The sequence below is a fragment of the Trachypithecus francoisi genome, unplaced genomic scaffold (assembly GCF_009764315.1).
Source record: "Trachypithecus francoisi isolate TF-2019V2 unplaced genomic scaffold, Tfra_2.0 Contig01461, whole genome shotgun sequence".
In the NCBI taxonomy this organism is placed as follows: Eukaryota; Metazoa; Chordata; class Mammalia; order Primates; family Cercopithecidae; genus Trachypithecus; species Trachypithecus francoisi.
The window spans coordinates 15,887,089-16,008,984 of record NW_022681433.1 but is presented as its reverse complement, the minus strand read 5'-3'; the positions used below and the strand labels follow the sequence as shown (position 1 = coordinate 16,008,984).

The window sequence follows — 121,896 nt, the reverse complement described above, 5'->3', positions numbered from 1 at the left end:
CCATTATCAACACAGTGTTCTACAACCTGCTTTCTTTATTTTGTATTTATTTTTTTGAATTTTGAACTTTTTGAGACAGGGTCTTGTTCTGTTGCCCGGGCTGGAGTGCAGTGGTATGAGCACAGTTCACTGCATCCTCGATCTCCTGGGCTCAAGCAATTTTCCCACCACATCTTCTCGAGTGCGTGAGACAACAGGCGTGCACCACCATGCCTGGCTAATTTTTCTTTTCCCTTCCCTCCGCTCCCCTCCCCTTCTTTCTCCCTCCCTTCTTCCCTCCCTCCCTCCCTCCCTCCCTCCCTCCCTTCATCCTCTTGCCTTCCCTCCCCTTCCTTCCCCTCCCTCCCTTTTTCCCTCCTTTTTTTTCCTCCTTTTTTCTCTTTTTGTAAAGACGGTCGAAAACGCTTCAAGCAATCCTGCTGCCTTGGCCTTCCAAAGTGCTGGATTACAGGTGGGAGCCACTGTGCCCGGCTCTGCATCCTGCCCTGTATACCTGTGGAATGTGCCAGGATTAAAACTCAGAGGGCTTGAGGCCTGCACCACTATATGGCTGTATGACTTTGGATAAGTTACTCAATTTGTCTAAACCACAATTTAGAGGATATTCTTTACCTGTTTCACAGGATTAATTAAAAATTAAGATAATAGAATTTTCTTGGTAAACTCAACAATTATAAATGATAGTGAATTTGGTAAATTTCTCCACTACAGAGATGTCTGTGAAGGCAGGCAAGAGTGTGTTATACTTCGCTGTCTTAGTAAATGTTCGCTGCTATTTGTGTTCTGCGCCAGCACTTATCACAGAGCCTCACAGAGTCCATTTTCAGTAATTTTGCCTGCTGAGTTGAAGTAAAGTAGGGAACTGGTAGAGGGCAGAGCCATGATTCCTGTTTAGGGAGAGCACCTCAAAGGCAGGGGCTCTGAGGCTCCAGTAAACTCAGTAGTCGAGGACTTAGGATATACAGGAAAGGGAGTTGATGTTGGGTTATGGCTGGGGTAGGGGAGTTGTTTGTGAACAAGACAGGGACCCTTGGCAAAGTTTTGCCTGGTGACTAGAATTCAAGCTTTTATTTGACTGGGAAAGAGTTAATAACTTCCCAAGACTGCTATTATTTGCATATTACCAAACTCTGGCCTTTATACTCATTCTAAACACCCACAGATTTGTATATCTGTATCCATGCCTACGCATTTCTATTATCTTTTTAAAACCACTTCAGCATGCCTGTTATATTGGTTGCACCAGTTTTACATAACTCTGGACACAAATTTAAAATGAAATGGCAGAACACAAGCAGCAACGGTTTAGACAAGGCTATTTATAATTCTACAGTTCAGTCATTTATTGTCTTCACTAGAAGGTCATGGATTATTTTATATAGTTATAAATGCAAAGAGCTCTTCCAAGGAGAACGAAATCACATGTTGAGCTCTTCTGAGCAAAGGTGCAATGTAATTGCAAAGTGGAACATAATTATCACTGGGCAGAGAACAGTCTTAGGAATCTTCCTTATTGGCAGACCTTAAGCTACAATGGTCTTATTCCAGACTGGGAATGTAAAACAGAGAAGGAGGTGAAGGGAGACAGAGATACGCAACATTCCACCAAGAAAGGACTCTTCCCTTGAAAGTGCTGGATTTTCACTCCAGGAAGGGGAATAGGGTTTATGGCCGATCTCCTTGGCAGTCATTCTCTCTGTGAGTTCTTGATTTTGAATGGGGGTGGTAGTATGTCCAGCTAGAGGGAGGAATCATGATTGTCTAAACTAGTCATGGCCATCCCAGTCTTTGCTAGATACTTGAGTAATATCTTTCCCAGTTTGTTCTGGCCAGTGAGATGTAAGAGAAAGTCTGCTGAGTTCTTGTGAGAACTGCTTTATTTCGTAATTAAAGAGAACAACTAACAGAATACTTCCTTCCCTTCCTGTTTGGGTGAGGATACTGCGGGAGCCACCCTGCATCTATGAAGGAGAAGTCAAGGGAATCTGAGAGACAACAGCCCAGACCCCCATCACGGAGCTGCACGTGACCCTGGAACTTAACAGTTTCCGGTTGTTCCCTAGACAGCCATTGTCTTTATGGTGCCTTTTCCCCCATGAGGGAGGAAGGTGCCCTGCTTCAAGTCTTTCCAGTTGAATTGTAGTTTAACAGAGAAAATTGCCTTATGAACAGCCAAAAGTCAGTACAACTTAAATATGGCAGTTTATCTCAGGACATCTCCCAGCACACGTCCTCCTGAGAGCAAGTTGCTCTCAAAACCAAGGCAATGGGGAAATGGTCAGAAACATGACTTCTGTATTTTCCAGTTCATACACTGAAGACACCATTCATTCATTCATTCATTTGGAAAGTCAGCCAGTGAACAAACATTTATTAAGGACCTTGCCAGTCCCAGGTGCCACTATGTGCTGGGTACTCGAGTCACAAGCTAGAGTCCCTGTCCTGGAGACAGACATGAAACAAGCATTCTACCAGAAAGTAATGATAGTTAAGATCAGTGCCCTGAGAGCAAGTAACTGCAAGATAGGGGTGGGGACAGTGGCAGTGATCAGAGATGGCTTCTCCAAGGGAGAAACATGTAAACTGAAGAAACCATCTAGTCTAGTCTAGTTTACTTCAGGATTATTCAGAATTCTGCAGATGAGAAATGAGAACAGTAGGGATACAGAGAGGGAGACACCAAGAAATATAGGAGGAGAAATGATGGAACTTGGTGATTAATCAATGTGGAAGTGAGAGAGTAGGTAGAGTCAAGGATGTCTCCAAGGCTTGGGCCACTGGGTGGATGGAGACACATTCATTAGCATGGTCAATTACAAAAATGGGCTCCATTCTCCACCACTCTCTGCTTCCTTGCCCTTTCACATGTGACTCTTCTGCTGTTTCCACAAAGGCGCGGAGTGCATTTCCCTACTCCTTGAATTTGGGCTGGCCCCATGACTTTCTTTGACCAACAGAATGCAGCAGGAAGGGATGGGTTTGACCTCAAGGCCTAGGTCTCAAGAGGCCTTGTCCATTTCCACCCACTCTCTTGGAACTCTGCTCAGCTACCATGAGGGTAGGCCCTGGCCAACCTGCTGAAAAGAGACATGTAACTCAGTCACTACCCTCCCTCATCACAGCCAACAGGTGCCAGACATGAGTAAGGCTGTCCAAGGGCAGCCAGCTCCCACCTCCAGAACCTGGAAGCTCCCTGCAGATGCACCAAAGGGCTCAACAACTGTAAGTGATTGTTGTTCTAAACCATCTAGTTTGGTATGATTTGTCATGCAGCAAAAACTGGTACAACCAGGGTAGAGAAAGGTGTGAATAAGGGTGGGGCTGTCTAATAGGCAATTAGGTGAGGCTGGAACACAGGAGGCCAGAAGCCAGAAAGTCTTCTAACTGTTCAACGTTAAAGTCCTCAGGCTTCTGCCGTGCTATTTCTGGTGGGCTCCGGAAATCCAAGAACCAGTCCATAGCTCTCTTTTGTGTCCTGTTCCTCACACTGCCCCCCACCCCACCCTAGACCCCACCATGCACCTAGAAGTAAATACTTGGATAATGAAGCAAATGCATGACTCAAGCACATAGGATAGTATTAATGATGGACAGTTAGTGCAGAGCCAGGGCCGCCAGGCGGTGGAGTGCTCATGAGTGTTCAGGAATGAGCCAGTGCAATCCCTGCCTGCAGAAGAGGGGCTGGTAATGGATACTGAGCTGCTAACCATCACTGCCCCTAAGGGGACTTCATCTATCCCTAGCAAGGTCACAGTAACTGCAGTTGCCTCCACTGATACTAATGCAGAGCTCTTGCCCCCGCCCTCCCTTTTCCCATATTAACGTCATCTGTTAGCACCTTTGCTTTTCTTTTTTTCTCTTTTTTGAGACGGAGTTTCGCTCTTGCGGTCCAGGCTGGAGTGCAGTGGTGCCATCTCGGCTCACTGCAACCTCCGCCTCCCGGCTTCAAGAGATTCTCCTGCCTCAGCCTCCCGAGTAGTTGGGATTACAGGCGCCAACCACCACGCCCCGCTAATTTTTGTATTTTTAGTAGAGACAGCGTTTCGCCATGTTGGCCAGGCTGGTCTTGAACTCCTGACCTCAGGTGATCTTGCCCACCTCGGCCTCCCAAAGTGCTGGGATTACAGGCGTGAGCCACCGCGCCCAGGCCCTTAGCACCTTTTAAAAATAAAAAGGGCAACGTTTTACAGGAATCTGTCTCTCCCATTGTTGCAGAAACATCCAACTGATCGCACTTTTTCTTCTTCTCTCGCCAGCTCGTAACTCATCTCAAGTTCACCCACAGGTCTAGTGACTCCGGCTGGCTGCTGCGGGGTGAGGAGACTCCCAGAGTGCCTGACTAGAGGCCGCCCGCGCGCTCTGGATGGTGGCCTTATCTTCAGGGTCTGGGCCCCGGAGCCACAGTCCTGCCGCAGAGCGCCGCGAGCCGCGAGCAGCGAGCAGCCCGGCGAACCGCACAGCCTCGGCGATAGTCAGCTCCGCGGCCTCTGCTCCCGCTCCTCCCCTCAGCTCCGGGAAGGGGCGGAGACGAGGAGGAGCTAGGGCGGCCGCCGCGCTCCCGGGCGCACCAAGCCCTTTAAAAGCCGCGGGTCTTGACAGCTGTGCTGGCAGCCGCCGCGGTCTCGGACTCCTAGTCCCGCACTCCCCGCTGGCGAGCCGGCTCCGGGTGCCGCGAGGCCCAGTCCGCTCGGCTTGCGCGCCGGACCGCGGGACGCGCTCCATGCGGCCGCTCAGCATGTCCGGGCACTTTCTGCTCTCACCCATCCCCGAGTCTTCCTCGGACTGCCTCCTGCCCAAGGACATCAAACTGGCGGTGCTGGGCGCCGGCCGCGTGGGCAAGAGTGGTGAGTGCGGCGGGGACCCCGGGCGGCTTCACTCCCCGGCTCCGGCCGCGACCACTGGGGGCGCTGCAGACGGAGAAAGGGAGCTTCGGCCGAAGCGGAGGGCCGGGGGCAGGTAGAACCCGGCTGCTTTCGCGCTCGGGGGGTCCCGGTCAGTCCCGGCCTGCTTCCCTGGCGTTCCCTGAGGCTCTCGGCGGGGTTGGCGCTTGTTCGGGGATGAGGTGCGGGAGAGGTGTCCCGCCAGTTGTACTTGCGGCCGAGCCCGCGGCACCTCAGTTTTGCGGAGCCTCTGGAAGCTAGCAGTGCCCACGGTTCTGCGCCCCTCGCTCCCCCCAGTTCGTCGGGGGTTCCTGGGTTTGACTGGCTTGTCCGACTCCTTCGGTTGATTTTCCCATTTCCTTTTCAGCAATGATCGTGCGCTTCCTGACCAAGAGATTCATTGGCGACTATGAACCGAATACAGGTGAGAATACTTTCACGCTCCCTGCCTTTATGCTTGCATGTTTCTTTTTCTGGATGGAGTTTGAGAATTGAAAAGCAAACTCTTGTTCATTCTCCAGGCAAGCTGTATTCACGTCTGGTCTACGTTGAGGGGGACCAGCTCTCCCTGCAGATCCAGGATACTCCCGGGGGCATCCAGGTAAGAACCGCCAGGGGCAAACAGCTCACTCCCACCCGTCAGACCACCCCGGTGGGCACAGCACGTAGGGCGCCCACGCTGGGCGCAGGGGTCTGAACAAGGCGTCTAAACCAACGGCTGTGCATATACAGATAGGAATGGGCTGTCCACGGGGGGGGGGGGGGGGGGGGGCAGTAGTTGGGGTGTTAGAAACTCCCTAAGGGGGAGGCATGGTTAGAAGCAGCCTCCTCTTGTTAAGCACCTGACTTCACTTCACTTTGCAACCCTGGTGGGCCATTACTACTTAGGCGGGTCTCACCATTTCTTCCAGAGGTAGCCGTGGAACCATTAACAAAGAGAAAGACATTTACAACAAAACAAAACAAAAAAACAGGTAGGATTCTAGTGGGAGAGAGTCTTCTCCCCTGGTAAGCTCTGCTTTTTTTGAGACGGAGTTTCACTCTGTTGCCCACGCTGGAGTGCAGTGGCTGGATCTCAGCTCACTGCAACTTCCGCCTCGTAGGTTCCAGCGATTCTCCTGCTTCAGCCTCCGGAGTCGCTGGGAGTACAGGCATCCGCCACAACTCCAACTATTTATTTATTTACTTATGTATTTATTTTTATTTTTTTAGTAGAGATGTAGTTTCACTATGCTGGCCAGGCTGGTCTGGAACTCCGGACGTCAAGTGATCTGCCCACCTCGGCTTCCCAAAGTGGTGGGATTATAGGCATGAGCCACAGCGCCCGGCCAAGCCCTGCTGAAGTGCTGCTGTTAATGGCTGTTCCCTCAAGTCAGTAATTGCAATCAGATAACCCCTTGGCAGAGGGTCCAGAATGTAACTTGTTTATTAACCAGTTACTAATTGCTACTCCCTTCTCCAGGGGAAAGGTCTTGTGGAAGAACCCTAAGAAAGGAATTTCTTTCTGTAACATTCTTAAGAAGTGCATGTTAAAAATATTTTTATGGGTTTGGGAATAGATATTTATCTTGGCTTATTTTCAAAGTTTTGTTTATTATGAGTTAGTGTTTCCTAAAACTTGAGCCATTCTAGTTGAAGGTCATTCTTCAGTCAGCCATGGTTCACCAGAGACTGCCTGACAAGCAAGGGGTTTAAAAATAATGCAGGGATAACAGCTAATAAAGTAACTCAGGCAGCGAGTTTGCCTGGGAATCTGCTCTTTCCATATCAAAAGCCTGCTTCTGCAGAAGCTGGGTGGAAACTGAAAACTGTGTTTAGTGATTTCTTTTTCAAGTGTTTCTTCAAGGGTTGCCTTGATGTTTTTGAGTTTATCTCCCACTGAGGGTTTCCTTGACTGGATGTCATTTTGATGTTTTCTCAGATCCAAGACAGTCTCCCCCAGGTCGTCGATTCCCTGTCCAAATGCGTGCAGTGGGCTGAGGGCTTTTTGCTGGTCTATTCCATCACAGACTACGACAGCTACTTGTCCATCCGACCCCTTTATCAGCACATCCGGAAGGTCCACCCTGACTCTAAAGCCCCTGTCATCATTGTGGGCAACAAGGGGGACCTTTTGCATGCCCGGCAGGTGCAGACACAGGACGGCATTCAGCTAGCCAATGAGCTGGGCAGCCTGTTCCTTGAAATTTCCACTAGCGAGAACTATGAAGATGTCTGTGACGTGTTTCAGCATCTCTGCAAAGAAGTAAGCAAGATGCACGGCCTCAGTGGGGAAAGAAGAAGAGCCTCCATCATCCCTCGGCCCCGCTCTCCCAACATGCAGGACCTGAAGAGACGCTTCAAGCAGGCTCTGTCTCCCAAAGTCAAAGCCCCCACTGCACTGGGGTGAACTATCTCAGACAGATGCCTCTCCTTTTTAATATGCATTTGTGCAGCTAAAAGACTGGGCTTTTTCCTTTTTAATCACACATTCAGAGCTTATTTTTATAAAAAGATTGATTTTCAAGCACATGTGTATTTCTGAAAATTCAGTGACTGCCTAGAAGCTGGATAAAATGTTGTTTTGTTAAAAGAACTTTTTTTTTTTTTTTTTTTTTACTGTAACCACTGGCCACTTTTCCATTAAAGGCAAAATGGCAACATTGCTCGTTGTTTTCTCAATGTCTTTTTATAGAAATTGTACTTGCAGCAGCGCCCAGAACTGTCTATGCTTGCCCTCAGTCTGAACTCTGATTGGTGTCTCGCCGTGGGGAGGAGTTCATGTAGAGGGAGTCTGTTGTGGAAAAAGGAAAGTATGTGGCGGAGGAGAGGGATTTGAATAACTGCAGGATGTCTTTAAATGGGACACTGCCACCAGCCATGAAATGGACACTGTGTGATTTTTACGGGAAGGGGTACAGTGTGAGCTGATGCTAAAATGTTACAAGTCATGAGTAACATTGGTGCAAATGCAAGTTTATACTCTACCCATATGACAAAACAAAAACCCCTTTTATAGTATTCCTTATGTCAGTAAGTGGGCCCTACCACCCAAAAGTTACCTCAAAATTCTCCTTCCCTTCCAATAGGGCACCAGATCTGTCCATCCTCACTCCTGTTTTTCTCTAAAGCCTCACTCTCCCTTAATCTAGACCTCCCTTTGACTGGCAGGCAAGACTCATGTTTCTTGGCTTCTAGAATGGCATCTTCTGTTTGTCTCTTCACATCAGAACAACCCTACTAAAACTAACCCTAATCATTTTATCTCTATAAAAAACTCAACTGGTTTCCCTTATCTACTGGTTAAGATAGACAGGAGACATGGCATCAAGATTATTTACCACCTCTCCAGGCTAATCAACCCCTCCTTCCAACGCACACACCCCAACAGTCAGTCCATTCCAACGGATTGTCTTTCTCAGCCTGCTGCAGACTCTTTCATGTCTTCCTGTCTTGGCACAAACTATCCCTCTGCCTCAAATATTTTTTCTAATTCTACACCTAATGGCTTGCTAACTCATCTTTAAAAACTCAAGTCACATGCTACATTCAGCTCTGGGATGCCTTCACTGGTCTTCCTCTATTCCCGGAGCATTTGTGTTATAACCCAAGCCTGTCACGTAGCTATTTGTTACTCCATTGTAAGGAGTCCCCCTCGAGGGCAGTAGCTGCAGTTTATGATCCTGTATTCCAACCTTCTAGTTCAGTGCTTGCTCGTAGAGTGGTAAGTTTTAAGTGAACATATAATGAATAAGTGAATGAATACACCATTTATGGTGCCAAGGGTCAATGATGGGAGATTGGGAGATTACCATGAAACAAATTGTTACTTCTGCAAGGCAAGGACAGGTGTTCTGAGTAATTAAAGATTATTAGCTGTGATGGAGAGGGGCTGACATACGCAGTTTCTGGCAATCACAGACCATTACCCTTCCACAAGGACAGCTCTGTCCAGACCTGTGATGTCAGCACTGCTTTTCCCTGTAGTTGAAGGGTGTCTACCTATACAAAATGGCGTGAAGGGTTAAGAAAATTAGATAATACATAAAAGAGTGTCCAAATAATTAAGTAAAATATTAATTTGGTCGGGAGGCTGAGGCAGGAGAATGGCGTGAACCCTGGAGGCGGAGCCTGCAATGAGCAGAGATCGCACCACTGCACTCCAGCCTGGGCCATAAAGCAAGACTCCGTCTCAAAAAAAAAAAAAATCAATTTGGATTCCATCTTTTAAAAAATGCGTCACATTCTCCTTGTTTGCATGCTCTCAGAACAAAAGCTCCATCATCTGTTCTGCTTCCTGCCGTGCATCTTAACATTGCAGGTGTAGACCCAAGAACAGCTGATTCTCCTAGTCCCTGCTATGCCTACAACATGTCCAGATTGCGGCCTGTCACCAGGGACTTCTCTGCCTTCAAGGAACTGAGATCAAACATCCCGTGGGAAAAAGTTAAATCATAATCTAAAAGCTAAAGAAGAAGACAAGAGCTGTCCGCAGGCCACCTATGATCAAGTTTCAAATGAGTGAATGCTGAGAACAGAAAGTCATCTTGAACTCTTCAGGGGAGCAGGCTGTGGATCAGAAGGGTCAAAAGATGAGTCCCAAGGCCATTTCAAAGGGACTCACAGCCTTGTGGGCTCAGGCAGGCTGATGGGCCAAGCAGAAAGCACCCTCTCCTGTCTCTTTCTCTCCCAGTATCATAAATGATTGACCTCCAGGGCTTCATGGCCAGCTTTATTCTCTGGTCCCTGAAACTGGCCCAGCACAGGAAATGGCTTTTGCTTGTCGTGGAAAAACTTCGTTGTCTGTGGCTGCTCTTTCCCAGGCCTCCCGCTGATCAGCAGTGGGGTCTCCTGGGCATCATGGTGCTTACGGAGCATCTGGAGGGCTCTTGGGATGGTAGCTCCAGAGATGGAAGAGGTGAGCATGGAGTTATCGGAAGGCAGTTAAACTGGGAAGTTGTGTAGGGAAGAGAGCTGAGGGTATGGCCTTGGCTGAGTGCTAAGGAAGCCCTAACAGGGGAAGTTGAGCTCTAAGCCAACCTCCCCTTCCTTCACCAATGGGGAGGGCATAGTCGAGAGAGCCATGGGTGTCATTATTTTTCAGGCAGGGGCAGAAGTCCTGAAACACTGGACAGAACATTGGGTAGAACATTACAAGAAATGTGGGTGTGGAGAGAACAGTATCTGTGCATTTTATCCAATAGTTTTGCCTTACCCCTGAGGTGTTATGGCCAGTACAAGAATTTACCTGTATCCTCCTGAGAGAAGTGGGACTGTAGCTTCCCCCACCCACTTTGCCTCCCTCCTCCATCCCTGCCTCCGTGGGAAGCATCCCTGCCTCAGTGGGAAAATCTGTCTCTGAAACCCCCAGGCCTCCACTGCTGGCATTCGTTCTCCTTCTGGTCAAGGCTCAGTCACTGATTCTGCTTTAAAACTCTGCAGAATGATTTAATTAATGTTGCAATCAGTGTTGTTCTGGAGAAATGGATGCAATCCAAAATAGCTAAATTGTACATCCTGCAAACATTCCGTACTTCACATGCAACTCATGAGAAGCAAACTCAAATAATGGAAAAATAAGTCAATTGTAATAGAAGAAGATAAATTTGTTTTGCTTGTGTTTAGGCGAAGGGCACAACGGAAGTTCTAAAGTTTATTAATATCTGTTTAGAGAAATGGATTAAAATAAATACTGGAAGGCAGTGGTAAACAATTGAGCAAATAAAAAAGACAAGATGACTGTTCAGTTATAAATTGGGGCTTGAATTGCTTTTTTGCTCCTTGTATATGTTGCGATTTCAGCTTCTCATTATGCAAAGTTACCAATTCAAATGTACAATGCAAATATATTTTGTGTGATTAATAAATTATTATTACCATTTATTCTCTCTCCAAAAGGTGGAATATTTTGAAAGACTTTGTTAAAATTAGTTTCAAGCTACTGTGGCACTTAGGAAGAAAGATGTGATATGGAAAAAAAAAAAAAAGATTATTTTCCAAACATCATTAATTGAGCTAGGGCCCTAGAAAAAAATTAATCTATGTAAGTGATGATTTGGTTGCAATTGCAAAGCAATTTTCAGCATAACAGAGTAGAAATGTGCCTGCCTTAGGTGAAATGTCTAGAAGCCTCCCTTGTGTACTTCTCCTCTAGTAGAAAATCAGCTCTGTTAGGATTTGAATGAGTCCTCATTTATCTTCAGCTCCACAGCACCTGTTCAAGTGTCCAGTACACAGCAGGATCCTCAAAAATATTGGCTAAGCTGAACTGTTAGAAATATTGGAGTCCCTAAAGTTATTTTTTTATTGTTCATGAGTACAGAGGTGTATTAGGGTTCTCTAGAGGGACAGAACTAATGAACAGATATATGTGTGTAAAGAGGAGTTTATTAAGTATTAATTCTAACAATCACAGGATCCCACAATAGGCCGTCTGCAGGCTGAGGAGCAAGGAGAGCCAGTCCGAATTCTGAAACTGAAGAAACGAGTCTGGTGTTCAAGGGCCTTACCTCTGAAATGGAAGCATCCAGCACAGGAGAAAGGTACAGGCTGGGAGGCTAAGCCAGTCTCTCTTTTCACATTTTTTTGTCTGCTTATATTCTAACTGCGATAGAAGCTGATTAGATTGTGCCCACCTAGATTAAGGGTGGGTCTGCCTTTCCCAGCCCACTGACTCAAATGTTAATCTCCTTTGGTAACACCCTGTCAGGCACACCCAGGATCAATACTTTGTATCCTTCAATCCAATCAAGTTGACACTCACTGTTAGCCATAACAAGGGGTATATGTCTATATCCTGAGTTTTCTTCGTCAGACTGTCAGAGACAGCCCCTTTCCCACCCATCTCCCCAGCCTCTTTTTTTTCTTTTTTTTTTTTTGAGGTAGGATGTGGCTCTGTCACCCAGGCTGGAGTGCAGTAGCACCATCTTGGCTCACTGCAACCTCTGCCACCCAGGCTCAGGCAATCCTTCCATATCAGTCTCCCAAGTAGCTGAGATTACAGGCACGCACCACCGCATCCAGCTAATTTTTGTATTTCTGGTTGAGACAGGGTTTCACTAACCATGTTGCCCAGGCTGGTCCCGAACTCCTGAGCTCAAGGGATCCACCTACCTCAGTCTCCTAAAGTGCTGGGATTACAGGCGTGAGCCAACGCACCTGGCCTCCTTTCCCCTTCTTTAACTCAGAGAACATTCTCCAGAGAAAGGCTACTTGAACAAAATAGATGCTTTCAATTTTGCTTATATCTTTAGAAAAACCATGACAACAGTGATTTGCATTATTTTAAATCACATCTATTGAGAATTCGCTTCGTGCAAAAAGCCCTGTGCTACATGTTGTTGTGATCAAGACGGCCTTCCTTTCCCAGGAACTGAGTTCAGTGGGAGTTCTGGGTCACACCTCCGAAGGTGTGACTTGTTTTCTGGGAGATGTGAATTTAAACTCTGACCCTACCTGAGGGTGTTGAGAAAATCAGTGGGGGATGCAGATCACAGAGCTGAGGGGGGATGGAAGCAAATACCGCAAAGAGTGTGAAAGTATCATTACTAAGAAAGGATGTTTCTTACTTTACAAATTGTAAAGCATCATTTCCTTGGAGGCATGTGTTCAGTTCAAGATTAATGAGTTAAAATTATTATTATTATTATATTATTTTTTTTTTTTTTTTTTTTTTTTTTTTTTTTGAGACGGAGTCTTGCTCTAGCCCGGGCTGGAGTGCAGTGGCCGGATCTCAGCTCACTGCAAGCTCCGCCTCCCGGGTTTACGCCATTCTCCTGCCTCAGCCTCCGGAGTAGCTGGGACACAGGCGCTCGCCACCTTGCCCGGCTAGTTTTTGTATTTTTAGTAGAGACGGGGTTTCACCGTGTTAGCCAGGATGGTCTCGATCTCCTGACCTCGTGATCCGCCCGTCTCGGCCTCCCAAAGTGCTGGGATTACAGGCTTGAGCCACCGCGCCCGGCCGAGTTAAAATTATTTTTAAAATATTTACTGCCAAGTCTTATTGGCATTCTTTGCTCATATTGGAAAAACACTGTTAACTGCAGGGCTTACTTCTATAACCCAATTTTGCCTAGCAATACTAATGTGGATTTATAACTGGGAAAACAAGGATGCTTCAGAAGCTCCTGACAATGAATAGAACCAGCCTTGTGGAGACAGAATAGCACACGCTCCTGAATGAGGTCTGGGTGCAAATCCCAACTTTGCCATTGGTGATATGAGCTTCCTTATCTTAAAATGGAAATAATAGTACTCATCAGACAGAATTGTTTGTGGGATCTGACACCTATACGGTGCTCAGTAACTTGTAATTGTTTGTTTGTTTTTAAATATTTTAGGCCTGTAGTCCTGGCTACTTGGGAGAATAAGGTGGGAGGATCACTTGTACACAGGAGTTCAAGGTCAGCCTGGGCAACAGAGTGAGACCCCAGCTTTAAAAATAAATAAATAAAAGTAAAATATCTTGATACATTATGAAGCTGGTTTGGCAAATGAGTGTTTCCTGGGCTTGCTTGGATACTCTAAAAGATACAGTAGTTGCTTTGAAGTACATGATTTTTCCCATTTCACTTCTGGGAAAAAGAAGGTTTGCAAGGGAATAGTTGTTTCTTCAATAATAACACCTAACAATTACTGATCTTTTATGTATGCTGGGTTAATTTTCTAAATAATCCATTGAGATAGAACTATTATCATTCCCAATGATACGGGAGTGCTGGGAAGGAAAGAGTGTGGTCCCTTTAATGATACAGAAGAGGCGAAGGGAAATGCTGGGTAGAGGAGGGCATGGTCCCTGGCTAGGGCTCCACCCCCACGGACCTGGGTGAGAACAGGCTTTTTTGCTTTTCTGTCAAAAGTTACATTTCCCAAGACCACCCTGACCTGCCATGCCCCCATCCTGTGCCTATAAAAACTCTGACACCCCAGCAAGCAGACACACATGTAGCTGAACAGAGAGAGGAGCACATCAGTCAAGAAACACACAGGAGGCTGGAAGTCCAGAGCAACACATCCATAGGCACCCGCTCGCCAGCAGGCCAGCAGAACAACAGTGAGTTGGGCTGGGGTAGTTGGAGGAGAGCCGGGGTCAGCTTGACTCCAGTGGAAAGCCACCTCCCTTCTGGCTCCTCCATTTGCTGGGAGCTACTTCCACTCAATAAAACCTTGCACTCATTCTCCAAGCCCACATGTGATCCGATTCTTCCAGTACAGCAAGGCAGGTAACCCCGGGATACAGAAAGCCCTCTGTCCTTGCAATAAGGCAGGGGTCTAATTGAGCTAACACGAGCGGCCTATAGATGGCAAACTGAAAGAGCACCCTGTAACACACGCCCGTTGGGGCTTTAGCTGTAAACATTCACACCTAGACACTGCCATGGGGTCGGAGCCCCACAGCCTGCCTGTCTGTATGCTCCCCTGGAGGTCTGAGCAGCGGGACACTGAGGAAGGGAGCCACTCCCCCATCGCGTGCCCTGTAAGGAGGACAAGTGAACTTTCCCATTTTAGTATATTTCGTTTTTTTACATGTGCCCCAAAAAAGTATCTCCCATATTTCAGATTAGGAAACTGAGGCCCAGAGAAGTCAAGCAATGAATGGCCTAAAGTCATATGAGCCAAGAAACCAGGATATCTGGCTTCAGGAAGGGAAGATAATTCCGTGCAGTTCAGGCTGTTTCCTCTGCCCAGGTCTTTGTGCCTGCTGACATACTTGGGGGGAACTTGTAAAAAATACAGCTTCACGGTCCAGCTCCAGGGGTTCTGTTGCTATGTTTTTGAGCTGTGGTCGGTGGGGAACCTGCATTTCAGCAAACTTCCTGGTTTGCATTGTTACCTGATGTCTAGCTTTGAAGCTTGTGAGAAAGACCCCGGTCTGGACTTGTTCCAAGCTTCTTGTTTATCCAAGGGGCGGTCAGACTTGGACAGCAAAAGCCTTGTTGGGAAGAAGGCAGGTTTTATTGCTGGGTGTCTTGCCATGAGGCTGGGTGCTCAGCAAAGCTGCGTCCGGGCTGCCTCAGTACCACTTGGCAAAGCTGAGTCCTTCTCTGTGGCCAGGTGACTTTGAGTCACCCCTTTGAAAGCCATTCTGGGGTGGGCATAGTGGGCTGGAGATGGGGGTAGTGGGCATTATCTACGTCAACGGGCCCCAGGGACACCCTCTGACTGGCCACAGTCTCTCTTCTCTAACCAGTGCCCCTGAGAGGCAGCCTCTAAGGCAGCCCTTGGTGATTCATGAGCTTTCTTTTGTCTAGGAGGTAGCAGGTTAGCATCTTGTGAAGAGGAGGAGGTGACTGAATGTCATCCCAGTGTCCCAGGGCTGTGGGAGTGAATGGTTCCTATGCCAGAGCAGAAATTTGCAATGCACCTTTGAGAGCTCAAAGCATTCCCCGCTCCCACTCCCGCCCCCGCCATTGATCTTGTCCGGCACTGTCTCCAGGAATTGCATGCTGTGTGTGCACGTGCACCTGTCCATGTGCTGGGAGAGGCAAGAGAGAGGTAACAAGTTCAGAGTTTAAAAAGAAAGGCCAGGCTGGGTGCAGTGGCTCACACCTGTAATCCCAGCACTTTGGGAGGCCGAGGCGGGCGGATCACGAAGTCAGGAGATCGAGACCATCCTGGCTAACACGGTGAAACTCCATCTCTACTAAAAATACAAAAAATTAGCAGGGCGTGGTGGCGGGCGCCTGTAGACCCAGCTACTAGGGAGGCTGAGGCAGGAGAATGGCGTCAATCCAGGAGGTGGAGCTTGCAGTGAGCAGAGGTGGCACCACTGCACTCCAGCCTGGGAAACAGAGAGAGACTCTGTCTCAAAAAAAATTTAAAAAAAGAAAGAAAAAAGAAAAAAAAAGAAAGAAAGGCCAGTGAATATCCCCAGACTTGGGGACAATATGACGATTCTGCCACAATGTTTGAGGTGCTGTGGCTGGGGCCCTGTATGCTGGCCACATTGTAGCATCATAGTAAAACGAACAATAACAATTAGCTGCCATAGTTACTAAGTCTGCACTATTGTTCCATGTGTCACGGTTTGTTAGGGTTCTCCAGAGAAACAACCAACAGGAGATATCTATATCTGTATCTATATCTAATCTATATCCATATCTGTCGGTCTGTCTCTATCTATAGCTATGCCTATATTGATGTCAGTATTGCTGTAGGTATAGGTAAAGACACAGATATAGAAAGACATTTATCATAATAAATTGGCTCATGCAATTATGGAGGCTGACAAGTTCCAAGATCTGCATTCAGCATGCTGGAGAACCAGAGCTGATGGTATAGTTCAAGTCCAAAGGCCATCTGCTGGCAGAATTCCCTCTTGCTTAGGGGACATTAACCTTTTTTGTTCTATTCAGGCCTTCAAATGACTGGAAGTAGCCTACCCACATTAGAGAGGGCCATCTGCTTCACTCAGTCTGCTGAATTGAGATGTTAATGTCACCCAAAAACACCCTCACAGACACACCCAGAATAGTGTTTGATGAAATATCTGGGTACTCCATGGCTCAAATTGACACAGAAAATGAATAATCATATACAGCATGAGTTTTTGTTGCATTATCTCATTGAATTCCCCCAACAATTCTATCAAGTAGTTTACTATAATCACCATTTGACAGAGGAGGAAAATGAGGCTCAGAGAAGCTAATTCACTTTCTCATGGTTTCTCAGCTAGTAAGTGGCACAGCTGAGATTTGAATCTGAATCTTCCTGACTTGAAAGCCACTATACTGTGTGGCTTCCGAGCCAATTGTCTTACTGTATGCATCCTAATGGGTCATCTGGAAGCTGCTACCACTCTCCTAATCAACCATTTGGACCTTGAATATTGTACGGTACCCGTCAAGGCTGTCACTTGCAAGCAATAGAACAGACCGGCTGATTTAGTGAAAAGGGGTTATATTAAAAGGCTATTGAGTAACTTACAGAGTCACTGACTGAGATAGCTGGAGGACCACAGTGGAGGCTGTGCAGCTCTAAGGGAGGCTGAGATCCTAAATATCTGGCATTTTTAGCATCTTTGTCGTAGAGGGGCCCTGCTGGTCACCCAGGCTCATAAGGCAAAGGGGGGCTGGAGACTGAGAGTAGCCAGAAAAAACAGCAAAGGCCATCACACACATTTAGTGATGATTGACTGATGGGAAGTGGCGCCTACTTTCAAATGTAAACGTGACATCTGCAGAGACCAGCTCGAAGGTGTGTGCTGGGGACTTCCACTGGGGAAACTGAGGTTCTTAACTGGAGTGTTAACAACCAAAGCCTGTTAGTGAAGACAGTTATTATGGTGGATTGAGTTGTGTTACCCCAAAATAGATATGCACAGCCCCCAGGACCTCAGAGTATGGCTGTATTTGGAGTTAGGGTCTTTATAGAGATAGTCAAGTTACAACAAGGTCATTAGGGTGGGTCCTAATCTAATGTGGCTGGTGTCGTTATAAAAAAGGAACATTTGGACACAGTGACAGAGGGAAGGCTACGTGAGGAGACTGGGGGAGAATGCCACGTGAAGATGAAGGCAGAGATGAAGGGGTGATGTGCCACAAGCCAAGAAAGCCACAGAAGGCAGGAGTGAGGCTGGGACCAGGTCCTTTCGTAGCGCCTCCAGAAGGTGCACAGCCCTGCCAATCCTGAATCCTGGACTTCAGCCTCTGGAACCAGGAGACAATGTCTGTTGTTTAAGCCCCCCAGTTTGTGGTACTTGATCACTGCAACCCTACCAAACTGGTACAGGTAGTAAATGTCATAGCCCACATTCAAGCCTGAATCTCTCTGAATCTAAAGCCAGTGCTCTGTCAGAATCCAAATCCATGCCTCGCTGCCAGGCCTGAGCAGCCCAGAGCAGAAGGAAATAGGACTCTGTACTGGATTCCTGAATTCTGGACTAGGGTGTGGTTTAGCTGATATGAAATCCAAATGGCTTCCATAAGAGACAAGTGTCTTTCTCCCACACGTGCAGGTAAGCTGGGCACTGAGGCTCCTCTCTAGGGATTCTCAGGGGCCCTGGCACCCCCTCTCTGTCTCTCTGCCTTTCCCAGCTGCCACCCTCACAATGGCTCTCAGCCACATCCACATTCCTGGTAGCAGAAAGGGGGCTGGAAAGGGCAGGCGAGAGCAGGCTCCTTTCCTGTTTTTTTGGAGACAGAGTCTTCCTCTGTTGCCCAGGCTGGAGTGCAGTGGTGCGATCTCGGCTCATTGCAACTTCTGCCTCCTGGGTTCAAGAGATTCTCCTGCCTAAGCCTCCGGAATAGCTGGGATTACAGATGCTGCCACCATGCCTGGCTAATTTTTTGTATTTTCAGTAGAGACAGAGTTTTACCATGTTGGCCAGGCTGTTCTCGAACTGCTGACCTCAGGTGATCCACCCACCTCGGCCTCCCAAAGTGGTGGGATTATAGGCGTGAGCCACCACGTCCGGGCCAGACTCTCTTCCTTTAAGGCAAAGGCGTTGAACTTAACCATATCCCTTCATTCACTTCCACCATGTGACATAGAAATGCACTCCTTAGCATGGCAGCTCTTGTCTGAATGAAAACTACAATTTATTTAAGGAGCTGAGAACATTGTGAGATAGAGTTTCTTGAGATTTTGCAGGTTTGTATGGGATGAACAAGAGAAGGGGTGACTTTATTTCAAGTCTGGCTGGAAAAGGAAGTGGAAGTTGGCTCCCCAGTGGTGCTGTCCTAAGTCTTCTCAGTGGCTTCTCCGTTTCTGGGCCCAAGAAGCCTGGAGACTCCAGGGCACCTGTCTCAGCATCTCCTGAGTCACCCACACAAATCACAGCAAGGTCCCCAGCCTCAGCTGGGTGTGGTCAGACTGGAGAATACATCTGATGGTCAAGGTTGTCTTCATTTATGAATGTGAGGAGCTTGGGATGGAGGAAATGAGAGAAGTGGTCATTCATGGGCTCTGGTTCTCTATCTGGAGATGTAAAAGGAGTTGGGTGTAGTGGTCAAAGCTGGGCTTCCTTTCTGTGCCATTTCCATGGGCTCTGGTGCCCTCTAGGCTGGCCCTGAGATCAAAGCACCCCTGCGTGTGGTGGGAAAGGCATCTGAAAATCAAACTTGATGGGTGCTGCTGGAGCTATTCAAACCTGTAAAAGGTAGACTAGATAGTGGAATATGCAACTCCTTTTGAAACTTGGGTAAGTTATTTCACCTACCTGGCCCTTAAGTTCCCATTTATAAAATGAAAGGTTGAGGTTACATTGATCCTCCACAGAATCTACCATGTGGTAGAATCACACTTGTTTAAAATGTCACTCTCAGAGATTCCGACACAGGCTGGGTGCAGTGGCTCACGCCTGTAATCCCAGCACTTTGGGAGGCTGAGGCGGGCAGATAACCTGAGGTCAGGAGTTCGAGACCAGCCTGGGGAAACCCCATCTCTACTAAAAATTCAAAAATTAGCAGAGCGTGGTGGTGCACACCTGTAATCCCAGCTACTCGGGAGGCTGAGGGTGCAGAATCGCTTGAACCCAGAAGGCAGAGGTTGCAGTGAGCCTAGATCACACCATTGCACTCCAGCCTGGGTGACAAGAGTGAAACTCCATCTCAAAAAAAAAAAAGAGAGATCCTGACACAGCAATTCCAGTTGCGGCCCAAGAATAATAATACCTAAAGCCTACCGGGCATTGATATGTGCCAGACACTGTTCTGAAGAGTTTTCATTTGTGGATTAACTCATTTTATCCTACAATAGTCCTGTGAGGTATATACTTATCATCCTGATGTTACAGATATGCAAATTGTGGCACATGGCAGCTGAGAGACTTTTCCCAGGTCACACAGTTAGGATGCTGCAGAGCTGAGACCCAAGGCCTGTGACCTTGCCTGCCAAGCCTGCATTCTTTGCTACTGCTTTTTTTTTTTTTTTTTTTAAGACAGAATCTCGGTCTGTTGCCCAGGCCATTGCAACGGCACAATCTCAGCTCACTGCAACCTTTGTCTGCCGGACTCAAGTGATTCTCCTGCCTCAGCCTCGTGAGTAGCTGGGATTACAGGCACCTGCTGCTATACCTGGCTAATTTTTGTATTTTTAGTAGAGACCGGGTTTCACCACATTGGTCAGGCTGATCTCGAACTCCTGACCTCAGCTGATCCACTTGCCTTGGCCTCCCGAAGTGCTGGGATTACAGACATGAGCCACCGTGCCTGGCCTTCTTTGCTACTGCTTTAACAAGATGCTGTCATAAACCACAAACCAGCCTTTCTGCTGAATCTGTAAATAAACATTGCCCGGAAGGAGCTTGAGCTTTAGTAAAAAAGCTAAGATTGATGCTCAGTTCACAGAATACAAGGCTGACCCACATAGAAGTCCAAGAAAGGAAGAGCAATGTGCCCTGGGAGCAGAGTGGGTGGTCCATGAGGGGGCTCCAGTCTTTCTGACAGGGTTAAAGTGAGCATCTGAGAGAAGGAGGCACCGAAATGTGGCCCCCAAAGTGAGGAACATGTCGGGGTCGGGAAGGCGGGGAGCTTCCTGTCAGAGACAGTGGCCTGTGCCCAGAGTACCAGTTGCTGATGTGACTGGGCGTTCTCCACGGTGCAGGTCCTTTGGTTTGGTGGGGACACATGTAAGAGAGACTCAGTGGGAGGGGAGGCAAGTCTGAGACCAAATTGTAAAGAGCGCTGATGTCCTGCCAAGACAGGAAAGAAGCAGTGGACGCCCCAGGGGCAGCCAATACAGCAAGATGTGTTAGACAGAAGAGGAGGCAGTGGCCATCTCAAAAGTACCCTGAAGGCTGGGCACGGTGGCTCACGCCTCCTATCCCAGCACTTTGGGAGGCCGAGGTGGACGGATCACTTGAGGTCAGGAATTCGAGACAAGCCTGGCCAACATGGCAAAAAACCTATCTCTACTAAAAATACAAAAATTAGCCGGGTGTGGTGGCAGGTGCCTGTAATCCCAGCTACTCAGGAGGCTGAGGCAGGAGAATCACTGGAACCCGGGAGGTGGAGAGATTACAGTGAGCTGAGGTCGCGCCACTGCACTCCAGCCTGGGCAATAGAGTGAGACTCCATCTCAAAAATAAATAAGTAAATAAATAAAATAAATAATAAAATAAAATAAGTCCCCGGACCACGGCGGTGGCAGAGAGAACAGGCGGGATGCGGCAGATGCAGGAGTGACAGCTTAAAAGGAGAGTCCGCAGGAGAGAGATGTCTGCAACCTGGAGGTTGGAGCGAAGGAGACAGAGGTCTTGAAGGTGACCCAAACTTTTGAGTGCAGAACTGGATGAAAAGAAACATTCTGTTCCAGTGGAAGGTACCACAGCAGAGGGACTGGGTGGAGGAGGAAGTTGAATTGAGATTCGAAGATGCCCTCAGCTCAGAAGATACGTCAGGGTGAAAGGAATAGATTTGGGAGGTGGGAGGGGCACGATGCCGAGTGAGTCCTTTTGAAGGCCCTGGGGTGGAAGTAATCACGGAGTGTGTGATATTCCTTATGCTGACGGGCAGGCTGGGTGATGCAGATAGCTTAGAATTTGATGTTAATGCTTTTTTATCTTGGCAATGTTGCTTGGTAACGTTGGTACCAAGCCAGATTAGTAAGATTTACCAAGATTAATAAATCTTCGTAAAATTGCTTAATTTCTTAATAATTATAATACGACTTTTTGTTGTTGTTGTTTTGAGACAGGTCTCGCTCTGTCGTCCAGGCTGGAGTGCAGTGGCGCAGTCATGGCTCACTGCAGCCTCAACCTCCTGGACTTAAGTGATCCTCCCACCTCAGCCTCCTGAGTAGCTGGGACTACAGGCACCCACCACCATGCCTGGTTAATTTTAGTATTTTTTGTAGAGACAGGTTTTGCCATGTTGCCCAAGCTGGTATCAAACCCCTGGACTCAAGCCAACTGCCCACCTTGGCCTCCCAAAGTGCTGGGGTTACAGGCGTGAGTCACTGTCCCCGGCAATAAGGTAACTTCTAAAACGGAAAATCTAGTTTGTTAAGACTCTACTTTTCTCTATCCAAGGCATACGTACACAACACACACACACAAATTATATATATATATAATAAATGTGTATATATGTATATATAATATACATAATATATGTGTGCATATGTATATATGTATATATATGTAATATATGTGTATATATGTGTATATATAATATATGTATATATGTTATATTATATATATATGTCTAGAAACCATTGCTATGGTTACTAAATGACACTACATAGGGCTGGCAGAGCATCATCCTTGTCCATAACCAGTACCTGTTGAGCTTGTGCCAGATGTTTAGCACATTTTCCACTTCGTTACTGCTCAAACTCTAATCTTTGAATAACGACTGCGTTTCTCTCTTGCAAGGGGCAAGCAGTCCCTGCTGCAGAGGAGTGGCCTCTTCTTTAAAACTGGTGCCTCATCAGTTGGTTAGGTTCCGTTTGGGCAGTCCCTTCAGGAAATTCTTGGTTTTCTTTCTGGTTTCTGTGTCAGGGCTCCTTGTCGTAAGGAGGTGGGATAGAATCGGTGGGGGGAAGTCTCCATTGCCTGCTGCTTGGGACCCAGACCATGAGTCTTGTAACTGCATCCGACTCATCTGACTCCACATTTGTGTAACAAAGTTGTGAGTTGTTTTTCCAGGTTGAAGGTCATGTAACCTGAGCATGCCCAGATAAACCAAGTGGGCAACCACAGGCAGGACCTAATTGCTCAGACCAAGGAACAGGGAATGAATTAAGAAGCAGAAACTTGACTGAGTATGGTGGCTTATGCCTGTAATCCCAACACTTTCAGAGGCCGAGGCAGGCGGATCACCTGAGGTCAGGAGTTCGGGACCAGTTTGGCCAACATAGTGAAACCCTGTCTCTACTAAAAATACAAAAATTATCTGGGTGTGGTGGCATGTGCCTGTAATCCCAGCTACTTGGGAGGCTGAGGCAGGAGAATCACTTGAACTCAGAAGGCAGAGACTGCAGTGAGCTGAGATTGTGCCACTGCATTCCAGCGTGGGTGACAGAGTGAGACTCTGTCTTACTCTAACAAAAAAAAAAAAAAAAAAGGAAGCAGAAACCAGACAGCAGGACCCAGGATCCAGTCAGATCATTCCTCATTACCCTGTGACTATCAAACCTGCCCCAACTCCCAGACTGGGGAGACAGATTTGAGGCTGACTCCTGTCTCCTTGTTTGGCAGCCTTGCAATAAACTGCTCTCTCTACAGAAACCTGGTTCAGTGTTTGACTTTCCAAAGTGTGTGGGCAAATGGGGCCAGTTTAGTTCAGTAACAATCTTACCTGCTTTATTTTTGGCAAATCTTAGCCTCTTTAAAAAACACTTTAGCCGGGCTCGGTGGCTCAAGCTTGTAATCCCTGTACTTTCGGAGGCCGAGACGGGCAGATCACGAGGTCAGGAGATCGAGACCATCCTGGCTCACATGGTGAAACCCCGTCTCTACTAAAAAATACAAAAAACTAGCCGGGCAATGTGGCGGGCGCCTGTAGTCCCAGCTACTCCACAGGCTGAGGCAGGAGAATGGTGTAAACCCGGGAGTCGGAGCTTGCAATGAGCTGAGATCTGGCCACTGCACTCCAGCCTGGGCGACAGAGCGAGACTCCGTCTCAAAAAAAAAAAAAAAAAAAAAAAAAAAAAAAAAAAAGAGAACACTTTAATTTTAAAATAAGTTTAGATTTACAAAAGCGTTCCCAAGATAGCACAGAGGCTTCTTGTGTGGTCTTCACTGAGCTTCTATTGTTATTATCTTATATAACCATGGTGCATTTAGTGAAACAATGCTATTGTGTTTGTTTTCTGTGGCTGCTGTAACAAACTACCACAGACATGGTGGCTTTGAATAACACAGATGTATTGTCTTACACATCTGGAGCTCACAAGTCCAAAATGGGTCTCACTAGGCTCAAAGCAAGATGTTGGCTAGGTGCAGTGGCTTACGCCTGTAATCCCAGCAATTTGGGAGTCTGAGGCAGGTGGATCACTTGAGCTCAGGAGTTCAAGACCAGGGTGGGCAACATGGCAAAACCCTGTCCCTACAAAAAATACAAAAATTAGCTGGGTGTCGTGGTGTGTGCCTGCGGTCCCAGCTACTTGGGAGGGCTGAGGCGAGAGGATTGCTTGAGCCCAGGAGGTTGAGGCTACAGTGAGCCGTGATGGCGCTACTGCACTCCAGCCTGGGTGACAGAGAGAGACCCTGTCTCAAGAAAAAAGAAAGAAAGAAAGAAAGAAAAGATATCCCTAGGGCTGTATTCCTTCTGGTGGTCGAGGGGAGAATGTTTCCTTGTCATCTCCAGCCTCTAGAGGCTGCTTGTGTCCTTGACCTGAGGCCTCCTTCCACTTTTTTGTTTAGCTGTATTTATTTTATTTATGTAGAGAGGAGAAGCTTGCTATGTTGCACAGGCTGCCCTGAAATTCCTGGGCTCAAATGATCCTCTTGCCTCAGCTTCCTGAGTAGGTGGGACTTCAGGCACATGCCACCTCACCTGGCTTACTAAACTCTATTTTTAAGAACAGTTTGAAGTTCACAGTAAAATTGAGTAGCAAGTACAGAGAGTTCCCATATATCCTCTGCCCCCACACGTACACACCCCCCACTATCAACATCCCGCAACTCTGCCCCCACACGTACACACCCCCCACTATCAACATCCCGCAACTCTGCCCCCACACGTACACACCCCCACTATCAACATCCCGCAACTCTGCCCCCACACGACACACCCCCACTATCAACATCCCGCAACTCTGCCCCTACACGTACACACCCCCCTATCAACATCCCGCAACTCTGCCCCCGCACGTACACACCCCCACTATCACATCCCGCAACTCTGCCCCCGCACGTACACACCCCCACTATCAACATCCGCAACTCTGCCCCCGCACGTACACACCCCCACTATCAACATCCCGCAACTCTGCCCCCGCACGTACACACCCCCCACTATCAACATCCCGCAACTCTGCCCCCGCACGTACACCCCCCACTATCAACATCCCCAACTCTGCCCCCACACGTACACACCCCCACTATCAACATCCCGCAACTCTGCCCCCACGTACACACCCCCCACTATCAACATCCCGCAACTCTGCCCCCGCACGTACACACCCCCCACTATCAACATCCGCAACTCTGCCACTCGCCCCCGCACGTACACACCCCCCACTATCAACATCCCGCAACTCTGCCCCCGCACGTACACACCCCCACTATCAACATCCCGCAACTCTGCCCCCGCACGTACACCCCCCACTATCAACATCCGCAACTCTGCCCCCACGTACACACCCCCACTATCAACATCCCGCACTCTGCCCCCGCACGTACACACCCCCCACTATCAACATCCCGCAACTCTGCCCCCGCACGTACACACCCCCCACTATCACATCCCGCAACTCTGCCCGCCGCACGTACACACCCCCACTATCAACATCCCGCAACTCTGCCCCCGCACGTACACACCCCCCACTATCAACATCCCGCAACTCTGCCCCCGCACGTACACACCCCCACTATCAACATCCCGCAACTCTGCCCCCGCACGTACACACCCCCCACTCAACATCCCGCAACTCTGCCCCCGCACGTACACACCCCCCACTATCAACATCCCGCAACTCTGCCCCCGCACGTACACACCCCCCACTATCAACATCCCGCAACTCTGCCCCCGCACGTACACACCCCCACTATCAACATCCCGCAACTCTGCCCCCGCACGTACACCCCCCACTATCAACATCCCGCAACTCTGCCCCCGCACGTACACACTCCCCACTATCAACATCCCGCAACTCTGCCCCCGCACGTACACACCCCCACTATCAACATCCCGCAACTCTGCCCCCGCACGTACACACCCCCACTATCAACATCCCGCAACTCTGCCCCCGCACGTACACACCCCCACTATCAACATCCCGCAACTCTGCCCCCGCACGTACACCCCCCACTATCAACATCCCGCAACTCTGCCCCCACACTACACACTCCCCACTATCAACATCCCGCAACTCTGCCCCCACACGTACACACCCCCACTATCACATCCCGCAACTCTGCCCCCACGTACACACCCCCACTATCAACATCCCGCAACTCTGCCCCCACACGTACACACCCCCAGTATCAACATCCCGCAACTCTGCCCCCACACGTACACACCCCCCACTATCAACATCCCGCAACTCTGCCCCCGCACGTACACACCCCCCACTATCAACATCCCGCAACTCTGCCCCCACACGTACACACCCCCACTATCAACATCCCGCACTACCCCCCCGCACGTACACACCCCCACTATCAACATCCCGCAACTCTGCCCCCGCACGTACACACCCCCCACTATCAACATCCCGCAACTCTGCCCCCACGTACACACTCCCCACTATCACATCCCGCAACTCTGCCCCCACACGTACACACCCCCACTATCAACATCCCGCAACTCTGCCCCCACACGTACACACCCCCACTATCAACATCCCGCAACTCTGCCCCCACACGTACACACCCCCAGTATCAACATCCCGCAACTCTGCCCCCACACGTACATACCCCCACTATCAACATCCCGCAAGGCTTGTGCGGGACGGTACATTTGTTACCACTGGTGAACCTACGCTGAGACATCATTGTTAACCAAAGTCCACAGTCGACCTTAGGGTTTTGTTTTGTTTTGACAAATGTGTGAGGACCTGAATCCACAATTACAGTATCATACAGAGTGATTTCACTGCTCTAAAAATCCCGTGTGCTCTATGTAGTCACCCCTTCCTCCTCTCATACCTTGGAAACCACTGATCTTCTTATTGTCTCTAGTTTTGTTACCCACAGTGGGTGAGTCTGGCAGCTTAGTACTTGGCTGCCAAACTCACCCAGTGACCCAAAGATATCAACCCAATGACCATAACCAAGGAGGATTTAGCAAGAGAATTGTACTTCTTGTAACAAGTAAGGAGAATACCAGGAATAGTTCCCAAATCACTGTCTTCCTGCAAGACTGGGTCAGATTTTATAATCATAGGATAATGAGGTGTGATCTGATTGGATCTTGAAATGAGGTGATGCCAGGAGGCGTGATATAATTGAGTCCTGCCATGGGGTAATGCCAGAGGTTGATCTAACTGGATCCTGGATTCTGCCAGGTGGTGTCCGCTTCTTAATTTGGTCCCCTCTCCTTGGTCCAATCACTTAGGTTCCCCCTGTGGTTGCACACTTGGTTCATCTGGGCACGCTCAGGTTATATGAGGGTCGATGGCAACTGAAAAACAACTCACAACTTTATTACTTAAAAGTTGAGGCTGGGCGTGGTGGCTCATGCCTGTAATCCCACCACTTTGGGAGGCCGAGGCAGGCGGATCACCTGAGGTCAAGTGTTTGAGACCAGCCTGGCCAACGTGGTGAAACCCCATCTCTACTAAAAACACAAAATAGCCAGGCGTGGTAGCACACGCCTGTAGTCCCAGCTACCTGGGAGGCTAAGGCAGGAGAATCGCTTAAACCCGGGAGGTGGAGGTTGCGGTGAGCTGAGATCATGCCATTGCACTCCAGCCTGGGCAATAAGAGTGAATGTCCATTTCAAAAAAAATAAATTAAATAAATCAACAAATAAATTTTTAAAAAGTTGACCCAGGCACAGTGGCTCATGCCTGTAATCCCAGCACTTTGGTAGGACAAGGCGGGTGGATCACCTGAGGTCAGGAGTTCAAGACCAGCCTGGCCAACATAGTGAAACCCCGTCTCTACTAAAAGGACAAAAAATTAACTGGGAGTGGTGGTAGGCACCTGTAATCCCAGCTACTTGTGAGGCTGAGGCAGGAGAATCGCTTGAACCCGGGAGGTGGAGGTTGCAGTGAGCCGAGATTGTGCCACTGCACTCCAACCTGGGCAACAAAGAGGAAAATTCCATCAAAAAAAAAAAAAAGAAAAGTTGACCCAGGTAGATCTGATGCAGTTACAGTTTTGCCTTTTCTGGAATGTCATATAGTTGGAGTCATACAGTATGTAGCTTTTTCAGATTGGCATCTTTCATTTGGCAATAGGCATTTAAGATTCCTCTGTGTCTTTTCATGGCTTAGTAGCTCGTTTCTTTTTATTGCTGAGTAATATTCCATTGTCTGGATGTACCACAGTTTATTTATCCATTTGTCAGTTCATGTACATTTGGGTTGTTTCTACTTGTTGGCTATTACGAATAATGCAAACAAATATGTACAAGCTTTTGTCTGGACATATGTGTTCATACCTAGGAGTGTAATTGCTGGGTTATATCATAACTCTATTTTATAATAGACTTGAATGCTGGACTGTTTTCAAAAGCTGCTGCACTATTTTATTGTATTTTATTATTTTATTTTATTATTATTATTATTATTTTTTTGAGATGGAGTCTAGCTTTGTTGACCAGGCTGGAGTGCAGTGGCGCGATCTCGGCTCACTGCAAGCTCTGCTTCCTGGGTTCACACCATTCTCCTGCCTCAGCCTCCCTAGTAGCTGGGACCACAGGCACCCACCACCACACCTGGCTAATTTTTTGTATTTTAAATAGAGGCGGGGTTTCACCGTGTTAGCCAGGATGGTCTCAATCTCCTGACCTTGTGATCCACCCGCCTCGGCCTCCCACAGTGCTGGGATTACAGGCATGAGCCACCGCACCTGTCTGCTGCTGCACTATTTTATGTTCCCACCAGCAATGTATGAGGGCTCCAGTGTCTCTACATCCTTGTCAACACTTGATACTATCTGTCTTTGGTTGTAGCGATCCTGGTGGGTGTGAAGTGGTGTCTCGTTGTGGTTTTGATAAGGGTCTAGTATCAGGAATGCTTTTTATAGCACTTTTTTTTCCCCTCTAGTGAAAGATCCAGTCACATACTATATTCAATTGTCATGTCTTTTGAGTCACTTTTAATCTAGCTCTAATATTTTTAGATTCTTTTCCTCAAAGCCCAACATTTATTGGCAAAGGCATTTTTAGAAAATAATATACTTCAAGTATCATTTTGAATTCTCAAAACAACCTACACGAACAGTATCCTTGGTCTTTCTGAGGTAGCACCTCACTCATTTTCTTGGCACAAACCACTCCTTTTGTTTTTCTTCATACTACAGAAGAGACACAGCATTTTACAAATTTCCCTTTACTGTTTCTTGAGTGCCTTGAAAATTCCGAATCCCGCAAACAAGCAAGAAGGAGGTTCCTGATCGACAGGATTAAACAAGAAGCCCCCTCTTCCTTCAAAATTCCAGCTGCCCCTGGCCAGGCACAATAGCTCACACCTGCAATCGCAGCACTCTGGAAGGCCAAGGCAAGAAGATTGCCTGAGCCCAGGGGTTCAAGACAGCCTAGGCAATGTAGTGAGACTCCATCTCTACCAAAAAAGAAAAAAGAAAAAAATTACCCTGGTGTGGTGGTGTACACTTGTGGTCCCAGTTACTTAGGAAGCTGAGGTGGGAGGATTGCTTGAGTGGGGGAGGTTGAGGCTGCAGTGAGCAGTGATGGTGCCACTGCACTCCAGCGTGGCTGACAGAGCAAGACCCTGTCTCAAAAAAAAGAAAAAAAAAAAAAAATTCCAGCTGTCCTGGAAACCTGTTCAGTCCTCTCAGGGGATAATTGGACAGCCACAGTCCCCTCTTCATTGCCCCTCACCCTAGCATACTTTAGGCAGCCAATGTTATTCCCTTGTGATTCTATTTTAGGGAGTTTTTCCATAGGCACTAATTCCCATGTTAGAGGCCACAATGGGGTACAGCATACATTTCCCTTGGTTCCCACCCATTGAAGTTGGCAAGGCAGTATCAGCATGAGCAATCGTCTTCATCCTGTGAGTGGCATGAAACAAAACACTCAACCAGTGACAGATTTAAATGTTCAAAAATAGGCAGTCATGTCACTTTCCCCACACAAATGCAAACGCCCCCTAGAGTGGCCAGAACAAGAGCTGCCGTGATTCCAACTGGAAGAACACTTGTGCTGTTTATAGTCAAACAGCTTGTAATCGTCTGCTTCCTTCCTCCCTCCATCCTTTCATCGGAAGGAAGAACCATCTGCCTCCCTCCTCATTCTTCCCCGCCTCTCCTTCATCTCTGCAGGTTGACTTGAAGCCTGCCGGAAGTGAAGAACAGAAGGCAAAGTGCAGTCTTCTCTCTTAGGCACATCAGCTTCTTGCCTACACAGCTGGATGGATAACCCACTCTTTCCTGACACAATGGTCTTTCTCTACGTATCAGAACTTACCTACTCATCGATTGTAACTAGGTTTTGTCTTTCCTATTTCCTGGCCTTTATTCATGATTCTTGGCCTTTATTCATCCTTCCACTTGGAATTCATCTGCTCACCAAAATCTTAGCCTCTGTGCAAGAGTAAACTCAAATGCCATTTCCTACCGGCAGCCTCCTCTGCTTTGCTCCTCCCCCAGGACACCTAGCACATAGAGGATGCTTGAGCAATACTTGTTGAATGAGTGAATGAACGAAGGAAGAATGAAATATTCATTGCCTCTGTTGCTTTATGTAACTCTTGTTAAAGTCACAGAGTATTACAGTACAAGTGGTCCTGGGACATCCAGTCCACAGGAGATGAGTTACTTTGTAAGTCAGGGTATGACAGCTGAAGGCTGTCACAGGTTGGTGGACTAAATGAATTTGAACTTTACATCTTCCTATTCTGTCTGTGCTAGGAAACTGGAGACAGAGATATGTATGCTTCACAGAGCCCCTTGGCCCCGACTCTTCTGTTTTATGCAGACAAGGATGTGGTCTTGCTGATGCTGAGTTCGTTCAGGAAACAGAAGTCCGATGTTTGCAAATATTTCTTTAAATGGAAGCATTAAGTGTAGAGGTTGTTTGTGTAAGTTCTTCCTGAGAAGTGTTGAGAGTTCAAGTATAACATGCCCATGGCAGACGACAAGATCAAGCTGCTCAGACTCAGCTAGACTCTACCTTGCATGGTCAGGGGCACTGGAAGCTGTACCCTCCTCCTGCCTCTCACCTTCAGTCCCTGTCTCCAGTCATCACACTGCTCTGCAGTGCTCAAGAAGCTGTGCCGGGTCATGCCCCTGATGGTGCTAAGTTTCTGTAGCTGTGGGTAATTATATTGGGCTTATAGCATGATGTGGGATAGATGCCAGAAATAAAGCCCTTGCCCTCTGTCATAGACTGAATTGTGTCCCCCTCCAAATTCACATGTTGAAGTCCTAACCCCCATTACCTCAGAATGTGGCTGTATTTGGAGACTGGGTCCTTAAAGAGTTACATGAATTAAAATGAGGTCATTAAGGCAGACCCTTATCCAATACTACTAGTGTCCTTATAAGAAGAGGAGATTTGGACACAGAGATATGCAGAGTACGATGATGTGAAGACACAGGGAAAAGCGGGATGTCCACAAGCCAAGGAGAGAGGCCTTGGGAGAAAAAACTCTGCTGGCGTCTTCATCTTGGACTTGCAGCCCCCAGAGCTGTGAGAAAATAAATGTCTGTTGTTTAAGCCTCCCAGGCGATGGTACTTTGTTATGGCAGGCCCAGCCAACTGATACTTCTTTGATGAGGTTTCTTGTGGAGAGTTATATACATGGCTCATCCCCTCTCTTATGCTGGAAGGCATCGTGCACGAACCCATGCCTCCAGATCATAATGTGCTCTCCAAGGAGGACCTGGGGCTGTTCTCTTTCCTTATGGAAGGGATGCAAATGTCCATCCCCAAGTGACTCTTTTTTTTTTTTTTTTTTTTTTGAGACGGAGTCTCACTCTGCCGCCCAGGCTGGAGTGCTGTGGCCGGATCTCAGCTCACTGCAAGCTTCGCCTCTCCAGTTCACACCATTCTCCTGCCTCAGCCTCCCAAGTAGCTGGGACTACAGGCGCCACCACCTTGCCTGGCTAATTTTTTGTATTTTTTAGTAGAGATGGGGTTTCACCGTGTTAGCCAGGATGGTCTCGATCTCCTGACCTCGTGATCCGCCCGTCTCGGCCTCCCAAAGTGCTGGGATTACAGGCTTGAGCCACCGCGCCCGGCCTCTTTCCACTTTGAAACAAAGAGGAGCTGGAAGAATTTGCCATTAAACTTTTAATAATAGTCACGTGTCTTCCTTATGCATTTTTATATTTGCTTGTACCTTTGTTCAATAGAAAATGACAAATGCATGACTCTCCAGCCCCACCCACTCAGTTCCCACGTTCCCAGCTGATTCAGTGTTCTCTGATCCACTGTCTCCCCTGGCTTGTCTCATCACTCCAACATAGGTGCTCACATGCACGTGCTTTGCCACTTCCAAGGGCATAGGATGAGGTGAGGAATGAATTGACAGTGTTGGGTTCTGGACTTATCCACCTGCTGCTGGCACGGTCATCCGTAGAGGCAAAAGGAGTCTCCGGTTGGTCATCACACTTGGCATTCTAGAGCGTTTGAACATTTTTCATGAATGCTGACTCATTTAGTCATCAAAGGAACCCTGCAAATTAAGCAGAGTGAAACTATTATTTTCATTTTCAGGAGGAAACTGGGGCTTAGAAAGATGACATGCCATGTGTAGGGTCTCATAGTAAGGATGAGGGAGCACAGAGACGAGAGCCTTCTTTTAGTCACCACTCCTACGCTCTCCCATGCCTTGTGCAAACGTAAAGAACTCTGTGCCCTTGGTTTTTCCGTCACCAGCATTAAACTGGCTTATCTGGTGACATAGTAAGAGTGTGACAGCAACCACTTATGCAGTGCTGATGATGATCCAGGCACCTTTCTATGTAAATGCTGTACACGGATTCACATCTAACACCTTTAAGAAGTTAAGTCCTGTTATCGTCGCCCGCATTTTACAAATGCGGAGACTGAGGTGTGGAGAAGTTATATCGCTGGCCCAAGTTTACACAGCTGTCAACAGGCAGACACAGCCTTCACACCCAGGCAGTCGGGGTGCAGGCTCTGCTCTCTTAGCTACGGTGCCATAACTGCCCGTCACCTCTGTCTGTGGCCTCTGTCTGTGGTCAGGATGGTCAAGACCACATGGAGGCCAGGAAGGTTGTTACCTGACATATGGACAGAACCTTTGTGTCCTCCCGAGATTCGTAATTCAAAACCTTCCCCACTAATGTGATGGTATTGGGAGGTGGGGACTTTAGAGGTGATTAGAATAAGGGGGTTTCTGAGGAAAGGGCCCTCATATCGGGATTAGTGTCCTTATAGGAAGGGACACCAGAGAGCTGGCTTCCTCTCTCTGCCCCGTGAGGACACGGTGAGGAGGTGCAATCCAGGAATCAGGAAGAATCTGCTGGAGCCTTGATCTTGGATGTCCCGGTATCCAGAATGATAAGAAATTGCTGTTATGTAAGCCGCTTGGTCTGAGGTGTTTTGTTACAGCAGCCGGGGCTGACTAAGATGACTGCCATCCCCCTCCATTAAGTGAGCACTCTATGCCCCAAATCAAGCCCTGGAATGCCCCAAAGTCTCAGCTCCCTGGAGCCCGAGCTCCTATCCCTCCAGCTAGGATCAGCTGTTCCTGGTGTCCCTCCATCTGGTGTGGCTTCATGTTCCCAGTGAAGCGGGCCAAACTAGGTCAGTGACAGCAGGAACGGGTGGCCTGCGCTTCCTGCGTCTTCCCGCTCCCTGAGCAATCTGGTCCAGTGGCTGAGAACAGTATCTCCCCAGGCTGCTGCAAAGCCCTGCTGAGAAGGATAGTGATTCAGACTGAGTGTGTCTTAATGGTTCTGCCTGCTCCTTCTTTGCGTGTGTCAGAGCCTGCTGCTCTGAAGAGGTTTTCAAACTCACAGAAACAATGGGGCTGGCAGTTTTCAGCACAGAACTTGTGCTCACCAGAGGGGACAGGGCTCTTAGGGCAGTGAGAACCCAGGGTATGCCAGGAGAGCTTCCAATAGCAGAGAGAAAGAACTTGGATATTTGTAGCCTTGGCTCCTCACCGGCTGTATGACCCTGGAGAGTATAGTCATCACAGTAGCACTTATGGGCCACTCATTATGAGTCAGGCCCTTTGCTAAGCATTTTGCCCATATGCTGTTGTTCACTCCTCACAGCGACCTGGGGAGAGCGTCTCATTTTAATGGATAAGGATATTGAGGTCCAGGGACAAGGAGGCTGAGTTATTTGCTCAAGGTCATACATTTAGTAAACAGCTAGGATTTGATCAAGATTGTTCCTTGTTCTCTCTCTCCTTTCCTCCCTCCCATCCACGCTCTCTCTCTCCTTTCTTTCCTCTTTCTCTTTTTTCCACTCAACAAATATTTGTAGCATCTGTCTGATGCTATGTCAACAGGGAGATACAATAGTGAACACGACATTTTGGTCCCCACCTGATGCTAACTACGCTCTGTTGTCTCCCACGCCATTTAAGCGTTTTCCTGCCAAGCCCTGCGTGGAGAAAATGACCCCTGTGAGGCCCCCACTGGGGTTCAGAAAGCAATACCCCAAAGTCTGGCACTTTGCTATGCAGAGAGGACTTAGAAGCTCCTCAAAATCAACGTTCGTGTAACCTCACCTTGTCCTCTTCCTCCTCCCTACATCAAGTGCAGAGAAGGGCTCTCTGAAATTTCCTTATCTGGCCAATAAAGCTTTTTTTCCAAAGGAAATGAAATTGTTTTAAGACTTCCTCCCTAGGGATCCCATCAAGTAACCAGGAAAGATAAACTGAAAGAGAAAAGGCTGGGTGTCATCAACACACCCAGACAGATTTTTCATCTATTCCTTTGAGGCCAGCTGGAAGAGATGACTTGGGAGATTTTATCTGCATAATAAGACACCTTTTGTTCCTGTGCAGCTCCACCCCTCACCTTCCCTAATGCCTGCCTCCCACCTCCCAGGTCCTTAAGTCTCTTCCCTATGAAGAGAGTATTTAAGCCTCAACCATCTGGCCCTCTTTGAGTTCGTATTGTATATGACTCCTGTGGACACACATGCTTGTAAATACATTTTATACGCCCTTTTCCTGTTAATCACCTTTCGTCAGTTGATTTTTCAGCAAACCTTCAGAAAACAAAGGAAAAGTCATCCCTTTGCTCCCACACCCCAACGGTCTTCCCTTGGCTTTTGGATGCATTCAGAAGTGGGCATAATGAGACTGAGAAGCAGGAAGTATCTGGGCACTTGGGTACACCTGTTTGAAGCTTGGGGAGAGATTGGGGAATCAACCTTCAGGAGTGAATGAGTCTGTCCAAAATGAAGTGTGTAGTGGAGGACAAGAGGGATGATGAACCAAGGGTGGAACCAGGATGGTGGCAAGGCTGTGGGAATTAATGGATGGGTGAAGAAGAGAAAGCCCATGACAGGGCTATGAAGGAACATCAGAGAGGTGGGGGAAGAACCAGAAGAGAGTATTGTCCTGGAAGTCAAGGTAGGCGTAAGTGCCAAGTTATGGGGTATGTTCAACAGGATTACGTGGCAACCTGATACTTTAGCCTTCTTCAGCAACATTTGTTTTTTTCTAATACACAGAATTCCTGCTCCTATTTCTTTTGATTTCCTTTTCCTCTTTAATAAAGTGGAAGGGGCCGGGCGCGGTGGCTCAAGCCTGTAATCCCAGCACTTTGGGAGGCCGAGACGGGCGGATCACGAGGTCAGGAGATCGAGAGACCATCCTGGCTAACATGGTGAAACCCCGTCTCTACTAAAAATACAAAAAAAAAAAACTAGCCGGGCGAGGTGGCGGGCGCCTGTAGTCCCAGCTACTTGGGAGGCTGAGGCAGGAGAATGGCGTGAACCCCGCAGGCGGAGCTTGCAGTGAGCCGAGATTGCGCCACTGCACTCCAGTCTGGGCGACAGAGCGAGACTCCGCCTCAAAAAAAAAAAAAAAAAAAAAAAAAAAAAAAAAATAAAGTGGAAGGAAAAGCTCTGACTCCAGTCACCTGGACTCACTCCCTCAATGCCAACGCACTTTTGCCAGGTCCTTCTATATCCTTCCTGTGGTATTCTCTCCAGCTAATTTTTTGCGAAAGTAAAATTGTCAACTTATTTACCTGTTCAACTGCTAGATGGAATTGTGTTGAAGTTCCATTTATACAAAAATACCCCAAATTCTGGTTTTTGTAAGTTTTGCATAATTCTTAATGTAATGTTGCAAATACAATACATTTTGCATTATTCTCCACTTAGAGTAGGATTGGTGGTTTGAAACGGATGTTCCCTTCCCTTCTGAGAACTGCCAAAATTTCCTATTCCTGGCCTGAGGGATAGCCCATTGGCAGAATGAGAAGGTTGACACATGTGAAAATCAGTGAGCAATCTAGTTAATAACTCTGCCAGCTTCCTGGTGTTCAGAAAGATCACTCACTTGGATTAATTCCCCAGTTAAGTGTCCTTTTCACCATGGCAGCTTTCAATATTTGAGCAAAGCTTTACCAGGCAGGATTGCCACCCAAGAGAGCAGGGCATGGTTTTGCCATCACGCTAGGCACTGGGCTCTGCCATTTCCACCTCAGGGACATCTTGCCAGGTCCTCACCACGAGCTTTGGGTTCTCATTCTTCCTCCCTCACCTGGGCCCTTCGCAGAACTTTCTGCATGGAAGGTCAGAGCCAATACGTCTGGTGTAGCACAGTCTTCAAGTTTTATTTTTTGAAATGTGTATGTTTTCATATAGTTAGAAATTTTTTAAAATGTAAAGAAGTATAAAGTGAAAATCTTGACTTCTATTCTTGTATTCATTCACCCAGTTTGCGCTCCTCCCCATGTATCCAAAGGTAACCACTTGTATTAGTTTCCAGCTCAAACAGCGTGCTCTCCATGGACCAGCATCTACTCCTCCCGCTGGGTCCCATTGCTCCTTTCTCTGACTTCCTGAGTTCGCTGGCACCTGTGTGAGAGAGTACCCTATGTTATAATAAGCTGTTTGTCTGTATATCAGGAGTCAGCAAACTTTTCCTATAAAGGGTCAGATGGTAAATATTTAGGCTTAGGGGACAAGAGGCAAAATTGAGGCGATTATATATGTCTTTATGACGAAAGAGAATAGATTTCCACAATATCATTATTGATAAATTCAAAATATAAGAAAAACTGAGTATAATGTTTTGTAATTCAGGTCTACTAATGAGAACAATGTTTTTAATTTATGAACATTGTATCTGGGCATGATGACTCACATCTGTAATCCAGTACTTTGGGAGGCCAAGGCAGGAGGATTGCTTGAGGTCAAGAGTTTGAGACTAGCCTGAACAATAAAGCGAGACCCCATTTCTACAAAATAAATGAAAAAATAAAAAAGCAAAATTAAAAAAAAAAATTAGCTGGGTACGATGGCATGTGCCTATGGTCCCAGCTACTTGGGAGGCTGAGGCAGGAAGATCCCTTGAACCCAGGAGGTCGAGGCTGTAGTGAGCTATAATGGCTCCACTGGACTGCAGCCTGGGTGACAGAGTATGACCTTGTTTCCAAAAAACATATAAAAATAAATAAAATTTATGGACATTGAAATTAGAATTCCATACAATTTTACATCACAAAATATTCTTCTTTTGATCTTTAAAAAAAATTTTAAAATGTAAAAATGTTTCTCAGCTTGTGGTGTATACAAAAACAAGGAGCAGCCAGATTTGGCCTGCAAACCGTACTGATTCCTGCCCTCCAGGATGTCATCTTCTCCTTGAAAGCAGGGTTTATCTTAGTGTTCCCTGTGACAGCTTGCAAAATCTCAATGCATATTCATTCACCACAAGGGTCTTGTGCAGCAAGTAATGACAGCTTTCTCACAGACGCTAAACGGAGAACTTCACATTTGCTATCTTACTTAAGGTTCACAGCAGCCTTATGAGGCACTATCATTATCCTCTATTACTGATGAAGCAATGGAGGAACAAGGAGCGAGTCTGTCCTACTCTGCCATGAAGCTGTTATGCAGTAGAGTTATGAAGCTGTTAAATCTGCTGGCCCAGTCACACGCAGTGACTCACGCCTGTAATCCCAGTACTTTGGGAGGCTGAGGCGGGCGGATCACTTGAGGTCAGGAGTTCGAGACCGGCCTGGCCAACATGCTGAAACCCCCATCTCTACTAAAAATACTAAAATTAGCTGGGCATGGTGGCATGTGCCTGTAATCCCAGTTACACAGGACACTGAGGCAGGAGAATCACTTGAACCCAGGAGGCAGAGGTTGCAGTGAGCAGAGATCGTACCACTGCACTCCAACCTGGGTGATAGAGTGAGACTCCATCTCAAACAAACAAACAAACAAACAAACAAAAAGTCTGTCAGCCGCTACAGCCCACAGACCAAACAGCACCCAGACTGCTTTCAGTGGGAGCAGGAGCAGAGACCCAGATCTGAGAGCAATTTCTTGGAGCTCCAGACTCACGACCTGGAGAAAGCTGGTCTCTAGAAAGAAGGAGTTACCTGAGTGCAAGCAGAAAAAGTAAGCGTCAACAGTCACCAGCATCTTCCGGAAGCTCAGGACTAGGCATTGATCCTAGAACAAGTTTCTTGCACCCCACATTTCAACAGGGGCAAGAGTAACCCAATAGCTTTATTTTATTTTATTTTATTATTTTTTTTTTTCTGAGACGGAGTCTCGCTCTGTCGCCCAGGCTGGAGTGCAATGGCCGGATCTCAGCTCACTGCAAGCTCTGCCTCCCGGGTTTATGCCATTCTCCTGCCTCAGCCTCCCGAGTAGCTGGGACTACAGGCGCCCGCCACCTCGCCCGGCTAATTTTTTGTATTTTTTAGTAGAGACGGGGTTTCACTGTGTTAGCCAGGATGGTCTCGATCTCCTGACCTCGTGATCCGCCCGTCTCGGCCTCCCAAAGTGCTGGGATTACAGGCTTGAGCCACCGCGCCCGGCCAGCTTTATTTTAATTAAAAAATTGTTTTTTATTTTTTAATTTTTATTTATTTATTTATTTTGAGACGGAGTCTCGCTCTGTCGCCCAGGCTGGAGTGCAGTGGCGCGATCTCGGCTCACTGCAGGCTCCGCCTCCTGGGTTTACGCCACTCTCCTGCCTCAGCCTCCCTAGTAGCTGGGACTACAGGCGCCCGCCACCTCGCCTGGCTAGTTTTTTGTATTTTTTTTTAGTAGAGACGGGGTTTCACCGGGTTAGCCAGGATGGTCTCGATCTCCTGACCTCGTGATCCGCCCGTCTCGGCCTCCCAAAGTGCTGGGATTACAGGCTTGAGCCACCGCGCCCGGCCTGTTTTTTATTTTTTTAGGAGACAGGGTCTCACTCTGTCACCCAGGCTGAAGTGCAGTGGCAAGATCACAGCTCACTGTAGCCTGGAACTTCCGGGCTCAAGTGATCCTCTTGCCTCAGCCTCCTAAGTAGCAGGGACTACAGACATGAGTCATGGCACCCAGCTAATTTAAAAAATTTTTTTGTAGACGGCCAGGTGCAGTGGCTCACTCTTGTAATCCTAACACTTTGGGAGGCTGAAGCGAGTGGATCACCTGAGGTCAGGAGTTCGAGACCAGCCTGGCCAACATGGCAAAACCTTGTCTCTACTAAAAATATAAAAATCAGTTGGGTGTGGCGGCATGCACCTGTAATCCCAGCTCCTCGGGAGGCTGAGGCAGGAGAAATGCTTGTACCCAGGAGGCAGAGGTTGCAGTGAGCTGAGATTGCGCCACTGCATTCCAGCCTGGGCGCCTTTTATTTTTTTTATTTTTAGAGATGGGATCTCACTTGTTGCCCAGGTTGGTCTCAAACACCTGGCCTAAAGCAGTCTTCCCACTTCTATCTCTCAAAATGCTGGGATTACAAGCATGAGCCACCAAGCCTGGCCAATCCAGTAGTTTTGACTGACTTCACATTGAATCGGGTTGGTGTTTTTCCTTTATGTAACAAAATTTTATTTCCTAATAGAGCTAGGCATGCTGTTATACATATACAAAAAAAAAAAAAAATTTAGTACTGAAGCTTTTAAAATGTTGGTATACAAGACTATTTTGTAATGTAGGAAAATGTTTTTCATCTGTGGCTAACTAGAAAAAGCAGGTGAGAAACAATGTGGAGACCATGCTCCTGTTTAAATAATCAATGTGCAGAGCAGGAGAGAAAGAGGATGCACCTGAACACCACACGCCACAGTGTGCATCCCGGGGTGGGAAGATTATGGTGTTACTTTCTTCCTTGTGCTTATGTGCATTTCTATGGCTTTTCTTCCAAAAACCAATTACTTTTGTAAAATGTTCATTTAAAAAGAAGCTACTGCCAAGGATTAGACAGGCTGCAATGACCATGCTATGGCATAAACAACTGGAAACTGGATGTGCTCACTCCTGTGTGTGCCTGGCAGTTATGTCAAATGTATTACATTCAGTGCTTGATGTGAGTTCCTTTTTTTTTTCTGGAATGTGTATTCATTTGACAATGTGAAATAGTTTCGTGAGAAAAATGTACCTGTTGAGGCTAAAATTTGACTTTGAATTGCTTTGAATTATAAACTCTGTAAGTAGTATTTTTTTTGAGGGGGAGGGGGATCTAGGATTTGGTTCCTCTTTTTACTCTGTTAGGAAACTGGTTCCAAACTGCTAAAACGTTCATAATGTTCAAATAGCTTCGTGAACAAACTAAATTTACAGAAGGAAGAGTCATACCTCTTGAATCAGCATCTTGAAGACATTCACTCACTAGACCATCTTCCCATTGGAGTAGTGCCATTTTGCCTTTTGCCAAAGGGCTTTCACTGTGTGGTTTGGATTTAATAAAGGGCAGAATGAAATTTCGTGTATGCAGTTTCCCACTGGTTTGAGTCAGTGGGTCACTGCTTTGGTGCAAAACCAAAATTACAAGACACAATGTATTAAGGGCTGAGGGGGCATCTTTTGCTTCCTTGGCCACAGCTTAATGCCTGCGCAGGAGCTCCTTAGCTTAATTTCAGCAATATAGTTTCACATGAAGCATCTTCTTAAGTTACTGGTTTTCTTTTCATATGCAGACACTTCAAGACTTCTATATCCGAGTGAATTTTGTTCTTCAAAGTACTTCCTGTGAAGTAATCCACTTTTCTTAAAGCTGATAGTATTCTTCAAAGTGTTTTTGAAACTCTTCTTTCGTAATTGTTCTCTGAACCAGCCTACAAACTGTAATAAAAACAGTCTTTTTACTTTATAGTTATGCCAGACATACAAATCAAAATGGCATTTCCCTATCTGGGAGAAAATAAAATTATATTCTTAATGACATGTTATGCCAAAATAAAAAACAAATGGATAAAATATTAAACAATATAAAAATGAAAACATGAAAATGTGAGAGGAAATTGTGAGAGAAAATTGTTTTACTAATCTCAGAATGGTGAAGATCTTTTTAAATATGACACAAACATATGTATCAGTCAGGGTTCTCCAAAGAAACAGAACCAATAAGAGATCTATCAATCTATTTTCAATCAATAGATATATTGAGAGTGAGATAAAAAGATGGAGATTCAGATAAGAGTTGATGATATTGCAATCTTGAGATAGAAAGCTGAAAATTTAGACAGGTTTCCATGTTGCAGTCTTTTTTTTTCTGAGATGGAGTCTCACTCTGTCACCCAGGCTGGAGTGCAGTGGCGTGATCTCTGCTCACTGCCACCTCCACCTCCCAGGTTCAAGAGATTCTCCTGCATCAGCCTCCTGAGTAGCTAGGATTACAGGCATGTACCACCACACCCAACTAGTTTTTGTATTTTTATTAGAGTTGAGGTTTCACCACATTGGCCAGGCTGGTCTTGAACTACTGACCTCAAGTGATCCTCACTCCTCGGCCTCCCAAAGTGCTGGAATTACAGGTGTGAGCCACCCCGCCCAGACTTCCATGTTGCATTCTTGAGGAGAATTCCTTCTTCTTTCAGGAAACTCGGTTTTGCTCTTAAGGCCGTCAGCTGATTGGATGAGGCCCACCCCTGTTACTGAAGTCATCTGCTTGACTCAGAGTCCTCTCACTCAAATGTTGTTGCTGTTGTTGTTTTTGAGACAGAGTCTCGCTCTGTCACTCAGGCTGGAGTGCAGTGGCTCAATTTAAGCTCACCGTAACCTCCGCCTCCCGGCTCAAGTGATTACTACAGGGATGGCCCACCACACCCAGCTAATTTGATCCTCCTGCCTCGGCCTCCCAAAGTGCTGGGATTACAGGCATGAGCCACTGTGCCCAGTTGTCTGCTGACTTAAAACGTTAATCACCCCTAAAAAAATACCTCCACAGCCACCTCTAGATTAGCATTTGACTAAACAACTGGCACCATAGCCTAGCCGAGTTGACACATAACATTAATCATCACAACACAGAAACAGTAAAACAGGAGGCTGCCAATCTGACTACAGACAGACACAAAAAGTGGCCCACAGGCCCGCGGCCACAGGGCGTGCATTCCAGCAGCCTTGCTGTCAGTGCATGGCTAACTCAGCCTGTCTTTATCCTTCTAAACAGCAGTTTGAAATGAAACACGGACTTGAGAAACAGCCCGTTTTTTCCCCTAACGGCTTTTTAAAAGATGTATTTAAAATAAAAATTATTAGACTGAGAATAGATGCTGAGCAGTTCTCCAGCAGCAGCATGATCGATGTGTCTGGCATGTGGAGACACTTATTGCTTTATCTTGCTCTTGGGCTGTTTCTTGTTTGGGGAAGAGGTTTTGAATGAGAAACCATGTGTTAGTCCAGATGTCACTTTGTATTCGATATTAATTGTTCACACCACTTGACACTGATTTTTTAAATTATAAACTGTTTTTTTTTTTTCATGAATTGTCTCCATTTAATTGAATTTTAAAAAGTTTTTTTTTTTTTTTTTTTTTTTGTTTTTTTTTTTGTTTTTTTTTTTGAGACGGAGTCTCGCTCTGTCACCCAGGCTGGAGTACAGTGGCCGGATCTCAGCTCACTGCAAGCTCCGCCTCCCGGGTTTACGCCATTCTCCTGCCTCAGCCTCCCAAGTAGCTGGGACTACAGGCGCCCGCCACCTCGCCCGGCTAGTTTTTGTATTTTTAGTAGAGACGGGGTTTCACCGTGTTAGCCAGGATGGTCTCGATCTCCTGACCTCGTGATCCGCCCGTCTCGGCCTCCCAAAGTGCTGGGATTACAGGCTTGAGCCACCGCGCCCGGCCAAAAAGTTTTAAACTGAGAAAAAAGTTCTGCTGTGTGCGGCTTTCTTTTGTAATAGAGAAGTGTTTGGGAGTTTCCATTGGATTTATTGCTATGTATGTTAAAAGAACGCAGGGTGGCAAATCATAGTGAATATGGGAATAGTCATCACAGTGGTTTTGACTCACTAAACTTCTGCAGGGGTGGTCGATAAGGTTTAGCTTTAGGAAGTTGGTTTGCATAAGCTTTCTCCAGAACTCTGGACACTTATTATGGACCTCAGATTATGCTTATCTTTTTTTCTCCCCCCCAAGATGGAGTCTCGCTGTGTCACTCAGGCTGGAGTATGCAGTGGTGTAATCTCGACTCATTGCAACCTCCACCTCCCTGGTTCAAGGGATTCTCCTGCCTCAGTCTTCTGAATAGCTGGGATTACATGTCTGGCTAATTTTTGCTTTGTTTTGTATTTTTAGAAGAGACAGGGTTTCACCAGGTTGGCCAGGTTCGTCTCGAACTCCTGACCTCAAGTGATCCGCCCGCCTAGGTCTCCCAAATTGCTGGGATTACAGGTGTGAGCCACTGTGCCCAGCGGAATGATGCATTCTTTAAAAGAACCTCCAATATAAAGCTTTTACAAATATTAATCTCTGAGGGAAAAAATAGCAGCAGCTCTTTTTTTTTTTTTTAGAAGAAAACTAGGTGGAAATTTCTTATATAGCTGCCTTTCTTCCTGAGAGGAACATCACATGCCTTAGTTCTATTTGTGAAGTATAATTTCCTCTTTTGGCCATTTAGTCTCACAAAAGAAGAATTTCAATGGTGTTAGTAATAACTGGGGGAAAAAAAGGAAAAAACAGGTAAGAAAAAGCAGTGCACAAAATGTACCATAAACATAGTGAAAAATAAAAATGGATTGTAATTAGGGCTGAGGACTCCTCCTTGCTAAGTCACGTCTGGTTGCAGTGAAGTGTGTGAATTTTAGAAGAGAAAAGATTTTTTGCCTGTAGAGTTGAAAATCATGTTGAAGGGCGATACAGACAGCTCACCAATACTAAGGCCATCAGCATGCCACAGAAGTGGGAGCCCTAAAGGCGGTATTGAGTGAGTGTATGTGTGTGTGTGTGTGTGTGTACACATGTGGGCTCTGTGTGTGTGTGTACACATGTGGGCTCTCCTACCTTCCTCATCTCTTGGCACCTCCCACCCATATTGGGAGAAGGCTGTGAATATATCAATATATGCAATATACTGCATTGATATTGACAGATTCCCATTCCACCCTTCCTCATCCTGTCGGTTCTTGAGCTGAACCCCACATAGGGTGGCCTGTGAGCAGATCGGGGAAAGAATATTTTGTCTGTGTCATTTTGGTTTGTATGAAAGCCTCTCCCTCTCTCTGTTTCTATCTCTCTATCTCTCTCTGTCTGTTTCTCTCTCTCTCTTTCTCTCTCTCTCTCTCTCTGTCATCACAGGGATTAAAAAGGATTTGACTGAGTCTTTCATCGGCCCCCAGTCTGTAATTATGTACAAACAGGCCCTTTGAAATGCCCTCCTCTTGGTTTGCTCCAGGCATCAGCATTAGCAGGGATTGGGGTGTCCTTCGCAAAGGGAGAACAAACTTATTAGATAAGCCACTCTCAGAAGGCAGAGCAGATACAACTTATATTCGGAAACGTCAGTGAGAAGGAAGTTGCCCTGGATGAAAAGATGAGGAACGGAAATTGTAAGGGACAGGAAATAGTTGTTATTTTTCAGCCATATGAGCCAAATGTGGCCAGACGAGTTCAGCTGATAGAGGGACCACTGAAATTGGGGGGCTCTGGAGCCATCGATGCTCAAAGCATTATTTGAGTGGTTTGACTCTTAAGTCATGAAGCTGGTTGCCTCTGCATTTTCATTAATGTCTGGAAGAAAAAAATTATTTGGAGTTTTCAGCACTGGCAGTTTCTAGAAATTCTCAGTGTGTATCCATGGGCTCCAACCCCAACATTCTGATGCACTAGTTGAACTTTAAAGCAGCCACTGCAGGAGGTTTTGATGCAGATGGTCTCCAGAACAGGCTTTGAGGAACATTGCTGCAGGCGCACACAGTCAATCAGAGTGAGACAGAACCAGCCGCCTTTCCACCTCTCTGGAGGCCTCTCTGCTGGTTCCCGTCTGCTGGGGACTCGCTCACATTGAGACTGGGAATGCAGGCTTTGGGCAAACATGACTTAGCAAGGCGGCGTCCTCAGCATTGAAGCACTCTGTACTCTCTGCTCACTTACTTTGTAAACATAAAACGGCTCAAAAACAGTAAGTCTATTGATCTAAAAAAAAAAAAAAAAAAAAAAAATCCAGGTAGGCTACTGGGCTGGAATAGCGGCTGTTGCCTGAGACCCAGGAACCTGCTCTTTTTCTGCCCTCTAGCTATACTGTGTGGCCACTCCCCCATCATGGTCCAGGATGGCTGCTGGAGTACCGGGAAGTTCCAGAAAGCAGTCAGGAGTAGCCCTAATGACCTATCTTTCATTAAGCTTTATAGAAGTCCTACCCAATGCTTGCATTTGTATCTCATTAGGCACATGGCCATACGTAGCTGCAAAAGAAGCTGGAGAATGCAGTTTTCTCTCTGGACATATTGCCGCCCTTGAAATATTGGGGTTCTGTCACTAACAAAACGTAGGAGAATGGGCATTGTGCAACAACTAGCCGTCTCTAACCAGAAAGGCGCCACCATTCTTGAAAGCTTAGGATTTGCCTCAGAAGAAGCCCTGCAGTTTCTCAGTGAACATGCTCAGTCTTCCACAGCCCAGAGACCTTCCAGAAGGAATTCCTGGCTGCTGGGGAGGTGTGTGTTGACTGCTTGGCTGGGCAGAGAGCTGAAGAGGATCACTAGGACCACTGCCCACACTTTTCGCCCTGAAGTGAAGGCTCGCTAGGCTGCCTGCTGCCATCACTCTCCTACCGTGGGATAGACAAACTGTGACTAGTGCCACCATGTGAATGGTCTGAAGTAAAGCGCACTGAGAGGCACTTGCCTGGGTGCCAGGCGGTGTTTGGGAGCCGGTGCAGCAGGATATAACCCACCCATTTTCTGCCCAGTGGGAAGCAGAGGTCTCTTAAAGAGCAAGTGCATTAACGATGCCTCCAGGACAAACATGTAGAACCGAAATGGGAAAACTTCCCTTGTCCCCCTCGCAGGGCGTGTGACAGGGGAGTGGCTCCCTTCTTCACTGCCCCGCTGCTCAAACCTCTAGGGGAAGGATACAGAGGGCCAGGCTGTGGAGGCTCCTACCCTACAACAGTGTCTGGGGGAATGTTTATAGCTCCTGAAGCCCCAGTGGGCATGTGTTACAGGGTGCTCTTCCAGTTTTGCTGTCCATAGTCAGCTTGTGTTAACCAACTCAATTAGAACCTCAATGTTGTCACAAGGACAGAGCGCTTTCTGTATCCCAGGTTCTAGCCTTCGTGTACTGGAAGAATGGGATTACACCTGGGCTTGGAGAATGAGTGCAAGGTTTTGAGTGGAGGTATGTCGGGGGAAGTCAGAAGGAGGCGGAGTGGAGAGATTTTCCCATGGAGTCAGGCCGCTTAAAGGCCTGGACTCTCCTCTGACTGCCCCAGCCAAACTCCTCATCCTTCTGTTTCTGCCAGTCCTGTCAGGCCGGTCCTGTCTGCCAGTGCCTGTCGGTGCATTCCTCTCAACATCCAGCCGCCTGTGTTCCTCCCCTGAGGTGCACCTCTCCACTTCCTGCGTCTGCAATGTCTGCCTGTTAAGGTCTTGGGGGATTTTATAGACACAGGATGGGGGCATGGCAGGCCAAGGTGGTGTTGGGAAATGCAACGTTTGGGCAGGAAATGCCTGTCCTCACCTAGGTCCGTAGGGGTGGAGCCTTAGCCAGGGACCATGCCCTCTTCTAGCCAGCACTTCCTTTCCCTACTTCCATACCACACTCTTCTCTTCCTAGCACTCCTATATCAGTACCAAGCCCCAGTTCCTTCAGCCAGGCTGGGACCTTTGTGTCAGGGAATGAATCCCAAGCCCTCCAAGCACAGAGAGGGAACAAACACATGGGCAGAGCTGATGGGGTTTCTTTCTGATGACACCGGCAGCAATCTGGGTGTGGCAGGTGCCCTACTAATGGCTTTAGTGACTACATAGTCCTGGAGGATAGAGAGGCAGGCAAGGCTGGGACAAGGAAAGAAGAGTGGATGGAAGTCACTGGGACACTGGGTCAGAGCCAGTTCATGATGTGCTTCTTTCTCCCTTCAACTTGTTAATGGTGCTGTAACCTTCCTCAACCACCTACTAACAGCTCCTCAGCCCTGGAGCTGGTAGGACCTCTGAGGCATCAGCCGCAGGGTCCTGAGAACAGGCTTGGGCAGCTTGTGGGTAGTTCAAGCTGAACTTTCCTATAAATGGGAGGCCTGCTTCTCGGCCCCGCTCTCCTTTCTTGGCCAGACAGCTAGAAGCTCATTTGACTTTATGAACCAGAGCTCAGAGAAGTAAGGTCGAATACATTTTTCTCTTTGAGTAGGAAGAAATACTTTTTAAATTTTGTTTTAAAACCGTATCTGCCTGCTTATATATAACATTAGTTATCAGGGAAGGATCAGAGTCACTTAGAAGACCACTTCTGCCAAAGTCCAAGATTTGAAAACGAGTAAGTGGACCACTTTCCATTTATTAGGATTTATTTATTTATTTATTGAGACAAGGTTTCACTCTGTTATGCACGCTGGAATGCAGTGTCATGATCTTTGCTCACCACAACCTCCATCTCCGGAGCTCAAGCCATCCCCCTAACCCAGCCTCCCAAGTAGCTGGGACTACAGGTGCATGCCACCGTGCCTAGCTAATTTTTGTATTTTTTTGTGGAGACGGAGTTTCGCCTTGTTGCCCAGGCTGGTCTCGAACTCGTGAGCTCAAGCGACCCACTTGCCTTGGCCTCCCAAAGTGCAGAGATTATAGACTTGAGTCAGCTGGGATTATAGATGTGAGCCACTGAACCCTGCCCTATTAGGAGATATTTTGTGTTTATGTACCAAATGAGAGAAAGAAGCTTAAGGTTCTCTAGTAGAAAAGTGTCTGGTATAAAAAGTCACACAATGTTACACAATGTTTCTTTCTCTTCATTCACTCAAAAACTTTTTCAATGAATATCTACCACGTGCCAGGCACTATGTTGTTTTGCCAACAGGTGGGGGAGGTAAAAGTTGAGGGGTAGGGTCCTCTGGTCACCAATGACGGGCCCACGGTGATCACTGTTGAGACCGTCATTGTGGGCAGCCTGGTGCAACAGGCCTCTGAGCTTCCGGCCAGGCTGGGGAATGCCATCTTCCTGAAGGGCTGCCTCAGCCATCTCCCACCTCTCCTCCAGTCCAGTACGGTCCAGCCACCTCCCCTCAGGCATGGCCTGTGGCACTCCTCCCTACTTCCACCCAGCTGGGATCTCCTGCCCTAGCCTAGGGAGGAAGGATAACCCATTCTTACCACATCCCAACTTCTCTGAAAGGCCTTTTGTATTCCCCAAATCTCCCCTCCATTGTAAATATGCAACATGCGTGATTCTGACTATCACAGTTTATCTATAAACAGAATCTGCTAGAAGCTTTTAAGGGCCTAGGCTTCAGCAGCACCAAGCCGAGACACTCTGGCTGCCTCTGCTTTCTGTGGGTTCCTCTTTAGAGCTGGCTGAGCCTGGGCTTTGTCCCGGAACCGTGCCTGTCTTTCCTGAGGCTGTGAAGACAGATGGAAATGACAATGGCGTGAAGTCTCAAAGTGGCTCAAGTGGCATTCTGTTTCCAGTGGGCAAAGAACTCTTTGTCACCGTTGGAACACTTTTCAACATCCTGCAGAGAGAAAAACACACACACAAAATGGAAGGAAATGTTGAAATGAATGAGAACTGAACTGCAAGATCACTTGGCAATAGTTCCAACTGTCAAATCAGCCATTGCACCCAAGATTTTCCTTGACAAAATTTATCTGCCACTTTTTCACTTCCAGTTGTTGCTTTTATCATTTATTGTTAATTGTTAACAGAAGATGGATGACAGGTTCTATCTTTTCCCATTTATCACCCACAGAAAGCTGCATTTTATAGTGTCGTTTTGGAGGTTTACATGAGTATAACACCAAGTTAGGACAAGTCTTCAAATTAATCTTGCCATAAAGATACCGTGTATCCTTGGTGATTAAAACAAATAAATCTTTATAGTCTCATCTACTCATGCCTTTTTAAAATTTTTTATTTGTTATTATTATTATTATTTTTTTTTTGAGACAGGGTCTACTCTGTCACCCAGGCTGAAATGCAGTGGCACAATCATAGCTCACTGTAACCTCAAACTCCTGGCCTCAAATTATCCTTCTGCCTCAGCCTCCCAAAGTGTTAGGATTACAGGCATGAGCCACCACATCTGGTAAAAAAAAATTTTTTTTTAATATACATTTTTTCAGAGCAGTTTTAGGTTCACAGCAAAATTGAGCAGAAAATACAGAGTTCCCACATGCTGCCTGCGCTCACACAGTCACAGCCGCCCCCACTAGCAGCATCCTGCACAGGGGAGCGCGTGTGTTGCAACTGACGAGCCTACATTTGCATGTGATTATCACACAAAGTCCACAGTTGACATTATAATTCAGTCTTGGCATTGTACATTCTATGGGTTTTGACAAACGTGTGATGACTTGTATCTTCTATTATAGAATCCTTCAGAATTGTTTCATTGCCTTAAAAATCTTTTTTTTTTTTTTTTTTTTTTTTGAGACGGAGTCTCTCTCTGTCGCCCAGGCTGGAGTGCAGTGGCCGGATCTCAGCTCACTGCAAGCTCCGCCTCCCGGGTTTACGCCATTCTCCTGCCTCAGCCTCCCAAGTAGCTGGGACTACAGGCACCCACCACCTCACCCGGCTAGTTTTTTGTATTTTTTAGTAGAGACGGGGTTTCACCATGTTAGCCAGGATGGTCTCGATCTCCTGACCTCGTGATCCGCCCGTCTCGGCCTCCCAAAGTGCTGGGATTACAGGCTTGAGCCACCGGCCTTAAAAATCTTTTGTGTTCTGCCTATGCATCCCTTCCTCTTCCTGTAACTCCTGGCAACTACTAATCTTTTTACTGTTTCCATAGTTTTCCCTTTTCTGGAACATCATATAGTTGGAATCATACAGTATGTAGCCTTTTCAGATTGGCTTCTACTAACATGCATTTAAGGTTCCTTGATGCCTTTTTGTGGCTTGATAGTTCATGTATTTTGATTGCTGAATATTTTATTATCTGAATATACCACGGTTTGCTTATTCATCCATTGACTGAAGGAAATTTTGGTTGCTTCCAGGTTTTGGAAATTATAAATAAAGCTGCTGCTGTAAATATCTGCACATAGTTTTTTGGTTTTGTTTGTTTGTTTTGAGACAGTCTTGCTGTATCGCCCAGTCTGGAGTGCAGTGGTGCCATCTCGGCTCACTGCAACCTCTGCCTCCCAGGTTCATGTGATTTTCGTGCCTCAGCCTTCCTTCCAAGTAGCTGGGATCACAGGCACACACCACCAAGCCCAGTTAATTTTTTTTTTTTTTTTTGTAGAGACAGAGTCTCGCTCTGTTGCCCAGGCTGGAGTACAGTGGCACGATCTCAGCTCACTGCAACCTCTGCCTTCATGGTTTAAGCAATTCTCCTGCCTCAGCCTCCTGAGTAGCTGGTACTACAGGTGCCCACCACCATGCCTGGCTAATTTCTTTTGTATTTTAGTAGACACGGGGTTTCACAGTGTTGCCCAGGCTAGTCTTGAACTCCTGAGCTCAGGCAATCTGCCCACCTCAGCCTCCCAAAGTGCTAGGATTACAGGAATGAATCACTGCGCCCGATCTTAATTTTTGTATTTTTAGTAGAGACAGGGTTTCGCCATGTTGGCCAGGCTGGTCTCAAACTCCTGGACTCAAGTGATCCGCCTGCCTCGGTTTCCCAAAGTGCTGGGATTATAGGCATGAGCCACTGCGCCTGCCCCCGTTTGTCTTCTTATTGTTGAGTTTTAAACTTTCTTTGTATATTTTGGATGCCAAACCTTAATCAGAAATGTGTTTTTTAGTTATTTTCTCTCAGTCTGTGGCTTGTCTTCTTATTCTTTTGATGTTGTCTTTCACAGAGCAGAAGTTTTTAATTTTAACGACGTTAGGCTTATCAAGTATTTCCTTCATAGGTTTTGTCTTGGGTGTTATGTCTAAAAAGTCATTGCCAACCCCAAGGTCATCTACATTTTCTTCTCTATTATCTTCTAGGAGTTTCATAGCTTTGCACTTTTCATTTTGGGTCTATGATCTATTTTGAGTTAGTTTTTGTGAATGGCTTAAGGTCTGTGTCTAGATTCATTTTTCTGCATGTGGATGTCCAGTTGTTCCAGCACTGTTTGTTGAAAAGACTATCTTTGCTCTGTTGTCTTTCCTTTATTTCTTTGTCAAAGATCAGTTCACTGTATTTATGTGAACGTATTTCCAGGCTCTCTATTCTGTTCCATTGATCTATGCCTGTTCTTCGCCCAGTACCACACTATCCTGATTACTGTAGCTTTATTAAATCTTGAAGTCAAGTAGTGTGAGACCTCTGACTTTGTTCTTCTCCTTCAATATCATGTTGGCTATTCTGGGGCTTTTGCCTTTCCATGTAAACTTTAGAATCAGCTTGTTGATATTTATAAGATAACTCTCTGGAATTTTGACTGTTATTGCACTGAATGTAATAAGTATGTATTTTTGTTGAGTCTTTACCTAGTGATGGAATTTCTGGATTGCAGAGTATGCATATGTTCAGCTTTGATTCAGTTTATATTCAGTTTTTCAAAATGGTTTTGCAAATGTACACCCTGCCGGAATTATTGTGAGTATTCTTGTAGTTCTGCATCCTCACAATATTTGGTGTTTTTCCTTTTGACTGTTCTGGCATGATAGGATCATTGTAGTTTGCATTTCCTTGGTGACTAAAAAAGTTGAGCAATTATTCATATATATGTATATGTGTGTATATATATCTGTATGTATATATGTATATACATATAAATACATATACTTTAAGGTTGGGTCTCACTCTGTCACCCAAGCTAAAGTGTAGTGGTGGTATCATGGCCTACTGCAGCCTTGACCTCCTGGGCTCAAGGGATCCTCCCACCTCAGCCTCCCAGGTAGCTGGGACTACAGGTGCATGCCACCATGCCTGGCTAATTAAAAAAATTTCTTTTGTAGAAACTGAATAGTTCTCCCTATGTTGCCCAGAGTGGTCCTGGACTCCTGGCCTCAAGCAGTCCTCCCACCTTGGCCTCCCAAAATGTTGGGATTACAGGTGTGAGCCACCACATCAGGCCAAAGTTGAACAATTGTTACTTTTTTTTTTTTTTTCTTTTGGAGACATGGTCTCACTCTGTCTTCCAGGCTACAGTGCAGTGGTGTGATCATGGCTCACTGCAGTCTTGACCTCCTGGGCTGAAGCAATCCTCCCACCTCAGCCTTCCAAGGAGCTGGGAATACAAGCACATGCCACCATGCTGGGCTACTTTTGTTCATATTTTTTTGTACAGATAGTGTCTTGATGTGTTGCCCAAGTCAATTTTTTTATGTTTCTTGGTCATTTGGATGTCCTCTTTTGTGAAGTTTCTGTTCAAGTCTTTTGTTATTTTTTTCTGGAATATTCTTTTTCTTATCAATTTGGAGTTCCTTTTAGATTCAGAACATAAATATTTGTTGATCATATGTTGCAAAATCTTCTTCCAATATGTAGGTTCTCTTTTTACTCTGTTAATAGTGCTTTTTGGCGAACATAATTATTTATTTCAATGTAGTCTAATTCATTTTTTTCTTTATTATTAGTGTTTTTTTGTTCCCTATTTAAGAAATCTTTGCCTCCTTCAAGATCATGAAGAGGCTTCCCTCTAAGAGCTTTATTATATTGCCTTTCACAGTTAGATCTGTTATCCAGTTGGATTTTTTAAATCTAGTGTGAAATAGGAGACAACACACCTTTTCCATATGACTTAGCATCTTTTTTTTTTTTTTTTTTATGGCAGAGTCTTACTCTGTCACCCAGGCTGGGGTGCAGTGGCATGATCTCAGCTCACTGCAACCTTCACCTGCCGGGTTCAAGTGATTCTCCTGCCTCAACCTCCCAAGTAGCTGGGATTATAGGCGCACACCAGCATGCACACCTGGCTAATTTTTTGTATTTTTAGTAGAGACGGGCTTTCACTACGTTGGTCAGGCTGGTCTTGAACTCCTGACCTCAGATAATCCACCCACCTCGGCCTCCCAAAGTGCTGGGATTACAGGCGTGAGCCACCGCGCCCAGTTGATTTAATATCATTTGGCTAAAAAGGGCTTCCTTATCATAGCTTTTTAATAGATCTTTATATTTGAAAATGTTCCTCTTTTCAAGATTGTCTGAATATGTTTTTGACAAGAATATAAATTAATTGAGCTGCCCTTTAATATCAGGTGGTTCTTCAGTTGATCATTTGACTTTGTCAAGGGTCCCCAATGTTTAATTAATTTTCAGAGTACCTAGTTAGATCTGAGAACACTGTCCCTAGTCTAAAATATTTCCTCTCCCTTTAATGATATCTACGTCCAAATGACACACATGGCTAGCTCTGGAGATGAAGTGTGCTTTTAGAGCTACTATATGTTATTATGATAAATTAATGCAGTAGGAGTTTAAATAATCGTTAGCTGCTGTTATTAGCAACTAGTGATAAATGGGGTGACAGATTTCATGGTCAGATTGCCCTCACATTGAGACACTAAAATATTTTTTATCAATGTTAATAGACACTTTTCTCACTGACAGGGTATAAGGGGCTGTACTAGAGAGAAAAACATTGAATGTTTGGTTAACTACAGTCCCAATCTATTATGAACCTGCAATTCTGGTGAGGAAATGAGATGGACACATTGATAAACAGAAATCAATCAATCAATCAATTTTTTATGCATATTTATCTAGAACAAGAAACCTGAACTTCATAGCTACTCAGCATAGAACCCTTGTGATTTTTTAAATGTGTGTTCCTTCCGCATATGTATATGCCCAGGATAGGATGTTCAAAGTGTGGTTGTAGAGTGGTTACTTGATGTTTAATGTTTCTTGCATATGTTCACATCTAACACATTCTACCACACCAAGAAGCACCAAGACGCCAGTACAGAATATTCATGATGAAAGTAGTGAGACACCATTGGGGCAGGGAGTCATTGTCTGAGATCATTTCATGCATCATGTTGACAAAGAGAAGGGACAGCAGAGGATAGTGGCCAGTCTACAAAAAGAACCTAGACATCATATTCAACAAGAAATGATACAAGGAATTGAGAACAGTCAACTTTGAAAAACGAAGAACCTGTGGTGAGGGTGTTGGGGGTGGGTGATAAGTGGGGCAAAGGGGACGTGCAAATGCTCTGCAGGCACTGGTGGGGATGATGGGGAAAGGGAGCTAGGTTTCTTGTGTGTCTCTCCAGAATGCAGAACAATTCATGGGTGAGAGTTACAGGGAATGAGTTTCAGCTCAAGAGAAAGAACTTTGAAAGTAGCAATGGCCCATGGAATGGGTGTTCTCATGAAGCAGTGGGTTCCTCCACACTAGCTGTGCTCACACATCTGGCCGTCCACCTGCCAGAGGGCATCATAGTGATGGGCATCTAGTTACATGCCCTTTAAAGTCTTTTCTGCCTCCAAAAGTTATTGACTTATTGACTGATTAACCACAGAAGATGTCCCAAAGAAGGGTAACTTAGACTTAGAATGAAATAAACCCCAGGATTTAGTACAGTGGAGAGGGGCAGGGCCAGCCTTCAGTTGAAGAACAGTGTTGGGATGTGATGGAGGAGATGTGTCAGGGGCAACGACTGGAAGACAGAACAAATGTTTATGCCCAGAGCAAAATTCTGTTGTCAGAAATGGGGCTTTGTGTGATGATGGATGTGTTTGCTTTTCCATTCACTCCATAAATATTACTTTTCTGGTATATTTATATAATGGGAGTACTATACAATAGTCAAAAATAAATTAAGTACAGGCTGGGCACAGTGGCTCATGCCTATAATTCCAACACTCTGGGAGGCCAAGGCAGGAGGATCGTTTGAGCTTAGGAGTTTGAAACCAACCTGGGCAACATAACAAGACCACATCTCTACTAAAAATTAAAAAACAAAAAAATAGACTGACATGGTGGTGTGTGCCAATAGTGCCAGCTACTTGGGAGCCTGGGGTGGGAGGATTGCTTGAGTCCAGGAGTTTGAGGCTGCAGTAAGCTATGACTGCATCACTGCATGCCAGCCTGTGCAACAGAGTGAGACACTGTCTCAAAAAAAATGTAAATATATAAAAATCAATAAACTACAGTTGCTTGTATCGACATGGATATATCTCAAAGGGATAATATTGAATGAAAAATGTAATCTAGAAATATAGGGCAGTGTATGATTCTAGTAGTATAAAGTAGAAAAAAAATAAGCAAAATTGAACAACATGGTGTGTAGAAATGCATGCAATTATGAAATACTCTTCAAAAAACCCAAAAAATGATTGATATAAGATTCAGTATGCAGCTACCTCTTGGAGGAGGACAGGCCTGTGCTCAGAGGAGAACACACATGGGCTTCTAAGATGCTGGTAAAGTCTGTTTCTTTTTTTATTTTTATTTTTTTATTATTATACTTTAAGTTCTAGGGTACATGTGCATAACGTACAGGTTTGTTACGTATGTATACTTATGCCATGTTGGTGTGCTGCACCCATCAACTCGTCAGCACCCATCAAGTCATCATTTATATCATGTATAACTCCCCAATGCAATCCCTCCCTCCTCCACCCTCCCCATGATAGGCCCCAGTGTGTGATGTTCCCCTTCCCGAGTCCAAGTGATCTCATTGTTCAGTTCCCACCTATGAGTGAGAACATGCGGTGTTTGGTTTTCTCTTCTTGTGATAGTTTGCTAAGAATGATGGTTTCCAGCTGCATCGATGTCCCTACAAAGGACGCAAACTCATCCTTTTTTATGGCTGCATAGTATTCCATGGTGTATATGTGCCACATTTTCTTAATCCAGTCTGTCACAGATGGACATTTGGGTTGATTCCAAGTCTTTGCTATTGTGAATAGTGCCGCAATAAACATACATGTGCATGTGTCTTTGTAGTAGAATAATTTATAATCCTTTGGTATATACCCAGTAGTGGGATGGCTGGGTCATATGGTACATCTAGTTCTAGATCCTTGAGGAATCGCCATACTGTTTTCCATAATGGTTGAACTAGTTTACAATCCCACCAACAGTGTAAAAGTGTTCCTATTTCTCCACATCCTCTCCAACACCTGTTGTTTCCTGACTTCTTAATGATTGCCATTCTAACTGGTGTGAGATGGTATCTCATTGTGGTTTTGATTTGCATTTCTCTGATGGCGAGTGATGATGAGCATTTTTTCATGTGTCTGTTGGCTGTATGAATGTCTTCTTTTGAGAAATGTCTGTTCATATCCTTTCCCCACTTTTTGATGGGGTTGTTTGTTTTTTTCTTGTATATTTGTTTGAGTTCTTTGTAGATTCTGGATATTAGCCCTTTGTCAGATGAGTAGGTTGCAAAAATTTTCTCCCATTCTGTAGGTTGCCTGTTCACTCTGATGGTAGTTTCTTTTGCTGTGCAAAAGCTCTTTAGTTTAATGAGATCCCATTTGTCAATTTTGGCTTTTGCTGCCATTGCTTTTGGTGTTTTAGACATGAAGTCCTTGCCCATGCCTATGTCCTGAATGGTACTACCTAAGTTTTCTTCTAGGGTTTTTATGGTATTAGGTCTAACATTTAAGTCTCTAATCCATCTTGAATTAATCTTCGTATAAGGGGTAAGGAAAGGATCCAGTTTCAGCTTTCTACTTATGGCTAGCCAATTTTCCCAGCACCATTTATTAAATAGGGAATCCTTTCCCCATTTCTTGTTTGTCTCAGGTTTGTCAAAGATCAGATGGCTGTAGATGTGTGGTATTATTTCTGAGGACTCTGTTCTGTTCCATTGGTCTATATCTCTGTTGTGGTACCAGTACCATGCTGTTTTGGTTACTGTAGCCTTGTAGTATAGTTTGAAGTCAGGTAGCGTGACGCCTCCAGCTTTGTCCTTTTGACTTAGGATTGTCTTGGCAATGCGGGCTCTTTTTTGGTTCCATATGAACTTTAAAGCAGTTTTTTCCAATTCTGTGAAGAAAGTCATTGGTAGCTTGATGGGGATGGCATTGAATCTATAAGTAACCTTGGGCAGTATGGCCATTTTCACGATATTGATTCTTCCTATCCATGAGCATGGTATGTTCTTCCATTTGTTTGTGTCCTCTTTGATTTCACTGAGCAGTGGTTTGTAGTTCTCCTTGAAGAGGTCCTTTACATCCCTTGTAAGCTGGATTCCTAGGTATTTTATTCTCTTTGAAGCAATTGTGAATGGAAGTTCATTCCTGATTTGGCTCTCTGCTTGTCTGTTACTGGTGTATAAGAATGCTTGTGATTTTTGCACATTAATTTTGTATCCTGAGACTTTGCTGAAGTTGCTTATCAGCTTAAGGAGATTTTGGGCTGAGACGATGGGGTTTTCTAAATATACCATCATGTCATCTGCAAACAGGGACAATTTGACTTCTTCTTTTCCTAACTGGATACCCTTGATTTCTTTCTCTTGCCTGATTGCCCTAGCCAGAACCTCCAACACTATGTTGAATAGGAGTGGTGAGAGAGGGCATCCCTGTCTTGTGCCAGTTTTCAAAGGGAATTTTTCCAGTTTTTGCCCATTCAGTATGATATTAGCTGTGGGTTTGTCATAAATAGCTCTTATTATTTTGAGGTACGTTCCATCAATACCGAATTTATTGAGCGTTTTTAGCATAAAGGGCTGTTGAATTTTGTCAAAAGCCTTTTCTGCATCTATTGAGATAATCATGTGGTTCTTGTCTTTGGTTCTGTTTATATGCTGGATTACGTTTATTGATTTGCGAATGTTGAACCAGCCTTGCATCCCAGGGATGAAGCCCACTTGATCATGGTGGATAAGCTTTTTGATGTGCTGCTGAATCCGGTTTGCCAGTATTTTATTGAGGATTTTTGCATCGATGTTCATCAGGGATATTGGTCTAAAATTCTCTTTTTTTGTTGTGTCTCTGCCAGGCTTTGGTATCAGGATGATGTTGGCCTCATAAAATGAGTTAGGGAGGATTCCCTCTTTTTCTATTGATTGGAATAGTTTCAGAAGGAATGGTACCAGCTCCTCCTTGTACCTCTGGTAGAATTCAGCTGTGAATCCATCTGGTCCTGGACTTTTTTTGGTGGGTAGGCTATTAATTGTTGCCTCGATTTCAGAGCCTGCTATTGGTCTATTCAGGGATTCAACTTCTTCCTGGTTTAGTCTTGGAAGAGTGTAAGTGTCCAGGAAATTATCCATTTCTTCTAGATTTTCTAGTTGATTTGCGTAGAGGCATTTATAGTATTCTCTGATGGTTGTTTGTATTTCTGTGGGGTCAGTGGTGATATCCCCTTTATCATTTTTTATTGCGTCTATTTGATTCCGCTCTCTTTTCTTCTTTATTAGTCTTGCTAGTGGTCTGTCAATTTTGTTGATCTTTTCAAAAAACCAACTCCTGGATTCATTGATTTTTGGAGGGTTTTTGTGTCTCTATCTCCTTCAGTTCTGCTCTGATCTTAGTTATTTCTTGCCTTCTGCTAGCTTTTGAATGTGTTTGCTCTTGCCTCTCTAGTTCTTTTAATTGTGATGTTAGAGTGTCAATTTTAGATCTTTCCTGCTTTCTCTTGTGGGCATTTAGTGCTATAAACTTCCCTCTACACACTGCTTTAAATGTGTCCCACAGATTCTGGTATGTTGTATCTTTGTTCTCATTGGTTTCAAAGAACATCTTTATTTCTGCCTTCATTTCGTTATGTACCCAGTAGTCATTCAGGAGCAGGTTGTTCAGTTTCCATGTAGTTGAGCGGTTTGGATTGAGTTTCTTAGTCCTGAGTTCTAGTTTGATTGCACTGTGGTCTGAGAGACAGTTTGTTATAATTTCTGTTCTTGTACATTTGCTGAGGAGTGCTTTACTTCCAATTATGTGGTCAATTTTGGAATAAGTGCGATGTGGTGCTGAGAAGAATGTATATTCTGTTGATTTGGGGTGGAGAGTTCTATAGATGTCTATTAGGTCCGCTTGGTGCAGAGATGAGTTCAATTCCTGGATATCCTTGTTAACTTTCTGTCTCGTTGATCTGTCTAATGTTGACAGTGGAGTGTTGAAGTCTCCCATTATTATTGTATGGGAGTCTAAGTCTCTTTGTAGGTCTCTAAGGACTTGCTTTATGAATCTGGGTGCTCCTGTATTGGGTGCATATATATTTAGGAGAGTTAGCTCTTCCTGTTGAATTGATCCCTTTACCATTGTGTAATGGCCTTCTTTGTCTCTTTTGATCTTTGATGGTTTAAAGTCTGTTTTATCAGAGACTAGGATTGCAACCCCTGCTTTTTTTTGTTCTCCATTTGCTTGGTAGATCTTCCTCCATCCCTTTATTTTGAGCCTATGTATGTCTCTGCATGTGAGATGGGTCTCCTGAATACAGCAGACTGATGGGTCTTGACTCTTTATCCAGTCTGCCAGTCTGTGTCTTTTAATTGGACCATTTAGTCCATTTACATTTAAGGTTAATATTGTTATGTGTGAACTTGATCCTGTCATTATGATATTAACTGGTTATTTTGCTCGTTAGTTGATGCAGTTTCTTCCTAGCCTCGATGGTCTTTACATTTTGGCATGTTTTTGCAATGGCTGGTACCGGTTGTTCCTTTCCATGTTTAGGGCTTCCTTCAGGGTCTCTTGTAAGGCAGGCCTGGTGGTGACAAAATCTCTAAGCATTTGCTTATCTGTAAAGGATTTTATTTCTCCTTCACTGATGAAACTTAGTTTGGCTGGATATGAACTTCTGGGTTTAAAATTCTTTTCTTTAAGAACGTTGAATATTGGCCCCCACTCTCTTGTGGCTTGTAGAGTTTCTGCCGAGAGATCTGCTGTTAGTCTGATGGGCTTCCCTTTGTGGGTAACCCGACCTTTCTCTCTGGCTGCCCTTAAGATTTTTTCCTTCATTTCAACTTTGGTGAATCTGGCAATTATGTGTCTTGGAGTTGCTCTTCTGGAGGAGTATCTTTGTGGCGTTCTCTGTATTTCCTGAATTTGAATGTTGGCCTGCCCTACTAGGTTGGGGAAGTTCTCCTGGATGATATCCTGAAGAGTGTTTTCCAACTTGGTTCCATTTTCCCCCTCACTTTCAGGCACCCCAATCAGACGTAGATTTGGTCTTTTTACATAGTCCCATACTTCTTGCAGGCTTTGTTCATTTCTTTTTCTTCTTTTTCTTTTGGTTTTCTCTTCTCGCTTCATTTCATTCATTTGATCCTCAATCGCTGATACTCTTTCTTCCAGTTGATCGAGTCGGTTACTGAAGCTTGTGCATTTGTCATGTATTTCTCGTGTCATGGTTTTCATCTCTGTCATTTCGTTTATGATCTTCTCTGCATTAATTAGTCTAGCTGTCAATTCTTCCACTCTTTTTTCAAGATTTTTAGTTTCTTTGCGCTGGGAACATAATTCCTCCTTTAGCTCTGAGAAGTTTGATGGACTGAAGCCTACTTCTCTCATCTCGTCAAAGTCATTCTCTGACCAGCTTTGATCCGTTGCTGGCGATGAGCTGCGCTCCTTTGCAGGGGGAGATGCGCTCTTATTTTTTGAATTTCCAGCTTTTCTGCCCTGCTTCTTCCCCATCTTTGTGGTTTTATCTGTCTCTGGTCTTTGATGATGGTGACGTACTGATGGGGTTTTGGTATAGGTGTCCTTCCTGTTTGATAGTTTTCCATCTGACCGTCAGAAGGACTGTCTGTTGGTCTGTTAGAGATTGCTTGAGGTCCACTCCAGACCCTGTTTGCCTGGGTATCAGCAGCAGAGGTTGCCAAAGATAGAATATTGCTGAACAGCGAGTGTACCTGTCTGATTCTTCCTTTGGAAGTTTCCTCTCAGGGGTGACTCCACCCTGTGAGGTGTGGGGTGTCAGACTGCCCCTAGTGGGGGATGTCTCCCAGCTAGGCTACTCAGGGGTCAGGGACCCACCTGAGCAGGCAGTCTGTCTGTTCTCAGATCTCAACCTCCGCGTTGGGAGATCCACAGCTCTCCCCAAAGCTGTCAGACAGAGTCGTTCGCGTCTGCACCGGCCCCCGCTGCTTCCCCTATTGGACTTTAGCTGTGCGCTGTCCTCAGAGGTGGAGTCTACAGAGACTGGCAGGTTTCCTTGAGCTGCTGTGAGCTCCACCCAGTTCGAGCTTCCCAGCGGCTTTGTTTACCTACTTAAGCCTCAGCAATGGTGGGCGCCCCTCCCCCAGCCTCGCTGCTGCCTTGCAGATAGATCGCTGCAGACTGCTGTGTTAGCAGTGAGGGAGGCTCCGTGGGCGTGGGACCCTCCCGGCCAGGTGTGGGATATATTCTCCTGGTGTGCCTGTTTCCTTAAAGCGCAGTATTGGGGTGGGAGTTACCCAATTTTCCAGGTGTTGTGTGTCTCAGTTCCCCTGGCTAGGAAAACGGATTTCCTTCCCCCTTGCGCTTCCAGGTGAGGCGATGCCTCGCCCTGCTTCAGCTCTCGCTGGTCAGGCTGCAGCAGCTGACCAGCACCGATTGTCCGGCACTCCCTAGTGAGATGACCCCAGTACCTCAGTTGAAAATGCAGAAATCACCGGTCTTTGTGTCGCTGGCGCTGGGAGTTGGAGACTGGAGCTGTTCCTATTCGGCCATGTTGCTCCGTGTAAAGTCTGTTTCTTAAGCTGGTTGGTGAATACACACCTGCTTATTTTATTACCTTGAAATCTACATATATACACTTCATGCAGTCTTTTGAATGTGGGACATGGTCATGGTAATAAAAAGAAAAACAGAGAACAGATGAGCATTTAAATTGAAAGAGCACACCAAGTCTTAAGCCAAAGAGACATAAGTACACAGCAGGGTACGATAGCAGAACATCAAAAGCATAGAGAAAATCTTCAACACCGCTAGAAAGATAGGAATCTAAAAACCAATAATACTGGGCCGGGCGCGGTAGCTCATGGCTGTAATCCCAGCACTTTGGGAGCCTGAGGCGGGTGGATCACCTGAGATCAGGAGTTCAAGACCAGCCTGACCAACATGGTGAAACTCCATCTCTGCTAAAAATACAAAATTAGCTGGGCATGGTGGCACATGCCTGTTATCCCAGCTACTCCGGAGGCTGAGGCAGGAGAATCACTTGAACCCAGGAGGTAGCAGTTGCGATGAGCCGAGATCTTACCATTGCACTCCAACTTGGGCAATAAGAGCGAAACTTCATCTCAAAACAAACAAACAAACAAAAACCAATAATACTTCAACTTACAAAAGACTTCCCTGCAATAATAGATGCCTTCAGTGACCTAAATGGTATCTTCAAACTGCTGAGAAAAAATAACCACAAACCAGAATTCCTTACCTGTGAATTCTCCCTAAGGTATAAGGTGTAATAAAAATGTCTTTAAACATAGACACCAAGAGAGGTCACCCCTCACAAAACCTCACCAGAAGAACTACTGAAGGAAGTTTTTTTAGTAAGAATAAAATTGAACCCAGGAGGAATGAGTGGGAATCCAAAAACTAGAGAGAGCAAAGAAACTGGTTGACTTGTTGGAAACGCAACATTAATATTAGCTGTAAAATACACACAAAAGACTATTGGGGGGTTTTAATGATAAGGTGCAATTAAACAACAAATAGCAATAGCATGACATGGGGCTCAGGATTAAAGGACTCTGAGATTCTCATCTTGAACTCTAGGAGAAGCAATATATTAACCCTGGACTTTTGTAAGGTACACGTGGCAAAAACTTTTAATGGTAACCTCTAAAATAATGGGAACAATGTACAATTTAAAAGTAAGAGAAGAAAATAAAAGAATAAAGAAAACATATTAGTCCAACAGTAGACAGGAAATGAGAGAAAAGAAGCATGAAGATGCATAGTAAATAGAAAAGTAAAAATTACCTGATAGACCTAAGGCCACCTATATGGGCCATCCCAAGAAATGTGGACAGAGTTAAACCATATATCGAGTTATATATTAGTAAAAACACTCCAGTCGGAATAAGAGATTAACAATAAAATCCAGCTATCTGCTATTTTCAAAAAAAAAAAAAAAACCCAGAAAGATCAAATAGGAAAGATCGGAAAAGGCAGAAATGTAAAAGAAAGTAGATACAGCAGGGATCATGCAGAGGAGGAAATGTCTCAGGCTGCTGGCCTGGGTGGAGGGGACAGGCAAGGAAGGCCTAACTGAGCATATGACAGGAGATTTGAGATGGAAAGACAAGGGTGAGCCAGTCATGTGCAGTTCCCTTTTTTTTTTTGTTTTGTTTTGGTTTTTGAGACAGCCTTACTCTATCACCCAGGCTGCAGTGCAGTGGCACAATGCTCACTGCAATCTCTGCTTCCGAAGCTCAAGCCATCCTCCCACCTTAGCCTCCCGAATAGCTGGGACTACAGGTGCATGCCACCACACTCAACTAATTTCTGTATTTTTTTTGGTAGAGATGGGTTTTCACCATGTTGCCCAGGTTGGTCTCAAACTCCTGGGCTCAAGTGATCTGCCTGCCTTGGCCTTCCAAAGTGCAGGGATGGTAGGCAATTAGTGAACTGTTGAAACAGAGGTACAAAAAATTGATCATGAAGGGTCTTGAAAGCCATAGAAGGATATTGCATTTTATTTTCAGTGCAATGAGAGTTCTTAGCAAGCAAGTAACATGATCTGTCTTTATTTATTTTTATTTTTATTTTTATTTTTGAGATAAGGTTTGGCTCTGCCACCCAGGCTGGGGTGCAGTGAAGCTATCACAGCTCATTACAGCTTTGTTCTCCCAGGCTCAAGCAACCTTCCCACCTCAGTCTCCCAATAGCTGGGACTATAGGTGTGTGCCATCACCCCCAGCTAGGTTTTTAAAAATTTTATCTTGTAGAGATGTGGTCTTGCTATGTTGCCCAGGTTGGTCTTGAACTCCTGAGCTCAAACGACCCTCCTGTGTCAGCCTCTCAAAGGGCTAGGATTACAGGCATGAGCCACCAGATCTGTCTTTAAAAAGACCATTCTGGCTTCTGTGTGCAGAATGCATCACAGAGAGTTATTGGGAAGCAAGAAGGAAGCAGAAAAGCTACTTGGTGGTCAGTACAGTTACTCTAGTGAGAGAAGAGTATGGCTTGTCCTAGGGAAGTTGTAGTAGACAGAGACATGACCTGGCTGGAAGTATGACTTGGTGGTTGGGTCAATAGGATTTGTTGAGTTACTGGATACAGAGTCCACAAAACGGAGGAATCAAGACTGAGTCTCACCTTAGGGGCTTAAGCATCCAGGTAGGTATTAGTGTCCTTCACTGAAATGGGGGTGACGGAGGAGCCGCAGATTAGGTGGGGAGTGGGAGGTGGTTTGCAAATCAACAACTCTGTTTAGGTTTGAGATGACTATTAACTAAAAAAGAATTATCAAGTAGGTAATTAGATGTTCGGTGTGGAGGTTAGTGCAGCTTTCCAGGCTGGAGATACAAATTTGAGAGTTATCATGATATAGATTGGATAAGTTCACCCAAGATATAGACTGGATAAGCTCACCCAAGGATTGAGTATAGATAAAAAAAGTTTAGGGTGGAAGTTAGAGTTGCTTGAGTTAGCAAATAAAAACAGAAGACACTCAGTTGAATTTGAACTTCAGATAAACAATAAATTTTTTTTTAGAATAAGTATGTTCCATGCAATATTTGGGACATGCTTATACTAAAAAAAATTGTGTTGTTTATCTGAAATTCAGGTTTAGTTGGGCATCCTGTAATTTATTTGGCAACCCTATCTAAGACACTCCTATGTTTAGATGACAAGTAGGGAAGGATGAAAAGCAAAGGAAATGCTAAGTGTGGCTGTGTACCAAATTTCCCCAGAATGTGGTGCCGTAAAACAGCCATTAATTATGCCCACAGATTCTGTAGGTCAGGAATTTGGACAGGGATTCATGGGCACGGCTTGCCCCTGCTCCAGGATGTCCGGGGCCTCAGCTGGAAGACTCAAGGGCTGGGGACTGGAATCCTCTAAAGGTTCATTGGCTCATTGAACTCTTGACCCACGGACATGTCTGCTGGTTGATGCTGGATATTCACTGACATGTCTAGTGGTTGATGCTGGCTGTTCACTGGCTGTTTAGCCAGGGTCATCTGCTGAAGTCTCCCCATGTGGCCTCTCCACATGGCCTGGGCTTCCTCCCAACATGGTGCCTGGATTCTAAGGGCTGGTAAGCAGATGGAAAAGGGGAAGAGAAAGGAGGAGAAAGAGAGGGAGGAAGAGAAGGAAAAGGGAGAGAATGAGTGAACCAGGTGGAAACTATATCTTTTTTATGACTAGCCTCCAAAACCCATAGCATTATTTCTGCCATGCTCTATTAGGCAGAACAGCCACAAGCCCAACCAAGTTTAAGGGGAGAGGAAATCATTACATCCTTGATAGGAAGCAGTAAACTTCCGTAAGAGCGTATGAGACCATACATATGGCTGTGGTCATTGTTGGACAGTACAAGCTGCCTCAGGAGAGGTTAGTGAAACAGGAGAAAAATCAGGAGAAAGAAAGCTAAGAGAAGACCTTGTTTCAAGGAGGAGGGAATGATGAGCCAAGTGGAAGGAGGCTGGTGTGGAAAGGCACCCAGGGTGCTCAGTGCAGAGTGCGGGGCTGAGAGCGGGACGCTGGGAGAGGGTGACTGTGGATGGGGTGCATACGTGTGCTAGACTTGACCAGAGAAAGAGAAGTCTCGTGATGGAGGAATTCAGTGGTAAGACTGAAGAGCATGTAAGGCAGTGCATGGGGAGAACCAAGGCTGGCATGGTAAATGGGTGAACCGTGCATGGGCAGGTGACCAGGAAGGAGAAGGAGTGAGGAAGAAGAGAAAATGTGAGTGCAGATCTTATTGAGGAGCTAGTTTAATCTCTTTTAAATACCTTTTATGGAGACTTAAGCTAATTTTCCTAATTTGCAAGAATGAATAAAATTAACATTTTATGGCACTGAGGAAAAGGTGCTCTGCATGTTCCATAAATTTTCCATTAAAAAAAAAAGTCCCCAAGCCTATCAAATAATGCTACCCAGCATGTTTTTCTTTTCACAGTCCTTGAGAAGTAATTTTCAATGCTTCTGTGTTGATCGTTTTTTGCTGAGCGAGTAATTGACCCACACATACAGCTGCAGCCTTTGTAGTCAAGGTTTCTTCTGAAGAATACAGTCTAAAGAAGGGAGCCAAGATCTGTGAACCCTGCCTTGATGTCCAGAGTGGGGACCAGGTGCCAGTGCCCCATGGCTGGGCTGTGGGATGGGGATGTGGTCCCTCAGCTCACCATGGCAACCAGCCTGCACTCCTCCATACACTCGTGGTGTGATATCAGCACACTTCAGGGAAGCTGAACTATGCCAGCCTAGAGTCTAACAGACAGCTTCCCTTCTAGGATACACTCTATGCCTGATAAAATGCAGCACCTACTTTTTTTTTTTTTTTTTTTTGAGACGGAGTCACGCTCTGTCGCCCAGGCTGGAGTGCAGTGGCCGGATCTCAGCTCACTGCAAGCTCCGCCTCCCGGGTTTACGCCGTTCTCCTGCCTCAGCCTCCCGAGTAGCTGGGACTACAGGTGCCCACCACCTTGCCTGGCTAGTTTTTTGTATTTTTTTAGTAGAGACGGGGTTTCACCATGTTAGCCAGGATGGTCTCGATCTCCTGATCCTCGTGATCCGCCCGTCTCGGCCTCTCAAAGTGCTGGGATTAGAGGCTTGAGCCACCACGCCCGGCCAGCACCTACTATTTCTAACCCACATGTGGGTTTTCAGGGTAAGCAGAAACGCTACCAGGAAATGTCTTGATGGGGGTCTCTCTCCTCCCTGAGCGCCAGCCTATTGGAAAATATTTCTAATCTATCAAACATGGTTTTGAAATTAAAAAAAAAAACAAGAATCTGCTAGTTAATTTTTTTTTCAGTGACTTCACCCGATAAGCAAGTAGAAAACGGGTTGCATTGTGCACATGCAGACCAGGTCACAGGAGATAAAGGGCCTTATCTCACATGACCGACAGTTCAGGAGACTTTATCGCTCCAATCTCCTGACGCCACCTCACTTGATCCATTTCAACAAGGAAATTTTAATGGAGAACCTCCTCTGAGTCTTGATTTATGCTCTGAATCACAGCAGGGTTAGGAAGAAAACAATTATTCACTTGTCAAAACTTTATAGGCCAGGTCCTATGCAGGAGACTGGGGATACAGAGGTGCCTAGCCACGGCCTCGCCCTTGATCATCACTTACTGTATGGAGGACGCAGGCAGAAGCAGGCAGGGGTGCCAGGAGTCAGGACTGGGTGGGGCATCCCAACCAAACTCTGTCCTGGCTTTGGAGGAAAAATAGGAAAAACAGAAGCAATTTAAAGAGTCTAGTAGGTGATTGTATTAGTCCATTTTTGTACTGCTATGAAAAAATACCCGAGATGGGGTAATTTATAAAGAAAAAGAGGTTTAATGGACTCACAGTTCCACATGGCTGGGGAGGCCTCACAATCATGGCAGAAGGCGAAGGAGGAGCAAAGGCATGTCTTACGTGGCAGCAGGCAAGAGAGCGTGTGCAGGGGAACCGCCCTTTATAAAACCATCAGGTCTTGTGAGACTTATTCACTATCATGAGAACAGCATGGGGAAAACCTGCCCCCATAATTCAGTTACCTCCCACCGGGTCCTCCCACGACACATGGGGATTATGAGACCTACGATTCAAGATGAGATTTGGGTGGGGACACAGCCAAACCATATCAGTGATGAAGGCCCAGACAGGGTGAGAAGCTGAGATACTGAGGGATGACTATATATCTGAAGAACTTCAATTTTTCAACACTCTCTTTTTCATGAGGTCTTTTTAATGAGTCCCAAGGAAAGGCCAGTCACAGTTTGAAATTGTCTCCAAAATCATGTCATCAACTCTGGGACACAGGAATGAGGAGGAAGAGGAATTCCTGTCAGGTGGTCTTCTGCTCAGTGGTGATTCAGAGATTAATTTTATGATCTTCTCGTTGACATCGATTAATGGAACAGCTGGCTGAGGGCTTCTGTTTTTCTTTACTGAGTTATCACCTGACCCAAGAAACCCAACAGCAAATTCTTAGGGACAGAGGAAGAACTCAGCATGTGCGTGTGTGTGTGTGTGTGTGTTCACAAAAAATATGCATGTCCAAGAGGTCCACTGGCCCACAGGAGACACCAGCAGGAGTGTGACTGCTGTCTGTTGGGTGCTGTGAATCTACGTGTTTTTTGATAGTTCTAACATGTTACTCAATTCCTTGTTGTCTCTTTGGGAATACAGGAAAGTCTAGATCTAATTATATTATATATTAATATGCATCACTAACTTAGCAGCTTTGAAGGCAAAAAGATCAACCAGACAGAGATCCTGGTCCTGAGTTTACAGAGTAAGGCAGTGTTTCTCAACATTGGTTACCCATTGAAATCACCCAGGGAACTTCAAACAATGCTGATGCCAGTCTCACCCACAGAGATCCTGAGTGAAATTGGTCCAGGATATGGCCTCGGGCATTGAGATTTGAAACTTCTTGGGTGATTCTAATGTGCATCCAAAGTTGAGAACAATTGCAGTAAAGGAAAGACAAAGTCCTCAGAAGTCTGTAAGCTAAAGAGTAGTAATGGCTGGGCATGGTGGCTCATGCCTGTATTCCCAGCACTTTGGGAGGCTGAGGCAGGAGGACCTATTGAGGCCAGAAGTTTGAGACCAGCCTGGGTGACATAGTGAGACCCCATCTCTATTAAAAAAAAAAAAAAAAAAAAAAAAGAAGGCGGCTGGGTGTGGTGGCTTATGCCTGTAATCCCAGCACTTTTGGAGGCCGAGGCAGGAGGATCACCTGAAGTCAGGAGTTCGAGACCAGTCTGGCCACCATGGTAAAACCCCATCTCTACTAAAAATACAAAAATTACTGGGGTATGGTGGCATGTGCCTAAAATCCCAGCTACATGGGAGGCTGAGGCATGAGAATCGCTCAAACCCAGGAGGTGGAGGTTGCGCCACTGCACTCCAGTCTGGGCGTCAGAGTGACATTCTGTTTCAAAAAAAAAAAAAAAAGAGTAATAACAATTTTCAGTCTCTAGGAGTGATAATACCACTATATAAATAGTGGAAATATAACATGTAAACATTGTGGAACTGTAATACAATTTGAAGTTGCTGTTTTGTCTTGCATGCATATGCATGTATGTATGTATACATATATACACACATGTTTTACATAAGTAATACGTTCTTCTTGTAATAGATCCAATGATATAGAAATGTTCCTGTTTCCACAGATTGCTCAATGTGCAATTCCCCAGTCCCCTTTCTATGCATTTTAAGCACATTTATATATATATGTATCTAGTCACATACCAACAAAACTGAGATCAGGTTATCTACTCTGATTTTTTAAAATGTTGGCTGGGCGCAGTGGCTCATGCCTGTAATCCCAGCACTTTGGGAGGCTGAGGCGGGTGGATCACGAGGTGAAGAGATTGAGATCATCCTGGCTAACACGGTGAAACCCCGTCTCTACTAAAAACACAAAAACAAAATTAGCTGGGCATGGTGGTGGGCACCTGTAGTCCCAGCTACTCGGCAGGCTGAGGCGGGAGAATGGCATGAACCCAGGAGGCGGAGCTTGCAGTGAGCCGAGATTGCACCACTGCACTCTAGCCTGGGCGACAGAGCAAGACTCTGTCTCGAAAAAAAAAAAAAAAGTTTAACAACTTTCACACCCACACTTTTTAATGGCTATTTAGTGTCATTGGCTATTTGGTATAGTTAATACTCTGCTTCACTAAGCCACTCTCCAATGACTTAGTAAACTTAGCTCTTTCTAGTTACTTGTGTTGCAATTGCCATAGAAACTCTTTATAGTAGCAACAAAACAACACAAATAGTTAAACAAGTAACTCTAAAACAAGAACTCAGAATTTCCTTAAGATTTAGGGGCCGAGTGAGATCGCTCACACCTGTAATCTTAGCACTTTAGGAGGCCAAGGTGGGAGGATTCCTTGAGGCCAGGAGTTCGAGACTAGCCTGGCCAACATGGCAAGACACTGTACAAAAAATTAAAAAAATATTAACCAGGCATAGTGGCACGCACCTTTGGTCCCAGCTACTGGGGAGGCTGAGGCAAGAGGATCACCCGAACCCAGGAGGCAGAGGTTGCAGTGAGCCATGACCGTGCCACTGCACTTGAGCCTAGGTGACAGACAGATCCTTTCTCAAAAAAAAAAAAAAAAAAGTGAATAACTTAGCCTGTGATTGAAACCCAGAAACCTTTCATTTTTAATCCTGGAACCACTTCTGGCTTAATCAAATGCTCAGGCTTTAGGGCAAAAAAAAAAAAAAAAAAAAAGGGAGAAATGTTGCTCTGGAAAATAAGTATGGTTTCTAGTAGAAACTCTGAAAGGAACATAAGCGTGGACATTTTTGAGTAGGAGGAAAAGAATAGGGAGCAATACAGTCAACTGAAAAGAAAAGAAACCAGAAAGGGCGAGGAGACACTGCAACAATAAAATCCAGATTTCCTATTTTATTTCGTTTTGAGATGAGGGTGATTACGCATATACAAGTAAATCACTTGAGATGACTAAGCTGAAGGTGGGTTAGGAGGCAACAATTGTCTCTCCCCCGTCACTGGCATGAGCAAGTGAAGTTTAAGTGGGAATAAAATCAGGAGATGCAATTTCATGAAATCACCGGTGCTATTGTGGAAAGTGGCAGCTGCCTCTGAGGACGCCTTGCCTGACAGTGAAATCAGCAGGTAGATTTTCCAGGCCGGAATGCAATTGTTTAAGCAGTATATTAGATGTCTATTTCATCTGAAATAATAATCATCCGGTGCCCTGTTACGCACTGTAGCAGCTGCTTCTCTCCTGGCGTGGATGGGATTGGTATAGAACCTGATGTGATGCTGACTTACCCCGGAGTTCACAGCAGACACCCACAGCAGATGTTATGGTTCAACAGATCATGAGGCAAGCTCTCTGATGCTTGAGCCTGGATTATCGCCCCGAGACTTGCTGGTCAGAGTTTAATTCGATCATTTGTTAGTGTTATGACATTGGATATACTTGTTCCCACAAAGCCTTAGCTGTTTGGGGTTTAGTAGTGGATTCATCTCAAAATTGTTTGAGAATTTTTTTTTTTTTTTTAAGAAATAGATGAGAATAAAGAAAAATAATCAGCATGCTTGTTTAGGCAGTTTGACTTCCCAAGTATCGTTTCTTATCTCGTAAGTAATTACCTCACATCGAATATGTCAGATTTGGGGGATATGTCTAGGCATGCGCCCAGCACTCCTCAGATGATGTTGCCTGAGCTGGGGGTTCCTGAGGCTTCTGCCAAGCAGTGGTCTGTTCACCCGGGGGCTGCACGCTCACACATGGCTGTAGCCAAAGGCTGCAGGTCCATTCCGCTGGAAATGCTTTGGGTAGTCAGCAGGAAGACAACATTCTGAACCCTCATTTTAGGCAAATTTTAAGTTTCATCTTTTTCTGAACCCTTCATAGGACATAGAAAATAAATGTTTTCCCTCCTCCCTTTTAGAAAGTGCACTAGACAGTGGTGGTGAGGTGTAAAGGTGGATAAGAGGGAGAGGAATGGAGAAGCGAAGCCCCTGTGTAGGTAAGCCAGCAATGATCTGCCTCTGAGACATCGCCTTGTTTTATCCCGTGTGGTCTGTGGAACTCCCTCCCTCCTTTGCCGGGTGACACTCAGCACAGGGATTGGAGTGACAGCATGAAGGTGATGGCCCACTGGTGTCAATGGCCTAAGACTGCCTGGTGAAGAGTTGACCTGAGACTGCCTGGTGAAGAGTTGGTGGTGCATTATGACTAAGGCCCCTTATCTTCCCACCCACTGTTCACGGAACCAAGGGTTTCATCAGGATTTGTTCTTTCGCTCAAGTCTGGGAATTAACTGTGACTCAGTGTTGAGGGCTAAGGCGTAAGAGGGCAACTAGCTAGTTTAACAACAGCCTAGTGGACAATCAGTTATCAATTCTGACTGTTCTGAGTCAGGCCAATCCCCAGCCCAGCAGCAGCCCAGCATCCACAGTTGCTGACCACACTGGGGTCCCTGGGCCATGTACCTTCCTGACATTGCCTGGCAAGTCCAGCACAGGACTTTCTCGCTGGGAGCTCCCCAGTGTTTGGACCCACAGTGAGAGAGCACACAGATATTTAGAAAGTTCCGGTGGTGGGAAGCAGGGTGCAGTCCAGGCAGGGGCATTTCATCCTGCTCAGCCAGCTGCTGTCCCCACAGGAGGGCAGAACACTTGGTGGGGAGAGCACAGGGCCCACATGTCTGCATGTGAATGCCATGAGGACAGGCCCGTGTGTGTCCTGCTGACAGGTCCTCAGCACTGAGCGCATGGCAGGTACTCAGTTAATATTGGCTAAATGGACGAAGAGATCAGAGAGGGACAAGGAAACATTTAAGTCAACAAGATAAACAGGGAGAGTGGAAGATACTCTCACAAATGAAATGCTACGATACAGTGCTGCTCAAAGTTCCCATGGAAATAGCCCTCCTAAGAGAAGGGCGGAGGGCACGCTCAGCCTAGGGGACCTGGAGTGGAGCCCTCAGGACAATAAGGCACATTTAGTGATATGCAACTCACGGTCGGTTTCCGACAGACAGCCTCGGGTTTGTGTTGAGGTCCCTGCGTGGCCGCCTCCCGTCGGAGCTCCTGGGCTGCCTTTTGGTAACTCCTACCCCCGTGAGAGTCCCTGAAGCATGTTTAGACCCTTCAAGGTCTAGCCCTGAGGATCACAGCCCTGAGCCAGAGTTGCCTCCGCTGTGTGACTACAAGGTCCTTCAAGTCCTCCTTTCCTTTTGGAGGTCTTGGGATTGCCTTTTTTTTTTCTGGAGGAGAGGCTGCCCTCCTGCCCCGGAGGTGTGGCTTGTACCTGGGGCCGTGAGAGCGCCCAGCATAACTCAGCACAGAGTCCAGCGACAGCACCAGGGACGCCACTTGCGGAAACTGAGACAACGTGGGAAGAATCTCCTGACAAGGTGGTGGATATTAACGGAGCCTAACAGAAGCCGAAATCCGCTGGCAAACCCCGCACGGTGAGAAGCCCCTTCGCCTGCGCAGGCTGCATGCGGATGAGCTCACTTGCAGTTCGGTGACCTCTTTAGGTGTCTGAGATCCCACCATTCCACAAGCCCCTTTCAAAATATTATTGTGACCCAGTTTTAAGCCAGTAATTAGACAGTCTTATTTTACAGCCCAGGAATCTAGGCCACGGCATGGTGGGCCATTTGCCCACAGTGAACGGAAAGCTAGGCTTTGTCAGCTTTTTGCTGTCCTCTGAGCGGCTTCCAAAATTGGCAATGCTCTGGTTTCAGACTTATCATTAGCCTTCAGAAAACTGATGACAGATCATCCTGCTATATCGAGGCCAGTCTCTTTTTCCCAGGAACCAGCCACAAGGTCCCACTTCAAGCATTCCATGACCCGATTTGTCTTTCTTGGTAACTGGAGTGTGGCGACTGCGGGAGAAGCAGCCTGTGGCTGGCAGCAGTGGAGCTCCTGCCCCTGCCCCTCTCCTAGAGAACGGGGCTCCCCTAGGGGGCTCCTTTTGGCTGAGGCCCGTGGGCTCAGCTTTTGGGGCCACGGAGCCTCAGCTTGCACCCCAATTGCTGACAGGGCTCAGAATTGATGTTGTGGGAAGTTACAGGCCCTGGGTGTCTGAAATAAACTGTGGGTGAGGGGGGTCGCTTTAGGAGCTTCTGATTTCTCCTTACGGCTCCGATGCTCTCCCTCCGTTCAAAGTCATTAAGCCCACATGATTGGTCCTGGAGTTTTTGAGGTAAGCCTTGGGTTGGGAGATATCTCAGGCCCGAGAGCAGTCAAGGCCATGCCCTACTCATCCTGATCCCACTAATCTACTCCCCACAGAACATTACACTCCGCACCCCCACCACAATACACACCACACATACGCACACACAGCGCACACTCACACACACCACACACTCAGCCTCCATACCTCACACCTTGTAAACACACATATACATGCATCACACACCACACACACAGTCACACATATACTCACACTCCCACATCCCGTACCACATACACAGATACCACATATCGCACACACAACATATGCACACTCACACCCACACCACACACACAGCACCCTCCTCATGCCCTCCACATCCCCACACCCCACACACTCATATACCACACATCATACACACATACATTATGCACAACTCACAACCACCCATCCCCATACTCACACACCATACCTCACATACACCTACCACACTCACACCTCACACACACAGCACAGCACCTCTACATTCACAGAGTTTTGTAAGGTCTTTCCAAAACCCGTGCAATGCCAGCCTGGCCAACAGGGAGAAACCCTGTCTCTAGTAAAAACACAAAAATTAGCCGGGCGTGGTGGCGGACACCTGTAATCCCAGCTGCTTGGGAGGCTGAGACAGGAGAATCACTTGAACCTGGGAGGCAGAGGTTGTAGTGAGCCAAAATTGCACCACTGCACTCCAGCCTGGGCGATAGAGCAAGACTCAGTCTCTAAAAATTAAAAAAAAGAAAAGAAAAAAACCCAAAACCTGTGCAATGCCTCAGTTCTGGCGACTGCCAGGGGTCTCTCTCCCCAGTGTCTGTGTGCCATTTAGTGTCCATAAGCAAGACGACACCTTCACTGTGGGTTTTCCGGCTAGAGAAAGTGGTCCAGCTTGGGGACATAGTTTGCTAGTACCACAATCATTAAGAAAGTCATGTGTGTTTAAAACATACTGAATTTTATTTTCTTTGGAATTTTTTTAATTTTTTACTTAATATTACATTAGGATACAGTATAACACAACCTGGATTTGAATCCTGACTCGGCCATTTACAAGTCAGCCAGCTAACCTTGGACAAGCAGCTTGACTTCCTCATCTGTGAAATAGGAATGACTATTATTTTTTAAATGCTTTTTTTTTTTTTTTTGAGAAAGGGTCTCACTCTGTTGCCCAGGCTGGAGTGTAGTGATGCGATCTCAGCTCCTGGCAACCTCTGCCTCTCAGGCTCAGGCGATTGAAATAGAAGAATTCCACGTGTCTCAAAGGGTTGTTGTGAAGGTAAGGGCCAGCCGCATAGCGCACCTAGTGTTCTATTTGGCACATGGTGGGTGCTCAGTGCATGGTAACCAGGAGACAAGCAATAGAGTTGTTCTCATCTGGTTCTGCCTCTCCCAGTGGCAGGGGCTGCACTCCTTCTCAACATTCCCTTGGGCCAGGGCCCCCAACTTCTCCAGGTCCTAGGCAGCTGGAGTATCCCACCGGCTAAAGGATGAATGTATAGCTTTTGGCCGATCACCTCTCCATGAGTGTTCTAACGCATCTTCTAGCTGAAGATATCTCCCTACTGGGCACGGTAGCTCACGCCTGTAATCCCAGCACTTTGGGAGGCCAAAGCAGGCAGATCACTTGAGGCCAGCAGTTCGAAACCAGTCTGGGCAACATGGTGAAAACCCGTCTCTAGTAAAAATACAAAAATTAGCTGGGCATGGTGGCGCACACCTGTCATTCCAGCTACTCAGAGACTGAGGCATGAGAATTGCTTGAATCTGGGAGGCAGAGGTTGCAGAGAACTGAGATCTCGCCACTGCAGTTCAGCCTGGGTGACAGAGTGAGACTGCATCCCAAAGGAAAAAAAAAGTCTCCTTCTTGGGGCAGTCTTGTTTCTCTGGAGGTTCATTCACTCCCTGCAGGCATCTCTCATTGGCTTTCTGCGTACCAGTCTCACCTGCTTTCCTGCATGAACTGCTCTAAGGAAAGGTCTATGTTCTATTTGTTGTCCTGGGTGGTGGTGACTCTGGTATTGACTTTCTAATACAGAGATGATAGACTTCATAATATTTTTAATAAGTGAAAAACCAAAGTAGCAATATTGAGAGTTGCCTGGAAAAGAGCTGGGCTGAAAAAGGGATGTTAGGAGGCTGCTGTGGGTTCCAGGCGAGAAGTGGTGAGAGTCTGGACTTGGGCACTGGCAGAGAGAATGGAGAGGTGGGGAGGGCATCCTCACACCCCAAGGTGGTGGAAACTAAGGGCTTTGGCACCTGCTGTTGCACTGAATACGTACAAGGGAATTGTCCAGAACTCCAGTGACCCCGGGTTTCCTTTAGCAGACTGTGTAGTCTGCGGTGGGTGGGGCAGCAGGGGAATGGGTTGAAAGGGATGATACCTTTTGTTTAGGATGAGTTGAATTTGGCGTGCTTGTGGGAACATCCAAGTGGAGTGTCCAGTAGTCAGTCAATACGGGGACTGTAGCTCAGCAGAGTCAGGAGCAGCTGTCTTCAAAAAATGCTCACCTGCTAAAGATGGCTCCAAGTACAATCATCCATTGCTTAATGATGGCAATGTGTTCTGAGAAGGGCATTGTTAGGCGATTGCGTCATTATGCGCACATCACAGAGTGCTTGCACACAACCTGGATGGCATAGCCTGCTGCACACCTGGGCTATGTGGTCTGGCCTATTGCTCCTAGGTTACAATCCTGTATGGCAGGTTACTGTACTGAAACCTGTAGGCAACTGTCACACGAATCACTAGGCAACAGGAATTTTTCAGTTCTGTGGTAATCTTATGGGACCAGCATCCTATATGTGGCACACTGTTGACTGAAACACTGTCATGATTGTTGTTACTTCCTCTTCTACTTGACTGGAGGGGCCAGAATCTCCCCCACACCTGAGTAATTTTGCACACTGAGTCAATGGATGGCCTTTCTCCGATGGTCCTTCTTTCTTTACCGAAGCACAGAGTTTAATGATTTTTTCAGGCTCCTTCTCCCTTGGTTATAATGTGGAGCTGCTCAGCCTGATGCTTAAGAAGCTCATTTCCCATTTAAACCTTATTAGAAATCTAATTCCTCCACTAGAAAATGACAGTGCAATAACTTCAGCTTCCTATGCTAAGTGGGGGAAAGAGGCATCAAAAGCCACAAGTAAACAGGAAAGGCAGAGAGAATGAAAGCAAACCTAATATTTATTCCCAGCCCTGGGGCCTCGTTCACGGCTTCAGGGAGGCGCCTCTGCTCTTCGGGCACACCTCCGGGACTCACCCCTAGTGTCTGCTAGTGGAAAAGACATGCGGGGGAGAGGAGTGTCCTCCCATCACCTCCCTGGCCCAGTGCCCAGCCTATGAGGAAACAGAGACCAGGGAGGTGATAGTGCCTGGCTGGGGTGTTGGAGCTGTACAGAGAGCCAGGGCAGGGCTGGGGGTAGCGACAGAGGCACCCGGGCGTGAAATGTAAGGAGCTGCTCAGCCTGCCCTTGCACAACCCTGAGAGTCACCTCAAATCTCCAACTCTAGACACTTTTCTTGCTTCAACCGACCCCAGACCGCGGTCACAGACTGAGGACAAAATCCCAGGTATCTTGATGCTGGAGTCTGTGTTCTTCTCTGCTGTACAAACTTTGTGGATTATTTCAAACTCATCTTTCACAACTGGGCTCCAATTTCCCTGCCATGAAGCTGCCTCCATTTACAGGTTCCAGAGGCCTCTTGCCCCCACCAGCCTTTCCCTGGCATTTGGTTCATACTTACCTTAAAGTATTGATCCCGTTAAGGCTTACGTGCCTGTTTCTTCTCCCAACTCTATCTCAGGATAGTCTTTATAACACAGAACTCAGTATATGTCATGCATTTAATAAATACTAGTTAAACAGTGAATGAATGAATGGCCCTGCGATTTGCTGTTCAGAATGCAGAGGTGTGGTCTGGGAACGGTGTGCTGTGGACACAGCTGGTCACAGGGGTCGGGTCCCCGGATGCTTCCTCTCTTTCTACTCTTTCCTCCCCACCCACATGCAGACCTCCCTCCAGTCTTCAGAGCTGGACCCTTCTCAGGACTCATCTGTAGCGGGGAGGAGTCTTTCCTGAGTGCAGCCCTGGGCGCTGAGTCCCGTGCTCAGTTGCTCTCCCTTTTTCCTTACTACACTTCACTGTTCTTTCCAATCCTGGTACCTGGCCCACCATCTGCCTCTCAGGCCGTTTCCATCACAGAGAAGGGATGTCCCCCGACAGCTCTCTTCCAGGAGGGCCCCAGGTCGTTCTGAGCACTGCAGGTGCCCAGCAAGGAAGCGGGTGAAGCTGACTTACACTGTCTATCGCTGTGCCCCACAAACCTCATACTTTACTGCTTTTTCTAAGACTTTTAGATTCAACAGTGCAACCTGGATGTGCAAGTTTGTTACATGGATATGTTGCAAAATGCTGGGGTTCAAGCCTCTATTGAACCCGCCACCCAGATAGTGAACATAGTACCTGAAAGGTAGATTTTCAACCCTTGCCCCCTCCCTCCCTCCTCTCTTTTGGAGTCCCTGGTGTCTACTGTTTCCATCTTTATGTTCATGTGTACTCTTTGTTTAGCTCCTATTTATAAGTGAGAACATGTCATATTTGATTTTCTGTTTCTGTATTAATTCATTTAGGAAAATGGCCTCCAGCTATACCCATGCTGTTCCAAAGGACATGATTTCAAGGCTGGGCATGGTGGCTTACACCTGTAATCCCAACACTTTGGGAGGCCGAGGCAGGAGGATCACTTGAGGTCAGGAGTTCGAGGCCAGCCTGGCCAACATGGTGAAACCCATCTCTACTAAAAATACAAAAATTAGCCAGGCGTGGTGGCACACACCTGTAATCCCAGCTACTTAGGAGGCTGAGGCAGGAGAATCACGTGAACTCGGGAGGCAGAGGTTGCTGAGACTGGTAATTTATGAAGGAAAGGGGTTTGACTTACAGTTCTGCAGGTTTAACAGGAAGCATGACTGGGGGCCTCAGGAAACTTACAATCATGGAGGAAGGTGAAGGGGAAGCAAGCAAGAGAGGGGAAAGAGAGAGAGAGAGCAAGTGGGGACCTGCCAAATACTTTGAAACCATCAGATCTCGAGAGAACTCACTCACTATCACAAGAACAGCATGGGAGAAATCGGCCCTCATGATCCAGTCACCTCCCACCAGCACCCTCCTCAATACTGGGCATTACAATTCAACATGATATCTGGGTGGGAACACAGAGCCAAACCATATCAACAGGGATATTCTCTTCCATAACTGAGGTTGTCAACTTCGTGAATTTACATTGCTATGATGCTTTCTTTTTGAGATGGGGTCTTGCTGTATTGCCCAGGCTGGATCTGAACTCCCAGGCTAAAGTGATCCTCTGGCCTCAGCCTCTGGAGTAGATGGGACTATAGGCGTGCACCACCATGTCTGGTCATGATGCTTTTAACTGAATGTTACATTAATGTTAATGTTCCAATTTTGCCAGTTGATCCAATAATGTCCTTTATAGCATTTCTCCCACTGCAGAATAGGATCCAGTCTAGGGTCAGATACTGCATTTAGTTACCATGTCTCCTGAGCTTCCTTTAACCCGTAACATTTGTGTCACCTTACCTTGTAGAACATTAATGTTTTTGAAGAGTCCCATCCCCCAGTTCCTGTCTAATGGAATGCTGCTTATTTTGTGTTTGTTCGATGTTTCCTCGTGATTAGATTGAGGCTATGCATTTGCCGTGGGAGACTGCATAGGTGATGCTGGTGTCCTTCTCAAGCCACCACGTTTGGAGGCACATGATATCCATGTGCCCCACAATGGTGGTCATTTTCATCATCTGGACACTGCGTTGCCTGACTTATCCCCTGTATAATGACTATTTTAAAACAAACTGTCTTTTTTTTCTTTGAGAGAGTCTCGCTCTCTCCTCCAGGCTGGAGTGCGGTAGGACAATCATAGCTCTCTGCAGCCTTGATCTCCCGGGTTCCAGTGATCTTCCTGCCTTAGCCTCCCAAGCAGCTGAGACTACAGGTGTGCACCACCATGCCCAGACAATTTCTTTACTTTTTGTAGAGACAGGGTCTTGCTTTGTTGGCCAGGCTGGTCTGGAACTCCTGGGCTCAAGCAATTCTCCTGCCTCAGTTTCTCAAAATGCTGGGATTACAAGTGTGAGCCACGGCCCCCGGCCAAAATGTCTTTTTGAGTGTTCATGTATTTGTAGTGTAACAAGTGATTTCCCAAACACACACACACAACCACACACACACACACACACACACAATTTCATCTTCCAATAAAGTTTCTTCTTTGCAGTGCCACATACGCATGAACTCTGAGGTCTTTAAATTCTGCATGGGCAGCGTTGGCTTGCAGAGGACAGAATCCTCTCAAATAGGTTTCATTAAGAGGGGATTTAGGATATTAAAGTACTTACAAAAACACTATGACATTTGAAGAAATGGATTATAAGCTAAATCATGCCTTAGAGTTGGTCTTCCAGTCTTCTAAGAGCGGGCAGCCTCCAACTTCAGAATCACAAATTTACGTCATAATCAAGAAGCTGCCAGGTGGGGCATGGTGGCTCACACCTGTAATCCCAGTTCTTTGGGAGGCTGAGGCGGGAGGATCGCTTGAGGCCAGGAGTTTGTGATCAGCCTCGGCAACGTAGCGAGACCCTGTCTCTATGAGAATTTTTGAAAGCTACCCAGGTGTAATGGCACGTGCCTGTAGTTCCAGTTACTCAGGAGGCTGAGGTGGGAGGGTTGCTTGAGCCTGGGAGGTTGAGGCTGCAGAGAGCTATGATTGCCCTGCCCCACTGCACTCCAGCCTAGGCAGCAGAGCAAGACCCTGTCTCTAAATAAATAAATAAAAGCTGCCACGAGCCTCAACTGGTTGCTGGATCATACTGTACCTGCTACAGTCCACGTGGACACCCAGGAGGCTAGTGACCAGATGCTGGGCATGGGGCAGCCTCTGCTCATCTGCCACAGAAAAGCTTAAGACCCCCAGGGGCAAACTGGCCTGCGGGCAGAGCAGGTACAGAAGGGCAGCCTCCACCTAACAACTACCAAACCGAGATCACTCTCACAGCCCTGGCTGCACTGGGTCTAGGAACTGAAGTCTGTTGGTTCCAGCCTGCACTGTCCTGGGAGGGACACTTGGAGGAAGGCGGAATGGGTGGTGAAGGCTGACCCATCCCATCCACCTTGCTCCCTGCCCCAGGCGTCCTAAGATGAAGCAGCAATCGTCCTAAGAATTCAGACACTCCCGTCCCACGCTGTCCTCCTCTAAAGCAAACCAAAGAAGGCTTCTCTTTTGTAGTGAAAATGCCGAATATCAGAGGGCAGCTGGCTTTGAGACCATCCACGCCACAGCTAAGACTCAAAGGGCAGCTTCACTCTGGATCTCCACACATAGCTTTTGATTCTGTGCCTCTCTATAAATATATTGTTTGGAGCATAAAGCTAATAGGAAAACCAATTACTGTGGTCAGTTGCTGAAAGCATCCCTTTAGAGAATGATGCCGACCCAGTGGGCTAGCAGGTGAGGACTGAGCAGTTACAATGCAATCAAAGATAGAGCCAAGGAGGGCGGACGGCATTTGGCTCAGAATCAAAGTCAGCGTTGGGGACGGGTCACAGCTGCAGGGGCGTTTCTGGGGCACTGGAATAGGCTGCTTGAAACTGGGAGTTACGGGGGCAAGTGGGGACCAATGGACCAGGCAGGGAGCGGGCACGAAAGCCACTGGCTAACAAGTCACCAAGGGACTTGCTTTTTTCTTCTTCTTCCTTCTTCTTCCTCTTCCTCTTCTTTCTTCTTCTTCTTCTTCTTTTTTTTTTTTTTCTGAGACGGAGTCTCGCTCTGTTGCCCAGGCTGCAGTGCAGTGGCACAATCTCAACTCACTGCAACCTCTGCCTCCAGGGTTCAAGTGATACTCCTGCCTCAGTCTCCTGAGTAGCAGGGATTACAGGCACCCGCTGCCACTCCCGGCTGCTTTTTGTATTTCTTCAGGCAGCTTCTATTCATCCCTGCCCCCCATTTCTCTTCTACTTTTCACCAGCTAGCGAGACACTCCACATCATTTGCCTGAGTGTCAGTGAGAAAGAGAACCATACCAACCATGTAGACTACAACTGTCCATTGGCAGCTGTCCACAGCTCCATTTCGGCACAGTCCTCAAGACTCATCATTTTCTTTCTTTCCGTGTGTGTGTGTGTGTGTGTGTTTGTGTGTGTGTCAGGGTCTTGCTCTGTTGCCCAGGCTGGAGTGCAGTGGTGTGATCATAGCTCACTGTAGCCTTGAACTCCTGGGCTCAAGCCACTCTCCCACCTCAGCCTCCCAAGTATCTGGGACTACAAGTGCATGCCACCACACCCAGCATGCCACCACACCCAGTATTCTTTTGAAGTTCCTCTAACCATAGCTTTCAGTGATAGGTTTGGGGTGGGGGTCAGTGGGGGCATGGATAGTGCCCTGTGAAAGAACTGCTATTGAGCTCCTTCATTCCCTGAGTGGTGAGGGGAGGCGGCAGCTGAGGATAACATGCAGGTATGTAGCTTGGGAGACTGGCAGACGAGCAGGTTTTAGTGGGGGCAGATTCTAGTTTAGCTTTAAACAGATTGTGTGTGAGGTGACTAGGGGACATGCCCAGGAGCAATGATACCTACAAGCCTGCGACTTGAGACAGGTCTGAGTTAGATACAGTGATGGGGAGTCACCAGCAGTAAGGTTCTGGTTTTTAAAAAGGATGAAGTGGATCACAGTGTTACCATGGCAACAGGCAGTTGAGCTCATTTTGGGGAGGGAGGGTGAGGCAGGGCAAGTCCATGACTTCCATTTGATGGCAGGTTGGGAGCTACCTTCTAGGGAAGTGAGTTCTAGTCTTGGCTTTGCCACTTGATTGAGCCATGTACCTCCACAGCCTGTAAAGTGTATGTGAGGCCAAATTGTAAGCAATGCAAAGACAAGGGATGACCATTGTTACTGACTTTGGACATATATAGTTCTGTCTGACACCAGATGCACTAGAAGTGGGTAATACATATTAAATATAAAAAAAGTAATTAAAAAAGTAGCCGAGCATGGTGTTGCGAACCTGTAGTCCCAGCTACTCTGGAGGCTGAGGTGGGAGGATTGCTTGAGCCTGGGTGGCGGAGGTAGCAGTGAGCTGAGATTGTGCCACTGCACTCCAGTCCAGGTGACTGAGACCCTGTATCCAAAATAAAATAAAAAAGCCCCTCGCTAAGATGAAAAATTAATTTTAAAAATTACATCCAGGTGCCATGGTTCATGCCTGTAATCTCAACACTTTGGGAGGCTGAGGTGGGAGGATCACTTGAGACTAGGAGTTCAAGACCAGCCTGGGCAACACAGGGAGATAGGGGACACCTGTCTCTACAAAAAAAATATAAATAACCAGAGGTGGTAGCAGACACCTGTAGTCCCAGCTACTTGGGAGGCTGAGGTGGGAGGATCACTTGAGACTAGGAGTTCAAGACCAGCCTGGGCAACACAGGGAGATAGGGGACACATGTCTCTACAAAAAAAATATAAATAACCAGAGGTGGTAGCAGACACCTGTAGTCCCAGCTACTTGGGAGGCTGAGGTGGGAGGATCACTTGAACCCAAGAGTTCAAGGTTGCAGTGAGCCGTGATGGTACCACTGCACTCCAGCTTGGGCGACAGAACAAGACCCTATCTCTAAACAACAAAAATTACAAATAGGCCAGGTGTGGTAGCTCAAGCCTATAATCTTAACACTTTGGGAGGCCAAGGTGGGAGGATCCCTTGAGCCCAGGAATTCAAGACCAGCCTGGCCAATGTAGCTTCTTAGGGATGCTGGGTTGCTTGGTCACAGGTCACGGGCATTGAACATTCTGAAAAATAAAGCTGAGTCAGTGTTGGCTCCGTGCTGCTTGAAGTTCTTGTCTAGGGAAAAACTACTGCAGTAATTATTTTCAAGAAGCAGAAGGGAAAAAGGAAATGAATAATTAAGAGGAATTGAAGAGATGCAAATTTCCCTTCGCTCAAAGCTGGCAGATCAAGATGCTTCTTTACCGAGAGGATTTTCTTCCTGTTTAATTTGCTTTTCTACTCCTCCTGAGTGAGTAGAAAAGAGAAGTTATTGGGATATGGGAAAAATAAAGAGGCAAATGAGCAAAAAGAGGAAAAGAATGAAATCATCTTTCTATAGAAAAGGTGAGTTACTGCTATTCTATCAGAAAAATAAAATGGAAAGAAATCACTATAATCAACATATAAATTTTGAGGAATGGGCGAAGATTGATTCATAATCCTTTTGGGAACCCCAGTGTCACAAGGGAAGCATGTCTGTGCCCGTGCCTCAGGGAGAGCGCAGTCTCCTGGGTCCCCGAAGTGTGACCCTCTCCCTCTGTCTCCATGCACCTCTTTTAACGTGAGTGTAGGACCAGTGAGCAAACAACTGCAATCCACTCCTCTTTGACCTAAAGCTCATAAGTAGTTCCCTTTCATTGCCTCTGCTGGCCAGGCACCGTCTGGGCACCTTCCATTTGTATAAGTGACGTCTCGAGCCTCCCCAGCACGGAGGGCTTCCAGGCTGGCCTGCAGTAGTACTGAAGCACCCTGCATGGAACCTCTTTGTGGAGGACACTGGAGGAAGGGCTCCCTAAAGGAAAGAGAGCTATTGGAGTTTGGTGCCAGGGCTCAGAGCTTCTGGGAAGATGACCTAGGGGGTGCCTGGTACTGAACACAGAGCACTCCATGCTCCCTACCAGGGCACTTAGATGTTGGGTTGTAACCGTCCCCTCCTAGCCTGTGAGCTCAAGGCCCTCACTGTGCTCATCGCTGTACCCCGGCACACAGCACAAAGCCTCACACAGTGGGTGCTGGACAAGTGGATGAATGTGCTGGGTGATGGAAGAGATGACGTTCTAAGAGCTGCTGGTGTGTCTGGAGTTGGTTCCTTCTGGTGGGTTCTCAGTCTCACTGACTTCAAGAATGAAGCCACGTACCCTTTGCGATCAGTGTTACAACTCCTAAAGGTGGCACAAACCCAGAGTGAGCAGCAGCAAGATTTATTGTGAAGAGCAAAAGAACAAACATTCCACAGTGTGAAAGAGAACCAGAGCGGTTTGCCATGCTGGCTGGGGTGGCCAGCTTTTACTCCCTTATTTGTCCCCGCCCACATCCTGCTGATTGGTCCATTTTACAGAGTGCTGATTGGTGCATTTACAATCCTCTAGCTAGACACAGAGCACTGATTGGTGCGTATACAACCCTCTAGCTAGACAGAAAAGTTCTCCAAGTCCCCACTAGAGCAGGAAATCCAGCTGGCTTCACCCCTCACTGGCATGCATCACCTTTGTCACTCTACTGCTGTCCTGAACCCAGCCTGAGCAGGGGAGGGCACAAAGATACAGCTGATAGGAATGGAAAGAACAACTCCTCGGGGAGTCAGCAGTTTCCACAATGTGGGAGGTGGCACCCATGTCCTCAACAGCACTGGGTCTTTGGGTTTCTCCCATGGCTTCAGTTTGGTGAACCTTGGAGGCTTTGGGCAAGTATTACTGGCCTTGTCTTCCCATGCCACAAAAGTAAGCTGGGCAGAAGGGGAGGAAATAGCAAACTCTGGGCCAAAGCTGGGGTGCTGTTCCTGAGGATGTGAGGGTCCCTGCCAGGGGATGACCAGCGACTGGAGAAGAATTTGGTGAGGAGAGAAGGTCCACATTGACCAGTAAGGAAATGCTGAGAGTTATTGTTTTGGGGAGCTTCAAATAAAGTCCAGTGGGGGCATGGCCAGGGGAACACAGGTCAAACATAACAATATCTGATTTCTTTATTTCTTTCTCTCTCTCTCTCCTACTTTCTTTTCCTTCCTTCCTTCCTTCTTCCTTCCTTCCTCCTTCCTTCCTTCTTTCCCTTTCTCCCTCCTTCCTTCTTTTCTTCCTTCCCTCCTTCTCTTTCTTTCTTTCTTTTTGAGACAGGGTATTGCTCTGTCTCTCCCAGGCTAGAGTGCAGTGGCACAACCACAGCTGATTGAACTCACTGCAGCCCCCACCTCCTGGGCTCAGTCAGTCCTCCCACCTTAGCCTCTCAAGTAGCTGGGACTAGGGGCAAAAGCCACCATGTCCAGCAAATTTTTTATAGTTTTTGTAGATACAGAGTCTCCCTATGTTGCCCAGGCTGGTCTCAAACTCCTGACCTCAAGTGGTCCTCCTGCCTCAGCCTCCCAAAGTGTTGGAATTATAGGCGTGAGCCACTGTGCCTGGCAATTATCTCTAATTTGTAAAACCACCTTGCAAGGTAGGTGCCCTTTGTCACCCTCAGTTTGCTATGAGGAACTGAAGTCTGAGAAGGTCAGGTTGCTTGCCCTGGGTCGCAAGGCTGGTGAGCGGGGAGCTGAACCTCACGCACAGGCTGCCTCTCCATATGGAGACAGCCATACCCATGGAAGTCACACCTTGGAACAGAAACCCCGCCTTGCCCAGTCCATGACATTTGTTTTGTGACAGCAGATGCTGTGGCGTTGTTGCCCTGGCATTGCATCCTTTGGGCTAAGTCTCAGTCAAAGGAGAGAACGTTGTAGTAAAAAGAGCGAGACAGAGCTTTCAACTCTTAGGCCTGGAAAAGCCTGCACCAGGTTCCTCCTGTGCATAGAAGCAGGGAGGCAAAGGAATGAGTTGAGTAATAAGCTCAAGGCTTCAGGTATTACAAACAGAAGCAATAAAATTGACGCTTGGCTGAGTTATCAGGAGGCAAAGAGGCAAAAATCCAATTTAAAAGATTATGCCAAATGGAATAAATCCAAAGTAATGGGCTTGCTGAGCCTCAGCTGTCATAAAGGGAAACCATAGCATGTCTTGGTTTTAAAAAATAATAAAACGGAGGATAAACGCCAGCTGATTTAGTGTTCGGGCTTAGTGTTTGGGGAAATAGTTATTATTTTTCCAGAGAGGTCTATAGTCAAGGACTGTGTCTCCAGTGCAATGCACTCAATAAATATTTACGGAGAGTCCTGAGGCCTCAAGTGTTCTCAATGCACCCGAGCCAGTGGCATGCTGTGTGTGCGTCTGGGGTGCTGTGTGTGCGTCTGGGAGTGCTGTGTGTGCGTCTGGGGTGCTGTGTGTGTGTCTGGGAGTGCTGTGTGTGGGGTGCGCTGTGTGTGTCTGGGGGTTCTGTGTGTGCGTCTGGGGTGCTGTGTGTGCGTCTGAGGTGCTGTGTGTGTGTCTGGGGTGCTGTGTGTGTCTGGGTGCTGTGTGTGGGGTGCGCTGTGTGTGTCTGGGGGTTCTGTGTGTGCATCTGGGGTGCTGTGTGTGCGTCTGGGGGTGCTGTGTGTATGTCTGGGAGGGCTGTGTGTGTGGGAGTGCTGTGTGTGCGTCTGGGAGTGCTGTGTGTGCATCTGGGGGTGCTGTGTGTGTGTCTGTGGTGCTGTGTGTGTCTGTGGTGCTGTGTGTGCGTCTGGGGTTCTGTGTGTGTATCTGTGGTGCTGTGTGTGTGTCTGTGGTGCTGTGTGTGTGTCTGTGGTGCTGTGTGTGTGTCTGGAGGTGCTGTGTGTGTGTCTGTGGTGCTGTGTGTGTGTCTGGGGGTGCTGTGTGTGTGTCTGTGGTGCTGTGTGTGCGTCTGGGGGTGCTGTGTGTGTGTCTGTGGTGCTGTGTGTGTCTGGGGTGCTGTGTGTGCGTCTGGGGTTCTGTGTGTGTGTCTGTGGTGCTGTGTGTGTGTCTGTGGTGCTGTGTGTGTGTCTGGGGGTGCTGTGTGTGTGTCTGTGGTGCTGTGTGTGCGTCAGGGGGTGCTGTGTGTGTGTCTGTGGTGCTGTGTGTGCGTCAGGGGGTGCTGTGTGTGTCTGTGGTGCTGTGTGTGCGTCAGGGGGTGCTGTGTGTGCGTCTGTGGTGCTGTGTGTGCGTCTGGGGTGCTGTGTGTGCGTCTGGGGTGCTGTGTGCGTCTGTGTGCTGTGTGTGTGTCTGTGTGCTGTGTGTGTGTGTCTGTGTGCTGTGTGTGCGTCTGGGGGTGCTGTGTGTGCGTCTGGGGGTGCTGTGTGTGCGTCTGTGGTGTGTGTGTGCGTCTGTGGTGCTGTGTGTGCGTCTGGGGTGCTGTGTGTGCGTCAGGGGGTGCTGTGTGTGCGTCTGGGGGTGTTGTGTGTGCGTCTGGGGGTGCTGTGTGTGCGTCTGTGGTGCTGTGTGTGCGTCTGGGGGTGCTGTGTGTGCGTCTGTGGTGCTGTGTGTGTGTCTGGGGGTGCTGTGTGTGTGTCTGGGGGTGCTGTGTGTGCGTCTGGGGTGCTGTGTGTGTGTCTGTGGGTGCTGTGTGTGTCTGTGGTGCTGTGTGTGCGTCTGGGGGTGCTGTGTGTGCGTCTGTGGTGCTGTGTGTGCGTCTGTGGTGCTGTGTGTGCGTCTGTGGGTGCTGTGTGTGCGTCTGTGCTGCTGTGTGTGCGTCTGGGGGTGCTGTGTGTGCGTCTGGGGTGCTGTGTGTGCGTCTGTGGGTGCTGTGTGTGTCTGTGGTGCTGTGTGTGCGTCTGGGGGTGCTGTGTGTGCGTCTGTGGTGCTGTGTGTGTGTCTGTGGTGCTGTGTGTGCGTCTGTGGGTGCTGTGTGTGCGTCTGTGGTGCTGTGTGTGCGTCTGTGGTGCTGTGTGTGCGTCTGGGGGTGCTGTGTGTGCGTCTGGGGGTGCTGTGTGTGTCTGTGGTGCTGTGTGTGCGTCTGGGGGTGCTGTGTGTGCGTCTGTGGTGCTGTGTGTGCGTCTGTGGTGCTGTGTGTGTGTCTGTGGTGCTGTGTGTGCGTCTGGGGGTGCTGTGTGTGCGTCTGGGAGTGCTGTGTGTGTGTCTGGGAGTGCTGTGTGTATGTCTGTGGTGCTGTGTTTGTGTCTGTGGTGCTGTGTTTGTGTCTGTGGTGCTGTGTTTGTGTCTGGGGGTGCTGTGTGTGCATCTGGGGTGCTGTATGTGCGTCTGGGAGTGCTGTGTGTGTGTCTGTGGTGCTGTGTGTGCGTCTGGGGGTGCTGTGTGTGCGTCTGGGGGTGCTGTGTGTGCGTCTGGGGGTGCTGTGTGTGTGTCTGGGGGTGCTGTGTGTGCGTCTGGGGATGCTGTGTGTGTGTCTGGGGGTGCTGTGTGTGTCTGGGGGTGGTGTGTGTGTGTCTGTGGTGCTGTGTGTGTGTCTGGGGGTGCTGTGTGTGTGTCTGGGGGTTCTGTGTGTGTGTCTGGGAGTGCTGTATGTGTGTCTGTGGTGGTGTGTGTGTGTCTGGGGGTGCTGTGTGTGTGTCTGGGAGTGCTGTGTGTATGTCTGGGGTACTGTGTGTGCGTCTGGGACCGGGCACCACAATTCTTCATATGCTGCTGCCTGAAACCCCACATCAGGTTTGTGGGATTTAGGAGGACTGGGGTGAATGAGACGTCTCTCATGGGAAGATGTGGATTTGGGAGGCACCACCCCAGCGCAGAGGTCTTTCGTGTCCTTAGAGGGGCCTTCAGCTGGAAGGAGGAAAGCTGGAGTCACTTCAAGAGAATCTCAAGCACCGTGACTCACGTTTGATTGTACTAAAAGAGAAACTGCTTTGCAGGTCTGTGTAAAAATCTCATTGTGTTCCTCATAAGCAGTTATGTTCTGAGGTGACCGAGATTTTGTAAGGCACAGTTCTTTTCAGTCATTATTCTGCAGCACTCAGGACAACCTCACCTCGGCTGTGGAACAGAGACAAACGTTCAGAGGCAGGCACCAGAAAGGGTGGTTCAGAAGCGAGGTAAGAACAGCTCTGGCTTTGAGTGCTGAGAAGCACTCTGCTAAGTGCTTTATGCGCTGTCTTTGTGTAGCTACTAAAAGTACCTCATCTGATAGATTCGAAGGCTGAAAGAGATTCAGTAACTTGCCCAAGGCCACACAGCCAATGATTAGCAGAGTGGGGATAGCAGTACTTGACTCCTCTGCTGTCTGGTTTCTCCTAAAGGGGGAGACTTTAAAGCTAGATAATTGGGGGAACAATTCAGCGAAACAAGTAGGGGTTTGAGCTAGTAAAGGCCACATCCAGTTCTGGAGTTTTCTTCTCCTTTGTTTTCTGCTTGTTCAGAGAAGAAGATAGTACAGACATGACTGCAGTTTCCCCACCCTCAAACAGTGTCTGCAACACACAACAAAAGCCCCAGTCTATGCAGATCAGGATCACCGACGGAATGTCCAGATGTGTGACAAGACGGTGACGCAAACATAAAAGTGACACAGTGTCTCAGTAATGGTTTATAGCACAGAGGGCATCATGTGCAAAGAGGGATTTCTATTTGTCTCTTCAGACAAAAAACTTGGTAGTCCAGAGGAAGGAGACTCCCACGCCCTGTGACCCTGCTTGATAAAAAGAACCGGTTGAATCAAGGTACATGGGCAGCTCTTGGTCCTGCTCAGAGCGGCAGGACCCAGGCTGCTGCGCCCCACAGCCAGGCAAGCATTCTGCCCACTTACCACTGCTGTCTTCCCGGCACCAGAAAGAACCAGCACGAAGAAGTTTCCAACTTTTTGAGGATGGGCAGATAGGGAAAAGGAGTATCCCTTATGCTCTCCACTCCTCTTCCCTAACATCCTCATACCACTCTCCTCAGAGCTGTCACCGTGAAATTCATTCATTCATTCCTTCGTTCTTTCATTTGTTCCTTCCTGCATCCAGCCCCCGTCTATTCACAACTCAACATTCATGCAGTCTGTCAGATGCCACGCTCAGCCCTAGGGTTATAAAAATGAATAAAATGCAATGAGAGAGCAACTTACACCACTCAGAATGGCTATTATTAAAAAGTAGAAAACAACAGATGTTGGTGAAGATGTGGAGAAAGGGAAACCTGCTGGTGGGAATGTAAACTAGTTCATTCACTGTGGAAAACAGTAAGGCGATTGCTCAAAGAACTAAAAATCGAGCTAGCATTCCACCCAGCAGTCCCACTACCGGGCATCTACCCAGACGAAAAGAGCTCATTATCTCAAAAATGTATCTGCACTCATCTGTTTATTCCAGCACTATTCACAAGAGCAAAGATTTGGAATCAACCTAAGTTTCGTCATTGGGGCATGATTTTTAAACTGTGGTGTATCTACATCATGCAATGCTACTTGGCCTTAAAAAACTAAAGTCAAGGCCGGGCACAGTGGCTCACACCTATAATCCCAGCACTCTGAGAGGCTGAGGCAGGAGGATCACTTGAGGTCAGGAGTTCCAGACCAGCCTGGCCAACATGATGGAATCCCATAATTTTTGTACTAAAAATACAAAAATTAGCTGGGCATGATGGGCACCTGTAATCCCAGCTACTTCAGAGGCTGAGGCAGGAGAATCGCGTGAACCTGGGAGGTGGAGGTTACAGAGAGCTGGGATCACACCACTGCTCTCTGGCCTGTGCAACAGAGTGAGACTTTGTCTCAGAATGAATGAATGAATGAATGAATAAATAAATAAATAAATAAATAAAAATAATGTCTTTTGTAGCAACAGCGATGGAACTGGAGGCCATTATCCTAAGTGAAATGACTCAGAAAGTCAAATACTGCGTGTTGTCACTTACAAGTGGGAGCTATACAATGAGTATATATGGACAGAGTGGAAAAATAGGAGACACCAAACGGTGGGGAAGTGGGAGGAGGGTGAGGGTTGAAAAAATTACCTATTGAGTAGAGTGTTCACTGTTTGGGTGATGGGTGCACTCAAAGCCCAGATTCCACCACAGGGAAATACGTGCATGTAAGAAGCCTGCACTTGCACCCCTAAATATTTACAAATGAAATTTTTTTTTTTTTTTTGAATTTTTTTTTTTTTTTTAAAATTATACTTTAAGTTCTAGGGTACATGTGCATGACGTTTATATCATGTATAACTCCCCAATGCAATCCCTCCCTCCTCCCCCCTCCCCATGATAGGCCCCAGTGTGTGATGTTCCCCTTCCCGAGTCCAAGTGATCTCATTGTTCAGTTCCCACCTATGAGTGAGAACATGCGGTGTTTGGTTTTCTGTTCTTGTGATAGTTTGCTAAGAATGATGGTTTCGAGCTGCATCCATGTCCCTACAAAGGACGCAAACTCATCCTTTTTTATGGCTGCATAGTATTCCATGGTGTATATGTGCCACATTTTCTTAATCCAGTCTGTCACAGATGGACATTTGGGTTGATTCCAAGTCTTTGCTACTGTGAATAGTGCCGCAATAAACATACGTGTGCATGTGTCTTTGTAGTAGAGTAATTTATAATCCTTTGGGTATATACCCAGTAGTGGGATGGCTGGGTCATATGGTACATCTAGTTCTAGATCCTTGAGGAATCGCCATACTGTTTTCCATAATGGTTGAACTAGTTTACAATCCCACCAACAGTGTAAAAGTGTTCCTATTTCTCCACATCCTCTCCAACACCTGTTGTTTCCTGACTTCTTAATGATTGCCATTCTAACTGGTGTGAGATGGTATCTCATTGTGGTTTTGATTTGCATTACTCTGATGGCCAGTGATGATGAGCATTTTTTCATGTGTCTGTTGGCTGTATGGATGTCTTCTTTTGAGAAATGTCTGTTCATATCCTTTCCCCACTTTTTGATGGGGTTGTTTGTTTTTTTCTTGTATATTTGTTTGAGTTCTTTGTAGATTCTGGATATTAGCCCTTTGTCAGATGAGTAGGTTGCAAAAATTTTTTCCCATTCTGTAGGTTGCCTGTTCACTCTGATGGTAGTTTCTTTAGCTGTGCAAAAGCTCTTTAGTTTAATTAGATCCCATGTGTCAATTTTTGCTTTTGCTGCCGTTGCTTTTGGTGTTTTAGACATGAAGTCCCTGCCCATGCCTATGTCCTGAATGGTACTACCTAGATTTTCTTCTAGGGTTTTTATGGTATTAGGTCTAACATTTAAGTCTCTAATCCATCTTGAATTAATTTTCGTATAAGGGGTAAGGAAAGGATCCAGTTTCAGCTTTCTACTTATGGCTAGCCAATTTTCCCAGCACCATTTATTAAATAGGGAATCCTTTCCCCATTTCTTGTTTCTCTCAGGTTTGTCAAAGATCAGATGGCTGTAGATGTGTGGTATTATTTCTGAGGACTCTGTTCTGTTCCATTGGTCTATATCTCTGTTGTGGTACCAGTACCATGCTGTTTTGGTTACTGTAGCCTTGTAGTATAGTTTGAAGTCAGGTAGCGTGACGCCTCCAGCTTTGTCCTTTTGACTTAGGATTGTCTTGGCAATGCGGGCTCTTTTTTGGTTCCATATGAACTTTAAAGCAGTTTTTTCCAATTCTGTGAAGAAAGTCATTGGTAGCTTGATGGGGATGGCATTGAATCTATAAATCACCTTGGGCAGTATGGCCATTTTCACGATATTGATTCTTCCTATCCATGAGCATGGTATGTTCTTCCATTTGTTTGTGTCCTCTTTGATTTCACTGAGCAGTGGTTTGTAATTCTCCTTGAAGAGGTCCTTTACATCCCTTGTAAGCTGGATTCCTAGGTATTTTATTCTCTTTGAAGCAATTGTGAATGGAAGTTCATTCCTGATTTGGCTCTCTGCTTGTCTGTTACTGGTGTATAAGAATGCTTGTGATTTTTGCACATTAATTTTGTATCCTGAGACTTTGCTGAAGTTGCTTATCAGCTTAAGGAGATTTTGGGCTGAGACGATGGGGTTTTCTAAATATACAATCATGTCATCTGCAAACAGGGACAATTTGACTTCTTCTTTTCCTAACTGGATACCCTTGATTTCTTTCTCTTGCCTGATTGCCCTAGCCAGAACTTCCAACACTATGTTGAATAGGAGTGGTGAGAGAGGGCATCCCTGTCTTGTGCCAGTTTTCAAAGGGAATTTTTCCAGTTTTTGCCCATTCAGTATGATATTAGCTGTGGGTTTGTCATAAATAGCTCTTATTATTTTGAGGTACGTTCCATCAATACCAAATTTATTGAGTGTTTTTAGCATAAAGGGCTGTTGAATTTTGTCAAAAGCCTTTTCTGCATCTATTGAGATAATTATGTGGTTCTTGTCTTTGGTTCTGTTTATATGCTGGATTACGTTTATTGATTTGCGAATGTTGAACCAGCCTTGCATCCCAGGGATGAAGCCCACTTGATCATGGTGGATAAGCTTTTTGATGTGCTGCTGAATCCGGTTTGCCAGTATTTTATTGAGGATTTTTGCATCGATGTTCATCAGGGATATTGGTCTAAAATTCTCTTTTTTTGTTGTGTCTCTGCCAGGCTTTGGTATCAGGATGATGTTGGCCTCATAAAAAGAGTTAGGGAGGATTCCCTCTTTTTCTATTGATTGAAATAGTTTCAGAAGGAATGGTACCAGCTCCTCCTTGTACCTCTGGTAGAATTCAGCTGTGAATCCATCTGGTCCTGGACTTTTTTTGGTGGGTAGGCTATTAATTGTTGCCTCAATTTCAGAGCCTGCTATTGGTCTATTCAGGGATTCAACTTCTTCCTGGTTTAGTCTTGGGAGAGTGTAAGTGTCCAGGAAATTATCCATTTCTTCTAGATTTTCTAGTTGATTTGCGTAGAGGCATTTATAGTATTCTCTGATGGTTGTTTGTATTTCTGTGGGGTCGGTGGTGATATCCCCTTTATCATTTTTTATTGCGTCTATTTGATTCTTCTCTCTTTTCTTCTTTATTAGTCTAGCTAGCGGTCTGTCAATTTTGTTTATCTTTTCAAAAAACCAACTCCTGGATTCATTGATTTTTTGGAGGGTTTTTTGTGTCTCTATCTCCTTCAGTTCTGCTCTGATCTTAGTTATTTCTTGCCTTCTGCTAGCTTTTGAATGTGTTTGCTCTTGCCTCTCTAGTTCTTTTAATTGTGATGTTAGAGTGTCAATTTTAGATCTCTCCTGCTTTCTCTTGTGGGCATTTAGTGCTATAAATTTCCCTCTACACACTGCTTTAAATGTGTCCCAGAGATTCTGGTATGTTGTATCTTTGTTCTCATTGGTTTCAAAGAACATCTTTATTTCTGCTTTCATTTCGTTATGTACCCAGTAGTCATTCAGGAGCAGGTTGTTCAGTTTCCATGTAGTTGAGCGGTTTGGATTGAGTTTCTTAGTCCTGAGTTCTAGTTTGATTGCACTGTGGTCTGAGAGACAGTTTGTTATAATTTCTGTTCTTGTACATTTGCTGAGGAGTGCTTTACTTCCAATTATGTGGTCAATTTTGGAATAAGTGCGATGTGGTGCTGAGAAGAATGTATATTCTGTTGATTTGGGGTGGAGAGTTCTATAGATGTCTATTAGGTCCGCTTGGTGCAGAGATGAGTTCAATTCCTGGATATCCTTGTTAACTTTCTGTCTCGTTGATCTGTCTAATGTTGACAGTGGAGTGTTGAAGTCTCCCATTATTATTGTATGGGAGTCTAAGTCTCTTTGTAGGTCTCTAAGGACTTGCTTTATGAATCTGGGTGCTCCTGTATTGGGTGCATCTATATTTAGGAGAGTTAGCTCTTCCTGTTGAATTGATCCCTTTACCATTATGTAATGGCCTTCTTTGTCTCTTTTGATCTTTGATGGTTTAAAGTCTGTTTTATCAGAGACTAGGATTGCAACCCCTGCTTTTTTTTGTTCTCCATTTGCTTGGTAGATCTTCCTCCATCCCTTTATTTTGAGCCTATGTATGTCTCTGCATGTGAGATGGGTCTCCTGAATACAGCAGACTGATGGGTCTTGACTCTTTATCCAGTTTGCCAGTCTGTGTCTTTTAATTGGAGCATTTAGTCCATTGACATTTAAGGTTAATATTGTTATGTGTGAACTTGATCCTGTCATTATGATATTAACTGGTTATTTTGCTCGTTAGTTGATGCAGTTTCTTCCTAGCCTCGATGGTCTTTACATTTTGGCATGTTTTTGCAATGGCTGGTACCGGTTGTTCCTTTCCATGTTTAGGGCTTCCTTCAGGGTCTCTTGTAAGGCAGGCCTGGTGGTGACAAAATCTCTAAGCATTTGCTTATCTGTAAAGGATTTTATTTCTCCTTCACTGATGAAGCTTAGTTTGGCTGGATATGAAATTCTCGGTTGAAAATTCTTTTCTTTAAGAACGTTGAATATTGGCCCCCACTCTCTTGTGGCTTGTAGAGTTTCTGCCGAGAGGTCTGCTGTTATTCTGATGGGCTTCCCTTTGTGGGTAACCCGACCTTTCTCTCTGGCTGCCCTTAAGATTTTTTCCTTCATTTCAACTTTGGTGAATCTGGCAATTATGTGTCTTGGAGTCGCTCTTCTGGAGGAGTATCTTTGTGGCGTTCTCTGTATTTCCTGAATTTGAATGTTGGCCTGCCCTACTAGGTTGGGGAAGTTCTCCTGGATGATATCCTGAAGAGTGTTTTCCAACTTGGTTCCATTTTCCCCCTCACTTTCAGGCACCCCAATCAGACGTAGATTTGGTCTTTTTACATAATCCCATACTTCTTGCAGGCTTTGTTCATTTCTTTTTCTTCTTTTTTCTTTTGGTTTCTCTTCTCGCTTCATTTCATTCATTTGATCCTCAATCGCTGATACTCTTTCCTCCAGTTGATCGAGTCGGTTACCGAAGCTTGTGCATTTGTCACGTATTTCTCGTGTCATGGTTTTCATCTCTGTCATTTCGTTTATGATCTTCTCTGCATTAATTAGTCTAGCTGTCAATTCTTCCACTTTTTTTTCAAGATTTTTAGTTTCTTTGCGCTGGGTACGTAATTCCTCCTTTAGCTCTGAGAGGTTTGATGGACTGAAGCCTTCTTCTCTCATCTCGTCAAAGTCATTCTCTGACCAGCTTTGATCCGTTGCTGGCGATGGGCTGCGCTCCTTTCCAGGGGGAGATGCGCTCTTATTTTTTGAATTTCCAGCTTTTCTGCCCTGCTTCTTCCCCATCTTTGTGTTTTATCTGTCTCTGGACTTTGATGATGGTGACGTACTGATGGGGTTTTGGTATAGGTGTCCTTCCTGTTTGATAGTTTTCCGTCTGACAGTCAGAAGGACTGTCTGTTGGTCTGTTAGAGATTGCTTGAGGTCCACTCCAGACCCTGTTTGCCTGGGTATCAGCAGCAGAGGTTGCCGAAGATAGAATATTGCTGAACAGCGAGTGTACCTGTCTGATTCTTTCTTTGGAAGTTTCCTCTCAGGGGTGACGCCACCCTGTGAGGTGTGGGGTATCAGACTGCCCCTAGTGGGGGATGTCTCCCAGCTAGGCTACTCAGGGGTCAGGGACCCACCTGAGCAGGCAGTCTGTCCGTTCTCAGATCTCAACCTCCGCGTTAGGAGATCCACGGCTCTCCCCAAAGCTGTCAGACAGAGTCGTTCGGGTCTGCAGCGGCCCGCTCTTTCCCCTAATGGACTGCAGCTGTGCGCTGTCCGCAGCGGTAGAGTCTCAGTTGAAAATGCAGAAATCACCGGTCTTCTGTGTCGCTCGCGCTGGGAGTTGGAGACTGGAGCTGTTCCTATTCGGCCATCTTGCTCCGCCTACAAATGAAATTTTAAAACTGAATAAAACACGATCCCGGTCCTCAAGCTACTAATTGTCTAGAAATGAGACTGACACATTAAAGGGTCTATGGAGCCTCCCTGCCTAGGGGCTGGGCTGGGCTGGCAGGGCCCTGGGAGGGCTTCAGAGAAGAGAACCTTCAGCTGGATCTAAAAGGGAAATGGGAGCTGACCCAGGTGGAGGACTGCAGGGCAGGAAAGCAGTTTTCAGTCTGAGGGAGCAGCCGGTGTAAACTGCACAGATAAGAAATCACAGGCCCGGCCGGGCGCGGTGGCTCAAGCCTGTAATCCCAGCACTTTGGGAGGCCGAGACGGGCGGATCACGAGGTCAGGAGATCGAGACCATCCTGGCTAACACGGTGAAACCCCGTCTCTACTAAAAAAAAAAATACAAAATCTAGCCGGGCGAGGTGGCAGGCGCCTGTAGTCCCAGCTACTCGGGAGGCTGAGGCAGGAGAATGGTGTGAACCCGGGAGGCGGAGCTTGCAGTGAGCTGAGATCCGGCCACTGCACTCCAGTCCCGGCGACAGAGCGAGACTCCGCCTCAAAAAAAAAAAAAAAAAAAAAAGAAATCACAGGCCCTTGGGTGGCCCAGTATCCTCTGGCAACCCCCTGCTTCCAGATCGCCCCACTGCTGATCAAGTCAAAATCTACCACGGCATTATTCTTCTTCCAGCCCGGTTCCCACCATGTCACTCTTCTCTTCCAGTCTTTTGAGGCTTGAGATAAAAACCCCAATGTCTTGCAGTGCCCAGGCACTGTGCAACGGGATCCCCACCTACTGCTGGGCAGATTTCTGCTACTACCCTTTAACCAGCGCAAGTCTCTGAAAACTCTCAGCCAAGGGTTTGAAACTCAAAGCCTCGGAACTCCAGGCGCCAGAAAGGTGGGAGGTGCAGAGTGGATGACAGCAGGACACATATGACAGCAGACTACTGAGTTGCTTTGTGTGAGGATGCAGGGCTGTCCCGGAGCCTGTCCTAGGCTTGGTCCTACTCCCAGGCCTTTGTCCAGGGCACGCCTGACATGGCCTCCTTTCCTATTCGTTTCCTTTCCTCTCTTCCACACTTGCCTGTCATGGAGACTTCCTAAAATACTTCTGGAAACAAAAACTCTCCTCCTTTCACACTAAGAAACAAATCTGTCCAAAACCAGATTTGTCTTCCTTTTTGAAACTAACTCCTTCTCGGTTTTTCTGTCTCTGGGCACGGTCCTGCTCTTCTTCATTGAGGTCTAAAAACACACGTTCCTCCTGTCTTGCCATCACCCTCAAACCCTGTATGTGCAAAGCATAAAACTGCAGGCCATAGCAGTTGGAAGGGACTTCGGATACTGTCTGATTTACCTGCCCACAAATCCAGGCATCTCCTTTAGAGCAACCTTTATAGCAATCAGATCTCTGATCAATGATCTTCCAGATTATTTTTCATTCTTCTCTAATTGCTTAAAAATTATTTATATTGGATGAAAATCTGCCTCCCTGGGCCCCTGTTGGTCTTCCTCTCCAGCCACACAGAATGGGTCTCATCCCTCTTCTAAACACAGTTGTCATGGGATTCTTTACCTTCCTCCACTTAAACATCTTTTCAGTACTTTAAAAAATTTTTTTTAATTTATTTTTATTTTTATTTCTTTTTTGTTTTTTTTTTTTTGAGATGGAGTCTCACTCTGTTGCCCAGGCTGGAGTGCAGTGGCCGGATCTCAGCTCACTGCAAGCTCCACCTCCCGGGTTCATGCCATTCTCCTGCCTCAGCCTCCCGAGTAGCTGGGACTACAGGCGCCCGCCACCTCGCCCGGCTAGTTTTTTGTATTTTTTAGTAGAGACGGGGTTTCACCGGGTTAGCCAGGATGGTCTCGATCTCCTGACCTCATGATCCGCCCGTCTCGGCCTCCCAAAGTGCTGGGATTACAGGCTTGAGCCACCGTGCACGGCCTAAATTTATTTTTATTTTTATTTTTTTTCCCAGATGGAGTCTTGCTTTGTCGCCCAGGCTGGAGTGCAGTGGAACCATCTAGGCTCATGGCAAGCTCCACCTCCAGGGTTCAAGCACTTCTCCTGCCTCAGCCTCCTGAGTAGCTGGGACAACAGGTGCCCGCCACCACACTCAGCTACTTTTTTTTTTTTTGGTATTTTTAGTAGAGACGGGGTTTCACTGTGTTAGCCAGGATGGTCTCAGTCTCCTGACCTCATGATCCGCCCGCCTCAGCCTCCCAAAGTGCTGGGATTACAGGTGTGAGCCACTGCACCCAGCCCCCTTTCAGTATTTTTTAGGTGACTTTCCCATGACTATCTGGTTACCTCCTTTAACTCGTCAGGGTTGTTCCTAATATATAAACTAGGATTCAATTACATTCTGCTCAAATGATATTTCTTGAGTCTACTATGAGACAAGCAGCAGGTCAAGGTAATTCTGGGCATGAATTCGAGAGTGAGACTGACTGGGGCCAGACCCTGCCCCTTCTCCCTACTGGCTAGACGATGTTGACCTTCGGTGCTTCCTTCAAGGCTATGGACAGTAAAAGGCTGAGAACAGAGTAATATCCAGTAAACATTCAATAGATGATTTGCTCTTTTTCTTTTTGCACTTAAAAATATGAAACATGAAAAAGTGCGAATGATTGAAACTGAGTGATGCATATTTGTGGGTTTATCAAACTTAAAAAACTTTATGTATGTTTGAAATGTTCTATAATGAAATTAAAATTTAAAATCTCATATTAATTAGGTGGGATACACCTATTTAATATCTGGGGATATTATAGCAGCTGGGATACAAAAATAGTAAAAAAGTTCCTGCCATTACTAACCTCTGAGTAAATAGGGGAGCTATACATGTAAACCAAGAGTTTCAATGTAGCATTAGATATGAAATGCAGGCTGGGCATGGTGGCTTATGCCTGCAATCCCAGCACTTTGGGAGGCTGAGGCAGGAGGATCACCTGAGGCCAGGAGTTTGCAACTGGCCTGGGTAACAGAGTGAGACTTTGTAAAAAGCAAAGAAGGAGGGAGAAGAAAGAAGGAAGGAAGGGAGGGAGGAAGGGAGGGAAAGAAGGAAGGAAGAAAGGAAAGAAGCAAGGGAGGAAGGAAAGAAGGAAGGAAAGAAAGGGAAGGGAAGGGAAAGAAAGAAATAGAGAAGAAGGGTTGGGCGCGGTGGCTCACGCCTGTGATCCCAGCACTTTGGGAGGCTGAGGCGAGCAGATCACGAGGTCAGGAGATCAAGACCATCCTGGCTGACACAGTGAAACCCCATCTCTACTAAAAATACAAAAAATTAGCTGGGCATGGTGGTGGACGCTTGTAGTCCCAGCTACTCGGGAGGCTGAGGCAGGAGAATGGTGTGAACCTGGGAGGCGGAGCTTGCAGTGAGCACCACTGCACTCCAGCCTAGGTGACAGAGTGAGACTCCGTCTCAAAATAAATAAACAAATAAATAAATAAATAGAGAGAAGAAGGAAGGAATATGAAGGAAGGAAGGAAGGAAGGAAGGAAATGTGGAGATGCATCCAAGCAATCCAGGTAGCTCAGCAGATGAATACTACAGTGAGTGGGGCTGGGGGTGAAACCACAGGTGTCTTTTGTTTTGGATGTTACCTTCCACCCCTTGCTAGGAGTGCATTAGCTGACTGAATAGCCTGAATTGACTTGCACCATCTAGAAAGCCCAATTTGGGGTTTTTCACACCTAATAATTTCCTGGGCTCTGGAGTCAGAGTGTCTGGATTCAAATCCCTTACTTCCAATGACTTAACCTCCTTGAGCCTCCGACTTCTTATCTCTGTTGGGGCTGATAACAGCACCTACCTTGTGGAATTACGAAGTTAAGATGTGGAGATGAGCAGAGCATTTGGCGTCGTGCTGGGCACGTTGTTAATGCTCAAGCGTTGGTTGTTTCTTACTTCTTCACTCCGACTCCTAAATTGTTATTACAGGTAACTCTTCTTCTATTCTGGAGTTTGTATCCAATCGTCACCCCTCTTTAATCCCCACTTCCAGCAAGCACTTTCCTGCAAGCCTTCCTTCTGATGGGACTGGAAAGGCTGATTGGCCAAGCTTTCCATTCCTTCTGCTACCTCGTTCCCCTGGGGAAGCTCCCAGTGACTGAGGGGCCTCTGAGCTGGAGGAGACAATGGAACACAGGACGATGGGAGGGGGTTAAAATAACTCATGCTCTTGAAAATAAAAGGTAAAATCAGGCCTTGGGTAACGTGTAAGAAGGAGATGTTTAAAAATGACCCTTCCCTCTAGGGAAAGAGAAGAAAGACAAAAGCTCCAGGCTCCACTACTGCTGGTTTAGGACCGGGCTCTGCTTTTTTGAGGCTACAGCTCCACCTCGTGGCTTCATCCACACGGTTGTCTGTCTTGCTGTAGCCCACACTATCACTGTCTTCTCATAAACAAAAATTTGTCCATAATTTAAAAACTGAAGGCAATATCTAATTTATTTTCTAGGTCTGGAATAATAAATAAAACATGCTTCCTCTCCTCAGCCTGCATTTGGGTCATGAGGGCAGGGTGCGAGCACACAAACACACACACACCACTTCATAGTAGAGGGAACCGACCAGCAATGGCTGACTAACTTGGAAAAGGTAATTGGAGAAGGATGTGAATCTCTTCCCAAAACAATCTAAACCCAGCCTCATTGGACAGCTGCACTTTCAAAAGCTAAGGTGGGAGAATTGCTTGAGCCCAAGAGTTGGAGACCAGCCTGGGCAACATTGCAAGACTCCCATCTCCACAAAACAACTTAAAAAAATCTGCTGGGCATGGTGGTGCACACTTGTGGTCCTGGCTGCTCTGTAGGCTGGAGGATCACTTGAGCCCAGGAGGTTGAGGCTGCAGTGAGCTATGATCATGCCACTGTACTCCAGCCTGGGTGGCAGAGTGAGACCCTGTCGCTGAAAATAATAATGATAAAAATTGGCCGGCCGTGGTGGCTCAAGCCTGTAATTCCAGCACTTTGGGAGGCTGACGCAGGTGGATCACTTGAGGCCAGGAGTTGGAGACCAGTTTGGGCCAACATGGTGAAACCCTGTCTCTACTAAAAATACAAAAATCAGCCAGGCATGGTAGCACGCACCTGTAATCCCAGCTACTCAGGAGGCTGAAGCAGGAGAATTGCTGAAGCAAACCTGAGAGGTTGCAGTGAGCCAAGATCACACCACTGCACTCCAGCCTGGGTGACAGAGACCCTGTCTCAAAATAAATAAATAAATAAAAATAATCATAATGGTTTATTTTCTCTATAGTAAAACACTGGAAACATTATGTTCATTCTTGCCCTAATGAGATTTTCATCTTGGGAAAGCATTCTTTTCTGTAGGGGAAGACATTGTTTTGAAATTGCATTTCAGTTAGTTACTTATACATCTGGTACTCCCTTGTATTGTATGGAAGTGCCAGTTTCTCTCCTATAAAAATAAAATGAAACAAAACAAAACTCATGTTCTAGAATGATACCTGCACAGGTAAGATGCTCAACTCATGTCTTTCCTCCTCTTCCTGCAGATACACAGCAAAGTATCCCATTCAAACCTAACCTTGTTCTTGCCTCAGAGGTCCTCCCTGGAATGCTCACTTTGCACCCAAGCTGGTTTTTCAGAGTCATTCAGACCCACTGTAAGGAATCCCTTTTCACTGGGCCCTCTCGACTATAAAATCATCACCAGACATTTCATCTCCCTTGTAACAGCTACACTCATCAGTGTAGCTGATTTTTCTTCTCCTTATTTCTCGTCTGCCTCTCCCAGTTACCATGCATGCATCATTAACATTCCACGTTTGTTCTCTGCTTTCTTGGCAACAAATAGTGCCTGTACCTGGGAGGCACTCAGTACTTATTTGTTGAATGAATCAATTAATTCCATCTTTAAGAATTGGGTTCCGACTGAGCGCAGTGGCTCACTCCTGTAAGCCTAGCACTTTGGGAAGCTGGGGCGGGTGGATCACCTGAGGTCAGGAGTTCGAGACCAGACTGGGAAACAGAGTGAAACCCCATCTCTACTAAAAATACAAAAATTAGCTGGACCTGGTGGCGGGTGCCTGTAGTCCCAGCTACTTGGCACTACTTGGAGACTGAGCAGGAGAATCACTTGAACCCAGGAGACAGAGGTTGCAGTGAACGGAAATCATGCCACTGCACTCCAGCCTGGGTGACTGAGACCCTGTCTCAAAAAAAAAAAAAAGAAAAGAAAAAAAAAGAAGAAGAAGAACTGGGTTCCTCTGCCAGCACAGCAGTCCACCCCATCGTGTGCTGACCCAGGGGCCAGGGAATGAGAGGAATGACAAAGATGCTTGTGTCCCCCTTTAAGCCATTATTTTGCAGGAAGCAGTGAGATGGTTGAACATATAGGTTGGCATGTTTTTGAGGCACACACTGACTTTATTATTTAGCTCACTGAGCAGCTGTCCAATGAGGCTGGGTTTAGATTGTTTTGGGAAGAGATTCACATCCTTCTCCAATTACCTTTTCCAAGTTAGTCAGCCATTGCTGGTCGCTTCCCTCTACTATGAAGCGGTGTGTGTGTGTTTGTGTGTTCGCACCGTGCCCTCATAACCCAAATGCAGGCTGAGGAGAGGAAGCATGTTTTATTTATTATTTTTATTTGTTTATTTCTAAGATTTATTTTTATTTTTATTTATTTATTTTTTGAGATGGAGTCTCACTCTGTCACCCAGGCTGGAGTGCAGTGGTGCAAACTCGGCTCACTGCAACCTCCGCCTCTGGGTTCAAGTGATTCTCCTGCCTCAGCCTCTGGGATTACAGGCACCCGCCACCACGCCCAGCTAATTTTTGTATTTCTAGTGGAGACAGGGTTTCACCATGTTGCCCAGGCTGGTCTTGAACTCCCGACCTCAAGTGATCCACCCTCTTCAGCCTCTCAAAGTGCTGGGATTACAGGTGTGAGCCACCTCGCCCGGCCTGTGTGTGTGTGTGTATCTAAAGAAGGGGTCTTGCTTTGTTACCCAGGCCGGAGTGCAGTGGCCTGATCATAGCTTCCTGCAATCTCAATCTCCTGGGCTCAAGCGATCCTAGAGGAAGGGCGTTTCGGTATGGGCCCTTCTTAGGAAATCTTTGCTGCTTTGGAGACTAAAAGAGCCCAAAGGCAGGTAAGTGAGCCGCGGATACAAACCTCCCTGTTGTTGCATACCGGTCTCAGGAAACTAAGGAGGGCAGTGGGTTAGGAACAACCAGCAGATGGCGCCAGCCCCCAAGGCATGACGCGCTGGCCGCAGGAGCGCCTGGGAGTGGCCGCCAAGCTGGTCCCCAAACAAAACTGGAGCCAATGCGCTCTCTGGGGTCCTTCACATCCTGCCACTCAACGACCCGAAGGAAATCAGATACTTCCTAGTTCTGGGGCTTCACCTTTTAGTGAGCCTCGTTAGCTGGTTTTGTTTTCTTTTGGGGGACGTGAGTGTGGTTTGTGACCCCTTTTTCGTTGACGCTCTGAGTCCAGAGCTCCCCCGCCCTGAGCCGTGGCACGGCCTGGCCTCGCTCCCGCGCCCAGAGCGGCGCTCACGGGTCCGTCGCTGCTTGCACAGAGGTCTGTCCTGGACCTCTTAGGTTAGACTGTCCCCTCCCTCCCCGTAGCCGCTGCTGTTTGGGGACTTGGACGCCCCTCTGCAAAGGCAAGGGGGCCTTGCCTCCGGCCCCATGTGACATCTTCCTTGAAGAATCGCTGCCTCACCTAGATGTCCCTTGGGCGGTGCAGTTCCTTGGCCTTGTAGGAAGGCTGGTTGCCAAGAGCAGGGCTTTTGCTCAGGGCCCCCGTGGCTGACGATTGTGTCCTGCGTGGGATAATTTAAAGTGCGCACAGGTCACTCACTGATCAGACGTCCCAGGGAGATCAAGGGTGGGTGCAGCTTGATGGAACCTCTTCTTCAGGCCTGCAGAGGGAGGGAGGGCAGTCCTGCCCCGCTAGCCTGTTCCCAAGAACCCGGTCTTAAACCAGCTCATAAATCCCCCATCGCTCCCCCTGTGTGTCCTGGCTTCCCTCCTCAGCTAGGAGCAGTGGACACGTCCACCTGCAAGGTGAACTATGCCGTCCTGTGCCAACCAACAGGGATCAGGGGAAGGTGGACAGAGGGGGTGCACATCTCTTCCCCCCAACCCCCAACCCCAGGTCAGATCTCCATTCCCACAACAAAGGGTACCTAGCGGGGTGCAGGTGTGGTTTAAGGACATTCTCCTGGTCAGAGTCAGTGGCCTGCAGTGTGGTCTTCCCTAAATGTCCTCGCTGCAGGCATAAGGCCATGCTAGGTGGCCAGGCTAGGCTCCCAGGAGTGGTCCGGCCAGACCCTGCTGTCTGTGATGTGTGGGGAACGGGCCTGGAGGAACTAGATGGATGCAGGAACAAGCATTTCCCAAAGGCCTGATGACCTTTGCTGGATTCAGCTGCCTTTATAAGCCTGTGTTTCTAGCTTTCAGTGTTTCTGGGGTTAACTTTAAAACAAAATCAAACCAAAAAAGTTTTTATTATATACTGTGATAGTCCACAACTCTTAAACACAGGGCAATGACAGTTTAATGCACTACCACATCTGCTCAGGATCATAGAATTCTCTACATTTAAGAGTCGGGGGCCGGGCACGGTGGCTCATGCCTGTAATCTCAGCACTTTGGGAGGCCAAGGTGGGTGGATCACCTGAGTTCAGGAGTTGGAGACCAGCCTGGCCAACATGGTGAAACCCTATCTCTACTAAAAATACAAAAATTAGCTGGGCGTGGTGGCATGCATGCATGTGTAATCCCAGCTACTCGGGAGGCTCGCTTGAACCCAGGAGGAGGAGGTTGCAGTGAGCCAAGATTGCGTCATTGCACTCCAGCCTGGGCGACAAGAGTGAAACTCAGTCTCAAAAAAAAAAAAAAAAGAGCGGGGCAGTGGGGCAGAATTCCTAGGCCTCCTGGTAAAGCAGGGTGGCTTTGAGCCTGTAGGAAAGTTCACTTTTCTGACTCAGTCTGCTTTAAAGTGGCCTCTGAGGGACAGAGACCCTGATAGGATCTGGTTGTCTTGCAGAAAGGGTCAGTGAAGTCACTGACTTGTTTTGTGGATGAATGCTGTTGCTGGATGTCCTAGCAGATATATTCCTCATTCTCCACTCAGCTTTCTCCCTCTCCTCCTACCCATGTCAGCCCTACCCACTTCCATTCACAAATCCACCTTATGGATGGTTTGCAGGGTGCTTGAGGCTCATACCAAGGAGAATGAACACAGGTATCTCCCGCAAGACAGCAGTTGGTAGAGAGAACATCTGTATTCCTGACTCGCGGACAGTGTGTCCTTTTATACAGCACCATCAAGTTCACCTTTCTCCATCTTTCTCACAAAGAAATCCTAAAAGACATTGAACATGCTTAAGTTTTACAAATGGGAGGGAATGATACAGTAGGAAGAGATGGCATTTGTCACGCATCTCCTTACTTTCTATCGGTGGACATGGGGCAAATTTTCTATCCTCGTTGAGTCTCAATTCTCTCATCTGGAATATGGGGACAGTGGTGCCTCTGCTGTTGGGGTTGGTTGAGAAAACAGACAAAGTGCCCAGCATGGAAAGCACACATCAAATGACAACTCTCTTCTTTCTCCTAGACTAAAGCAGGAAGTAGCTGAAGTTCAAGTTCAAGTTCTGCCACTCACCAGCTGTGACCAGAGCACTTTGCCTCATCTCAGTGAACCCTGGGTTCCCACCCGTGCATGAGTCTAAGGTGCCATTTTCTATGATTCTTGGATTTATTTTATCCACATGTCCTGCTGACTTCCTCTTCAGAAAAGGACTGAGGTGAGTTTGCCCGGCCTGGTCTCCTGATGACCACTGTGGTCCCCCTGTTTGCTTGTCATCCCTCCTAAGCTTTGACACAGGTTAAGTGGCAGAGATCCTAAATGACAGTGCAGAGAGTGCAGGAAACGCCAGCAACGACCTCTTCCAGGTCCCAGCGCGTCCCCCATGCCCCCTCACTTCCGGGATTCTGACGGCCCTGGCCCTGACTGGGTGTGATGGGACACACCTGACATGAGCGGCGAGGGAGGGGATGCGCACTCTCTCCTGCCCTGCCCTGCCGTGTTCCTTCCGTCCTTGCCTGTTTGAATTTATTCTCTCCTTGAAGAGAGAAAATGAGGCAAAAATCATCTGGTAGTTGAGTGGCTTTCTGTCTTCCTCCTGGAGTTTGTTAATTTTTCAAATTTCCCCAAATCTTTATTTTATTTATTTGTTTGTTTATTTTGAGATGGATTCTAGCTCTTGTTGCACAGGCTGGAGTGTAGTGGCACGATCTCGGCTCACTCCAACCTCTACCTCCCGCGTTTAAGCGATTCTCCTGCCTCAGCCTCCCGAGTAGCTGGGATTACAGGGGCACGCCAGCACACCTGGCTAATTTTTGTATTTTTAGTCGAGATGGGGTTTCATCATGTTGGCCAGGCTGGTCTCGAACTCCTGACCTCAGGTGATCTGCCTGCCTCAGCCTCCCAAAGTGCTGGGATTACAGGCATGAGCCACTGTGCCTGGCCTATTTTGTTTATTTTTATTTTAATTAATTAATTTATTTGACACGGAGTCTCGCTCTGTTACCCAGGCTGAGGTGCAATGGTGCAATCTTGGCTCACTGCAACCTCTGCCTGCCAGGTTCAACTGGCGATTCTCCTGCCTCAACCTCCCAAGTAGCTGGGATTACAGGAGCCCGTGACCACGCCCAGCTTATTTTTTTGTATTTAGTAGAGACAGGGTTTCACCATGTTGGTCAGGCTGGTCTTGAACTCCTGATCCCAGGTGATCCACCTGCCTCAGCTTCCCAAAGTGCCGGGATTACAGGTGTGAGCCACCGCATCCGGCCTTACCTTCTTTTTTTAAGAGACAGGATCTTGCCCTGTTGCCCAACCTGGAGTGTAGGGCGCAACCATAGCTCACTGCAGCCTCTACTTCCTGGGCTCAAGCCCTCCCCACTCATCCTCCTGAGTAGCTGGGACCACAGGCATGCACCACCACCCCTGGCTCTTCTTTATTTTATTGTGAATGTAGCTGAAAAATGTTCCCCAGGAACTATCTCCTTTGTAATTTTTGGCAAGGTAAAGTTACGTGTATATTGAAGCCAAATTCTTTGGGGTAATTTACAGTACTGTTTAGGGTAACCCACAATAGGTTGGGCTCAGTTGAAACAAACTTGGGGGCTTCAGCTTGAGCAGATGGCTAAAACCTTCACACGGAGTTTCCTCTGAGCCCCTGCAGTCTTTAGGTCTTGGCTTCTCTCCTTCCCCCTGCCCCCCCACTTTTTTTTTTGAGGTGGAGTTTCACTCTTGTTGCCCAGGCTGGAGTGTAGTGGCACAGTCTTGGCTCACTGCACCCTCCACCTCCCCGGTTCAAGTGATTCTCTTCTGCCTTCGCCTCCTGAGTAGCTGGGAATACAGGCATGCGCCACCACGTCCGGCTAATTTTTTTGTATTTTTAGTAGAGATGAGGTTTCACCATGTTGGCCAGGCTGGTCTCAAACTCCTGGCCTCCTGAGGTGATCCAGCCACCTCAGCCTTCCAAAGTGCTGGGATGACAGGCATGAGCCACTGCGCCCGACCCTTCCTTCCCCTTTCAATTGTGTTTTGAATGAATCAACAAGTGTAGAATTATTAAAGTTGCTGGTAGGAATTGTTGCTACCTCTGTGCAACAATTCTAGTCTTGGTTCTTACAGTGAATCTGCTTTTGTAAAGAGCTAGAGAGTGATTGCTATCCCAGGGTGCAGCTATTCACAGCACAAAGCAGAAATAGTCAACATGAATAGTATGGGGATATTTCTGCAAGCTATCCTCAGTTTTCTTCCCTTCATTTAAAAGACATTTTTCTCCTCTTGTCTTAGGTAGCTTGAGAGACATATGAAAAGCAAAGTTTGCTTTTTAACATAAAATGCTAAGTAGAATAGCACAAATGACTCTAAAATCAATGAATATGTGTATTTCTTTCAAACTTCAATGTATAAAACATATATTTCTTTTAACAGGGACCTTGGCTCTGATGGTCTCCATGTTTAGAATTTGAGTTCTTAAGTGAATGAGATCCAGAAAAAGTACTTTTTCAGAAATAAGATATGGGTTATAATGACATCGTCAATTCACAATTGCTGTAATAGAATATCAAAGAGATTAATTTGCTCAAAGTTATGGCCCAGAGTGCTGGGATATAAATTCATGTTTTCTGGCCCCAGTGGTTTTTACCATCAGCCACCTCTCATGGGTGCTCGTACAGCTTACCTATGTGACATTTCTCAGGATACTCGAGCTGAGAGTTTTTGGAAGGACAAGAGAGCACAGAGAGTTTCAGGTATGTGAGGTTTGCTTCTTAAGCACATTCTGGCAAACCTCGGGCCACGTTTCACTCTGGGTCTTTGTCAGTGTGCAGACAATAGCAATGTCCCCTTGACCTGCTGCAATATTCGTCTGTGATGGCCTCTGCCTCTTCAGAGCTGCCGCAGGACCCCGTCTCATTCAGATGGAAAGCAAATGGCACTGGAAGAACGTTTCATCTCCTGTGTTTGTGGGATCAGCCCCAGGACAGGCAAAAATCTCATGCTTTCATACCAACCCCTCTGGGGCTTTCATCTCTGCTCCAAAAAAAATGGACGGTTTCAGAAATTCAAAAATCAATTGGAATGGAGCCAGCTCTGTCCAGCGGGTTATTAATGGCCCTGGAGCTGACTAATTATATTTGCACAGCCTTTCAGTAAACAGCTTCAACAACAACTAGGGGGGAAAAGAAAGCACACACCCCATCCAATCAAGACAAACTTCAAGTATTGATTTCACCACCTCCTCCCCTGCTGCCACTTTTGAAACAAATTGAGAGTATGACACCGGGGTCGCTGATCATTGCCAAACCCCCACGTAACCTGGTCCTGACTATGTTCTGCCGGAAGAGTACATTGCTTCATTCTGCTGAAATAACTTTTTCAAGATTTCCTAAGGCCAGGAATATCAATGGCTGGATCCCGGGGAAGGCAGCAGGGAAAGGAATATCTGGTTGGGCTCAGATACTCCAGGTACCTCTTCCTGACTGATCACCTCTCAGGTGCGGCGTAAACCTCCACAGCAGCCGTGGGTCCTCCCCGAGCCCTGCAAACAGACCCCATTCCTGCCCCAGAGTCTTTACGGAGAGGCTTCCAGGTATCGCCATTAAACTTCTTTCTGCTTTAGCTTCGGTTCTGTTTGTGGGAAAGACAGGGAGAACCATGAGAGCTATTTCAGAGGGATCTTGTCTTACCAATCTATACCCGGTGCTTGCTGCCCTGCCAACTTAAAAAAGAAGAAAGTTTTAGGGCCGGGCATGGTGGCTCACGCCTATAATCCCAGCACTTTGGGAGGCTGAGGCAGGCAGATCACGAGGTCAAAGGTGGAGACCATCCTGGCCAACACGGTGAAACCCTGTCTCTACTAAAGATACAAAAAATTAGCTGGGCGTGGTGGCGCACACCTATACTCCCAGCTACTAGGGAGGCTGAGGCAGGAGAATTGCTTGAACCCAGGAGGCGGAAGTTGCAGTGAGCCAAGATTGTGCAACTACATGCCAGCCTGGTGACAGTGTGAGACTCCATTTCAAAAAAAAGAAAAAAGGTTTTGCTCCTTACTCATAGTGACAGAAACAATGACAACCTGGTGACATGCAGACATCAATTTCCCCCTCTCTTCATCATTTTAAAATGTGATGTTCCCAGCTGGGCATGCTGGCTCACACCTATAATCCCAACACTTTGGGAGGCCAACACGGTAGGATTGCTTGAGCCCAAGAATTTGAGACCAGCCTGGGCAACATAGTGAGACTCTGTCTGTAATACATACATACCTACATGCATACATGCATACATGCATAAAATGTTTTGTTCCAACACAGATTAGCTCTCTAATTGTGCAATATCCTCTCCAACCCTTCACGCCACCTCCATGTGTTTCAATGATTAATAAAACTGATTATAAAGCAAGAAGAATCTTACTTGTTTTATCCTCTTTCAGATGTTTTTGTCTCCTATTTGACTGTGTTGTCACCCTAGTGGTTGAGCCTGAGGACACTGTCTAGGGTCCACTATCCAAATAATGACAATGGGGAAGGGACTAGAGTAGGGGTGCTATTGGGAACAGATGGATATGAGTTCATTTATTCATTCAACAAACCTTCGTTGGGGGCCTGCTGAATGTCAGGCATTGTGCTGCCTAACTCTTAGCTCTGCCACTCACCCAACAGCGGCCATGGGGTGGGTTTGGACCGGTTCCTTAAGCCCTAAGCCACAGCTGCCTCCTCTGAAACAAGGCAGACAATTGCCACCTTTGGGATTCTGTGAGGGCTTAATAAAAACTGTCGCAGGGCCGGCACTTGGCAGTGCTCAATACATTTTTGTTTCTTTTTACCTTTGGGCCCGACACGAGGGAAGCAGTTTGGGAGTCTAATGTAGATTCATGAACTCTCAATTTGTTAGTCAAATGGACTTTGTGGAGACCTAGGCACCCTCTTACACTTATCAGGGTATAAAAAGCAAGTCGTCTCACCCCGCTCCATATCTTTGAAAAGTTTACTTTAGCTGGGCAAACACTAGGTATCAAAGAAACAAATAAGAGAAACACAAAAGTTCAGTTATTCCAGGTGGGAGTTAATTAGACAACGAAAGTCATCAAACGGCATCTGGACTGTCAAGTTTTAGGGTAACTCAGTGGGAGTAGTCTTGTGTTAGGAACCAGGAGACCTGGGTCACCACTTACTTATAAAAGCAAAGAGAGTGACTTTGGACTTCACGTCCCTGGCTCTTGCAAACTTCTCTTTATCTGAACAAGGAGGGGTTCTAAGGTGCTGGAAGGTCTCAGAGCCATCCATCCCTTCCCCACTTTCCTCCTTCCGGAACATCCCCCTAAGTAACTCCTGTGAAACTGAGGCCAGTAAGAAGTGACGGGTCCACAGCAGAACTCACATCAGGGGCGAGGCGGAGAAGACACATGTGGATGCCGCAGTTGTCATTTCTATTCAGGCTGTAACATAGGAAGCTCCCAAAATGACACCACTGTTCTGTGAACCCAAACTAGGACAAGCAATTGCTGTTAGTGTTTTTCTTATGACTTTCACTTCTGTTCTATAGTAACAAAACAAAACAAAACAAAACAAAACAAAAAAACCCCCCAAAAAACCAAACCAAAAAAGAACCAAAAAACGATGAGGTGGACAGAGATGCCACAAAGAGCTTCCTGGAGCATAAGAATCATCACAGATACAGGCAGGCTCACATTGCCAGGCAAGTGTCAGCACCACAATAGACACAGTCTTTTTTTTTTTAATTGTGGTAAAATATACATAACATAAAGGTAATACATATGCTATGTATATTTTACACCATCTTAATGATTTTAAAGTGGCATTAAGGACACTGGCATTGTTGTGCAACTGTCACCACCATCCACCTCCAGAAATTTTTATGTCTTCCCAAACTGAAACTCTGCACCCGTTAAACAACAACCCTCGCCCCTCTGCCCCTGGTCACCACCGTCCCACTTCCTGTCTGTGAATCTGTTGCTAGATGCCTCACATGAGCAGATTCCCATAGTGTTTGTTGTGAGTGGAATCGCATAGAGTTTGTTATGAGTGGATTTGCATCATATTTGTCATGAGCAGAATCACATAGTGTCTGTCATAAGCATAATTGCATAGTGTTTGTCATGAGCAGATTCACACAGTGTTTGTTGTGAGCCAATTTGCATAGTATTTGTCATGAGCGGAATTGCACTGTATTTGTCATGAGCGGATTTACATAATGTTTGCCATGAGTGGAATCGTATAGTGTTTGCCATGAGCGGAATCACATAGTGTTTGCCATGAGTGGAATTGCATAGTATTTGTCATGAGTGGAATTGTGTAGTATTTGTCATGAGAAGATTTGCATGGTATTTGTCATGAGTGGAATCACATCATATTTGTCATGAGTGGATTTGCATAGTGTTTGCCGTGACTGGAATTGCATAGTGTTTGTCGTGAATGGATTTGCATAGTATTTGTCATGAGCGGAATCGCATAGTATTTGTCATGAGCAGATTTGTATAGTATTTGCCATGAGTGGAATCACATAGTATTTGCCATGAGCAGAATTGTATAGTATTTGTCACGCTGTGATGGTAGCTGTGTTCCTCTGCTGAGGGTGGGAAGGAGGGCTGAGTCCACCTGCAACTGAGGCTCCCACTGGACCAAACCATCCATGGGGAAGGAATTAATCTATGTGAAGGTTGCTGCCCTATGTTATCCCAGCAGCATCAACCCAAAAGTCAGCCTCAGGGAATGTGGGTTGTTGCCATGGAGATTCTGCCCAGGGGTCACCTCTGTGGTCCACGGAAGGAAAAGGTTCTGGCAGCAAACTCTTTCCTTAGTCCTGGGGCCTCTAAGGGGCCCCTTCACGTCTGAAAACCCATCTTGCCCTCTCTGAGCCTTGCAGGTGGCCCTCTCTCTGCCCATACCCTTCACCCCTGCTTGCCTGGCCAGTCCTCCCCACCCAGAAAGGCCTGATTTAGCTGTTGCTTCCCGCAGTAGCATCCTATGAGTTTGGTACCACCTCAGAGTTACCTCCATGGAATTCCTTATGATGAAAAATTGTCCCTTTACTGATCAGTTTTCCCCAGCAGAGCATACGCTCATTTTGGGCAGGGGCAACTGCTTCTTCACTGCTCACCTCTGAGCCTGGCAAGGGCGGACAGCTGTTTCAGGTCAGGCTGGAGGGTGGGCACTCAGGGTGAATCCGCAGGGAGGAGAAGAAAGTTATTCAGGGAAAAGCTAAGCAAAAGTGTGGCTTCAGATGAGTGTAACCTGACCTGATTTCCCTGAAGAGTTCTGGTACCTGAATGCACCACAGAGTTGTCACGCCGTGTGTTGGGGGCCAGGTTTTTGCACCTGTATTAGTCAGTCACTGGGTACACCCTTCCAGGCATAGCCAGGTGGTGCGATACCATTTGCAGAGGGCAGCTCTCTGGGAAGGCGGCAACTGTGTCTGCAGCCGGCACTCACACACTCTCTTGGGGGTGGTGGGAACCAGGAGCATCTACCACAGCACAGGTGAGTACTCGTCCAGTGAATGCTTGTCAATAGTAATGATGAAAACAAAATTAGCTGCTGATGTTCACTCTGTGCCAGCCCCTGTGCTCTTCTGCTTACACCGTTTCATTCAGTCTCTACCACCACCCTATGAGGTAGTTGCCAGTTGTATGAGGAAATTGATGTCCCACAGAGCTGAGTGACTTGCCCAAGATGCACAGCTAAGGGCTGGCAATGTCCAGGCTCAAACCTAAATCTCCTCGCCTTGATCCCAGATGATAGGCACGCATGTTAAAGTCCAGGAAGCACTGTAGGGCAAAGGACATTGAGACTTTTTCCCTTCGTCTCTCTCTGAAAACTTGCTCATGTTATTTCCTTTTGCCGGCTTGCTTCTGTGCAACGTGGGCCTGTGCTAACCTGCAAGGTTGTTAAACTGGTAAAATCATTTAAACAACACCTTGATCAAGTGACGCCTCCTCCCAAGTAGCCTTCACCTTTCCTTCTGCAAAGCTGTCCCCTTAAATACCAAAGGTATCAAATGGCTGCAGGTTGACTTCCTCTTGGGTCCCCACAGACAGAGTCCTTGACACAGGTAGACTTAGGGTCAGTGAGAGACCAACCCTTACATCCCTGGACTGCTCCTCTATTTCTGCACCTCGGCCCTTGGAAACGTCCTGGTCAACACTTCCTTGCTGCTTTATCTTTCAGAGGTCCCAGGCCACCACAGTATTTGTCCTAATTAGAGTCAGTTTGCTTTGCAAACCACACTCAAGCTCTCCTAGACACCGAGCAGCTGCTCCTCTGACGTCCCCACCAGAGCCCTTGTTTGCACTGTATGTTGTCAGCAAACAGACCGCCTTGAACAAGCCACTTGGGAACGCTCCTCACTCGGGACTGGAGCAGCAGGCACATGGAAAACTCTCCCGCTTTTCCTTAACAGACGGCTACCTTGCTTCATCATTTCAAAAAATGATAGCAAGGAATAAAGCACTCATGCAAACATGTACAAAGAGGTCATGGAGAGTGGAAAGAACAGTAATATGCCCACCAAGGAGCAGCCTCTTGGCCCTTGCTCTGCCAGAACATGTCTTTCTCGGTAGGAAGAAGTTCAGCAGAGGATTATGGAGATGGTCTCAGCAACAAGACTGCCTGGATTTCCATCCTGGTTCCTGCCCCAGGTGGCTTAACCTCTCTGTAGTTCGGTTTCTTCACCTGTAAAACAGGGATAAGAATTCTGTTGGAAGAATTAAATAAGCTAAGAGGTATAGAGTACTTGGTGCACAATAGACTCTCTCTAAGTAGTAGAATTGTATTTGTCTTTCTGCTGGCCAAAAGCACTGAGTGATGAGGTTGCTGGCATTGGTGGTGGTGTGTTATTTCCAGAGTAAGAGTCCTTCCAGGCAGAACATCAGCAGGGGGAAATGCTTGTCAGTATCTCTACTTCACAGATGTAGCAGAGACTTTGGCTGAAATAGGAAGACAGTTTCTGACAGAGAGAGGCTGAGGAGTGATAGCAGCTGGCTGCCCCTGGCCTCTGGCTCTGCGCTCACTTCTGTTGTATTTATCCCAGTTGAATTTACCCCACCCTTCCCCACCACATCCCAGGAACCATTTCCAGACCCAGCAAGACAGTATGTGTCTGTATATGCCACTGTTCCTACGTCTGTGCAGCTCCAAGGGTCTCCTCATACATTCTCTTGTTCCATCTTGCAGGTACCATGTGGATACTTGACTGCTAAACTGGTTGTCCTTGGGTCCTTCATGCCAGGGTCCTGGCGGCCCTGCCCTCTGAACATCAGGCAATGCTTCTACAACACATAGCTTTAATCAGCAGCAAAATAAAATGGGGCTCACTGAATAAGGCTTACAAAGATGATGAGCTCCTGCCTGGGTTTGCATTGCCTGCTGTGCAGACCAGCCGCATCTGTGGATTCCTCCTTAGTCGGATCAAGCTGCCATCTTTCCCTGGCTCCGAAGATGTCCTATGCGCTGCCACACCTACTCTGGGAATGCCCAGCAAAGTCCTGACTTGGCAACGGGGACCAGAAAAGGAGACTTTGCCACATCTCCGGTGACTCTTCTGGAAAGGAGTGGAAGATCTGCCGGTAAGCGATAGACATGTCACACCCCGGTTCCCAAACCCAGCCCCAGACATTCTGGTGCCAAGAAGTGTCACTTCCTGGCAAAGGTGAAGGGAGGGTCAGTTTCTCCCTGCTCTTCCTGGTTCCATCAGCTCTTGTCCCACAAAGCAAACACGTGTCCAGCCTCTGCAGCGACAACCAGGTGTTCTCCTGGACTCACCCTGGCCCAGACCCGCTCGGTGGAGCTGGCATCTGCCGTGAGCCTCCCATTTTATTTGATGGTTTCAATTTAGTAGGTATTGGTAGATGCAGCCAGTCCTTTGAGGAATTTTTATACTCATAAAGTGCAGAGAAAATGGTATAGCCCCACCTACTTCTCAGTTTTCTGAGGCTCAGGAATCAGCACGTTCTTTTGCTGATTTCGCTCTAGGCTTTCCTCACTCCCACAATGAGCAGTAGGGGTCACTGTGTAGCCACAGAGCGACTCCAGGAGGCTCCAGAAATCTAACTCCACCTACCTCCAGCCTGGACCAGAACACCTGGATGAAATGGCTGTGTCACCACACCTTCACAAAGTCAGGGGACGCATTTCGCAGGATCTTTTCTGATTGAAATGATCGATGGCTATTTCTATGTTGCTGAAGTGAAAATGAATATAGTAATTTGGGTCAGAATCACGTTGTTGATATAATACATGTATATTGATATAAATGACTATCTTGATATAAATGATATTGCCACCAACTCGTTATGCTCCTGAATTTCTTCAATGAGTTTGAAAACTGGTCTTTTCCCCCCAAATAAGCTTAGAATACAGTTTTGTTTTGTTTTGTTTTTCGATGGAGTCTTACTCTATTGCACAAGCTGGAGTGCAGTGGTGTGATCTTGGCTCGCTGCAACCTTTGCCTCCTGGATTCAAGTGATTCTCCTGCCTCAGCCTCCCAAATAGCTGGTATTATAGGCATATACCACCACACCCAGCTAATTTTTATTTTTAGGAGAGATGGAGTTTCACCATGTTGGTCAGGCTGGATACGAACAGAATATACAGTTTTAATTGCATGTGTGTATGTGTTTAGATACTGATAGCAAACCATTTTGTTAAAAACCAAGTATTGCATTATTCTATTTTTTTAAGACCTAGATTTGCTGAAGACAAACATTAGAAAACAATATTCAGCAGTCTTGTTTCTAGTTTCAACATTGACCTAACATGAAACAGAAGAAAATTTGGGATCAATAATAACACTTTGGTGCCAACCACAAAACAAAAAAGTTGCAAATACAAAAACAACAACAACAACAAAAAAAAAAACAAAACCCGCACCCTCAAAAGATAACTACGTAGTATGTACAAAAAAAGTGAGTAGAAATAAAATAAAATCAGATACTATGTGGGAAAGGGCTTTGCTGTCCATACATTGCCATCGTTGGCCCAGGCGAGGATAGTGGCAACTGAAACAGTTTCTAAGACGCACAGCCCTGCAAAGTCAGCTCCTGGCTGCTTTCCTGGGTGTTTAGAATTGGACAACGGCCCTGGCTGCTCCTCACAACCCCTACCACCTCTGCCCACCAGGGGGCTTTGCTCTTTTCCGCTTAGATTCTCTTTACATCCTCCACAGTCCCCCACTCCGCTCACCCATCCTGCAGTAGATTCCCTCCATTCTCCCCGTTTCCCTTCTTGTTTCCCAGCTGGTCTAAGATCTAGCCATTCAGACTTTGGGGACAAACACATGAAAGTCAGCGCAGCCAACCAACTCCACTGCCTTGAAACTGCTTCTGCGTCTGTCGGCCCGACTGCTTTCCACAGTGTGGCAAATCCCGGGCGTTCAACAAATATTGTGGACCACCACTACACTAGAACCACCATAGAAATGTGATCAAGGCTGCAAGAAGCACTGCACTGAGGATCCACTGCTAATGAACTTGGAAAATTTAAAAGTCACAGGCTGGGCACGGTGGCTCAAGGCCGGGAGCGGTGGCTCACGCCTATAGTCCCAGCACTTTGGGAGGCCAAGGCGGGTGGATCACGAGGTCAGGAGTTCGAGACCAGCCTGGCCAATATGGTGAAACCCTGTCTCTACTAAAAATACAAAAATTAGCTGAGAGTGGTGGCACGTGCCTGTAATCCCAGCTACTCAGGAGGCTGAGCCAGGAGAATCGCTTGAACCCGGGAGATTGCAGTGAGCTGAGATCAAGTCACTGCACTCCAGTCTGGGCGACAGAGCATGATTCTGTCTCAAAAAACAAAACAAACAAACAAAAAACCCACACACTGAAACCATTTTCTAGTGTCCAGTTCTGTAGTATTAGGTAGATTCCCACTGTTGTGCAACCATCACCACCATCCATTTCCAGGACTCTGTTCACTCTGTGGAATGGAAACTTTGTAGCCATGAAACGACTCCCCATTCTTCAGTCCCTGGCAACCACCATTCTACTTTCCATCCCTGTGAATGTAACTACTCTAAGTATTAAATGAGCCAAACTCCTTAGCAGTTGATCTTCAGTGCCCTGACGGCTTCATGCAGCTTTGAACATATTTCTTTGGCGGCTCCAGCATAGTGGCGGTCCACAATATTTGTTCAATGCCCGGGATTTGCCGCACTGTGCCGGGCAGTCAGGTTGACAGATGCAGAAGCAGTTTCAATGCAGTGGAGTTGGTGGGCTGTGCTGATTTTGCTGTGTTTCTCCCCAAAGCCTTACTACCTCGTGCGAGTGGAATAATACACTTATTTGTCCTTTTCTGACTGGCTTGCGTCACTTAGCATACAGGTTCTTCATATTGTAGCACGTATCGGAATTTCCTTCCCTTTTCAGGCTGAATAATATTCCATTGTATGATATTCCACATGTTGTTTATTCATTCATCCACTGACGGACACTTAAGTTGCTTTCAACGTTTCACTGTTGTGAATAATGCTGCTATACACATGGGTGTACAAACATCTATTCGAGTCTGTGCTTTCAGTTCTTTTGCGTGTATACCTCCAAGTGGAATTGCTGGATCACGTGGTAATTTTAAGTTTAATTTTTTGAAGAATCATCATACCGTTTTCCACAGTGGCTATACCATTTTACATTCACACCAGTAATGCACAAGTGTTCCAGTTTTAACAGCTCCTCAGCAACACTTGTTATTTTCTGTCTTTTGATAATAGATAACCATTCTAATGGGTGAAGTAGTTCCTTCATTTTGTGACTTCATCCTTTTTGGTTTCCTCTTTGTATGTCAATGGTTTTGTAATATCATCTTCTATAGAATGTCAGTTCAGTATTTCTTCTAGCACAGTGGTTGGGATTTATAAACACGTGACTTCACACAGACATATTTACCATGTATAGCACTACTATAGACTTCCGTCCTACAAACTCAGAAATCCTGATAAACACTTGATTCTCATAAAAAATAAAAATAGTCCAGGCACGATGACTCACACCTGTAATCCCAGCACTTTGGGAGGCTTAGGTGGGAGGATCTCTTGTGCCCAGGAGTTTAAAACCAGCCTGGACAACATAGTGAGACCTTGTTTCTAAAAAAATAAAAATAAAAAATAAAAAATTAGCTGAGTATGGTGGCCCGTGCCTGTAGTCCCAGCTACTCAGCAGGCTGAGACAGGATTTACTGGAGCCTAGGAGGTCAAGGCTGCAATGAGCTGTGATCAAGACACTGCACTCCAGCCTGTGCAACAGAGTGAGACCATGTCTCAAAGTGAAAAAAAATGATTAAATCAATAAAAATACGATGCATTTGATTTATAATCGTTGCATTATTGAGTATATCCCTGAGGGAGAAACCTTCTGTTTAGACCCAACGTCATTAAGGACTGGCTTCTCCACTAAAAATTTTATGCCTGTGATTAGAAGAATGTTGTACCTTGTGCCTTGATGCTGGGAACAGTGTGCAGGGGGAGCAAGCACATTCTGAAACCCATTCTTATAGCAGAAGAGCTGGCAATAACTGTACACAGAAGTGACTGCAAACCACACAGATATGTCTCACTAACCCAAATCAAGTGTATCCCTATTCAACTTTCTCTTAGCAAGATCCCAAAAATACCTGTGCCCATTCCAATGCCACCCAATACTACGGGCAATGTGTGTGTTTTTTTACTTATTGACCTGTGGCTGTTCTTTATATATTAAGAATATAAGTCCTTTATCATTTTTATGTATTACAAATATAGTGTTGAACTGTGTGGCTTGCCTTTTCACTCTTTTTTTTTTTTTTTTTGAGATGGAGTTTTGCTCTTGTTGCCCAGGCTGGAGTACAGTGACGCAATCTCGGCTCACTGCAACCTCCGCCTCCTGGGTTCAAGCGATTCTTCCGCCTCAGCCTCCCGAGTAGCTGGGATTACAGGCGCCTGAGCAAAAAATGCTCACTGAGCAATTTTTAAAGTGGAAAAATCACTATAGAAATGCTGGATTTTTATTACAAAGCGAGAAGGAACACAGGCAAGGACTGGGGCAAAGTCAGCCTATGGCGGATTTTTAGAAGGTGGGAGTGACTCTGGAATCTGGTTGCTCTCCAGCAGCACTGGCCGAGGTTGCTGGAGTAGGGGCTGTTAGGCTGCAGCTGGCATGAGCCACTGTGCCTGGCCTGCTACCACGCTCAGCTAATTTTTTTGTATTTTTAATAGAGACTGGATTTCACCATGTTGGCCAGGCTGGTCTCGAACTCCTGACCTCAGGCAATCCACCCACCTCGGCCTCCCAAAGTGCTGGGATTACAGGCGTGAGCCTCTGCACCTAGCCTGCCTTTTCACTCTCTTAATTGTGTTTTTGATGAACAAAATTTCTTAATGTTAATATAGTTCAACTTTATCTATTTTTTTTTTTTTTTATGGTTAGGGATTTCAGGGTCCTGTTTTCTAAGAAGAGTTTTCTCTACCTCAGGACCAGAAAGATATTTTCCTATTTTCTTCTAGAAACTTTATACATTTACCTTTCACATGTAGATGACCAATCCATCTGCAACTGATTTTTTGTATATGGTATGAGATGGAGTCAAAATTTATTTTAAAAAAAGAAATACAGATAGCCAATTGCCCTAATACCAATTATGAAGACCATTTTTTTCCTCTGTCCTCTGAGCTTCAAGTTTTGGCATAAATCCAGTTTTGTTGATGTATGTGTGGATTTATTTCTGGACTCTTTGGGTTTTTGTTTGTTTGGTTTTTTTTTTTTTTTTTTTTGGAGACAGAATCTGGCTGCACACCGAGGCTGGAATGCAGCGGTGCGACGGTGGCACACAGCAGCCTCAACCTGTGCTCAAGCGATTCTCCCATCTCAGCCTCCCAAGTAGCTAGGACTACAGGCACATGCCACCACGCCTGCATTTTTTTTTTTTTTTTTTTTTTTTTTTTTTTTTTGTAGAGACAGGGTTTCGCCATGTTGCCCAGGCTGATCTTGAATTCCTAGGCTCAAATTATCTTCCTGCCTCAACCTCCCAAAGTGCTGGGATTACAGGCGTGAGCCTCTGCACCTAGCCTGCCTTTTCACTCTCTTAATTGTGTTTTTGATGAACAAAATTTCTTAATGTTAATATAGTTCAACTTTATCTATTTTTTTTTTTTTTTATGGTTAG

The 121,896-nt window shown here is 46.4% G+C and overlaps 1 protein-coding gene and 1 long non-coding RNA gene across 5 annotated transcripts; both read left to right on the top strand.

Moving 5' to 3' along the window:
• The first annotated feature begins 396 nt into the window (after positions 1–396).
• On the top strand, positions 397–7,525 carry RASL11A (RAS like family 11 member A). Of its 4 annotated transcripts, none has more exons than XM_033236584.1 (5): positions 397–3,222; positions 4,286–4,844; positions 5,248–5,304; positions 5,402–5,481; positions 6,802–7,525. In XM_033236584.1, exons 2-5 carry the CDS (start codon positions 4,364–4,366, stop codon positions 7,267–7,269), a joined length of 1,086 nt encoding a protein of 361 aa, XP_033092475.1. In that variant the 5' UTR covers positions 397–3,222; positions 4,286–4,363; the 3' UTR covers positions 7,270–7,525. The 4 variants fall into 4 exon arrangements, with proteins under 4 accessions (XP_033092475.1, XP_033092474.1, XP_033092477.1 ...); XM_033236583.1 differs by having other exon boundaries at positions 4,257–4,844; XM_033236586.1 differs by lacking the exons at positions 397–3,222; positions 4,286–4,844 and adding an exon at positions 4,860–4,956.
• Positions 7,526–11,277: 3,752 nt separating this feature from the next.
• On the top strand, positions 11,278–116,327 carry LOC117098108. Its single transcript, XR_004443182.1, has 3 exons — positions 11,278–11,401; positions 106,790–106,979; positions 115,942–116,327. It is a non-coding gene; the product is annotated as an uncharacterized LOC117098108 (long non-coding RNA).
• Positions 116,328–121,896: the final 5,569 nt, after the last annotated feature.

What these genes read in the sequence shown, in the direction of transcription:
- RASL11A (XM_033236584.1), top strand. Translation starts at nt 4,364, where the DNA reads ATGGTGGCCTTATCTTCAGGGTCTGGGCCCCGGAGCCACAGTCCTGCC. An exon ending in CGGCCGCGTGGGCAAGAGTG is followed by an intron (nt 4,845 to 5,247) that starts GTGAGTGCGGCG and finishes TTTCCTTTTCAG; the next exon opens with CAATGATCGTGCGCTTCCTG. An exon ending in ATACTCCCGGGGGCATCCAG is followed by an intron (nt 5,482 to 6,801) that starts GTAAGAACCGCC and finishes ATGTTTTCTCAG; the next exon opens with ATCCAAGACAGTCTCCCCCA.